Source organism: Mya arenaria, chromosome 7, assembly GCF_026914265.1.
Source record: "Mya arenaria isolate MELC-2E11 chromosome 7, ASM2691426v1".
NCBI classification, from domain to species: domain Eukaryota; kingdom Metazoa; phylum Mollusca; class Bivalvia; order Myida; family Myidae; genus Mya; species Mya arenaria.
The window spans coordinates 326,677-438,777 of NC_069128.1; the positions used below are offsets into that span (position 1 = coordinate 326,677).

At 34.2% G+C, this 112,101-nt stretch overlaps 4 protein-coding genes and 1 long non-coding RNA gene across 8 annotated transcripts; 3 read left to right on the forward strand and 2 right to left on the reverse strand.

The window, feature by feature from the left end:
• The first annotated feature begins 15,175 nt into the window (after positions 1 to 15,175).
• LOC128239887 (uncharacterized) lies at positions 15,176 to 17,366 on the forward strand. Its single transcript, XR_008261960.1, has 3 exons — positions 15,176 to 15,300; positions 15,943 to 16,013; positions 16,612 to 17,366. It is a non-coding gene; the product is annotated as an uncharacterized LOC128239887 (long non-coding RNA).
• A 1,978-nt stretch (positions 17,367 to 19,344) lies between these two features.
• Positions 19,345 to 56,498, forward strand: LOC128240381 (transcription initiation factor TFIID subunit 5-like). The gene is made up of 16 exons (XM_052957015.1): positions 19,345 to 19,366; positions 19,489 to 19,521; positions 35,664 to 35,787; positions 36,620 to 36,738; positions 37,128 to 37,309; positions 44,168 to 44,259; positions 44,816 to 44,935; positions 47,071 to 47,216; positions 47,837 to 47,974; positions 48,814 to 48,895; positions 49,610 to 49,721; positions 50,643 to 50,756; positions 51,151 to 51,205; positions 51,776 to 51,898; positions 53,123 to 53,219; positions 55,873 to 56,498. The coding sequence occupies exons 1-16, from the start codon at positions 19,345 to 19,347 to the stop codon at positions 55,988 to 55,990; spliced, it is 1,677 nt and encodes a 558-aa protein (XP_052812975.1). The 3' UTR covers positions 55,991 to 56,498.
• Positions 39,316 to 43,070, forward strand: LOC128240002 (major facilitator superfamily domain-containing protein 3-like). The gene is made up of 4 exons (XM_052956479.1): positions 39,316 to 40,233; positions 40,897 to 41,044; positions 41,514 to 41,638; positions 42,705 to 43,070. The coding sequence occupies exons 1-4, from the start codon at positions 39,480 to 39,482 to the stop codon at positions 43,025 to 43,027; spliced, it is 1,350 nt and encodes a 449-aa protein (XP_052812439.1). The 5' UTR covers positions 39,316 to 39,479; the 3' UTR covers positions 43,028 to 43,070.
• A 189-nt stretch (positions 56,499 to 56,687) lies between the features above and the next one.
• On the reverse strand, positions 56,688 to 73,183 carry LOC128239904 (interferon-induced very large GTPase 1-like). Its single transcript, XM_052956348.1, has 7 exons — positions 73,117 to 73,183; positions 68,350 to 68,550; positions 67,769 to 67,978; positions 66,666 to 66,823; positions 65,459 to 65,567; positions 64,085 to 64,345; positions 56,688 to 63,552 (listed from the first exon to the last, which is right to left on the reverse strand). The coding sequence occupies exons 2-7, from the start codon at positions 68,540 to 68,542 to the stop codon at positions 59,453 to 59,455; spliced, it is 5,031 nt and encodes a 1,676-aa protein (XP_052812308.1). The 5' UTR covers positions 68,543 to 68,550; positions 73,117 to 73,183; the 3' UTR covers positions 56,688 to 59,452.
• A 10,084-nt stretch (positions 73,184 to 83,267) lies between these two features.
• LOC128239822 (interferon-induced very large GTPase 1-like) lies at positions 83,268 to 106,500 on the reverse strand. Of its 4 annotated transcripts, none has more exons than XM_052956257.1 (8): positions 106,422 to 106,500; positions 94,804 to 95,013; positions 94,353 to 94,577; positions 93,174 to 93,458; positions 92,739 to 92,953; positions 92,377 to 92,476; positions 91,403 to 91,666; positions 83,268 to 90,973 (listed from the first exon to the last, which is right to left on the reverse strand). In XM_052956257.1, the coding sequence occupies exons 2-8, from the start codon at positions 95,003 to 95,005 to the stop codon at positions 86,172 to 86,174; spliced, it is 6,093 nt and encodes a 2,030-aa protein (XP_052812217.1). In that variant the 5' UTR covers positions 95,006 to 95,013; positions 106,422 to 106,500; the 3' UTR covers positions 83,268 to 86,171. The 4 variants fall into 4 exon arrangements, with proteins under 4 accessions (XP_052812217.1, XP_052812218.1, XP_052812219.1 ...); XM_052956260.1 differs by lacking the exon at positions 83,268 to 90,973 and adding an exon at positions 91,964 to 92,165 and having other exon boundaries at positions 91,542 to 91,666; XM_052956258.1 differs by lacking the exon at positions 93,174 to 93,458.
• Positions 106,501 to 112,101: the final 5,601 nt, after the last annotated feature.

Here is a 112,101-nt window from a genome sequence, read left to right on the forward strand (position 1 = left end):
TGCACAAAACAGCAACAACCGGAGATGTTTGTCAAACATTATGCCCCCATGAGCAGCATGTTGTCAGGATTGTATTGATAATTAAATGAAATATGTATTATCCGAAATGACAATTTATTTGTCACTGACATTGTATGCCGCTGAGACAGTATCAAGACAATGACCATTCAAAGTATGAGTATAGAGCGTGTTGTGGCCATGGCCTTTGACTCTATGACCTCAAAATCCATATGAGTCATCATGCAGCTGGTCGCCAAATACCTGAATGTCAAGTTTGATGGCCATGGCTGCAGGCACTGTAAAGTTATCACACAGACAAGCTTTTTTCATTCAAGGTCACTGTGACATTGAACTTTGATCTGATGAATCCGAAAATTAAGGGGGCATCTACTGGCCAGACCCAGCCTACATGTCAAGTTTGATGATCATAGGTCCAGGCATTGTTGAAATATCACTGGGAGAAGCTTTACTACTTTTTTGCATTAAAGGTCAACGTGACCTTTAACTCTGGCTCAATGATCCCAAACTCAAAAGGGGGTCACCGTCATCTACTAGTTAGGGCCAACCTTCATGTAAAGTTTGATGATCATAGGTCAATGAATTTTTAAGTTTGCCTTAAAGGTCACTGTTGTTGACCTTTGACCTGATGACCCCTTAAATCAATATGGGTCATTTACTGTTCCGGCCCAAATTCCATATCAATATTTATGCAAAAAGCTACAGAAACAAGTTTGATGACCATAGGTCTAAGGATTGTCGAGTTATCACTCGGACAAGCTTTGGTCTACGGACGGACCGACATGTGCAAAGTAATATACCCCTCTTCTTCAAAGGGGGGCATAATAACTTGAGTAGCATACAGCATTAAAAGTAAAAATGCAATTTCATATGAAAAGTATATCTTTACAGATATTTCTCGCTTAGTAAAGTCAGCACAGTTGTTGCCGCATCAAAGAACTTCTTCTCTGACTTCTTGGCAGCTGTGGCTTCAACATAATATGTTGTCTGCACTTCCTTTAAGGTTCTTGGTTTCCTGTTTAAAACATTTGAAGAAATATCACACAGTTCATAGTGGTGAATAATCCTGAAAAAAAAACTCATATACAACATACAATTATATTGTTTTCAAGTATTCAATTATTACTCATCAATACAACAGTTAAGAATGCACTCTTGCTCCCAAATGAAATTTACCACCATTGATACAAATGTTTTGATATGTCAAAAAGGATGAATAAATGTCAAAATCAATGGTTCTTAAGAAGGGTAACAAATTTTATTTGAAAGAAAGGTGCATTAAATGTGGTATATACACCTTATGAGACTATAGAAGATCACAGTAAAACTTTTATCATTCACCAATCGTTTAATATTTTTTTCTGTTTTCGAATATTAAATGCACAGCTACAATACTATCAGTATTAAAATTGATATTTTCCAAATGCATTATTTTATGAGTAGTTAAAGGTTTATCACCTAAAATATATGACTGTTGAACATGTGTTTAGATTGATTTTGATTAATAGTGTCACTTTAAGTATTTGGTGTATTTAAAATATAAGAAAATAATGGACAATCATACTTTGACTTTGTCTTGAATTACACATTTGGGCCAGCTGAAAATCAAAAATGATACACAAATATTACTTACTACAGCTTTTAACATTAATTTTGATTAGTGATTACTTTCATGTTTAGTAAATTCATATGACACACTAACGAACAGTACATGGTATGGTATTATTTCCATGTTACATGTTGTACTGTTCTGTGGTAATATAATAAGAACATTGAATAACAGACCATTGTGTATGCAAAGTGGTGGGTCATACCTGAAACAGGATTCATGCTATGTGTGAATTATGTACAACCGTTTAACAAAAACTAATTATAATTATTGAAATACATGCACACAATACGTCAATTGTATTCGCTGACTACTAGCTGGTAGGCTGAGCTTATTAGATCCTGCATAGCTGATCAGAGACCACTGCACATGTATGTCAATGCCAAAAAGGGAAGCAGGCATTCAACACATATACACAAGAAGGAATAGAAGTGTTGATAAATATTTTCATATAACATTTCAATCCCATCCAAATTCAGCTTGTTACCTTTCCTTTTCCTCGTGCTACTTGGTTCTTTTGTACAGGAATTGGCAAACATATCGCAGAAAGGCATATCTGTAGATAGAAGCAATTTTATAGGATATTGAGTTGTAAAAAAAGAACATACTGATTTTACACATGTATGTTGCTTTTTCCTAGTATTAAATATTCAAAAGACTGTGTTTCACTATCCATGCAGTAACAATTAAGTAATGTAAACAAATGTTAGTGTCTTCTCGGATGTCAACCTTCGTCTCAGTACCCTCTATGTCATCCAAGTCTGCCTCGCCTTAAAAAGTAGTAAACAAAGGAATGGTAAAGGCCATGAATTTATACATTAAAAAATATCCAAAAATGTTTAAGCTTTAATTGGCCAATTGTAATTGATTTTATTTTAACAGTTATTATTTTGTGTGTGTGTGTGGGGGGGGGGCGTAACTTATCATAACTTATAACATTCTTTTCATTATCATGACTTTTATACCATATAAATATACCACTCATTGCCATTCAAGGTAGTCTTTAAAAAAATAATAATTTAAAAACATGAAGAAAAGAGTTCTAATATATTTGTAATTAATCAGTTATTATACTGTATTCATATAACAGATAGATGCATGTTGCCATTCTGTGTGAATGCCATCCACTTATGCATACCCGAACTACATGCCACCTCAAACATGCTCCAAGTCCTGGATGGACTGCCAGTCAATGCTGAAATATATTTATAAAAATGAATCGATAATTAATAATGATTCAATAATTCCCCACAGGAGCCCCGTTTTATACAGCCCATTCCATTTTTTTTACAGTTATAATTATGGGTATATATTTTTTTAAGGATAAATATAAATACACTTTCTTATCATCATACTTTAAGGCCTCAAGCCTTGACAAATACGGACATTTATTAGAATGTTGGAAATTAGTGGTTTTTACCCAGAAAATGTATGTTTGTTTACAAAAGTGCATTCTCACAAATTAGACACCCCTACGACAGACTGGTCCAACTTCAAAACACACACGGGTTTAAATGTGTAAACTTGCGATCGAGTCGAGTCATTGTGACATTGAGAGCGGATCAATATAGGTGTACCAAAACTAATTTATAACTGCTAATATACGTATTGGATTAAATGGCATTGTTAAACTTATGTGATGAAGGAGTTCTGTTTCATATATTCACTTGTTTATCTTGGAAATATTTACCATCGAAACCTAGCAGGTTGAACGGGTCTTTTTGAGGTTCGTCCTGCCTGTTCACGGCAACTGGAATTTGACATACACGTGATTTAAAGTGGATTCAAAAATGGATTTTTTTTTGCGGGGGGTGGGGGGTGGGAATGGATTGTACAAAATATTCGGTAAGTCATATTGCAATTGAAAAATTGGTTTTGGCCAGAATGTTAGCTTCCTTTGGATTAACTTTATTCCAGTTGTTTATGTTTAATTATAATTAACTTAAATTATATCATAACTGTAATCAATGTTTAGTCTTTAACTTTTTCAAGGTCGATTACCGAAACTTTTATTACTACTCGCAACTAATTCTGGGCATTATCATTAAGTCAATCATCTATGTCACATTAACCTGGTTTGTATTACAACGTTGTAAAATAATAAATATCACGACTATTTAAATTTCAAAAAATCTTATAATGCATATAAAGAGTGATGAATATAAGCAAATACCTATTGCCGACTCCGATGCTGATGACCCGGGGATGCCGCTGAAGGCAGGCGTCCCCTTCATATCCTGTATTATTGCCAAAGTGGTGTCATCCGGGATAGGCATCGGCTTACCCCCACCCGTCTGCCTGGCGTTGGCATTTTCTTTGGCAACGACAGCCTTGGCACAGCTCACCATCTTTCGATGTTTTTCTTGGAGTAAATTTAAAAAAAAATCCATATTGTTTTGTATCAAATAACACTTAAAAGGCTAGTAAATAAAACATTGGATAAATAATCTTAAATAAAGCCATCAGAAATATCAAATAGGCACTGGAGGAGCAAATTAAATAAAAAAGAAAATTGCGTTTGTCATTAATTTATACTGGTATGTATTTACATATTAATTATGTTTTTATATGTGTTATATCATCAACAAAATAACAAGATTCAATGCCTTTAACCTCATCGACCGTGCGAAATGCACGGCCGACAGCATTAACTGCTTGTGTAATTTTCATCCAAGCATTGTCCTGCTGTACTTTGGTGTTTCCCCCGACTTTGTTTGCAAATTTTTTCCCTAAAAGATCGCCACAGCCGACGAAACCTTCCCTTATTGCGGCCTTTTCTACATCGGAAAAATTACTAGATCGTTTTTTTCGATTAGCTGTGGCGTCAACTGTGAAGTCAGCCATGTTTTTGATGTTTTAGACGACACACTGTTTACAAATACGGCAAAACGCGCACTGACCGGAACCATGCTATCGATGCATTATGGGATCGTTTTGGTTAGGTTAACTATAACCTATTTGGATATCTCGATAACCGTAATGGTTAACTTAGCCGCTGCATTTTTTGCGTTTATACAAACGGATAAACGGTTTGGATAAAATGGCCAACTTGGTTAAAGTTAACCGCTGGACAACTATAACCAGCGGTTAAATCTAACCAACTTTTATACAATTGGCTGCAGAAGAGTAGCTTTATGTGGGCTAGTTTCCTTGACACTGGTAGTAAACACGCTTTTACACGCAGTTCATTTAACAGGACATATAATAGTTTCACCTGTTGGGTTCGCGTGTGAGCTGTCCAGTATGTTGTTCAATCAGTTACTATAAAAACAATCAAATTCTGTCCAAGAATATGTATGGGCATAATATCGACAGATTCGATAACCAGCCATATTGCTCGTCACTCAGGAGTTATCGCCCTTTGTAGAAATGGCCTAAATTCAGCCTTGTACATTCAATAACTTTAAAAATATTTGTCCTATCATGACCAAATATTGGTCAGAATGAGTACGGGCATATTATCTGAGAACAAATTGATAATCAGCCAAATCGCTCCAGTCACTGGAGAGTTATCGCCCTGTTATTATGAAAATGACCTAAAATTGGTCTTGTCGGTCAATAACTTTAGAAGCTTTTGTCCGATCAACGCCAACTTTAGAACATATGTGTATGGGCAGAAGTAAGTGTTGATTACCAGCCACATTATCTTAATCACCCAAGAATGATTACCCCCGAATTGGCAAAATTTGCATTCATAGTGACGATCTCCATATTTGGCTAACGTTCAACCAATTATCGCCTTACTTTCATTTCATGAATGAACCTCCAAATCTCCTCATAGAATCGTTTGCAACAAAGGCCAACCCAGTGCTCAACATTCATTTTACACGGGAAAATCTGCTATTGGCCGCTGTACCTATGAAAGCGTCAAGAAACTTGGCATACACATAACCATATAATGGTTTTAAAAGACTCAGGCGACAGTTCAAACTTGTTGTGCAAAATTTAATGTGTAATAATTAATTGAGAGAGACACATTTAAGAATTATATTGTTAATTGAAAGTTTAAGATCATGATCCCGTACTTGTACATACCAAGTAGAATTTAGTGCATATGGTACCAGAACAAATTGCCTTTTGTTTGTGATTTAGAAGTATTTACAATCACTTGTGATGCTTTTGTTGAGGGTGTGACTAACAGCATTTAATAACGTTACTACAGACAAGAAATTATATGAGTTGCTGGAGTGCGCTGTGCTCAGATTAATATTTGGGTACATTTGTTTCCAACAAAAGCAGAAGAAAACACAGTTTTTTTATTAATTAATCTCTTAATGTAACAATTAAGCAATAAAACAGTTTTTAGTTACAAAAAGGAGTAGACAAACCCCAAATAGTTACTCAAATACAAACAAATATTAAACGATTGCATGCGACCATGGTAAAACTACTAAACAATTTAAAAAATATGAACATATATTTAACTGCATTTCTTAGACTGTTTGTCAAGTTTTCAACCAATAAAAAACGGGTGAAGTTGATTTTTGTTAAGGCGCACACTATAGTTTGATGCAAATTATACAAAAAACATAATTTTAATGCATTATCGTGTTAAACTCATTTGACTTTAATGATAAAATGAACATATGATATAGGAAAACATAAAAAATTTATAAGCATATATAAATATTTTGTTCAATTGATATGGTTTTTTTTAGTCATTAAAAAAAAACATTCGAAATTAACAAGAAATATATCAACTTAAACTATACTACATCAAAAAATAATAACGAAGGTACTAGTTTACTAAAAAAGATGACACACCATAGGATTCGAATCCGAAGCTTTCCAATATAAAGTCTTTAAAATAGTATATCGACAGAGTCTATAATTACAGTGCAGGTCGTTATAATTACAACAAAACTTCGCAACATTTGTTTGATATGTGCATTTACATATAGCCTTGCAGTGACATAAGCTTTGCAATGATAACAAAACAGTTCAATTAATGTTAATGAAAAGTAATTATTTCAAATGTAAACATTATAAGGCGAAAAATAGCACTGTCTCTCTTTTTGTTTGAATACATTTAGTATTATTTCTTTTTGTTTAAAGTGCATATTGACTTAAATTGAACAGGCCTGTTTATACGTCAGCCACACTTCATAATTAAACTGTTCTCTTTCATAAATGATATCATACTTAATATATTTCCGTGACTTTTTTACATCATGTGATTATTTGCTAGTCATATTTTCCTTCCTTTCTTAACCTATTGGTCTATGCATGTAGAAAGACAGTAATCGTTTGATTGTGTCATGTTTTACGAGAAAGGTTCATATAAACTTGCTATTGCCTTTTCCTTTGATATTCTCTTCCATCGTTCTGGAATATTTTCACATTGGCCAACGAGTTTGCCACAAATCTTTTCGTAATAAGTAGCAGAGAACCACGCCCAGAATGTTGAGCATTCTTCAGTATCGTTAGAAGGCTTTATGTCCCAAAGTTTGAAGAGCTCAGTGTATTTCTTGTAAAAGTGGAACTCACCAGACTGAACTCTTAAGAATGAAAACATACTCGCTATGATATCTGGTAATATACTTTTTGTACAGCCACAAGCCCGATTAATATCCGAACAGCGATAAGTACTTGTTCCTAAAGCTACTTCGTAATTACAAACATCAAAACAATTTCGATTGTTAAATTTGTCATGAACGCCTTTAAAACTTGGAGGTTTGTGTTGTAGACATTCGTGTTTTGAATCAGGTGTGTGATCCTTGCCTTTGGCGCATGGTTCGCGGCAAAACGGACACAATTCAGGACAACCCCAAATATCATCGAACAAGTTACGGAATTCATAAGAATCAGCGAAATCCCTTTTTGTAACTCTTCGTTTCAGTTCTTCCTTCAAGGAACTTAACATTTTTGTTAAGTGTCTTTCATCCAATACTGCTGTGGCAAAATGCACTGCAGTCTTTAACAATTTTTTGCTTAGAAATGGGAGTAGTTTAGGATCAATTGGAATATGTTTGAATTCATTTTCAAAATGTTCTAACCACTCATTAGTCGTAAGTTCATTATGTTGCTTGCATTGGTGTTCGCAATGTTTAAGTGCATTTTTAATATCTTTTTCAATATCTGTTAAATGACGTTTCACTTCGTCTTCTAGTGTTTTATCAAATAAGCCTGAACATTTACGCTTAAACCATTCTAAGGCGAATTGCTTCGGCTCCCGGGTATATTCAAAAACCTCACAAGGATCAACAACTGTAGCAATATATTCACATACGCTAGCAATGAGCTTTCGTTTCGTGTTTGGTATTAGGATTAGAAACCTTTTGCATAGCGACGTTGGTAATTTTGATTCTATAACTCCTTTAAGACAGTTTTCGAGGTAAAGGAAAAAAAATACACGCTGTGCTTTCTTCATATCTATCATCAAGTTCTTCTTCAAAGATTGCATACATTTCGTTTTTATATTTCTGAAGTTGGTATGTTACACCTGTATATAAATCATACTTTACATTATGATCTAAAAATTCCCCTGAAGCTATATGGAACCCATCCGCAAACAGTTTTGATGAAAAACTCTGTTTAGCGTATATTCCAATTTCCTTTAAGTGTGTTATATATTTGTCATGACACTGTTTAAAGCCTGCTGCAAAGCCAACTACATCGCTTTTTAAAAGAAGCCGCCTTTTTTTCTTGTAATTAGAAATCAGGCTTTCAAATTCCCCAACTATCCTTCTCAACCACGGATAAACTATGTCATGAACAAAATCTTTCCCAAATAATAATTTAGTGCAATAGTTCGTCTTTGAGAGGTTAAAATCGTGTTTAGTTATACCATTTATACCAGACAGACGTTCATAAAAACTTCCTTTTCCATCTTTCCGCTGATGGAAACCAGCGGAACATGTCTGACTAAACTGTCCAGCGAAATCATTGTACAAACAATCATCTTGAATATAAAAAGTCTTTGCTTTAATTTCATTCTCAAAGTCACTCCATATTTTATCGAACTCAGCCATTTTTTCTCTAGTACTTTTTGAGGATGAAACTATCTCAGCAGTTTTTTCCCGTAGTTTATCTCTTCTGGATGAGTTTATTGTAGATGTTTCCATTTTCACCAACTGTTCATCAAAATACCTATTTGTGTCATTTTCTGTGCGTCTTTTCAGTTCCTGAAATTCGTTTTCGAATCTGTCTACATAAAATGAGTCCAAGTTGCCTATTTGCTGTTCTTCCAAAAACTTCATGAAAACTTTTTTAATTCCAGCTGTATTCCTCGAGATGAATGCATTTATCAAAGAAACTACTTCTTGTCTGTTCTGTTTTAATTCGTCTTCATTCTGACAGTCAGACATATATTTGAAACAGTGATTTGCATGTTCGTCTCTTACCAGAAAGCCAATGTTTCTGACTAAGAGTTTGAAATGGTCTTCAGTCTGAAAATATGCTTTCATTTCTATGCTACTTCGAAAGGTGAATATAAAGTTTTCCGAATTTATACCATCCCACAAGTCAAACGCAAGCTGAGATAAATCTGAGAAGGATTTAAAGCCATAATAGGTTAAATGTGTCATAACTTTATCTTTTATTTCCAATATACTCTTACTGTAAACAGGGCTTATTCGCCTCAAAGAACGACCACATTGCCATAAATTTTGAACAGTGTGTACATCCTTTCCTACATCAAACTTTAGGACATGTTTTGCATGATGAATATCTGGAATACTTTCAGATTCGACAGCTCTTTGGGCCACTAAATCTAATGTTGAGTCGAAATCCCTGTATACTTCTTTCATGTAGACATCTGTAAAACTGACTGTAACGTTGTGATGAATAAAGAAACATTTATGGCCTAGAGCGATGCGACTTTGTGACTATTTAATTTTGATAAGAGCATGTATAACAATTTGCAAGATGTCTTTCATATCTGCTAATTTTTCACCCAAAACGTTGATTATTGACAAGTTTCCTAATCCAGTAACAAATGTAGCAAGTTCATTATCTAGAGAAGTAGGCCTCCAGACATCGGATAACAACGCTGATCTTAGGCCTTCTGAGTCTAAAATCATAACGTAATCCGATTCTTCATTGTTTGGGTTGTGCTGCCCAACAGGAAGCAACCTTGCTTGTATTCCTGTAGTGCAACGACCTGATCTAACAGCAAACTGCACGCCAAACATTGTATTTAAAGCAGTAGACTTACCAGAGCTTTGTAGCCCTAAGACGGAAATAGTTTTTATTTTATGCACAGGCAGCCTTCCATCTAGTGATTTAAAAATATTTTGCAACCATCTTCGTGGCATGAAAAACGACTCCGTCATTAGTTCAACTATCTCGCCCTCAGTGATTAAATTAGAAAATGTGTCCACACAGTCGTTTACACTTGGCAAACGATATTTCATTGGGTCTTCTTCTAATTCAATGATCGAATCATAGACATGACTTATTTCGCGAAAAAGATGCTCAACTGTAAGAGATGAAAGCTTTATTCTAATATATCTAATTCTAAGAAGCGTTTTTCGTTTTCCGTATCCGATTCGTGTATTGTTTTATCGCTCATGCTTTCAGCTATCGTGTCTAATAACTTTTCCTTTTTCTTTGTATTTTTGCATAAGAAATGAGATAATATTTGCTCAATAAGAATTCTAAGCCACCCAATGAAGTACTTTTGCCTCGTGTTTAGTGGTCGCGTATTAACGAGATATTTTGCAAGAAGTCGAACGGTATTTGAAATATTTGAAAGGCATTCTTTCCGAGTGTTAAAAATAGCGTTGCAATGCTTTTCTATTTCATTTCGATCTTCTGCCTGGTTCTGTAATCTCAAAGTTTTAATCAATTTTGGAGAATTGTAATACGACACTGGTGTCAAAATACTAATGCAGTTTTGAAAGCTATTATTTTCATTCGTTTGTCCAATTTCAGAAGTCATCTCTGACATCAGACATTTTGCTAATTCCTTTCCTAAACTTAAGTCTTCGTTTTCGTCCTCTTCTAATACGTGACCATTGTTTCCGTTAAATTTGTTGATCCTCTCTTCTAACGTCAGCATAGCCTGACATGTTTTCAAATGTTCTGCTACGTTACTCAACATGTTTTTCAATAGTTTTTCAGTTTCTTTTTCTGTTCCCTTTTCATGCGTCGAAATAACTTTAAATTTATCTTTGTGATTATCGCGTAACTTTCTTATTTTGTCTTGTATACTGATTTTAGTTTCCTTCCCGATATTATTGTGTTCAGAAAACAATATTACGCATGTTGGTATTTCAATGAGGAGTTTGCTATAATTCTCAAAATTGCTCACCATTTCGTTAAGCTCAATGATAACAACAAACAAGTCTGTTGTTTGAATTAAACATTTCCAAATAGCAGTTTGAAATTTGAATTCTTCCGCAAAGTCGCCTCTGAAATTCATATATGTTTTTATCAGTGCGATTTCCTTTGCAGGTGTATCCCAAAATATCTCGACGACTCTTTCAAAAAGAACGCGACTTAAAAGGCCAGACTTGCATTCCTTGTTGAAAAAGATTGAGAATGCCTCATTCCTATTTTGGATCAAGCGATTAAGAAACATTGATTTTGAAAAGTTTGGCCTACCAAGGCGAACAAAAGTTATAACATTGGTTTTCATGGTCAAAGCGCAAGGCTCTAAATTATCATCTGAAATCGGCAACTGTTGTAAAGGCCATAACGAAACTCGAAGCGCATTCGTTTTAACTGAATGGTACAAAAAGGGCATGGCAAGTTTGCACAGATACATCTTCTTAAAAAGCGCTTGTTTCAAAAGTCCATCGCATGAATGAAATGTGGCCATAAATATGTTCATGGCACTCATTTCAGTTACCGTTTGGCAGTCATGTTCACTATTCTCTTCAAGCCAATCGCCCTTATCATCCTGCTCCGTGTCAGGTACGTTATCTCTGCCGTCCCAATTGCCGTGAAGAAGTTCGTGGAGAAGTGCCCACGGCGTATTTGATAGTCCCCTGTCAGATTTTGGACTTTCGGACTTCGAAATGTCTATAGCCAGTGCTTCGTTCAGCGTTATTTTTTTACTAAGTCTTTCAGTCAGACTGAGCTCCTCGAAAACTGCTTTCACTGCTGTGAAAGAAAAATGGTATAACTATGTATTATTTTATTGCTCTTCCATTCAACCATGCTTATCAACATTTAAATAGCTTTCAATATTTGTGTGATATCCAATTGTATAGGTATTCAAGAGCATGCTGTCCGCGTTCCCTTGTCCGCATCCGTAGTCCGTGTACATGTTACAACCGAACCAGTAACATAATGATGAGTCTATTTCATGTGTCCTAATGGGCATACGCATCCGTAAAGAATCAGTCTGTGAGCGATTTAAGCAAACGCAGATCAAAAGCGGTCATGGTTTGGTTTGGAAAATGTATATAAGAAGTGGCCAGAAAATCTAGTGAACGTAAAATTTACAAGAAAACATTTTCATAAAGCAAAAGACACGGACATTGAACAACACTGTGAACTCCGCTTCGTTTTAGTTCATGAAGCGAATGAAAGAAAATAAATAACGTTCACAAATAGCCTTTTAAACCAAAACATATGTGAAACATATGTAAAAATCTACAGAAACAAGCTCATTAGCCAAAAGTTTAAACATAAGCCATAAATACTCGTTCAATATTTTATAGTACAAACAGGCTATTTGTGGATTCCCAAGTACTGCGTTTGAGGGCGAGCGGATGAGACTGCTATAACAGGTATTGTCCCGCTCAACAACTTATTAAGCATCAATGGATAGTGTGAAACTTGGTGTGTGTGTATCATTATGTGACGACGTATCTTTTGATTGATTTGTGGGGTCAAGTTCAAAGTCGCTGAAACGAACAGAAGAAAAGTGGTTTCAGCACAATAACCTAAGTTAGCATTGATGGATAGTGATGATTCTTGGTGTTTTATGTAGCAATGTAAATACGTAGCATGGGATTGTTGGGTTAATTTCATGGACGCTATAACTAAAATTTGAAAAAAATGGTTTCTGCATAGTAACGGGAATTTTTTGCTGATCAAGCGAGTTGTATAACAGTTTGGATCATTATGATCAAGGTAAAAAATATTGATTCCGCTGAATAACTATTGCAATAATTGGCGTCAAGTGATGAAACTTGTTGTATGTGAAGAGGTAGCTTTGGGTCGCTTTTTCGGTCGGTGCGGTTAACGTCGCTGTTACCAAAACTAGAAAAAAATGGACTCTATTCAATAACTTAAGATGAGCATAACTTAAAGTATTGACACTTTTTATATATAGAGCAAGCTAATGTTAACATACATTATGATTGTATTTGGTATCAGTGGGATCAAGGTCAAGGTGACTATAACTTAAAGAAGAAAATTAATTTCAGCTAAATCATTGTTGTTAGAGATGAAACTTATTGTGTAGGACGCTTACGTAAAGACAAACTAAAGGTATTGCTTTGGAACAGCAGGTTTAAGGTCTCTGTAACAAGTTGACAAATTATTCATAACTTTATATAAAATTGATGAAAAGTGATGATTTTTTTCTTGTAGGCATACCTTTAGATTGCTTTTGAACAACGTCAAGGTAGTAAACAAAGTCCATTATGGTTTATTCTCAATAATTTCAGTTAGAATTGATTGAGAGTTGTTAAACTTGTTGTGCCGAAGGTTATATGTAGGTTATATAATATATATAGACATATCTTGAATAGCTTTTGGAGTCAGTAATATGAACGTAAATGTAGCTGTTGACAAAGCATGCTTTCCGTTTGCAATAAATCATGGCTATGCAACCTAGTATATAACAAATAAGTACGGTTGTACTTTTGGATTACGTCTACGGTCATTGAGGTCAAGGTCAAGCTCATTAATGATAAATATATAAAAAAAAGTTAAGCATGCTCATCTGAAACATACTCTTGGGTTTGCTGTTATTTGCATTAAATATGAACTCAGTTTTAAATCAATTGTTTTTTTGCTATGAGGTGCAGTTGTTCAACAAGTTGTATATATCATTTGAGGGTAGAAGGTGACGATCTGTATATTTATTTTCAAAACAAAATATTGCACACATTAAACGCCTGGTTTCTTCGCATAGCTGTGTTGCTACTTTGTTCCTTTTTTACTTTAATTTTTTATGTATTTGTTGATACCAATATATTATATTTCGTTAGTAGAATCAATCCAACATAATTAAAGCATCTTACCTGCACAAATGGAACTGTGCCTTGCTCTCCCAGTTAATTTAACGTTGGTATCTTCAGCAGTTGCAGCATCCGTTGTCATGAAAATGGAGATGTCAAACCACGGAGGCTGTGTATTTGATTGCACCATGTATGACAAACAATGGTGTAAATCAAATAAAATCTTCTCATCCTCGTCCACAATTTGAATCTCTCGTCAAACCCATTTCGTCTCTTTGCAAAATTCAAGGATTCCAAATCCAATACAAACTTCCGACAATTCTTGACAATTGTTACCTATTTTGTAAATAAAACCATGAGTTCTATTCTTTATTAAAGGGACTAGACACCAGATGATACCATTGCAAAAAGAAGAGAAAATTGTCATAGCATTGATATCGTTGTATAAAACGCATTGAATCTTACTACCGTATTATCACCTTATCATCTTACGACACAGGTACCTTTCGCAGTTTTAGCGTATTTGTCGAATTCGAAATTCATTTGGTTTGTCTACCACGTCAGTCCCAGTATTAACTAAAAAATAGGCATGACATGACTTTTACATCTCAAATCAGTATGCCCTGTTCTTTAACTTGATAATTTTAGACTTGTTTTAAAGAAAAACTGTATTTGCCGATTTTGGGACAATCTAGTGTCTAGTCCCTTGTAGTTAATGTCAACAATGGATACAACGGTCTTAAACTCACAAGGGTCAACGTCCAACATACAAGTATAAATAAAACAGAATACTTTAAGTACGGGCTTCGATATTTAGTGTGATTTAGTGTAACCTTTAATTAAGGTAGTACGACTCTAATGGGCATCCTTTCAAACTATGAACAGCTTGAACATTTCTAAATGTGTATCATTTCCTGGATTGCAAAAAAACAAAATTAAAAAAGGTCAAAAACATTTGTATTTTAACTTGATTTACCCTACCCTCCATTTCAGATTTTTTATCTAAACATCATCAGCCGAGAGAAAAATTCCTTTATTTCTACTTTCTCATCATTTAAGTAATATTTTGATATCAGAGTAACAAGTGATAGAATTGCTTTAAGAAATGATACATGATTGATCATATTATCATCAAATATTCTCAAACTGTACTGAAATAGCCATATGGTATGACAATTTTAATCTACTGTTTAAACTGCGTACAAATTCAAACAAAGACGTTTTAAAGAAAAATCAACAAGTTTTAGAAATACACATGACTTGATTTATAAAAGTTTAATTTAGTTCAAATTTATTTAATTTTACAACGATTGCAACTTATATAAATCACTGTGGTTAGCACGATGTTGCACGAGAGTGTTGTCTTGTGTTGATGGGTAAACCGGAGTACCTGGAGGAAACTCACTTATCCGACTTGGTTACCACAATCCAAACAATCGGAACTCCTCGGCTAGTATCAAGATATGGCCTCGGATATAATACGGGTCGTAAGAAAATAGTCCATCATGGCCGACCAAGAAGATGTTCAAACAACCAAGAGATATGTTAGTCCAAAGACAGAATGAGGAGCGAACTTTTACCACTTATTTGTGTGTAAGTGTTATTTTTATACTTATTGTATTTTAATAAAATATATAAATAGTTTTAAAAGAGCCCTAATGAGAAACTAATTGGAAATGTCATTAATTCTTAGTGGGTGGGGTAAAGTCTTCTTTCATTTGACAGATTCTAATATAGTAAATAACAATTTTGAAGCTCCAGTGATCAGTGGCAAAAATTAAGAAAACAAATACTCTATTTGTAATAACAAATAAGTCTGAATCTGACTTTACTTAGATCGATAATAGCGCTAGGTAAGACTTTCTTTCTCAGTGTATTTATCTCATACATTTCATATCATTAACTTAAATTTTTTATAATTTTAATTTTACATTCTTTTATCCAAAGATGTATGGTTTATATGTCCGTGAGTGTTGGTATCGAACAATTTAATGTAATGGCACAATTGAATGCCTCGGCCCTGTTCACTAATATAGTTCTCTAAATAAATTAGATCTTCATTCTATCGGTTTAACAAAATGAGTTTGAACGCATAAACCAGCACACATTTCTTTCAAGACTAAATTCCATGATATCCACCAGTGGTGGTGATGCAGAAACATTGAAAAATGCTGACATTTTTACTGTGCCAATGAAATGCAGACATTTAAATTTTAATCTTATTGTCATTTTCAGAGAAGAGTATGGTACCAGGGGTGCAGCTGACTCTGATTCCCGGCTTCTTCTAATGAAAAAAGTCAGATGAGGTAATGGTAAAGTACCTGCATGTTTGTACAATTAACCAACAAGGATGGACAGTATTAAAATATCAACATTGTAGATGAATTTAAACATGAATTTCATTTCATATTTTTTAATTTACCAGTAGTCCAGAGCTAAAAGCTGCTCTCTCACAGAATGACAGTTCTTCTTGGTCGTTCTTCAAAAGCCCAAAGGAGTAATTAAATTAAATTTACACATATAATTAATTATATGGCTTAAAGCAATAGCAAAAAAATATTTTCCAAACAATTAAAATCTGTTCTATTATGTGTGACCTTATATGACTAGTTGGAGGAATTTTTACCAAATTTTCAAACTTGTATATGAAAGACTGTGATCTGATATTATGTCAGCAGTCTAATATCACTGGTTTCCATACATTTGCACAATAATTGCCAATTGGCTCGTTTAAAGATAAAAATAAAAAAGGTGTCAGAACAGTAAAACCATGAGGATGCAGCTTTAAATTGGTGTTGCACTTAATGTTTTGTGAATACTTTTCTGTTGTTGTACAGGCTTTTAAAATAATTGATCTGAAAATATAATTTCTATTATTGTTGTATTTTCTGTTTTCTATTTCAGGCGCTGGAATCCGAATGTAATCAAAAATGCCATTGTATGAGGATTGACCTGCAATGCATGGAAATCATCTAACACAACTGCAATGCCTACCTTGGAAAAATGAGTGCAAGATGGAAACAAAGCGTTCAGTGGAACATCTTGTCATCTCAAATATTTGATGACTTACATACTGATGTGAAGTTGAAGATAAAAGTCATCTGTAGGTCCGTGATTATTAAATAAATCCGAACATATATTTTAAAAGGGTAATATGGTAAAGGATTTATCTACGCTTAAAGTGGTTTTCCTATATTATGGAGGGGAGATAACTACAAAAACAGAAACAGATGGCATCAGCAGACCAAATTAAGGAGAACTATTTTGTTCAGTTCAATTTTTAAGACTTCAGAAAATCCATTAATAGGGCACATCCTTTTAAATGCCATATTGTAAACTGGGCTCTTTAAATTAAAATGTGAAAAGGTGAAAGTGGTCTAGAGGATAAGCCCCAAATTCAAGGTTGTGAGTTCAAGACCTCCAAGATACTTTCTCTTGACCTCAGGAAAAGGATGTCCATTCTTGTTTCTACTTAGGCAACAGACTTAAGAGTGATTTTGTAAGCTTCCAGCTTGCATAGCAATCTGATAAGGCATAAAATAAGATACTAGCTGACTTGCAAACAGTTTTTCCATTTGTGTTGATTTATTTTTCAGTCTGTTGGAATGTTTATTAGAAGTGATGCGCATTGCTTACTGCAACCAATATTTATTTTCTTTATTAAGTTAACTTTAACGAACACATAACATGACTTGTGATTGTATGAGTTTATTTTCTCAAATGATGTAATAAAAGTTATTCTGAATGACTGTCCTTTTTTGTTTGAAGAAAATGTGTTGAGGTTTTGGCATAGCATAGTGTCATCATCATCATCATCATCATTGTTGTGTACAAATAAAACATTTAAAACAACGTAATAAAAACCAAACTGTCAAGCCAAGTACTCAAAGAGGCACAAGGATATTGCTAAAGAGACCGGTAATACATTTAGACAAATAAAATGCAAAGAAAGATCTATAATTCTGACACATGGTAATGCTTTAAATAGTCCTCTCATTGTGTGTTTATGGTTAAAGTGGAAACATACAGTATTTTTTATAATGAAGACTTAATTTGTATGGCAACTTAAAGCCATATATGGGGATTAAACGCCAGAAATATTGTGAAGTCTCCCAAAAGACTCAATGCACTTAAAAGGGCTTGGCACAGAAATGAAAGTAAAAATGGGAGCAAAACCTAATTTATCATTAATTTTACATTGGATTGCATACAGATGGCTCTGTTATTACTGGACTAATATTAAAAATAAAATTAAGAGACGTGTTGATCCAAACTGTAATTATTCTTGTTTGCATTTTATGGAGTTATAAAAGAGTCATTTGGTGAAGAGTGATCTAAAGGCTAATTATTCAAAATAGATTAAGTATTATTGAAAAAAGTTTGGTATACATTGCTGAAAAGCTTAGTAACCTGGCTAAATATTTGTTTAAGGCTTTTATTTACAAAAAATTAAATCAGTTGAGTATGTTATCAGTTACTCTTTTGGTGTTGTTGTTTTTAATAAAAAATGACAATTTACTCAAAGATATTGAGACTAATAATTATAGATTAAGACAAATATAATGTGAAAGGAAACTTCTGATGAGTGGGTTGTATCCACAGCTTAGGAGGTAAAGTGAAGCATGATCTGCCTTGAACAAATACAATTTTAAGACCAGTTCTGTCAACTTAGTGCACCAGTCAATTGTACCCTAGGTCCGGGGGAATACTGGGGTTAACCCGGGGAAATGGGCCGTGTTTTTACCTATCAGGTGGCCCTGCAGTGCTGGGTGAATGCGGTGGTTTTATCTTCGCTTAAAATATAGAGGGGAATGGACCTTACCTAGAGTCCCTGGGGTGTGGGGGCATTTGGCAGGGATTTTGCCATTGGATCGTCCGCGCAGGGTGGGAATTTTAGCCGGGGTTGGCTGTACTGAAAGTCAAAGTCCCCACTATTCCCCAGACCTGGGGGGGGGGGGGGCGTGGTTACAATTGTCTGGTGCATATCCACATGAACGTTGTACTGGTACTATACAAATTGAGCTTACTGCGTGGATAGTCACCGCCCCATCCCAACCCCACAGAACTGTTTACACAAAAAAAAATCTGCAGCCCATACCCAACAATGCTGAAGTAAAGGCATGCATAGATTTCAGCTGGTAAAGCTGACTGGGTGCCAAATCAATGATTTTACAGAATAGTAATGTTGTTTTAATGGCAAGGCATGGTGTGAAAAATAACACGGCAAAGTATGACTTAAAACTTACATTTCATAGGGTATTCCTATAACTGTTGAGAAAATGTTGACATTTAGTCCATGCATGCATTTAATCCGATGTAATGATTCATGCATGCCATGAAACGTACGATCATTTCAATTGTCAAGTACATTTTCTGTGTGCTCACGATTTTTCTAGAGGAAATAGAGTGTTTCAACTATAAGGAAACATCTAAATATTCATAAAACGAACATTCTTTGAGGTTACAATAAATATTTTCTCTTAAACAAGCACATTTAATTTAACACAATCCATTTCCTTGTTGTTACAATGGGCCTTCTTTACGCGGATTGAAAACGGTGTTAATCGCCGGCAGCCGCATCGCACTTTCGTATATCCTTACTACTATTTACGAGGTCTATCTCGAAGCTTGCCGGAGATGGCCGAGTTGTTACGATTGGGTACATGTATCATGCTGGAAAATTACGAATGTGTCAGACGAATTATTTTGTTTTTCATAGAAGATAAACAAAATCATCGAGCTTTGCAGAACGATGAATCAGAATGACTGAATGACACTAAGTTTTGCAAAATGGATATATCCCTAACTTCCATGGTAAGTCATATATATTTTATTCTATTGCATTTTTGTGTGGCTTGTTGAATATGTATCAGCTAAGAACACAGGTAGATCTACTTGACACAAACAATTTTAATAAGAATATCTTTGTACACTTATCCCATATATAAGGCGATTATTGATTATGTGACTTGCACCTGTGGCTAAGAAGTAGGACAACTCTTGGTTATGCACCAGTCAGTTATAACCGCCGCCCCCGGTCCAGGGAATGGCAGGGACTTTGACTTTCCGTCCAGCTGAGCCCGGGCAAAGGCTCATTTACCCCAGCTATCCCCGGTGTACACCCAGTCTCGGGTAATCACGGCCTTCCCAGTTCCGGAGAATAGAGGGGACTTTGACTTTCTGTCCAACCAAGCCCGGGTAAAATCCTTGTCCTGCAGGGAGGAACTGCCGGTAAAATCCCTGCCAAATGATCCCGTACCCCAAGGACCCTAGGTAAGGCCTCCGGTAATCACAGCCTTCCCAGGTCCGGAGAAAAGCGGGGACTTTGGCTTTCTGTCAAGCCAAGCCCGGGTAAAATCCTTGTCCTGCAGGGACAAACTGCCGGTAAAATCCCTGCCAAATGATCCCGTACCCCAAGTAGTCCAAATAATTGTACGTTGACAGATTTTTTTATGGTTTTTGATATGGCAAATCCTTAATGTACAAATTGTTTTGTACCAAAAGTGGGTAGTTGTTCCGGGTTAAAGCATATTGCGTCCATTAAATATCATAAAAACAAGTAATATTACCAGATTATGTTATTTTATATTAGTTCCGTACACAAAAAATAAGTATCCAACGAATAATTATGAGTTTGACAGTCTATCTCGAAGCTTGTCGGAGGTGGCCGACTTATTACGATTGGGTCGAGTTGTTCCATTTGGCATAATTGTTGTCTGTGTCAGTCAACTTTCATTTTATTGGAAAGGTAAATGTGTTTTAATGCATTAAATGCTTGTTTTGTGCAAAATAACTTCTTTAACATGATCAATTTCAACCATAAAATACTGCACTTAATACAATTTCAATATTTTTCAAACACCTCCGGTTTTTACACAAACCCGTTTAGACATTAGGGATTGGAAGAAACCCGTATAACACGTCTATTATTTTAGACTTGTACCCCAAGGACCCTAGGTAAGGCCTCCGGTAGTCATGGCCTCCCCGCCCTCCTAAAAAAACGTCGAGAAAAAACAACATTATTATTTAAAGTATTTATTCTTTTCATGAAAGTCTTTTGCCTGTAATTGCGCATTCAACATCCTAATGCAATATAAACTGTCATGATCTGCCCCCAGATTTCAGATTTAGTAAGCTTCTTATGACACAGACAACAGTTTTGCCTATATATGATCTGCAGGTTGGCGCATGATTATTATATATTAATGGCATATTTAGCTGACTGCAGTGGTCAAAATTGACACCAGCCCAAATTTTATTTAGCAGGGCTTGATAAAAAAATTAATGCCAAGCATTAGTGTTAGAAGTCGGGCTTGTACCTTCAAAAGTCTAATTGGATGACTGACTCAGTATGTGCATGTTTTGACATATTTTTGTTACTGTTTGGACTTTCTGGTAGCATAGTTGTGCTTGTTAGATGTAAAATTCTTCCCTCAGAAAAAATGTATCCATGGTGTGTGTTTTTCCATGTAAATGTCATTATAACTATAACTATAGTATATGTCACTGTTATATTGGTCTAAATAACTGTTTCAAAGATGTGATTACTTTCAATGTACCTGTCCTCAGAATTATTAATTTGTAAGTTGTATACATGAATGTAATGTCTGTTCGTGAATAACTGTTCCCATGGGATGTATCTCTTCATTGTACTAAATGTCATTATAACTCTTACTATAGTATATGTCAGTGTAATGTTCGTCCTTGAATAACTGACCCCATGGCACGTGTCTTTGTAATGTACCATACATTTTAGAATGACTATTATGATTATTACTATATATTGAAAGTCAAATGTAATGTCCGTCCCTGAATAAATGTCGCTATAGTGTCATTTTTTATTATAAAGTACATTTTAGAATAACTATTTATACTATATTGTATGTAATTGTAATGCTTGTCCCTGAATAACTGTCCCCATGGTGAGATTCTTTGTAGGTACATTTGAGAATACCAATTTCTGGAGTGTGTGTCAATGTTATGTCCGTCCCTGAATAACTGTCACCATTGGGTGTGTCATCACAATGTACATGTCAGAATTACTATTACTATAGTATAATGTCATTTAGTCAATGTATGTTTGTCCCTGAATAACTGTCCCAATGGTTCAATTCTATGTAAAGTAAATGTCAGGATAATCATTAGTGTATGGTTATTGTCAAGTGTGATGTCTGTCCATAAAAAAGTCTCCTCATGGTGTGTGTCTTTGCAATGTTCATGTAAGAATAACTATAACTATAGTGTATGTCAATTAAGTCTAGTCAATGTAACATCCGTCCCAGAATTACTCAGTCCTCATGGCGCTTGTCTTAAAATGTTAATATGTCAAAATAACTAGTACTTATAAAAGTGTATACATCAATGTAATGTCCGTCCCTGAATAACTGTCCCCATGGCATTTGTTGTTACAATGATAATGGCAGAATAACTATTCCAGTGCTCCAGCCAGGATTTGAAAAAGGCAGGGTGCTAGGTTAAAAAGGGCACTTTCAATGAGCCATGATCGGGCACTTGCAAGGGCCAATGTTGAATTCTTATTCGCCTTGGTCACGATATAATGACAATTTCCTTTTTGCTGTTGTTACGTTGTAATTTTCTTAACATGTTATGTTAAAATTGTCTTTTTAATGTCTCATGATATGCAGAATATATCTGTCGACTCAACTTATACAGACTTCCATCGCTTGATTTGACGCGTTTTCTAATTTCAACCTCCAAATAGCCAAAATGTGGCTAAAAACTGTCGTTACAACGTTTCATTTCAAAATTACCCCTTTTTTAATATAAAAAACAAAAAATACTGGAAAATAATTGTATCAGATATCTTAAGCATTGAGTAAGCAATTTAGTCTTCTTTCTGTAGCTGGTTATTTCATTTAAATTGCATAAAAACTGACGGAGTACTACTAAAATAACTGAACCCACCATTTCGTTACCAAAATCTGGCTTTTTCAATTCAGGGATACAAAATGGCCAAAATTTCTTAGCAATATGGTATTTTGTGAAAATATGACCCTCAATTGGAAGAACTACAACTCATTTATCAATAGCAATAAGAAATTTATACATAATACCTACATTACCAAATATATTATACGCCTGAGTATGCACCCAAAAATACAGAAAATTTTGTCCCATCCGTAGACGCAGTTTTTCCCAGCAAGGAATATGCTTAGCATATAACCAACCAGGCAGATTTTGCATTTCCATTCAGTGACCAAATATATTATTTGTTGCATCAATATCTGATTGTAATTTGTAAATATGAAGCTCAACATGTCAATGTCCCATCCGTAGACACCATGTCCCATCCGTAGACACACATAAAATGCTCAAAATTTGCATATATTAAGCGAAAAGAACCACTTTCCTTTGACAGAAATGTAGCACATATTCAAACCTAGGCAATGGATTACCAAAAACAACTCATTACCTTTGTATTTTCATTTTTCCACTTCTATATGTTGCTAAAAACATTGAAATTCATGCCTTAACTTATTTTTTTCTATAGTGTGTATGTTTGGGAATTAAAATAAGTAGCCAAAATACAGGATGGATTATGTTGTTTTAGCCAGACATAAAGAGGCATATTAGAAATTTATTTATGGTTAAGAAAATGAAGTACAGTAAAGCTGGTAAATAAATGTCTGCGGATGGGACATTTAAATCACGCTATGTACGAAATGTCCATTTATAAATTCAGGTGTGACTAGAATTAACATTAATACAAAAATGGACAAGCAGAGAAATAAAAACCATTCAAATATACCTGAAATTGACATTAATGTAAGTGCAAAAGCCCTTAGAATGAAAAGATACAGGGGAAAACTGAAAAATGAAAGAAATGAAAAATATGATGAAATGAAGAGGAAAGATGCTGAAAGGAAAAACACATGATAGGCAAATTGACAAAGGGAGAAAAAGGAAGTGATCCAAGAGAAACCAAAAAACAATAATAAATATGGAGAGAAAAGAAAATGAAATAGCTTGCCAAAAAGAAAGAAGGTGCAGACAATATCACAAACAAAACTAATGGAGAAAACCGGTCTCCTAGACACTGACACCGTATAACAATAAGAATAGAGAAATGAAAGAAAATGAAAGCCTGAAAAAGAAGAAGAATGTGCTTAAAGATGCTTAAAGTACAGAATTGGACGATGGGGATAAAACTTTAAAAAATACAGTGAAAATAGTCTTTTAACAGACCAAGATACTACAAACATTGATCAAACAAAAACAGATGGTACAATAGACAACGATGATATTAACAGATCCAGAACAGCCACAAATTCAGCTGAAATATAAGTAATGAGATGTGTGAGCCTCCATTTAATTCAAGAAGCAAGAAGTACAAAATATAGAGCAATATCAAAAGTAAAAGAAAGTATGCCTACAACACCAAAGCGTAAAACAAGAGTGTAAGAAAAACTGATAGAGTATGTCACCAACGATAAGAAGAAATTTGGAAGAAAAGGGTGTTATTTTACCAAAGAGTGCTAGAAGAAATTTAAAGCTGAGTGAAACAGTCAATATGAACAACATTAAAGAAGAATACAGGATGTGAAATTGAGTCATGGAGGGACTTCACAAGAAAAGAAGACAGAATACAACAATGTGTTGCAATGTGTGCTTGATAGGAATATAACCAAATACCATACTAGCTTTGGTAGTGCGATTGCTTCCTTCCTACAAGTTAAGCGACCAACAGGGAAAATAGACAACACCAATTAAAAGAAGTGAAAACTAAAACCAAGAAAGACAAGGAAAGATAGGCTGACTGCAGGAACTGTTATTTGTCAGTAGATGTGTCCGGAAAAGTACCGAATAAAAAAGATGTAAAGTTACTCGATAGAGAGAACATCCAATCTCAAGTAATGACAATGACCTTGGCCGAGGCATATGAATTATTTATTTTCTGGAGTTCTTAAGTAGTTAAGAAAAGGTCATTGACAAAATGTCATTTTTACATATGATTCAGAACAGTTTCTCAGTTTTGGAGTATATATATCAGTCATCAGGGCTTTTTCTGCCCATTTTTGGAAAAAGGATCCTAGACATTTTGGGAAAATTTGCGTCACAATTATGCCTAAATTGGGAAAATTTACAGTTAAAATAACAAGCTTTTCAGTCTCCTGCAAATGAGGAAATTATTAAAGATAAGTTTATTTTCCCTTTCAAAAGCCCTAAAACAGCTGAAATCTTAATGCTTGGGTGTAAATATTTATTGCAATGAATCATGACAGATACTAATTTTTCATTTCAAATGATCTCTGAATGTGATGCAAATCAATGATTTCTGAATTCAGTTATCCCCAAAACTGTACATCACCTAATTTTAGGATGTTGAATGAACCGGTACAGGTAAAAACACTGTTTTACTTTTGATTGGGATTTTTTTCTGAAGATTGGAAAAATATATCATATATTTTGCTTTAGGAATCAGGGTCTGATAGTCGGACCCATGGGTACTATATAAAATGCCCTGGTTATTGTTAATTAAACATGTTTCTAAGTTAAAATTTCCTTGAAACATTGAAGTAGTTAGTAACTGGATACAGTATAAGTTTTGTGGATACCATCAGGGAATATCTTATGCCTGCAGCTTGGTATTACATTAAATAGTTTTATGTCCCATCCGTAGACACTTACAACACATGGTACATTTACATCGTGTCTATTTCTAACAACTGAACTAGTGAAAAATCTTACATTTGGTGTTCAATGGGAATTTAAAATATATACTGATTGACACCATTATAATTCAATGAATTTTCACCTTTGAAAGTTGCAACTTAAAACTGAACTTAAAAGGTCCGATTATCAAATTACAATTACATTGTAAAAGGTTGTCTTACTGAAATTTAGAAATATTAAATATCTTGTACTTCATTTTTGTGTTCTGTTAGCATTTTTGCAACAAGAGATGTTTATACTAGGTTTGTAACTGAACTTAAAGTTCATATGTAAATATATAGTGTGCCTTTTGTCCCTTCCGTAGACACTTCAGACCGGATACAGAAAGTGATCTAAAAAAATTATGCATCAAGATAATGCTGAAAAATTGGTATGGCCTTGTTTGTTTTTGATTCTGGTGTTAGAAAAAATCACTTTTATTTGCTTCCTTAAGCTTCTAAAAATGGTAGAACATTTACAAGCAGTCAAATTCAAAATAATATCATGACAGTTATGGTTAAATCTCATTTATTTCTACTAAGAAGGAATAAAGTCAATTATTTTGCCCATAACTGTTTATTTGGCACCTATGCAACAAGTCTGGCTAAAAAAAGCATTATAAAAGAGTTCTGTCACATTATCAAAAGCATTTAAATATACATCACAAAATTATTTTTTTTCAGTATTCCTTGATACATAAACCTCCCTGAAAAAAAAACTGGAGCTCGAACCTAATGATTTTATTCGAATTATTATAACACCATGACCCTACTGTTATGGAACGTATGTAATTTGGCTATTTGAATACTTTGATTTTTTACCCTTTGTGAAACACTTTTTGTCATTATATCGTGACCAAGGCGATAATTGTGTATTTGTTGTAATTACTTTCAATCCTAATTGTTGGTTATGAATACCTTACCTGTTTTCTTTAATTTAGTGTCAAAACTATTAATATTTATTATTTTCATACTTATTTCTGAAAATTGACTTTGTCAAACAAAAGGGCACAGCAGGGTGTAGTAAAGGGCAGCAGGGTGCTTGAAAAGGGCAGCGGGGTGCCCCACCCTGCTATTTAGGCCTAGCTGGAGCACTGCTATTCCTATAATGTATGTCAATGAAATGTCTATCCCTGAAATCCCTGTCCCCATGGTGTGTTTCTTTACAATTTTCATATCAGAATAACTATTTTTATAGTGTATGTCAATGTAATGTCCGTCCCTTATTAACTGTCCCCATGGGGTATGTCTTTGCAATGTTCATAAATTTCAGAATAACTATTTCTATATAGTGTATGTCAATTTAGTGTGACAGGCCCAGATAAACTTTCCCCATAGTGTGTGTCTTTGCAATGTTCATTTCAGAATTACTATTTCTATAGTGGTGTTAATGTAATGTCCGTCCCTGATTAACTGTCCCCATGTAGGGATTCTATGTAAAGTACACATCAGGATAATTAATTACTGTAATATCAGTGTTATGTCTGTCCCTAATTAAGTCACCCTAAGGGTGTCTGGTGTGTGTCTTTGCAATGTTCATGTCAGAAATACTATTAGTATAGTGTATGTAAATGTAATGTCCGTCCCAGAGTAACTGTCACCATGTATTTCCCTAAATAAGTCTCCCCATGGATGCACCAGTCAATTGTATCCACGCTCCTCCCCCCACCCAGGTCCGGGGGTATACCGGGGATAGCCGGAGAAAAGGGCCGTGTTTTTACTTTCCAGGTGGTCCCGGGTGACCGCGATGGTTTTGTCATAGGGCCAAATTAAGCCAAGATTGGGCCTTATATAGAGTCTCTGGGGTGCGGGGGCATTTGGCCGGGGTTTAACCATTAGTTTGTCCCCGCAGGGCGGGGATTTTACCCGGGGTCGGCTGGACCGAAAGTCAAAGTCCCGGCTATTCCCCGGACCTGGAGGGGCTGTGGTTACAATTGACTGGTGAATTATAATGTCAGTCCCTAAATAAGTCTTCCCATTGGTGTGACTGTCATGGTAATGTACATGTACCGGTAATTATTACTTTAGTATATTATTTTAAAACTAACAGTAGGATGTCAAAATGACTTAATTAATTACACCATAATAAATGATAATATATCAATAGTGGATGGTACTCTGAAATTGCAAACACTAATATTATTTTTTTTAGTTGAAATATTTTACTTATAATTGTTAAAGTGACTGGAATAAACAGAATTTATGATGAAATGGGTTTCATTTTCCTACATGCCTTGGCGAAACAAAATAATCCGCTGAGTTCTCTCCATTCCTTGAAGCTGTCAAATAAGTTCACATTTGGATTATATATATCTTAAATATATATGTCTAATGTCTACACTCATGCACAATATTTTGCTAAGAATTGGGCGCAAGTCCGCTAACGCGTTCACAGGGGGTACTTTGAATGACTGGGGAATAGCACGGTATCGCCCCTAGTGTGCCTTCTTGTTTTCAGTTCCTACGGAAAGATTACTGTTGGTCAGCCTTAGAGTATTTGAGGTTGGCTGATGTAGTTTTTTCAACAGTCAGAGACTTCTGTTCAGGATTTCCACTCCTTTATTCTAAGAATAGTGTTCCTTTTAAATCAGCGATAACAAATAACACAATTGCAATTGCAAATCCAGTATGATTTAATTCTATTTCATGTATAGTTATATGAATTTTTCATATGTGGCAGGTCTATTTTAGAAGTCTTTTGTTTATAATTGTCTCTGTGGCTGCATTTATGCCACTCTGATCCAGTTGTTGTTGAGATAATGAAGATAAAATTCTCTAATTATCAAAAAGTCCACAATTAGAAAATAGTAGGAGAGAACATGATTAAACTTTTCCAATAAAAAAATCTTAATCAAGATATGGAAAGGGCACTTATAATAACCCAATTAAACTTAAAATTAAAAACAAAAAGTAAGACTTGTTAATTGCTGTAAAATCTAGGTGTTAGATGACATTAAAGCTGCACTCTCACAGATATACCATTTTGACAACTTTTTTTTTGTTTGTCTTGGAAAGAGCAAATTTCTGCCTAGATATCTGCAAATAAATTTATGATTGCTGACAAAATCAGATCGTAGATTTTCACATTTTTCTGTTTGAAAAATTATTAAAATTACTACGCGATCTTCTTGCAACGTAGTTAAAGTGTACCAATTTCTGACATTGTAAACCGTTAATTTACATCTGAGGTTGTTTTCGATAAAAATGGCCGAAGAGCTCCGAATGTGTATTTGTTTACCAGTTGAAGAAGTGTCGTATAGGATATACATTCATTTTACATGTTAAAGTAGGGTACTTCTATCATGTATATGACGTACACTACATAATAATGTTAATTTAGACCTACTTATTTATTTTTACTCGATTGTGAAGAAAGCTGAAAGCTGATATGAATCACTTCTGAGGCCGTTTCCTGGGTAATACCCATGGAAGGGATCGAACCAACAACCTCTTTGGTCACATTGATGTGTTTAACATTGTACTCACATGCATTTGAGTTGCGTATGGTTTTCGGTATTTGTAGACTTACATATATGTTTTGTATTTTGTAAAAATAAACCATAAAACTACATCGTCAGTACCCGAGGCCATATACCGAACCGTATTGGATTTAACATTACAGAAATACACATCTGACAAGATCATTTACATATATAATTGATATTTACATTTACTAAAAATCGTTTTGATTTCTATTTATTAAAGTATATATACTTCTTAACTATATAATGGTCTAGTAAAATAAGCAAAATAGTTTTACTTAGTAACCCTGTCGTTAGATAAATGTGATGTTTGAGCATATTTGTTTGTGAGTTTGTAAGTTTTAGCATTTGTGTAAATAAATCATAATATCGAAAAAAAAACACAATTTCACTGGCTCGTTTTTTCATAGATTGCATAATACGTATTCAAAGGTGAGGCACACAAGAACCTCGAGTTCCATCTACTCTGGAAACATGAGTTTGCATGAGTTGCGTTTTTGTTTGATGTAGTAGCAATTTCAATGGGTCCCCTAATATTCTTACAGTGATGACTGATATGTATTATATGCTTTCCGAATGGAATAGCACATTGAACCATTCCGTCTGTCCTTCCGTCCAGAAAATAACTTAAACACTATTTCAATGAAACTTAGACATAGACAGAGCACAACTTGCATAAGTGCAGTACGCAACAACCAAAATCATAGCTTCTGTCATTGTTGAACTATCTCCCAGTGTTACTTTTACAGTATGCATTAATAAGAAAACTGTTTGCGGAGATCATAAATCAAAAGGAAGCGAAGGTATTTAAATAAAACTTGGAAAACAGATATATAGCAACGAGATATAGTGCAATGGGTAATTTTTTTAATTCTGCCTTTTATTTTTACCCTGTATATATGTATCATTATGGGTGCTTACACACATCCTTGTCCGGAGAATAACTAAATTACTACTATTTAAATTCCAATGACACTTGAAATCTTGACAGAGGTCATTGTAAATAATTGCAGCGCACAAGAAGAACATCCCTATCGTCTTCGATTACTGCATTATTTGTATACATATTTTCCGTTCAAGACATCACTCCATGTGTCTTTGATTTGCGGACTTCAAACGTCATACACAGATAGATCGAGATGAGCAGGAATGCAGTGTTACAAAAACAAAACTCTGTATAAGTATTATAATAATAGCACTTGGTAACATTTTTTCCTGGAGTACTCTGTTATTGCTTCCCCTAATTTTGTATCACTCTCTTAGCATTCTATTTCAAAAATTATATCTGAGTTATGCTCAAATGGTATTTGCATTTTACTTAAAAGAGGAACAGTGATAAAGGAATGGTTTTAGGTGAAAAATGTTTGATACTTTCGGGTCAAACAATATGTTTTGGCTTTGTTGTGATTGCTTATATTTTAAGAAATATATTCGCCTTTTCGTAGCCAGGAAAGGATTTTAATTAACGTTTTTCAATAATTTTATCATTTAACAAATAATCATCAAAAATGTACAATACATTGTTTAATGGTTACTCTGGAACATTGTGGCACAAAATACTTTTCCGTAAAATTGCAACCAGACTTTAAACACATAAAATACATACCAAAGCAATTTACCAATACAAAAAACAGTTTACCAAAAGATGATTATATTGTGTTGCCTTATCCAATGGATTTATTGGAAAAAAACATCGCCAAAGGATCATAACAGTTGGAATTTCTGCCAAGATACTACCAGTAGTAAAATTAAAGACAATGCTGGTAATTAACTCAATTTAATTTTCAAAAAACATTATGCACATACACATATATATTTACATGTGTATATAGGATCAATCACATACAAAAAACTAAAACGAACGTAAGTAAAGAAAATAATACTGATTTGCCAATACATATCACTAAATCATACATAAAAAATACAAAATGATAATATTAGTCTTAAATTGTCCAAAAAAAAATTGTGCGATGCCACTTTAATAGTTATATGTAAATTTAAGAACATTGATAATAATATTACTCCCTTTAAGAAATGAACATGGATACTGTATGATCTATCAGTATTTCAATAAAATAACAAAAGACAAAAACATAAATAGCATTTAAAATCATAATAAATTACAATTCTAAATAAGATAAAAATAAATAAATAAATAAATAAAAAAAACTTTAAAAATAACTTCCAAGTAAATTTTTAACATATTGGGAACCTCTTTCCTCCCACCCCAGATAAGATGCAAATATTTTGGTTTTCTAACACTTCCTGCTATGGCAAATACTTACATTCAACGATCGTATCCTGCGAACATTTCTTGAGTTTATAAATTCTAAGTAGTAAATTTCTTATTTAGAAAAAAAAACATTGCATTTAACATAATTAACAGATTATTTAAATTTGCCATTTTAAACTTAAACTAAAGTTCTTGTTTTAGTTTATTTGCATGTATGCACTGTGTTTCACCTTACTGATGTGAAATAATAATTCTTAAATAACTACTAATACTATAAATACTAATACAGGGAGTATCTCAAGAAATGCTATTATGTAATGCAAATTAAAGGCAAACACTACATGCATATATACCATATATATGAATGTAAACACAGAAAAAATGCTTACTCAGTTCATATCACGACTGAAAATGATACACAATAAAGAAAATAAGGTTTTTATTCAATTGAGGAACTTGCACATCTTCAATATGTTTCTCGTGAATGTAAATTATATTTGACCTTTAAAAATGTTAAACCATTGGCGTAGCCATTTATTTTACCTTCAAATCCTTACCTTCAACGCAATCTATATATATATTAGGGATGGCAACAAATAGAAAAAGTGGTACTCGAGTACTCGGACAATCTTTCGATCGAGTACTCGGGTACTCGATTACTGGGAAAAATTGAATTTGTTGTAAACATGTATCGTTCATGACGTATGTTGTGCATTGGTCGTATTATTGGTCATTTTCATCTTTAAAATAGACTTACCTTATGTACATTTACAGAAAAATAAATAAAAAGATAATAAATTTTGGAACGGGAGGAATACGAAAAAGAATTTGAAAAACTTTGGAATCGCTTCGAAAAGGAATTTCACCAAAATAGAGAACCTACTCCAGCGTTAGATGTGCTTCAGCATTTTCGAACCATACATATCAAGGAACATAGGTCTGACTTAAAGTTGGAAAACGTGTTCAGTGGTATTGAAAGAATGACTTCGATTGATATATTAGCTGATCCGTTCATGTCTGTCGTTGGCGAGATATCAGAAGACGACTATAACCATAAGACTAAAAATGTCAAAGTTTTTAAAACGATTATCACGTGTGAACTAAAAGAATATTCAGAAAAGGTTGTGCCATTTAACGTGACACTCTTATTCAAAATCAAAATACTATAACAAACATCAATCTTATTTGGGAGTAAGAGTGCTTCTTTAATATTTAATTAAAAAGTCCACTCCCTTCCTTTAATAAATAAATTTCATTAGTTCGTAAGAGTGCTAAAAACACTCTTTTTATCAAAGACATTATATCATAATAAAGTTAACATAAACACACACCACCCTTTAGGAATTCGTAGTTACAAAATGTGTGTCATGTCAAAACAAAAATGTGTGTCATGTCTTACAAAGAGAGCTCCTTCTTTATAACAAACACGACTACTACGTATAAATTATTCAGCTTAACTTTGCTACTAGGCGAGCGGGTCAATCTAGAAAATCACTTGTAACGTGAACAGCTTGACCAGATAATTTGGACCCCGACTTGGAGTAATAGGCAGGAAATCACCAGTTCAAAGAGTGTTCAAAATATGAATTGTTTCCCTTGCCCCAGGGGCAGAACCAAGGATAAAATGACTAGGGGCAAAATTCTAGGGAAAACTGAACAACCTAAGTTGCCCCACTTCTTTTCCTATGACTGATCGTGCAAGTCATTATCAGTGATTCAAATGGCTCATTCAGTACACTTGTGATAACGATAAAACTACATGTATTTCACATTCCGCCAGGGTCTCATAGAATCATGTAGATGTTAGTGACATGTGTGGAGATTTTGTTATAGTGTTGCATGCAACGTGTCGCTGGAAATTGGTACCATTCAAAGTAAGTAATTGTGAATGTGCAGTAACACCTGTTCGCTTTTGAATTGCAACCTTAAATAAAGTGCAGCTCTTTCCTGCAGTTACCATTGCAAGTTATTGACGGCGCTAGTATGAAACGTATTTATGTATTAATTGTGGGAGAAGTAATCCAAATATGCCTTATGATTTGCTCAAAAATGTAAAAATATCGCACTAATAATGCTTTATATAAAGTGTGTTTCAGCGCCAATTTTCGATTTATCATCGAACCTTGATAAATTGTGGAGACGCTCTTATAAAAAAAAAACATTGACAAATATTTATGACAGGTTTACGTATTGGTACATGTTTAAACGATAGGTCAGCGAGCTTGCGTTAAGATTTCGCGATGGATTGGCGTGCATGCGCAGAGAACGCATATCTGTTTAAAGATGTATTACACCTACAGGCATGTCGCTTTCACCCGCAACATAACTCAGACGACCGGAATTCCGGATCTGAGGAGGATACGGATGAAAAAAATAGCTGTGAAATTGAAAATTATCGACTTAGCAACCTTAACTTATCCTTTTGCAAATATTGTGCAGAAACGAAAGAGAAGTTGACTGTTCATCTTGTTGTAAAGTGGTTGATTCATGACAAGGATACTGATATTTTTTGGTTGTAGTAGCCTGAATTGTCTTCGCTATGATGGAGACAGTTCTTAAGGTGTCAATTACTGACACATACGCTATAATTATATGAAAAAGAAACCCAATTACTTATTTATTTATTTTTACCGAAGTTGTCTGCCGTTCTGTTTTATGTGTTAACTCAAAAATACAACTGAACAAAACAAAATTACCACTGAATAGCAGCGATGAGATTTACTCAAAGCCCTTTCTAATACAGGCACTTTATGTTACGGGCTGATCGGTATTATTTGGTACATATATTAAGTCTGTGGATACATCAGAAGTAAGGTCGACATAACAGAATGGTGTTCCATATTGTTTTGTAAAGGGGGCTCGCCAACTCTTCCAAAAGCTGTGTTGTATTGGGTTTGGGGAGGCATTTGACAAAGATTATGTCGTGTATTCCAGCTGCATGAATGCTATTAAACACAATTGTTGAATGATTGTATTCAAAATCATGTATTTGCTTGTAGGCTTAAGGATTTTCTCTTTACTTATAGGACACATGGTTGAATGATTATGATGTTAAACAAAAATTTGGTAAATCCGAATACTACATTGAGTATGTTATGCATTTATATGTGTGTGCTTTATTTAAACTTATTCTAAGGCCAACGAAAAGTTTTGTTTTTTTTAAAAATCAGACTTAATGTCTGCCCATTTGTATATTGCTTAGCACCGTATTGATTGCGTGTCGGTCGGTAGATCGGTCAGTAGGTCCGCTGGAAGATCAACGTTTATAGGAGTGATAACCCGACCATGCTTTAGGCAACACTTTGACTTGGAGGTTAGGTGTGACCAATAGATGACCCCTATTGATTTTGGGCTATACAGGTCCAAAAGTCAAGGTCACGTTATTTTAGTATATATATAAGTTACCCTCAGCTGACCAGTCTTGGTGCTGACCAGTCTTGGTGCTGCGCAGTCTTGGTCATTCTTCAAGAAAAGGTTTTTTAGATGTAGTGTTTACTTACATTTCCAAAAATATGGCGCTCAGGGGGTTTCATCATAATGAGTAATTGAGTAAATTTTTAAGATACATCAACATTCAACAGAGCTAAAAATATATATGCTAAATTAGCCTCTATATAGCATATACAAATAAGTGATCAAGTCTGTTTTTATACATTTCTATTTAATAAAGCACTGTGATGGCATTGGGTTTTTATCCATCAAACATTATCCAAGACTGTTTCATACTCATTTTTAATACTCTTAAATATTCTGGGCCATTACAGTATGAACCTTATTTCCTATCAAATAAGAAACCAGTGAAATATTTCAACTGGCAGCTAAGCTTACTAAGCACTATTATATATATTTTTTGAGTGTACTAGCAAATTTAGAAACGCCAATTTCTTAAGAAAAAACAATTATATATGAAAACAATTGCAACTATTAAAACGATAAGATTATATTATTTACACAAAATGCTTTAATTAGGCATATTATGCACATATATTCATATGATGGATAGCACAAATTTAGGCCACAGTTACCTTTACTATTACTTTATATACATTAATCTGAATAAATGTTTGCAATACAGTGTCAAATTACGCTTATAATATCCAGTGTTCTCAAAAGCACAAGCATTCGTTTTCTGTACTGACAGCTGGATCTTGATCAATAACTGTGATTCTAGAACACCGGAAAGGCATTTCCGGTAAATTCAGCCGTGCTGAAAAACTCCATTTAGCATCCCCCCAAGCCAGATGAGTCACGCGCTGTGACGTAATACTTTTAATTCCTTTTATTAAACATTTAATGTAACCATAGTTATGAGATTTCAATAGATGAGTTCCATTAACATTAACTTTACAAAAATATTCCTTAAAAACAAAACAAAATAACCCTTAAAAGACGTGATAGCGAAGGAACTTATTGACGTATGTGACAGCTCTAGTTTTTTTTGCTATGAGTGAACAACTTAAAGCAACGTTAATGTAAATATGTAATCAATTTGTGCAGAATTTGTCAATTTCTCTTTACATTCAAAGGTCAAAAAACTATTTTTAAAGCTGTAAATCGTTCTATTTTCAGCAAAGAAGTTTTTCCTGAAGTACTCCTTGGACCAGGAGCCCTACTATGCTGAGGATCTGAACAAGCTCTCCACAGTTACCAAACCTGAACATATGAAGGGCAGTCAGATTATGGAAAACTTTAAGTAAGCATTATGCGTAGTAATATTAAAATAATGGCTTTGATTTGCTGGGTTGCTTGTTTTCAAAACATTGAAATCAAAAAGTCTTTTTTGTATGTAGAAACTTGTACTGGCATCTAATTGTGATTTTCCTAATGATTGGCTATTGTTGCAAATGTATTGGAAAGGTGAACATTGGCAGCGGCTAGTGTGTTTTGGTGGTTGGTTATAATCAGTGTTTGATTGGAAAGGTCAACACCGGCTGGGACTATGAATAGTAATTTTGTCATATCCAATTATATACATGTAAGGACTGTCTTTTCATTTTAATAGACATTTTGATCCGATTTCTCTTTTTTTCAATTCAGGATTTCCTCCAATTTTTTTACCAAAAATAGTCCTCCTTCTAAAATTCTTTAATTTGGCACTGATTTAATTATACAATGTGAAACGAATGATAAAAAAAATACAGACAAGTCAAAACATAACTTAGTGTATCTGTAAAATTGAAAACATTCACATTTATCTGCCACCATAGAAAAAGTCTCTATACATGTACATTTGATGACAGTCTCTCATTGGAATTGGACTTTTAAATGAACAAGGCCGAATTCTTACACTGGTGTTTGGCATAAAGATTTGTAAAAAGTCTATATAAATCCTTAATTTGAGCAAGCCAAGAAAGCATTTTATCATTGCAGTGTTTGTGTTAAATTCAATAATTGTCTTTTTTAGTGTGATTAAAATTTGTCCTAAAGATCAAGCATATTTGAGTTGAAAATGTGAGGAACCTTATATATACACCAATCTTAAACATTTCTTTATGATCATAATGTGGTTGTAACTCGTCTTACAGATCGAGCAAGTTTGTGTTAAAGATGTCTCGAGACTCTTACACCCATTTGAAACGTTTCCTTCAAGAGAAACACATGAATGTTCTCCTCAACATCATACAAGAGCACATGTTTATTGATGGTAAGTGTTTTGTGGTTGATCTCAATAAAAAGAGGTTGCGTAAAACTACTGATAATTCTATTTCTGTAGTTACCCATGCAAGTTAAAGCTTCACATAAAAAGTGCTTGCGATATCCTGTATTTACATGAACTGGTATGCTCACTGACTCTCCAATCAATCATTATCTGTTGGACTCATTTCTGTCACCTTGCATGAAACTACCCAGACCTGTATGACGTATATCGACTTCACGCTATAAACTTGTACAATGTTCACCTTTTGAAAGTTGCAATTTTTTTTCAATTCTTTGAAAATGTTTGCTGAAATTTACCTCTTTCTTGTAGTATTCCATTGGGTACTGACACAATTAGTTCTTTTCGCAAAATGTATTAATTATATACATTTGTAGTATTTGATGGCGTACCGCGAACCAAACATCAGATTGATATGACTAGTGGTGGTCTACTTGGGGAGGCCGCGAGAGATGCCAACAAGACTAAGATACTACACGGTCTATTGAAGGAGCCTGACATTAACATCCCCGTGGACGATGATGATGATGGGGGTGGGGACGGTGAAGATAAACCTAAGGTGAGATTGGAGATGTTTTGATGTAATTTAATACTTTTCACATACTGTGAAATCATTTATATTCGTTGGCATGAAATTTCGTGGTTTGCCGAAAAATTGCAATTTCGTGGGTACTTGAATTTGTGGTTTGCGATCATCCTAGATCGACTGCATTATCTCCACGCGCTGGCCCGTGATTTAAGTATTCTATGTCACTCTGTTTATGACACACACTAAAGTAGTACGACATGCCAATAAGTGCATATATCCATGTCAGTTATCGATTTAATTGGAAATTAAGGTCATAAAAGAAGATGTACCCTGATCCTAAATATAGATAGGCGAAGCCATTAAATGCCAATTAAGAATATTGCAAACTGTGAAAACACAGAGAAGGTCTGCTTATTCGAGTAAACAATCCCTAAAGATAGTTGATGTTTACAAATTAAATCAATTTTGAATATCATCTCATTTCAATATTTATTCACGTATTTTTGTTTAATAAGTATATTAAACGCGTTGTTTTGTACATTGTCACGTTGGGTGCTTAGTAACCTCTAATTTAATCAATTAATTATTTTATTAAAGAAAAAAATCGAGAAAAGATACTCATCACTCACATCTTGTGAACCTGGAGATTTATATGAACAGCACATGTTTAGGCACGTGCTTCTGTCATTTGGTTCATAAATACACATTAAAATGATTTGTTTTTCTTATTTGTATAAGACAGATATAATATATTATTATATTAACAAAACAATGATCATAAGATATACAGTGAGACGGATATTTACGATGTATACTGCGGCCTCTGTAACTAGAGTATGGACATGACATGGCAATTGAAAAAGTGAATAAATGGTCTATAATATTATTTCGTGGGATCTTGAATTCGTAGATCACCCAACCCACGAAAACCTTGAACATTAATGCCCCATGATCATTAATGATTTCACAGTACCTTTTTAAGATAGAAAAACCATCATCAATTATCTGTCCAATTAACAAAGCTGGCATTTACCATTTACGATCTATAAGAACAATGTTTTCCATTATTTAAGTACCTGTAGCATAAACAAACAAATTACAGACAGTTGACATGAACATTTCCAACTATGCAATTGTTTACAATGCCATCATATCGGGGCTGTCAAGTCTCAAATGAACCTAAGAGTGAGAAAAAATTCTAGGGGGTTTTGGGGGCCTGCCCCCAAAAAATATATTTGATTCCTAGATAAATTGTCTGCGTTGTGCTCTGGGGTGTTTTCTACAACAGTTTCAGTCCATCATTATACAAAAAAATCATTAAATTTGCTACTAGCACTAGCAGACAATGCCATGATGTTAACATTGACATCAGGTAGTGATAATTATACATATGTTAGTATAATTTATACTTACACTGGTTCTGTCAGACACAACTATTACACAAACCAATGTTTTTACCAATTTATTTATAAAACCATAATATTTATTTTCAATTTTTTTTTTATTGAAATGCGTGAGAAATTATATAGTCAGCGTTACACTGTGATGTCATTGCCCAAATCTTGAGATTCATGGCGAAACTGTGAGACTCGATAGCTATCACATATCAATTACACAAGACATACAGATACCAGTATGTACAAAAAAGTGTTTCACTAAGATTTTTTTCATTTCCACTGACGTTTGTATCCAAAATACAATACTTTATATGTACTGTATTGTCTTTGAATACTGTGCCAGATTGCACCTTAAGTTATTTATGATACAGGCTCATCTAAACCAGGAAAAGGGCAGTTTTATTCTTGTCATGGAAAAGTGAACATAACAAAGTTAAATAACATTCAACCATAAGCCAGCTGGCAGTGGCCTTGTTCATTTCCATTGTTGACTTGTTTTAATGTTATCAAGTTCTTTTCATGTGCAATATTTATAGTTTAAAATGGCAAAGATAGCTGAAACTCATTGGCAGTACATTTAGTTGTGTGTAACCTTTTTTTGTAAAGGGGAACAACTGTAAATAAAAATGAACAGTAGATTAGAGTGACATTTTCTTTGTATACATGATGTACATGATGTGTTATTTATGACCTAAAAAATCCATCATTTTAACCGTCAAACAGTGTTTTAAAGTTTTAAAATGATGATTTGAAGGTAGTTGTTCTGAACAAAAGACTGAGACATTTTTAAGGGATAATTAAAAATGATTTCAAGAAATATATCATATTTTGCATTCTTGTACTTTTTGCAAGGATTGCCTTATGGTTTACAGTCAAGATTTTTACCGCTTTACTTAAGAACTCATGGAATGTCATTATCAAATATTTCATTCTTTAAACTGCTTCTCATACCATGGATGTTAAAAGCGCTATGGGCACCATTTGTCGACAAATATGGAACAAAGAAGAAATGGTTATCGTACAGTATGTTTGGACTATTTACGACATGTTTATTTGGAATGTTTTCTACACCTGATCATTTGTATGGATTAGCGCTGGTGTTATTTCTGTTTAATTTTCTAACCGCGACTCAAGACATCGCTGTCGATGGATTAGCTGTACAAATTTTAGCGACTTCAGAACTTGCCGCAGGGAATATTGCTCAGGTTGTGTGGTATAAAATTGGTGCAGTTTTTAGTGGTGGATTATTAATTTGGCTGACAGAGACATTTAAACTGCGTTGGGAAACTATTTTCTTAAATGTAGGAATATTTTACTTTTGTGCCTTTGTGTTTGTATCAAAAGTAGTACCCTCGGTGAAATTTAGTCAACTTGAGATGGAAATAACGCCAGGCAAAAATGAAGAAAACAAAGAAGAAAATATTCCTACATCGAAGCAAGAAAAAGGATCTTCAAAGCCAAGAAATGAGAGACATTGGTTACTTGAACACTTTAAAGCTGTGTTCAGCTCAAAAGAAACAAAGTGGACTCTTGGATATGTTTTGATTTACAAATTGGGTAAGTTTGTCTTCAAAAATATTTTATGACATTTATTAGTAAAAGGAGTTCACTGTTGTGCTCTTGTAATAAGCTGTTTTAGGGTCATTCTGTAAAAACTTAAAGAGTAAGATTTTTCACAAGATAAATTGGTTTGAAAAAGGCTTAGAGGACACAACTTGTATACTGGGACTAATAACAATCCTACTCCCAGATGTATAGATGTAGAGAATTCCATTCGGTTATTGAAATGTTTGAAAAATTACATGTATCTGTTAAATGTGAGTTTTTGTCATTCATTGAATCACCAAAATGGTGCTTACTCTAATACTTATAGTTTCTGATTTATAACTTACTATAATCACTATTACATGTATATATGAAGTTGTGTCAATTAATTATAAAAGTAATTTTCTGAGATTTATGTAAATACATTCTTTTAAATTTCAGTCCAAGATGTTATGACAATGTTATTTAATTAAATATGTAGTTGTGTCAATAAATTATAAAGGTTATTTTCTGAAATTTATGTCATTCATTTTGAGTTTCAGCCCAAGATGTTTTGCCAATGTTATTAATTATATATGTAGTTGTGTCCATTAATTTAATAAAATTTAATTTCTAAACTAAATGTACATAAATGTTTCAAGTTTCAGTTCAAGATGTTATTCATTATTTTTCCAGGAGAGCAGGGGTCATTGTCAATGGTACCATTATTCCTGGTGGATCATGGAAATTCAGCTTCGACTGTAGAGTTCTGGACAGGCATAGTAGGACAGGCCACGTCTATATTTGGCTCGTTATTTGGTGGTTGGCTGGTCTCGTGGTTTAAGTTAGTATAGTTAATTAATTATGGTTGTGGAATGGTTTGATAAAGATCAAGTATTTTGTCAGTAACAGAAACAATTGTGAGCTTATTTGCTTTTTAAATTCTAATTTTATCCTACAATTATTAAGGGAAAAATGGAGTGATGAAAAATCGTTAAAAATAAACTGCTAATGTACAAATATATGCACATGTATTGGGAAATGAAATAATATTTTCTAGGTTTCATATGCATTGAACTTCTCTGTTTTATTTGGTGTGAATTAAAATTACAATAAAAAGGCATTTCAGTGGTCAAGATAAGCACATATGAGGAAAAAAATTTGGCATTAAAGATAAAAAGTTTATATTTCTCAAATTGAAATGATAAGAACAACTTAAGAGGCCAAACCGTAATGTAACATCAAAGCTTCTTGATTTAATATGATATTTTCTCGATTTGGTGTAAATCTTTAATGCATCTTTTTGTTTTCAGAATAAGTCCATACAGAGCCATTCTTGGATTTTCATTGGTCAGAATTCTCTGGCTACTACTGTTGAGTGCTACCATTATCTCATGGCCAGTGGGAGATATTCATGGCGAAAATAAGCTCATGTTTGGTATGTTGGTTTACTCTATTAGGTTGAGCCATTAGGTGTCACAACTTTATACATTTTAAAAGTACTTGGTACTTTATAAGATTTTCCCCCATTATTTATTCTCTTATTCAAAAATAGAAAAATACAAAAAATAGCATGAAAGTATTGTATATTTTGAGAAAATTGCATGGAATACTTATTAGGCTTGCCTTGTTGCCTTAAATAGACTTGTTTATATGTAATCTGGTTTGAAAATAGTTGACCTTGTACATACATGCCATATTTTCTGGAGACCATTCAGGGGGATTTGTTCAAAAGGCTGAAAATTCAAGGGGATTTTGGTTGTATTCAGGGGGATTTTTTTAGCAGGTCTAAGTATTTTTAGACGCAAGTACGAAAAAATGTATTCACATATAGTTTGCTTTAAAAACCTCTTCACTTTTTCATTATACAGAATTATTTTATGTCATGATTTATCACATTCTTATGATACACTGTCATGTCATACTGTAATGCACTTGCAGAACAAAATATGTCATTGGAAAAATATGTTTTCGAGACAATTAAATTAAATTTACCTTCGTCCTAAGTCTTTTAAAAAAATGTGCTTAATTCTATCAGCTTGATGACTTTCAGACAATAAGAGAATAGAATAAATAAATAATTGATCACTTGTTATATGTTTCCTTTTGGCATTTCACCCTCGTGGAGTTGTTTCTTTGCATTCAGTTTCACTCACATACTGTGGTTTCACTTACTTTGTCATTCATGCCTGATGTAAAATTTCTAACAATTTTTTTTTTTTTTCCTTATAAATTCCGGGGGATTTTTATCTCCCGCCGGGAGATCGGGGGATGGATCGAAATTCCGGGGGATTTTTTCCCCCGCCGGGGGATATGGCATGTATGCTTGTAAAATAGAAAATGTTGGGAAATGTACGGACATGAAATTGGTTAATGATGAAGAAATTTACATTAGTATCATGCATGTACAATTTTTTTTGCAGATCGTTTAGAAAGGAAGTAATTATATCAATCAACCTGATTCAACCATCTTATGATTTCGTACCTGTTTTATATGTTTGCAGGAATTGTGGTGCTACTAATGTGTACCATGTTGCTAGGCAGTGGTGTAGTCACAACAACGACCTTCACCTTGATGATGTACTGTTCACAAAGGTCACCAAGTGCAATTCAGGCCAGCCATTACACTACCATGGCAACCGCAGAAGTCCTGGGCAAACTGACATTCTCCGTTCTGATTGGTTCATTTGCGGACACATTTGGATACTCTTTGGCTTTTCTGTTGTTTGTTATATTGGCTGTTTTGGTCTTGCCTGTTTTAATGAATTGTCCTTCGAGTTTGAGAGAAATGTTGAACAATACTGGAAATAAAAGCAATAGAAAATGATACTGATCTTGATTATTGAGTTCATTTACTAGTGAGACGTAAAATGAAAATAAGATGCGTGTTTGTTAATGAGTGACAGTTAAAACTCTTTAAAATACATGGTTCATCTGTGCTGCACATCATGTCAGTTCCATGTTATAGTAAAATCGTACATGAATGTACAAAGGTTAAAACTTACTGTGAAGGTGTAAGATCCCCATTACCTTGAGTCTACCATTTTCTACACTACAGTCATTATTTTTGCATGAATGTGTTGGCCAAGTTTTGACCATATCCCTCTTTTCCCTGACGAGGAAACAGTCTGAGCTGAAGCATGTACATCCTTTGTACTTGCATATAACATTAAGTAATTTTTATCCTGGGAAAGTGATCACTACTTTTGTACACTTGATTTTTTGTGAGTCCATTTATATCCTAAATCTAGTCGCCATCATGAAAAAACATTATTCTATACTTTTGATGTGACTTCATACATGAATAGCATTAAAAATTGTATGCAATATAAAGATACTTTTTATATGATATAAACAGAAAATTACATTTAGGATCATGCAAAATGTTAACTTATTAACTAAAATTTTTCAATTTAAGAAATAATTTCCATATTGAATGTAAGAGTCCTTTTCACAGATACTGATATTTTAAACTGGGTTTCGCACTGAAATTGCTACAAAGAATATCCATTTCTAAATAGTTTGAATAGCATTTTCATTTTTATGTTAATCGAGAGCTGAACTAACCAGGCAAAACTTCACATTGTAAGATATGGCAACAGGAGGTATCTGCAAAAAGGCATTCATCCTCTTTATATAAAGAATTGTATACCATTTGAATACTGAGTGTTGTTACTATTAATAATGCCATTCTGTTACATATCACCAGGAACCTATTACTAAGGACGTTTGTAAAATATCCATTATACATGAACGTTTGCGCTTGTTGTATTTCAGCTGGCTTATTGAATTACAAAAAGAACGGCATGGTGACAAACAAAACTCTCGGAAGAGTTGAAACTGACCTCCCGGAGTCGTTGTTTAAGTTGTTGATTGAGCTGCTACAATGTTTTGTTAAACTGTTTGCAGAGCATGTTTTGCTAAGTTGTTTGCAAGCAGTTATTTAAACAATACTTTGTGTTTTTAGAAAAAGAAGCAGAAAAAAGATCCATTGCTTACAAAGAAATCAAAGAATGACCCAAACGCACCAGCTACAAACCGGATACCCATGCCAGAACTGTGAGTAAAAATAGTTTGTATCTTATTTATGCACAATGATCTTAAACTTAATAACTTTAAACAAATAATCCTTAATCTGAAATCAGAAGTAAAGTTTATCACTGTAATGTTTTAGTCTCTGTGATGGAGAAAGGGAAGAGGCCAAATCTTACTGTCTACACTTTTCATATTAAATGATATATCACTGTTTTTGGTGTGCCCATGTTTCAGGAAGACCCATGAGAAGTTTGAGAAAGTGAATGCCTACAGAGAGGCCCTTAAGACGGTCAAGATGGGGCCCACCTCCCTACCATGTATAGCTTGCATAATGTTTGCCCATATTTCAGGAAGGACCAAGACAAGCTAGAGCGAGTGAATGCCTACAGAGAGGCCCTTAAGACGGTCAAGATGGGGCCCACCTCCCTACCATGTATAGCTTGCATAATGTTTGCCCATATTTCAGGAAAGACCATGACAAGCTTGAGAGAGTGAATGCCTACAGAGTCCCTTAAAAGGGTCAAGATGGGGCCCACCTACTCACCATTTATAGCTTGCATAATGTTTGCCCATATTTCAGGAAGGACCAAGACAAGCTAGAGCGAGTGAATGCCTACAGAGAGGCCCTAAAGAGGGTCAAGATGGGGCCCACCTCCCTGCCATCCATCTGCTTCTATACCTTCCATAATGCCATTCAGGGGTAGGTGTAATGATAAACTTACAATGATATTTCCCAATAACAGTTTACTGTATGACTGAGAAATGTTAAAATGTATATTAGTATGTCAACACTTTTTTTTTTCTTTTCTTCATATGGTAAGAAAAAATGTTAAGCATTGTCATAATCGTGGTTTCATTGTTACCGTCATCCTGCAAAAACTTGAACCTTGATCGTTACTCAAAAACTGTTCAAGATATTTACATGAAACTTATTACACATGTTTTAGAGATGATATTCAAGACCCATAACATTGGGTCGAGTGAGTAATGCCCCCTTTTCAACTAAAAAAAACAACAACACAGAAACAAATATTGGCATTAAATTTTGCTCAGCTGCGCTCTTTTCTATTACGATGTACAATTAGTTTTAACTCTATGTAGTTTTAAGTGATTATTTTCGAATAAAAAGTAACAAAATCAAATTATTACTCAATGCTCCAAGCCAAGAATGGTGCATTCTGGTACAAGGCAAATTTTATAGTAGTGATAATCACAGACTTTTTTTAAGACATGTTGCGAGCATATTTTATTTGGATTTTGTACATTGTAAGCAATTTTCCAAATAACATGATCCCAGGTATAGACATATCAGTAGATTCTAGATTGATATTCATGGTTTTACACTTCAGGATTATCCTAAAAATCAGGACTGAGAGCTTTTAACTTCCGACTATTGTGCAGTTGTAAAGATTGTGCTATGTCTTGATATTTGCAACGAAAACTGTATGAAGTATTTTTAGATATGAATATAATAGCTGGAACTTTTAAAAGGTGTCCAAGCTTCTTTACCCTGCTTTAGGCATGAATCCCTTATTATTAGTCATTTGGTTTGTTACTGACCCACTACGGAAACATGGGGGGGGGGGGGTGTCTGTGAAATTTATAGGGGGGGGGGCGTTAGTTTAGCCATGTTTCTGTAGCGGGTCAGTAACAGACCTTATAACTGATTTATTTCAATGACCACCTCTCGTGAGCAAAAATGTTAAAACTATAATATAAGAATGGATGAATGGCGGCCATTTTTGTTGACTATTGACATAACTGATACACTAGAAAAATAGTTGGTCACCATGTGACTTCTCTTTTCTAATGAAAAGGTCAGAAACTAGTGGGTGGTGAAATAAAACCAAATAGACACACCTTGCTATCTTTTAGGATTTACAATTATCACCTGTTAATATGTACAGTAAAACTGCGATCGCTCGAGGTGTCCAGGGACCGAGCCAAAACCTCGAGGGAACCGATGTTTCGAACTACCCGATTTTCAATTTTCCAGTTTGATATGAAATATCTTTCATTGTTTTTTAAGTTTGAAGTCGTCAAACAGACTGTTTACTAAGACACCGATTATGTGTTGCGTTGTGGAAATCGCTAATATGTTCAAAGGTTGACGTAAACTAAATTTAAAACGCAAAAGATAAAACAATAAATGAATAAATAGAAATGTTTATTTTAACAAAAAAGCACATTTTCGTAACAAGCAACATTTGAATGACAGTCCATATTGTGGCATTAGTCAGATTAAAGTTTCGCAAAATCAAGGATTTTTTATTGACGCATCTTGTCGGTTTCGCAAAACTGTTCAATCGTAATGTGACGTGACAGCGTACAGAGCATCTGAAGATCACGGTCAGCATCGGCAGTGAATTCAAAGAACCTTCTTCTGACCACATCTAAAGCGTTAGCTTCTCGTCATTAACTTCTCATAATTATCGTCTCAAATGCCCATATCAACTAATATCGGTCATGCGTTAACAGTAAAATACATTTTTTCACACCTTATCAAATTGCCTTTCAACTGTCATTGCAATATTTACAACTTGTGAAAATTTTAACACCTAGTAATTGATTGTTTATTTTGGAACACGCGTTCGGGAAAAAGTGTGAAATTTTGTCCTCGAGGGAGCCATAAGGTTTTGTGCACGATTTGTGTACTTGGGACCGAGGATATTGCTCGACTGCTCGACATAATTAGATTTCCATGCAGCGTGGGTATATTTTATATGAAAATAGAAGGAAAAAAGTTCGGGACCAAGCTCCGACCTCGAGGGAACGCTGGTTCTCTAACGACCACTTGTTATTTGCACTTTTAACATTTTATTTTCATTATTACAGAATCACGGGTATAGACATATCGGAAGACTCCAGCCTGATGTGTACATGTTTCGGTGACTCAAACATCAAAATCTGGTCCCTCACTCCAAACAAACTGCGCGTCATGAAACAAATGGATGAGCTGGAACTCATTGACAAAGATGCTGGTAAGTGTTTGTAACAATGATATGTTTATATATCTGTTCTTAAGACAGAAGAAGTTGAGATACTGTTTAAACCTTTTATTGGTGATGAAACTGTGTTTAACTAACTTGTTTAAGGTCAGAAAACAGTGGAATTTTCCAGCCAATAACATGATCAACCAAATTCTATTGGACATTTATGCAATTTTGCAATCTTTCACCAGTTTGAACGCAGCTTGTTAAGTGGTTAAGGTTCTAGTAATGGATGGGTTATTTGAAGCTATTGTGATTTGTTTTACCGGTATGTTGAAAAAAGCAGGTAGAAAAGTTTTAAAAAAATCATATGAAACTTGATAGAAATGCATACATCTTGCAAGTTCCATCGATCTGGCCAAATTGTTGACAAATCGCAGTGGCCCTGTGTTTCATTGATGCTTTTTGCCAGATAAAAATTACCATAGATAGCTGCACTGTTATAATAACATTATTGTTTCCAAAAGATATATCATGAAATCATTTGTCATTATATGTTTAATTGAAGCTTCTTGCCAGATAAAAGTTATCCTTGACAGCAGCATTGTTATAATATCATAACTATTGCCCGACATATCATTGATTTCATTTATCATTATTATCTTATACAGATGATGTCTTAGAACGCATGATGGATGAACGGACAGCTGAAGACTGTAAAATGCTGACAGGTCACAGTGGCCCAGTGTTTAACACCAGCTTCTCTCCTGATAAAAGCAGCCTCACATCATGTTCCGAAGATGGCACAGGTAATTACTTTTTCAAAGAAAAAATTGTATTATATGCATCAATGATCATACATGAATGTGCCATATTATGTCTCCCTCCATAAATGGGAAGACATTTTGTATTTGCTCGGCTTATCTGTCTGTCGATCATAGATCATGTCCACTCCATAATTCTTGAACCACTTAAAGGATTTTGAATTAAGTTGTCAGAAATTTTCACAATATTGAGAAGTCACATGCAGAGTGCATGCAACAACGATGACGGTTCAAAGTCATGGTCACACTTAGAGGGCAGATGTCATATGTCTTTATTTTGTGTTCGCTCCATATCTATTAACTGGCTTAAAGGATTTTGAAATTATTTGGCACAAATGTTCACAATATTGAAATGATGTGTCTTGTCCACTACAAACATGGTGGGAGACATCTGTCTTTGATAACCAAAAACAACTGTCTTGTTATGTACCTGTTCCTCACATTTCATGCTAAAACTTAATTGTTGGATTAAACTTGGAAAAGGATATTTTATAAAAAATGCCAATGAGTCTGGCGTCTAAATAAGTGAGAGCAAAAAGGAAGTTTTTAGCACAGACTGGTACTGATTTACAAAATATAATTTACTAAAACAGATCTTACTCAGAATAAACAAGTGAAGTAATTCTGAGGACTTCTACTTGTCAAAAACAAGTAAACTTATACTGACATAATTTAATTTAAACTTATTATTTCCTCATATTCTTTACTGTACGAACATGTTTCAAGTATTATGTCTTAATAAGTCTTAAGTGCAAAATCAGTGAATAAATGCTTTTTCCTTATTTGGCTTCTGTTTGTCACACTTGAATTACTTATTGTTTCAGTTCGTCTCTGGAGTCTCCATACATGGACCAATCTTGTATCCTATAAAGGCCATAATACCCCTGTGTGGGATGTGAAATTCAGGTGAGAGTCAAACATCATGGCTTCCATTATGCAGAATCCCATGGGCACAGGCATTTTCATTCTTTAAACATGTACCGGTAGTCTAAGAAGGTATTAAGTTGAAACTAGGTTTTGGAAACAGCGGGATGCTGCAAAAAGGGACAAGCTGCTTAAAAGAGTGAAAAAGGCACATTGTTTCATTGTATCAGAACTTTGTTAGAAATGTAATTGATTGGAGTAGTTTTAGGTTTTGACTGCCAGATATATTAAGTTTGTATCTATTTTATAATTATGAAATAAGCCTTTAAACAAAACAAAGAAGAAATTTTTTGATTACCTAACAAGTTCAATTTTCTGAAGGCAGAAGAGTGCACATGCTTGTCCCCAAGTGGGCAAAAGGGTGATACCAACAATGGACAGAGTGCAGCACCTTCCTATAAATCTTGATCTAAAACCCAAGTTGAAATAAGGTGTACTTATATACCAATATCTCTTTTGGCTTATGAAGAAAACTGTAGTAATGTATCATAATGTTTAATAATGTCAGTAAATTGTTCTGTGTTTTAATAGTTTTCTATTGTTGATATATACTGTCAGAACATTTAAGATTCTAATTTAGTTAGCCATTCATCCTCACATGCTTTATTCCATGTCAGGACCATTTCTAAGGTAAAATACTTAGGTTATTTATCAGACCTCATGGCCACTGGACAATTGTCCTTTTACCAATTTCAGCCCCCATGGTCACTATTTTGTGTCCGGTGGTCATGACAGGGTGGCCAGACTGTGGACAACAGACCACTACCAGCCTGTCAGAATATTTGCTGGACATTACGCTGATGTTGATGTAAGAAGCTCTGTATTTGAAAAAATAATTTAAGGGTGACATATCATTGTCTTCATTTTTGCTTAGTATTGAAAATTATTTGAACTTCATTAGAATAATAAGTTGAGGTAAATTAGATTTTGTGTACAAGTTTAGATACCAAAGTGAGGCTTCAGTGTAGATATTAAAGACCCATTAGCAGATGCTTTGATGTAATGAAAAACAAAACTTTCCTAATTTTTTTTTAAATCATATGATTAGCTTAGAATGAAATTAATTCATAAATGGAATGGTAAAAAACAAATCAGAAAGTAAAATCGAATGAAATGAAAAAAATTCTGCTGACAGCATGATTCGAACCCGGTTACTCTAGATCTAAAGTCAGGGAACATATGCATAATACTACTGTAGATACAACTAGATGGTTGTATTAACATTTAAAATTGTGGTGTAATTTGTCAACATTGAAACAAACAAGTTGTCAACATTTGAATGATGCTTATTGTGATTGTTAAGGTTATTGGAACATTTAAAACAAAGCCATCATTTCATCGATAGTTGTAACTGTCAGGTAGTAGGGTAATGGGAGGCTTTCAAGGTGGTAGTTATTTTTTTTTAATTTATGAATATAAACAAATATACTTGCCAGATCAGAAGGTGTTGCTTTAATGATGGTTATGGCTGGGAAGGAATTATATCTTATTTTCAGTTACATTCATTTGTATAAAAAAAAAATAATAAAAGAATGACTGAGGAATCATAAGACAATTTCTAAAACGATTTTTTTGTGTATTTCTTACTGAAGTGTGTGGAGCTGCACCTGAATAGAAACTTTGGTCCTACATTATTAGTAATCACGCCTTCAAGATGTTCAATGTTTCCAATAGGTCCTGTGTTTGGACAATCATGTTAAGGATTATAAACTGTCATCTTCTATTTCAGTGCGTACAGTTTCATCCGAATGGAAACTACGTTGCCACGGGTTCCAGTGATCGTGCTGTCAGGATATTTGATGTGCTGAACGGGTCCTGTGTTAGGACACTTACTGGTCATAAGGTAAGAATCTCCTATGATAATTTGTTTGCTTTATTTATGAGGCATTAATAAATGACCTTGAATTGGCCACCATAAGATGATGATTTGTTGTGTCCAAGACCCAGGTCCTTAGCTTCAATGTCAAGGTCACTGTGTTCCTAGAACTTTGTCAGGTTTGCTATGTACACCTAGAATACTGGCAATGGTGGTTTGTGCCAGTTCTATAACTTTGTTACTGTGGTCAGTGTTTTTTGAGTTATGCCCCTTTCTCAACTGAAATTGAAAATATACATTCTTGTTTCAGCTGAAGATTTCTACATTGATGTTTCAGGGTGCAAAATTCTACATTAATATTTCATGGTACAAAATTTTTCTTTTATGCTACAAGGTTTAAAATTTCACATCTTTGTTTCAGGGTGCAATACACAGCCTATGTTTCTCCCCAGATGGAAAATATCTAGCTTCAACAGGTATGTTTGTATTTCACCATATATGTACTAAGTAAGTGGAACAATACAAGGTGATTTGACACCACTTACTGACAAACTATTGGACATGTCTTTAGTTAACTGAAATTTAGTTTCATTCAAAGAAAAAAAGTAGTATTGTCATAGCCTCTACATTGTTGTTATTGATGGCATGTTGAACTTACGGTAACCCTTGACCATAACTCAAAAAGCATTTAAAATGTTAAAATGAAATGTGGTAAACATGTTGTAAACCAGAGGGAATACACGCATAGCAGCAAGGCCCATAACTCTGGCTTTCATAATTGCTGAGTTAAACTGCTTTATTACTGTGGTATGTGCTGTGGCGCTTTTTGGTTAAAAAATACCCTGGTTTTCATTGGATACTTATATTGATAGAAAGAGACAAAATTATAATGCAATCACTGTACATGATACACAATCACTTTTGAAAGATGTTTTTCAAGTTATAAGTAAGTAGATATCAAATGAGACATTCATGCTTTGCGAGTTTCTATAGTTTATTATTGCTGAGAATTTATTATATATGAAGCGTTTGCTATTTGTTGACAGGTCTGGATGCTACCATATGCCTTTGGGACATTTCTAATGGGAATATGTTGGCACAAATGAGAGACCATACTAACACAGTGTATTCCCTGTGTTTTAGTAGATGTGGTTCGGTACTGGCTTCTGGTAAGCTTCCTTTATCAATGGAACATTTCTAAAAGATTTATGTGAGCCCATGTATGAGTCCATACTAACACAGTGTATTCCCTGTGTTTTGGTATATGTGGTTCAGTACTGGCTTCTGGTAAGCTTCCTTTATTAATGGAACATTTCTAACAGATCTATGCGAGCCCAAGTATGAGACCATACTAACACAGTGTATTCCCTGTGTTTTGGTAGATGTGGTTCAGTACTGGCTTAAGGTAAGCTTCCTTTATCAATGGAACATTTTTAACAGGATTTATGCGAGCCCAAACATAAGACCACACTAACACAGTGTATTCCTTGTGTTACGGTAGATGTGGTTCTTTACTGGCTTCAGGTAAGTTTCCTTTATATATGGAACATTTCTAATGGGGTTTATGCTGGCCCAAGTATGAGACCATACTAACACAGTGTATTCCCTGTGTTTTGGTAGATGTAGTTCAGTACTGGCTTAAGGTAAGCTTCCTTTATATATGGAACATTTCTAACGGGATTTATGCCAGCCAAAATAAGAGACCATTCAAACACAGTGTATTCCATGTGTTTTGGTAGATGTGGTTCAATACAAGATCAGATAAGCTTTTAAACATGGGAATTTTGATTGCAAACATGGTAGCCCAAATGAGATGCTATTCAAATACATTGTATTCTCTGTGCTTAAGCTTATATGGCTCTGCACTTGCATCAGGTAAGCTTCCTTTATACATGGGTATTTATTATGTTACAAAATGACCATGCTTACACTCTGTATTCCCTGTATTATAGCAAATGTGGTTTAGTCCGGTGTCAAATAAGATTCCATTATATATGCTATTAGGACATTCCTAACGGGATGTAGAATCAGTGTATACACTGTGCTTTAGCTGTTGTGGTTCAGTTTTGGATTCAGGTAAGATTCCATTATATATATATACTATTTTTATGACATTTCTAATGGGATGTAGAATCAGTGTATTGACTGTGCTTGTGCAGATGTGGTTCAGTACTGGTTTCAGGTAACCTTTATTTAGGGTTTTGTCTATCCTACCTACAGAAAAATACATGATTAAAACTGTGATGATTGAATTGCCTTTACAAGCCTCTTGTTTCTTTGAAATTCTAGTTTTCGTATTTATAAAAGACTAAAAAATTGTTAATTAATTGCGAAATCAATTCTGTCTAATAAATGGTAGTTACATATAATTAAAATGCATGTCATTGTTCCAGGGGGTCTTGACAACACGGTGAAGCTGTGGGACGTCACTAAAGTCATCAAGGAAACAGACAAGGACATGGATGCCAGCATACCTAGTTCATTGTCTGTGTGAGTATATGAAAACAATTAAAAATATACTTTATTTATATGGTAAAAATCCTTTTTTTCATATGTAAATCTGACTTATAATATGTCTTGTCACATTTAAGCCTGTCTGGTTTTCAAAGTTACTATATAATTGTTTGTTTCAGTTTAAGATATGCAATATATATAACATTGTGAACACAAAAAATAAATATTTCATGAGTGGGTATGAGAGGCTATGCATACATGCCATATCCCCCGGTCGGGGGAAAAATCCCCCGGAAATCCCTTGGTCCCCCGCCGGGGGATCCATATCCCCTGGAATTTAAAAAAATAAAAAATTGCTCAAGCTAAATGTTGATATTGCGCGAAATTTCACAGTGTAAAAAATCCCCTGGTATAATATCAAAATCCCCTGGAATTCAGACCAAAATCCCCTGGGAAGCCTCTCAGAAATATGGCATGTATGCGTATAGGCATATTATCTCAGACATGTTTATTAACCAGCCATATCGATTTAGTTGCTCAAGATTTATCACCCTTTTTAGCTTGACTATTCGAAGAATAAGGAGGGCTATACTCCTCGCCCCGGCGTCGGCATCTGGTTAAAGTCTTAGGGCTTTAGTTGGAAGTTGGGATTTTCCTTACCCTTCGTTCAATTGACTTAATACGTACCATAGTTGTTCAGGACCATCACATAATGAGGTTACATAACTCCATATTATCCTTTATACAAGTTATGGCCCCTGATTGAATTCGGTTAAAGTTTTAGGGCAGGTTAAAGTTTTAGGGCAAGTTGGGATTTTCTCTAAGTGCAATACCCTTCATTCAATTGACTTAACACTTCACACAGTTGTTAAGGGCCACCACATAACGAGGTTAGATAACTCCATATTATATTTTATACAAATTATGGCCCCTGATTGACTATTGAACTTAGGTTATAATTTTAGGGCAGGTTGGGATATTTATTGATAACTTTTATACCCTTCATTCAATTGACTTAATACTTCACTAAATTGTTCAGGACCATCACACATGAGATTAAATAACTCCATATTATCCTTCATACAAGTTATGGCCCCTGATTGACTTAGGTTACAGTCTAAGGGCAGGTTAAAGTTTTAGGGCAAGCTGGGATTTTAATAAAAAAACTTATATACCCTTCATTTAATGCACTTAATACTACAGAATTATTGGCTACCATCTTAAAACAAGGAACATAACTCCATTTCAACCCTACATACAAATGATGGCCCTTGAATGATTTTTTTTTTTTTTTTTTAATTTTTCTTTTAATTTCTTTTGAAAGGCACAATTTTATTCTTAACCACATTTTCATATTGAATGACTTGCGTCATTAATGACTTGCGTCATTGTTTGGGCGGGCTGGTGGGAGGGCAGCTTCAAAGTCACCTAATGTATTGAATAATTTTAGCTTTTTAGCTAGGTTTGACATAAAGAGACCAAACTTGGTAAATACGAAGAATTTATGGAGACCTTTTATTGGAATGCGTTTGAGGCCCCTAGGATCAAGGTCAAGGTTACTATTTATAGAAAAATGGTTGGTATTGAATAACTTAAGTAAGGGTCTACATATTGTGACCATACTTGGTATATAGGAAGAGTTTATAGAGACCTTTCCTGAGATTGTGTTTTGGGCCCCCCAGAGTTATGGTTTAGGTCAAAGTCACTGTTGCTAAAAATAGAAATATGGTTAGTACTGATTAACTTAAGTCGACAGTCAAGGTCGACATAGTGTGACCAAACTTGGTATATAGGTCAAGTTTATGCAGAGCTTTCATGGATTGCCTTTTGGCCCCCTAGGGTCAAGGTCACTGTTTCTAACAAAAGATTACTGTTTCAGTTATGGTTGACATACTGTGACTTAACTTGATATGTAGGAAGAGTTTATGGATGACTTCCATGGGATTGTGTTTGGAGCCCTTAAGATCAAGGTCACTGTTACAAAAAAAAAGAAGAAAGCAGTTGAAACTGAATTTCTTCTGCCAATCATTTAAAACCTGGTTTTGTCACATCACGATTCTTGTGAACTTTTTCATTTGATTGTTTTATTGCTTTTGACAGGCACATAATACATCGTTATTGTATTCACTTCTAAGTCAAAGCGGTGTAGTCAAGCGCGCTGTCTTATGACAGCTCTTGTTATAATAGAGATTACCTAAATCAAGTATTGTCCGATCAATAACTTCAGAATCCATTGTCCAATCATGACCAAATTTTATCAGAATGTGTATAGGCATGATGTTTTGGACAAGTTCAATATCCTGCGATATTGCTCAGGTCACTAGAGAGGAATCAGCCTTTAATTATGGAAATAACCTTAAATTTGTCTGGTCTGTCAATAACATTAGAAGCTTAAGTATGATAATCACCAACTTTAGACAATTATGTTTAGGGGCAGAATATCCTGGTCAGGTTCGATGACCAACCACATTGTCTTAGTCACTTAAGAGTAATAACCCTCGAATTGGCAACTTAAAGAGTAATAACCCTCGAATTGGTAAAAGCTGTACTTACAGTGTCAACTCTCTAATTTGGCTAACATGCAACCAATTATCACCAAACTTGATGTCCTAAAATTAGGACGTATTTATTTTGTGATAGTTGGTGCTATTGTTTGTAGTATAAAAAAATAATTTTTCTTTCATTTCAGGAATGAATCTCCCAATCTCCTCATAGGATCGTTTGCAACAAAGGCCACTCCAGTGCTCAACATTCATTTTACACGAAAAAACCTGCTGCTGGCAGCTGGACCCATGAAAGTATCATGAAATTTGGCATACACATGTCCCTATAATGGTTTTAAAAGACTCAGGTGACAGTTGAAAGATTGGTATAGTGCCAAACTTGATGTGTTATAATAACTTGAGAGAGCCACATGATTGTGCTATTAAAGATTCTTGTTTTGTTGAAAGTTTAAGATGAACCTGTTCTTGAACATAACAAACGCAACTCAGTGTATATTGTACCAGAAATAGTTCAGTTTTATTTTTTTGTTATGGATTATCAGTTTTACAAGAATTGACAACCACTTGTGATGCTCTTGTTGAGAAAAGGGGGTGTGACTTGCAGCATGTTCGAACGTTACTATAGACATGCGTTCATGATCATGTTACTATTATAACTATTGTCATGTTATTTATGTGTTTTAAATAGAATGCATTTAAGATGCCAAGTGGAAAGCATTCATTTGGACAGCTGTAACTTCTGAAGATTATGTTTTTGTACATGTTGTAAAGTTTTAAAGATTATATGTGGATATAAATAGATGAAATTATATGTAAATATGTTTTCTTTTTCCAAATGCAAGCATACTACCAGTACAAAGCTTTAAGTGCCTCAATATATTTCCTCTCATTTAGAAGGATATTCAAAGGGTTCTGCAGGTGTGCTGCGCTAAATTAGAGTTTTGGTCTGGCTTGTTTCTGGTCAATTGAAGAAGGTAACACATTTGAATAAGAATTTTTATTGATTCACAGCACAAATTATTCTATATAAGTATGCAGCACAACAATTATAAAAATGTTTAGTTTCAAAAAGGAAAAAAACAACAACAAGATACATATACAAACATGTAATCAAGGATTGCTTGCGACCATGGTAAATTTAACATTTAAAAAATATACAGGCATTTAACTGGGCATTGTGTTTGTCACGTTTTCAGATTAATTAGTGGGATTTTTTCTCAAAACTTGATTGCTGCAAATTGTAGAATGATTACAGATTTATTTATGTTATTAATTTGATATACCAATATTGTTCAGACCTATTTTATATATTTAGTTCAATATTCTTTTCACAATTATACAGAGCATTGCAATTAAAACTAACAACAGTCTAAAGCATCAGAACCTAAATGTCTATATAAAAAAGAGGTGTGAGCCTAATGTACATTAAGGAAGCTTAATCATCAACAGTGATGTTCATGATCAAAACCCACCCACCCCCTTCAAAAAACAACACTAAAAACACACAAACTGTAATCAATGTTAAGATTGCAAGTCTGTCTTCTCTGTTACCTAACCATACAAAGCAGTTGATTCAAACGAATTATTTTCTGTGGTCCTTTATACAATTTATAAATATTAAAAGTACTTTCATATTAATAACAATAGAAAACCACCACACTATATACAATCAAAACATCATTATAAACGTTCATGAATCTATTACACATGTAGATGAGAAAATGTGATGGAATTTGAAAGCATCCTTAATCTAACTCATACATTTTAAAGAATGTTTGACATTAAGGCGATATGAAAAGAAAACCAGTACAATGCAAAAATTAAAAAAAGAAAGTAATCTCCTTTTTAAAGACGTAGCTTCTGAAAGTCATTTATTTGTAGAGATAAATAGTGGCCAGCAGCAACCAATGAAAAACCCCTCTTAGAGGAGAGAGGTTTTATTAACGTTCATATATAACCTCAATGCTTAGCCTATGCTATATGTTTTATACAACTCAGTCTTTTTTTATATTGTGTACAATATATTTTCATGAAATAAAACACCATTTATTCAACAACATTTTCGATATACATGGAACAAAAAGATCCCACTATACACATATTTGAACACCGCATTCAGTCTTGTTTCACGAACTTGTATAGGCGTATAACGACATTTTATATCGCAAGTTACCTAATTTTATATTAAGATTCTAAACTGAGTTGACATATTGATAATATATTATTGCTCAACATATAAAAATTACGACAATTATGATATTACTTATTAATTACGGTTTTGAAGTTCACAAAATAACCATTTTGACGTTAAAAAGTATATATACAAATAAAACTTAAGGACAACAAAAATTGGTACGGAGGTAAAAAGATAACTAACAATAGGATTCGAGTCCATGGCCTAGTTTTTCACATAAGTACTGGCTTAAAAGTTCAATGCTGCTCGGCAGACGAAGTGCTTCAGTGTAACGGGTTTAACAAAATACATAGACAGAATCTATTATTATAGTTAAATTCGTCTACATTACAACTTATATTTGCAACCAAATTTTGACATATTCATACAAATCTAGTCTTGTCACAACATACGCTTTCAATAAATAAAAAAGGTTAATTTTGCAATGAAAAGTGATTATTTCAAACACTAACTCTGGATGTTAAAAATTACACGGTCTCTCTTTCGGTTGAATATAACTTGTATTATTTTGTTTTGTTAAAAGAGCGCATTTTGATTTAAGATGAATAAGAAAAAATACACTGTTGCCTTGTTTAGTTCTTTTACAATACAATACTTCAAAAGGTCACACATCACGGAACAAAACGCGACTACCTTTATCTATTAACGTAAGCCCCACTTTGTAACTTAACTATTCATAGTAATTACCAGTGGTCTTGTAAATTATATGATACTTGATATATTTCCGTTACTATATTCATTTCATCTGCTTATTTGCTCAGCATATTTACGTTCCTTTCTTACATCACTGGACTATGTACGTAGAAAGAAAGTCGTCGGATCGTGTCAAGACTTACGTGAAAGGTTCATTTAAACTTGCAAATGCTTTTTCCGGTGATATTTTCGTCCATCGATCTGGAATTGCTTCACATTTGCCTACGAGTTTGTCACAAATCTTGTTATATTTAGAACCAGAAAACCACGCCCAGAATGGTGAGCACTCTTCAGTATCGTTAGAAGGCTTTATGTCCCATAGATTGAAGGGTTCATTATATTTCTTGTAAAAATGAAAATCGCCAGATTGAACTCCTATATATGAAAACATAATCGCAATGAAATCTGGTAAGTTACTTTTAGTGCAGCCACAGGCCCCATTAACATCGGAACAACGGTACGTACTTGTTCTTGAACATACTTCGTAATTACAAACATCAAAACAATTTGTGTTGAATTTATTATGAATGCCTTTAAAACTTGGAGGTTTGTGTTGCAGACACTTGTGTTTTGATACAGGTGCATGGTCCTTGCCTTTTATGCATGGTTCGCGGCAAAACGGACACAATTCAGAACACCCCCAAATGTCATCGAACATGTTACGGAAGTCATTAGATTCAGTGAAAACTGTTCTTGTAACATTGCTTCGAAGTTCCCTATCCAAAAAATCGAACATTTTTGATAAATGATTTTCTTCCAAGACTTCTGTGGTAAAATGGACTACGTTCTTCAATATGTATTTATTCAGAAATCCGCAGAAGTTTTGAGTATCAATTGCTATATGCTTAAATTCCTTTCCAAAATGTTCTAACCATTCATCAGTCTTTAGTTCTTTTTTTTTGCTTATATTGGTTTTTGCATTGTTTAAGTGCATTTTTAATATCCTTTTCAATATCTGTTTTATAATGCTGCAGTACGTCGTTTAGTGTTTCGTCAAATTTACCTGAACATTCACGTTTAAACCATTCAAATGCGATTTTTTTCGGATCCGTGGTATAATCAAAAACCTTCGTGATATCATCAGTGTTAGCAATCGATTTACATACGCTAGCAATGAGCTTTCGTTTTGAGGTTGGAATTATGATTAAAAACGTTTTGCATAACGACGCTGGTAATTTTGATTCTATAACTTCTTTAAGACAATTTCCGAGTTCAAGAAAAAATAAAATGCACTCTGCGTATTCATCCGATCTATCCTGAAGTTCTTCTTCAAAGATTGCATACATTTCACGTTCACATTTCTTAAGTTGGTATGTTACACCTTTATTTAAATCGTACTGAATATTATGCTGTGTAAACTCCTTAGAAGCAAAATTAAACCCATCAGCGAATAGTTTTTGTGAAAAACTTGTTTTTGCATATATTCCCATCTTTTTTAAGTCTTCTACAAATTTGAACTGACACTTTTCAAAGTCTTCGGAAAAGTCAACTACATCGTTTGATAAAAGTAGCCCTCCTTTATTTTTGTAACTATAAATCAGGCCTTCAATTTCCCAGACAAACCTGTTCAGCCCCGGATGAACAATGTCATGCAGAAAATCTTTATTCCAACGGAACTGAGTGTAATGGCTTTTCACTGACAGGTTAAAATTGGCTTTAGTTATACCATTTCTACCACACAGACGTTTATAATAGCCTTCGTCTCCATAGTTCCATTTTAGCCGTTCCATATTATCATCAGTGTAATCGGATTGATATTTCGAAAATTTCTGTTCATACTGTTTTTCAAAATATTTGTATATACTGTCATCTTCGATTGAAAGAGTCTGTTTTTTAATATTATCCTCGAAATCTTTCCATATTTGATCAAATTCAGCCTTTTTTTCGCTAGTACTTTTTGAGGATGAAAATATCTCAGCAGATTTTTTCCGTAGTTTATTTCTGCTAGATGAACTTACTGCACATGTTCTCATTTTTACCAACTGTTCATCAAAATACTTATTGGTTTCATTTTCTGAGCGTCTTTTCAGTTCCTTTATCTCGTTTTCGAATATTGGTGAATAAAATAATTTCCAACTATATACATCGTCCATATGCCTTTCTTTTTCTAAAAACTCCTTGAATTCCTTTTTTATTCCAACTCTTTTTTCCGAGATGAAAGCCTCCATCGAAGAAGCTACTTCGTTTTTGTTCTTTTTAAGTTCTTCTTCATTTTGACATTCAGACATATATTTGAAACATTGATTAACTTGCTCTTCTCTCGCCTGAAACCCAATATTCCTGATTAAACTTTTAAAATGGTCTTCAGCTCTAAAATAAGCTTTCATTGCTAAGCTACTTCGAAAGGTGAATATGAATCTTTCCGAATTTATACCATCCCAAAGATCGGACGCAAGCTGATTTAATTCTGACAAGGATTTAAAGCCATAATTTGGTAATAATTTCATAGCTTTAATTTTTATTTCCATTATTCTCTTACTGTAATCAGGACTAACTCGCATCAAAGATTCATCACCTTGCCAAAGATTATGGACAAGGTGTATATCTTTTCCTGCGTCAAACATAAGAACATCTTTAGCGTTATTAATATCTGGAATCCCTTCAGATGCGGCAGCCTCTCGAGCCACGTCATCTAATGTTGAGTCGAAATCCCTGTACACTTCTTTCATGTAAACATCAGTAAAACTGACTGTTACGTTGTGGTGAATATAGAAACATTTATGACCTAGAGTGATGCGACTTTGTGACGATTTTATTTTGAGAAGAGCGTTTATAACAATTTGCATGATGTCTTTCATATCTGCTATTTTTTCACCCATAATGTTGATTAACGACAGGTTTCCTAACCCAATAACAAATGTAGCAAGTTCATTATCTAAATATTTGGGCTTCCAGACATCGGACGACAACGGTGATCTAAGACCTTCTGTGTCTAAAATCATAACGTAATCTGACGCTTGATTTTCTGTGTTGCGTTGCCTCACAGGAAGCAACTTTGCTTGAATTCCTGTGGTGCAGCGACCTGATCTAACAGCAAACTGCACGCCAAACATTGTATTTAAAACAGTAGACTTTCCAGAACTTTGCAGCCCTGAGACGGAAATAGTATTGATGTTATGCACACGCAGCCTTTTGTCTACTGATTTAAAAATGTATTGCAACCATTTTCGAGGCATGAAAAAAGACTCCGTCATCAGTTCGACTGTTTCGCCCTCTATGATTAAGTTTGAAAATGTGTCCACACAGTCATTTACACTTGGCAAACGATATTTCATGGGGTCTTCTTTTAATTCAATGATTGAATCATATACGTGACCTATTTCGCGAAAAAGATGCTCAACTGTTAGGGATGAAAGCTTTATAATGTTATCTAAGTTTAAGCGCTGTTTTTCATTTTCCTCATCCGATCCTTGCCTTGTATGATCTGTCTTGCTTTCAGCAATTAAGTCCAATATCTTGTTTTTTTTCTTTGCCATTTTGCATAAAAAAGATAATTTTTGTTCAACAAAAAATCTAAGCCACCCAATGAAGTACTTTTGTCTTATGTTTAGTTGTCTTGTATTTACCAGATATTTTGCAAAAAGTCGGACAGTGTTTGAAATATTTGAAAGGTTTTCTTTCCGTGTGTTATAAATTGCGTCGTTATACTTTTCTGTTTCATGTCGATCTTCTGCACTGTTCTTTAGTCTCAAATTTTCCATCAATTTTGGAGAATGAACATAAGAGAATGGTGTTAAAATACTAATGCAGTTTTGAAAACTGTTTTCATCTTCTGTTTGTTCATGCCTTTGCATACTTACTTCAGTAGCCATCTCAGACACCAACCATTTTGCTAATTTCTTTCCAAAAATTAAGTCTTCGTTTTCTTCCTCCTCCAAAATGTGACCATTGTTTTCGTTAAAAGTATTGATTCTTAATTCTAACGGAAGCAAAGCCTGATATGTTTCGAAATGTTTGTCTATGTTACTGCGGATGTTTTTCAATATTTTTTCAGTTTCCTTTTCTGTTTCCTTTTCATGCGTGGAAATTACTTTAAATTTATCTTTGTGACTATAACATAGCTTTTTCATTTTGTCTTGGATATCGGTTTTAGTTTCACGTTCGACTTTAGTGTGCTCAGAGAACAATATAACGCATTTCGGTATTTCAATGAGCAGTTTGCTATAATTTTCAAAATTGCTCAACATTTCATTTAGGTCAATTATAACAACAAACAAGTCTGTTGTTTGAATTAAACAATTCCAAATAGTGGTTTTGGGTTCGAATTCCTCAGCAAAGTCGCCTCTGACATTCATATATGTACTTATCGGTTTGTTTTTATTTGTGGGTGAGTCCCAAAATATCTCGACGACTCTTTTAAAAAGAACTCGACTTAACAGACCAGACTTGCATTCCTTGTTGAAAAAGATTGAGAATGCGTCATTCCTATTTTGGATCAAGCGATTAAGAAACATTGATTTCGAAAATTGTGGCCTGCCAAGGCGAACAAATGTTATCAATTTGGTTTCCATGGTTAAAGCACAATGCTCTAAATTATTAACATTTGAAATCGGAAACTGTTGTAAAGGCCATAAGGAAATTTGGAGCGCATTTGTTTCAATTGAATGGTACAAAAAAGGCATGGCAAGTTTACACAGATACATCTTCTTAAAAAGCGTTTGTTTCAAAAGTCCATCGCATGAATGAAATGTGGCCATAAAAATGTCCATGGCACACATTTCAGTTACCGCTTGTGAGTCATGTTTGTTATTCTCTTCAATCTCAAGCCAATCACCCATATCGTCCTGCTGTGTGTCAGGTACGTTATCTCTGCCTTCCCAATTGCCATGAAGAAGTTCGTGGAGAAGTGTCCACGGCATGTCTGATGGTCCCCTATCAGAATCCGGACTTGAAATGTCTACAGCCAATGCTTCGTTCAGCGTTATTTTCTTACGAAGTCTTTCAGTCAGATTGAGCTTCTCGAAAGTTGCTTGAACCGCTGCCGAAAAAGAAAAATGGTATACTTACTTTTTAGGGCTGAGAAATCGACACAACTCACTTGTTAACATTTAAATAACTCGCAAAGTGAGCGATACCCATTTGTATAGGGCCGGTATACCATGTACACGCTGTCCGCGTACCAATGTCCGCATCATGACGTGTTACACAATTTTCAGTCTATCGTGTCCGCATGAACATACGTATCCGCAAGAGTTGCTCATTTAGCGTTTTAAAAGATGCAGATCTAAAGCGGTAACAGTTTGGTTTGAAACACGTATATATACGTGGCAAAAAAATCACTAGTGTGCGAATGATTTGTGCATTGGTTTAACAAGCTAGTAGTAACTTATCCTAATTATCAAAACTTAAATTTGACATTGTTCCTAATTGAAAAAAACAACCCAAACCTCGTTTCCTCGCATTGCGGTATTGCTACTTTGTTCCTTGTTTACTTGGGTGATATATTTTTTGTACCAATATATTATATTTTCGTTTATAGAATTAATCCACCATAATTAAAAGCAACTTACCTGCACTGAAGGAACTGTGCTTTGCTCTCCCAGTCAATTTAACGTTGGCATCTACATCCGTTGTCATGAAAATGGAGATGTCAAACCAAGGAGGCTGTGTATTTGATTGCACCATGTATGACAAACAATGGTGCATATCAAATAAAATTTTCTCATCCTCGCCGACAATTTGAATCTCTTGTAATACCCCTTTCGTCTCTTTGAGAAATTCAAGGATTCCAAATCCAATATAAACTTCTGACAATTCTTGACAGCTTTTACCTATTTGGAACATAAAACATACTGAGTTTGATTTTTAGAGTAGTGACAATACAATGAATACTACTGGAGTCTTTATCTTTAAAGTCACTCACATCAAAGTTAAACAGACATTTAACGAGACAACCAATGGCACAAGGATATTACGGGAGTCGATATTTAGTATACCTTTCAAATAAAGGATGGGTAAGTCATCATGCAGGATTATTTCCCTATGCCTAAATGTAAACGATTTAATTTAATAATATCGATGAGCAACGTAGGTTCAGAATATACAGATATATGTTCCTAATCTTTTATTTTCTTACTCAAGGATAAGCTTTTCCGTTGAGCCAAGCGCTACAACGCAAAAAGTATTTTACAACAACGTTTGCGAATATAAAATTATTACAATTCAATAGAGTGGGATTTGATAAATATTTTAACAATAACTTTAATATTAAAAAGAAAATAAATGTTTAAAAACGCGACTTTAAAGTAACTTTGACGGTTTAAAAATGTGATTTTTAGAGGAACTATTTAATGTCAACTGAAATTAATACGCGTAATGACATACGTAAAAAAAACACTCAAGCTTTTTCGTTACATTCAAAAACGTACGAGTTATTCGTCTTTTTTCACAATTTGATAACGCATTAAAAGGCATGCAAGAAAAAATATCAACCATGTGCTCCCGGTCCGGATCGAAAAATCCGAGCTCTCGGAACGGGGGATTGCCAACACATGCTATATAGTATTAATCCGGACGGGTAACACATTATATACATCCTTAATAAGCACGTTATAAACACATGATATGTAATTATAAACTACTTTTTTGCCGATTTTGTATATTATTGTTCATTCATATATATTTTTCTCTAGAAATATTTCCATTTGTATTATAATCCTTCTTGTAGAAGGGAAAAAGGAGTATGTATCTATAAATCATTTTTATCTTTTTATATAAGCAGTTGGGAAATTCACGTGTTGCTCTTTTAATATGCTTTCTTTCTACTTACGTTGAATAAGCATGAAAGCAACTGAGTGGTTAGCACACAGAATAGAGACAACTTCATAATGAAATTAAACTCTGTAAAATACATGCTTTCAATCAGCGTAACAAAGTTATAGTACCTGCTACGATAGGTGAAAATGCTGCTATGGAACAAGGGCTTTCTTCGCACTGCGTGAGACCTTTAGCAACGGCATTCTTCAAATCATTTCCAAATGTTTCGACCTTTGTCTGTTAACAAAAATAGTACATTTTATCGTTATGCAGAACACTTAAAAAGTACGATATATATCAAACAATTTGTTTATCATTAGTATATTTACGTACATGTATTTAAAACAATCAGTAATGACTGCTGCGTCTAACTCTAGTTGAAGGCAACACATGATAATTAAATGGTAATGGGCGCAGCTTCCTATTTTGTAAATGCGTTCCTTTGTTGCAAAATAAGACTGTCGTTAACTTTGATAAAGTGTATAAAATTCACAAAAGGGTTGTACTCATCAAAAAGTGTGAAAAGGAGTAAATATCTCCTCTCAATAAATGAAGGTATTTCCGAAATTATATTTAAATAAATTTGTGTTAAGTAGTATGAATCGCATTGCTGTAATGACAACGCAAACTGCATATTCCGTACACATTTTTATTTTAAATCACAGTTTTCTGAAAACCTTCCGAAAATACATTTGGAAAGCGTTAGCGGTTTTCTTCAAAGTTTGTTTAAAGGTTAAGGAGGCATCGCGTTAAATAGATTTTACTTCAGTTTGCAAGTTTTTGAAGTTTTGAATGATCGAGACTTAAACAGCACCTAAGACCATCAAATGGATTGAGTGTAACATCTATTAAAGCCTGTTGAATCACTTGAAACATAGCTGAAACCGACATCGAGTGTATACGTTTAAGCATCACTCATACAAACTATTCATGCATTTACTGTTTGTAAACCCCCAGTAAATTTACATTTTACTGTCAGACCGTTCCAAGGCGGTACCTAACAATTCTTGATAAACATACCTATTTATATATATATATATATACATATAGTATGTATGCACTGTGCTGTTTGTAGAGGTTTGTGCTGTTCTTCTATGTTTCTTGTTTGTGATTTTATGGTTTATGTCTTTGGCGTTTACCCAGTGCCACTAAACCGGGTTTATGTTTAAACTTTTTGCTACTGAGCTTGTTTCTGTAGCTTTTTGCATAAATATTGTTTTCAATTCAACCAATGCTCTTAATAACTCGCACAAGAACGACGCGGCGTATTTTTCTTTTTTACTTTGAAATAAATAATTATCTTCTATTTCTTATGACTTTATAGGCTATACTTACCGCCGAATATGGTTTATAATCATCCCAAACCGGGAAAGGGACCCTTAAAACCTCTTGATTGTGCGTTTGAAATGCATCGACCACCTGAACTTCATACAATTTGCCACACTTTACTGTCAGTTTTAGCTTGTCTGTAAGTCCAATAACCATAGGAAATTCTGAAATGTTTAATAAACGCACATTCAGTGAAGCTTCTATATAAAAACAGAATTTGATACATATATTTCTTAACATAAAACTAACATTTTCTGACATGAATTTACTGGTTAAGTGTTTTTGTGTCTGACACGTCATTGTCTTTAAAAAGGACACATGCATCGAGTTCGAGTTGGTTCCCCTCTTGCAGTGTATGCGCAGCGATGTTACCGAAAAAAAGCCTTACAGTTTGCTAATGGGGAGTAATGTTGATTTATATGAACGAACATCTGCCTCCACACTCGACCTTAAACACTTTAGAACACATCAACTGCAATAAAAATTACACCACTCCATGCGCGTTTAAAAGCATATCAGACATATAAGATCACTGTTTCTTTTACCATATTTAATATGAAAAACTTAACTACCTTCATAAATTATTAATCAGTTCCGATAAAAAAGAAACAACATAAAACAACAAACATGATGTTAAGCGCTAATCTACAATTTCACAGTCGGTTACAAAAACAACAATACAGCATTGTACTAGTTTAATTTTGCGTTCAAGTGTGAAAATGCTTTGTTTTTTAACATCCATAGTTCATAAAATTGACATCGCAATTCATTAAATATCTACATTACTATTTGTCTACTAAATTTTATGCGAACGTTACGTAATGACGTCGTTGAAATTTTTCGAATGAATTAGTGAAAATATCAATGTTGAAACAGTTAAAGGTCAATTATATTTTACTGATAAATCTCTATAAAACATTTGAAAACATATAACAAATGAAATATTAGATGGAGTTGAATTTTGATCAATTGTTCTGATTCTCTGGACGCTTTCTGGCAATCGACGTCTGAAAGATACTTTGACTTTGAGCAAATGATTTCATTACAAATATATCAACGAATAAAATAATTTATAATTTACCAAGCCAATATAATAAGTATTAGTTTACCTGGTATAGGTCCTGGGTTTGGTTCTATTCCCCCTCTGAGCAAGAGTAAACCAATAAATAGAACTGCTCCCGTAAACCCTGCGATTCTCTGTTTTAATACCAAACAGTTCCACAAAGGACCCAATAAAGCTGGTATATATCGGACTGCATCTATACTTGGCAATTGCAACTCCAAATTCTGTTCTGCCTTCTTCTCGTTAGCTGCATCAACTATAAAGGCATTACTGCATATATATTAAATGTGCTCTGTCTCTTCTATATCTTTCTTAACATTTAATTTTGTATTCCTTACACTTTAATATACGGGTAGGAAATGCACATTTAATAAAAAAATCGATTTTAATAAAATACCCCTGGTGCAATTAAGAACCCTCTGCAAGCATTCTTATCGGAGCAATATTTACACATATTTGCGAGTTTACTTTTATTTTACCATCGGTGTTCACTCCAAAAGCTTATCAACTCTGCTTGATAGTATTGAGATTTAGTTACTGGGCCACCAGAACACGTGAATAATTAATTTTGAAGAATATTCGTAGCAATGTACAGAGCATATACATACAGTGGATGCATAAACTCACCGGCATCTATAAGACTGAAATCGTAGGCGCCTGACCACAGCACAATGCACATACCAACCAAGAAGAAAGAAACCGTTGTGCTTTTCAAGAAAAGGCTGAAGTTGACTGATATGTTTGAAGTTACAACATCGGAGCCAAATGCAAACTTGTTCGTTCCTATTCTAGCTCGGTAGGTTTGAATATCAACACCCATGGTGAAATCTGAAAAAGATGAAGTAAATGTCCGTTTAGTTAACACCGTTTGTTAACTCGTTTTTGTTGAAAACGGGAATACCTAAACAAGACTAGTTTTCGCAGACGACATAATATTACATAAATGGCATAAGTTAATGAACCTTATAGTGCACAAATCAGGATGATAGTGGTCATCTAGAACAGATGTCCGTCTCTCATCGGCCAAGAGGATGTTGGTTCGACACCTACCCTCCGGGGTTCTTTCTCATGGCCTCTCAAAAGGATCACCTAGCTTAAGAAAAGAAGTTTAATTCGAAGATGAAACAACAGAAAACCAAAAAATCAATTGCAGAGAACTTAGTTAATGATCACAAATTGAATTATGAGCAAATCAGGAACAGTAAAAGACATATTGTTTTTCATATGTTATTCATGTGCCGATAATAGTTTGCTGTTTATCCTTGAGAGTGCAAGGTGTTGGTTGTGTGTTTCGGTGTAAACTATAGATATTCATAATATCAAGCTTGCCGTTTTGTAATAAACGCATTTGCCTTTTTGTAACTTCTAGGCATGAGTCCATATCCATATTGCAGTCGGACATCATTACATGGGTGCATTCAATCTCAGAGATTATTTAGAAAATATAAATCTGTTTCAATGGATGGATGTCGTCAGTCTAAACAGGTTGTATATAGCATCCTCGTTCCTGTAATGCATGTATTGCAAGTTTTAAAGTAATTTAACCCCACTGATGTACGTTTTTTGTGCTTTCTGGTATTGATGGTTTGTCACAATCTTTGCATTCAAGATCAATCCCACAGATCGAATAACCAAAGTTAATTGTCTTTTTGTGAAGAGCAAAAATGAGATCTTTTTATGAATCGAAATCGCCGCCATGACTGTTCAGATTAATGGGTAGTTCACCTTTAGTCCTTCGTGAATAATAACGCTTAAATATTATTTGCAATGACAATTATTTAGGGATTTGATAAATTTGTAATATCACTTGAACCCTTTTGATTTCATCAATGCCTCACCCCCAAAGCCGCATATTTGTTTGTCCGTGTATCTATCATATTCCATGACGAAAATTCTCCCACTCAGGTTCCCTTTCCAGACGCTATGAAAACGGCTCAAGCTCAGTATGCATTCGTTTGAAACCACTGCCCTATGGCTAACACATATTTACCAATGCATTCCTAATGGTTCTTACAATACAAACTATATTGACATAACTTCAATAACGTTCAAATTTTAGTTACTGCTGATCTTCGTATATACGGTAGCTAACTAGGAACATTCATCTCCGGATTGTCCAGAGAGAAGCAAACTTAGTCCGAGGCTATTTCATCCGTTGTATTGTCGTCGACTGAGTGAAAAAAATGTTTTCATAATTTTGGTAGTCCTGTGGCATATTAGTCAATAAAGAATTGCTTATAATATGTTTTCATCGTTTTGAAATTATCAATCTTCATTTCACTAACTCTCTTAGTATCGCAGGAATGCATGAACACATCGTATTTACCGAACTTTTGATTTTTGCCATCAGTAGTATTCGAATCTTTTCGTAGCCGCCGTTTTAATGCTCCAATCCCTGTCTTAACATGATTTTTCAGGATCGTCAAAAGCGTCATTGCTTAAAAATATTCACAGGCACACGATACAATAATGATACGGCATAAAACGAATTAAAACAGGATATAAAGGCTTTACAAGAGATGACAGTCTATGAATACAGACCTACAAAGTCAAGTGTCACCAAGCGTTAAGTTTAATCAAAGCGATTGTTGTCTTTCAAAGCAAAGCACACGATTGATGGTTCTGCTGATTCAAAACACCTTAGAATACAAGAATTTCTTGCTTCGAGTTATCGCCTGATTATTGCATATACCATATGTATCTTGACTTAATACGTGTTGCATAAATGTATCATTTTTATAACCATCCCGCAAGTATTGATCATTAATAGAGCTGCAACTTATATCTTCTAAACGAGGTATTCTTAATGACAATGAAAATAATTACCGTATTCAAATATAGTGTGTCACGATTCCGTTCAAAATATCGCCATTGAGTTATGTCGTAAAACCATTGATTACTGTCACACATTCAATAAACGATTAAGGTAAATGCATTGTCGACAACCACTGTATTTACTCCGTTTTACTTCATAAATAGCGAAGTAGTGTATCGGAGGTATTGGATGTGGTTTACGTTGCCTTCATACTCTTATAATGCCAAAGCGACCTGTATACCCACATGTATTGAACGAAATTGGAGTAACCTAATTGGTTGTGACTAAATGTGAGTTATGCTTTGTCTGAATTAATCCATTTATGATCCGAAGCCTTGTTGTGAATTAATATAACTTTTATGCGTGTGTTTGGATGTTGAAAAAGGGATTTGTAAATTGAGATATGACATGTGTGTGATTATTGAACAAATACAATACAGATAGCATTATTGTTAAACTTTAATTTATTAGTGACCTTAACAGTTTAATTGAAATATTTATCAATTAGTGTTCATCTATGACGGATGTAGAACAAAGAAGTGAACATACCAGTAATTAATGTTTGTTTTTGATGCATTAATTCTGGTGTAAACAAATTGTATGGCGGATAAACTGGTGAGTTATGTTAGATTTAGATTTTATCATTGCTTGGTATTAGATTTTATTTAAATCATTACATTGATCGGCCATTTTGGCAATGATCTAGACACATTGGAATGGTAAAGAATGTAAATGTGTTGCTTGTTCATGAGCTTAAATAACATAGCACAGGTATAGCATTTTTCAGATCTGTAGTTCTTGTTAGCAACCTACATACATGTATGTCAATTGCATGATCTGTTCTTTTTATGTTTACTTGCATTGTTTTTACTGTGTTGTTTGTATTGCTCTGTAGTCTTGCCTTACTTTGCATTATTTTGTACTCTTACATTATTTTGCATAGCTATACTTTAGTATTCCTGCCTTATTTTGCATTGTTTTGCTTGCATTATTTTGTCTTTTGGTAAGCTGCTTTAGAAAATAGCATGCATGTCTGCTTATCTTGTATCACCTGGATACCTGTAACCTAGCATAATTGTGATTTTCTGTGTCTTTTGGTTAGCTGCTTTAAAAATATACTGCATGTCTGTTTATCTTGTATAACCTGGATACCTGTAGCCTAGCATTATTGTGATTTTCTGCGTGCTACGTCAGTTATAATATACTATTTAATAACTTATACCAAATGATTTAATTTTATTTACTATGAGTAACATCAGGTCACTTCGAATCTGATTTGAGCTGATATTTTCATTTCTTATGCCATTTTTTAAAACAAACACACTTTTTACACTCATTTACATTTTTTGTCTTGTACTATTTTTTTTAATTCTCTTTTAAACCTCTTTTGGTAAGATTAGCATGTCTCCCATAGTTTTTATGCTGTATTAATGTAAGATTTACTCTCTTGTAGCTGCTTTATATATGTTATCCATATACATTTGTTAAATAGTCGGTTAAAAAAGCTCATCAGAGCTTATATACACTGTATTTCTGTCTTGTCGACTTTAAATAAAATTTTATCCTACATCTTACCCTAGGCAACAGGTATTTAAGACGACGGGATGGATACATGTGAGACTATTATGTTAAATCACGTATCTTCATTTGTATAGTTCGATTAGTCACACATTGTTTAAAAACAAATATTGACCTATATTGAAATGTAGAAAATGAAACTATTGCATGCAACTTGGCGACGTTAACCAGCTAACCGCATTATTAAACCACTCAAACCGGTAACTTTTTGCAGCGGTGAGTTTTGTCATAAGGCCTTAAAATATGTTTATTCCCCGTTTCCTGAGCTACTTTTTTACACAGATTCTAGACGTTATTATTGCTTTGAGTTTTGGTTTTTATTTGTTCAATTAAAAGTTTTTTCCAGCGTTTAACAATACCACCGATACTTATACTGAGTGTTCCGTAGTTTAAAGCATTAAACCTAAAGTAAAAACTATCAAGAAAATAAATGGCTAATAAAAAAAAGCATATTACGCAATAAACTTTCGACCAACCTTCCTTTAAGGGGGATGAAACCGGAAACACACAAAAAACGGTTTTTGACTGTCAGTTCATGCATTTCATTATTCTGCAAGTTAAAAATAGTGTGTCGCTTGGAATATTCAATGCCAAATCAACTATTTTCCTGAATGGGTCAATGCCTCAGAAGAAGAGTTCTGGAACCGAGTATACTCATTTATGTTTCACAAAAAGCTGAGCTATACATTAATAAGACATTTCTTCGTTCTTTATGAGAAATATGTATCAAAAGTGCCAACTCTATTTGAACCTGTATATTTACATTTTATAAAGAAACTATGCCTTATTAACATTTTCCTTTCAAACTTACAAGGGTAATGGACTTTACACATATTAAGTCAATGTAAATTTTAGCAATGGCGGCATCTCAAACTTTCGGAATTTAAATGAATACAAACAAGTTCATATGCTTCCCAAAATGACATTGTAATACTCAAAACAAAATTTCTATTACTTTCGCTCCAATGTAAACATATCGTTTCATCTAAAATTCACAATACCTTTCTGGAGTGAGGCTCTGTTCTCATAAAAGCTACTTCCTCTACACAGCAGAAACCACAAAATGCAAACCGGCTAGTTGTTCAGCATTAAACACCGTACGCACATGCGCACTGGCAAAAATATCGTAAAAACGACGCATTGCGCAGCTTTTTTGTGCAGAATTGAATCATTAGTAACGCGCTTGGGATATAGTTACAATGCTCATCAATTTGAAATAAGATCATACATATCTTTAAAGTTAAGGTCGTTTGATCTCTTAAATATAAATGGAATATTTTAAAGATTCATGCTGTGACATCGGTTAAAATGAGTAAATGTTCCGCATTTTACATACGAACATATGTTCATTTTTATATTGAACAACGTATGGTTAAAAAACATTCACTTTCATTCTTTGAAAAAAAAAGATTTGTGTGACACGATAGGTTATACAGATCATTACATGTTTAAATAAACAAAAACCATGGTATAAGAGAATGTTATATTTTAGAGCATGACATTCGGTTATCGGTGGCGATGGCCTAGCTGTAAACTCTGACTCTGGATATGAACAAAGTAGATATTAAAACTGATTATACGTGAGATGCTAGAAAAGGTTCCCATTCATTTTGTTCATTGTAAACCATTGCGGTGTTAAACAATCATTACAATCTTAACTTTACCTAAATATCTTTTTTGTCGAAACAATATCAAATTACAGCTCTAGTTATTAGACGATATATCACTCGTCCTTATAATGGACTTTATATGAAAAAGCAAATTGACAAAGCGATAAATGCTTAAGAAATTGCCTCCTATAATATGTTATTCAAAAAATTGTGAATTTATGATCACAGCACAATCGATATTTCATTCAAAACCAATCTGAATGACGATTCAAAACCAATCTGAATGTCGATTCAAAACCAATCTGAATGACACGACAAGGTCAATGTCTGATCAATGAATAATTTTGCAGTTGAAAGTACTTGTGCACGGTATGGTAAATTGCACGATTTATGGACATTGTATTTCCCTTTCCTAAATAAAGTATAGACAATCGTTAGAATTATAACTTTGTAGGCTTTACTAACGCGCTTGGGATGGAATAACAATGCTCTATATATCAAACGAAGAAAATACGGTTGGAAAATAAAATAAGACAAGTACATGTAATGTAGGTTACGTTATAATGTTTTTTTAAAGAACCGGAACACTTTCTCCGTATACGCAGATGATACATACGATATTCCACGTCTTCAAAATATCCAGAATGAATCCAACTTCAATGTTAGCCGATAAAACGATTTAAAGACAAGCAAATTAACATAGGCGAACGGTCCGACCGATAAGAAATATTGTATGAGCATCTTCAGATGGAGATTTCGCCCAAATAATTTTAGGTTAAAGGGTTCATTTGATTGTAATTTATTAAGCATTTTTTCTCGACCATACTGACATGAATTGTCAACTTGGACAATGTAATGGGGTGTGAGCCGGGTGCCCCTCTCCCCGGGTCCACTTGTGTTATTAATATGATACATCTTGTATCATACAGTATTCAAGAATAATTTATGAAACATATTCATGTGGGGTTAAGGCTATTTTTTACATTATCGTTATCATTTCCGTGATTATCATGGCTGCGATCAGATAATAGCCTTAAGAAGATAGGAAATAATAACTTTAAGTAAGAAGAAAAAATGTCTGCAACTTTAAAAGCACATCAACAGTTTTCTCAGAAACGTGCCTGTTTTATACAGAAAAGGTCACTGTGTTTTTAGAAACGAATCGGAACCTCAGCAATAAGACATTGCTGTGTCTTCCATTCCTTTTCAAAATTATAACCTGCTCAACAAGCGAAAGTTACAATTAATACATTAACTTTCAATTATATTTGTTGTCAATTTTATGGTAATGTGAGAGAGAGAGTGAGAGTGTGTGTGTGTGTGTGTGTGTGTGTGTGAGAGAGAGAGAGAGAGAGAGAGAGAGAGAGAGAGAGAGAGAGAGAGAGAGATCGGTTAAAAACATGAAAAAATATAACATTACATTCACTTCTCTTAACAGACAAAAGCAAACTTTTTTTCAGTATCAGAAGTATATTCATTGTGCTATACAAAAGTTTGATTGGACTCTTTTTTCTTTATAGTATATCAACCGTGAAGTCTTTTTTATATTGGTGTTAATATTCTTTGAAATGATTTTGCCCATGCCATACAGTCCATTTCTTTTTTGTTGTTTCTTACTGTTATAACTCGCTTATTTAGGTTGAACAGCAGTTTTAGGATAACATTTTCAGATTATTTTATTCCAATCTAATTCAATTTAAATTAAACATGTAATTAGGAATATAAACATTGTATATGAAGCGGTTGCTATTTGATGACAGGTCCGGATGCCACCATATGCCCTTGGGACTTTTCTAATGGAAATAGGTTGGCCTTGGTTTAATTGAAATTTCTTTTTCATTTTTATATAGGAGTTGCCAAAATTATGACTTAATTTGTAAGATCAATTTTGACACATAAATGACGTATTCAAATATATCGTTTTTCCAGGGATGTCTTGAAAACACTGTGAAAATCTGGGACTTCGCAAAATGTCAACATGGAAACTGATAAGGACACGGATGACAGAATAATGAGTTCATTGTCTGTGTGAGTACATGAACATTCTTACAAATATTCATTGTCGACAGTGTTGTTAAACTTATTTATAATATGTTTGTTTTGTTACTTTTAAGCTGGCTGGTTTTTAAATAAAATAAAATATATATTTCTATTTGCCAAACAATTGAGCTTTTAGAGATTTTATAGCATTGAATAGTGGTGGTTATACCTCAAATGCATGATTGTTTGCTGAATGATTTTAGCTACACGAACTTCAAATGACCACTAGAAATTTATGTAAAAGTATCATGTGACATAACAGCTCAAATTAAACTGCCATTGAGATAAATTGGAACTTCAACACAGTAAGAAATGTTTTCACTGTCTAATCTGGTTTGGGCGCAGCATCGGCAACCATAGTACTTTCTTCCGTTACACTTCATACATACCGTGGGCAAATTGACTGACAATATCTCCTTTTAATACATATGCATGAAGCAGGGGAGACCACTCTTCTTTCAATGAAATTGCATTTTACTACAAAATACTCTTCAATAGCCCTGTATTGTCAGATATCCACAGGCAAGGTTTTAAGTGACTGGTTTGAAATTTGTAGTGATCTAGACGACCAAGTTTAACTCGAGCTTTAGCCAAAATAACTTTTCTATGGGAAAACATTAGTGGGAATGTCTGTGCATTTTTCTGCATTTACACTGCCTTATTAATAATCATGATAACAAGATTTTCTTAGCCAAATCGCCCATGGTACACAACAATGAATAGCGCCACGTGCCTATGTCCACGATAGCGCAGAAGAGTAATTGGGGTATGTTACGATGGTTTGGGCTGTAGAACATTAGCACAATCAGTGCAAAATTGCAAAGTGGACATGCCATTATTAACTGATCAAATGTGTGTTCACTGGCAAATAGTAATTTATTTTTTTTTGCTTTTGGTGCCATAGTAACTGTTGTTGGCTGCATCATTTCATTTTACGTTATAATTGGTACACATCATGAGTACACTGATATTAAAATTTGCATTCTGATTTTCTTACACAAATAGCAACTAAGATAAAAAGAAAATAATTTAAGAGTAAAAATTGTACATGCTCTCTTTCATTTCAGGAAAGAAAACCCCAGTGCTCAACATTCATTTTACACAGAAAAACCTGCTACTGGCATCTGGGACCATGAAAGTGTCATGGAACTTGGCATAATAATGGTTAAAATACATCCTGGTTGAGGTTCAGAAATGTGCAGATAATAATTTGTAACAACAATCTAGAGAACTACTAATAACCTGGTTTCCCACTGGCGATCACCATTGGAGCCAAATGTGACAAAATATTGATCGTTTCCAATGACATAAGTGCAATGAGTTTTCTTCAATATCGATTTTTAGTGACATAAGCAGCTTGGTAGAGAAAACCATGTGCTATAAACTGGAACATGTTGACACCAATTGGGCCATTATTATGTCCCTTGTATTGCCTTTTATTGGGATTAGAACAACATTGTTCAATGATCGTTAAGCCATTACATGTAGTATGCTGTGCATACACCAGATAAATGTTGTCCTTCACTTCTGGTATGGAAATTTTGTTTTATTACCTTGTCTCTTTTCTAAAGAAAATTGTTGAGGTACTGTAAAAGGCTTTGTGTCAGTGGCATGTGAAACTTTAACCTTGGGCATAATGAAAAAGAAATATTGAAAATATTCGCCCACTTCATTGTACACAAAAATTGCCAGCGCCAATATTCAGGTGTATATCAAGGTCCATAACTCTGGCTTCAGTTATTGCGGTGTTAAAACTTCCCTTGACCCTGCATCCTTTAGAAAGAAGTGTGTTGCTTGAAACATGTTTCAACTTAATCCTGAAGCAGCTTTATTACAAGCGTGCATTTCTGCACATACAATGTATAGGCATGATTTTTGTTCATGCTATTTCAGAAAGTGAACAAAAATTAAAAAAGCCAAGCGGAAAAAGTTGTTGTGTCAGCTTTTGTTAAGACAGCTTTTTGCACAGAAATGTAATGTATTGGTCTTTTTTTAAACTATATTTGGTTTATATATCAGATTATGTAAAATGAAATATTTGCTAAACATAATAAAAAACATAGATTCCATAGAAATCAGTGGTATTAAATAAGTGTAAGGCTATTTCAAGTGTCTGATCTGATATCGGCGTGTTAGGACTTTGTGCAACCACATGTGGAAAAAAAAGTTTAACAGCATAAAACAAATTTAATATTGCTTTGCAAAATGTTCACCACAGGAACATATTGTGTTGTGTACAAGACCGACATGTAGATCGAAGGTCATGTTTATTTTATTATCTTAGTGACAACAGCTTATTGAAGTATGTTTATGTTCTTGCCCTGGCACAGGCAGATAAATAAAACACACTTTTCAGTTGACGAGTTTGAGGGGTGATATTAAAGATATAGATTAAGAGCAGTATGGGTGAATTAAAAAAGGACTTTTTTGTTTTTAAACGCATTGTTACAACAACATTGTGTTTGATTGCAGGTACATTAAAACAGGACATGCCATACATCCCATCCCATACTAGAAATTATTTCATATATTTTAAAACATACTTATTACGAGTTATATACAAAACAATATGAAATAAGTGAATGGCTACAAGTAAGTCACAGAAATACAATTGTACGCTGTAGTCTCAAGTCACAAAGTTTTAGTTATTTGATTTATTATTATAATATATATCTTTTCCAATCTATTTTTCCAGTTCACTTACTACAAGAAGTTCTATTTTAAAATACATATACCAGGACAAACTATTTTTGGTTGATTTAAACTACATTTGTACAACTGCTGGAATGTTTTTCTCGCCTCTCGTGCGATGCTCGTTTGTCAGAATGCACTTCCTGAAAACGCTACCGTCTTCACCAATGCTTGATAAATCATTCATAATTACTCTCTGCATGGCTATTGTTACCCTAGATTTTAACTTCAAATGCCTTGTATTGACACATTTAGACTATAACGACTTGGGGTTGAAAATCCAATGTTAATTGCTAAGAATGGCTTTCTTAGTACATGTAAAGGAGGAGATGTCAATAACTTTCTATTCAAGCCAGATAACACAGTACAATGTTATGCGTATCCGTAAGAGCAGACAATTGCATCAACTCTGAATCTACACCAAAAAGGTGAAATGTGCAAAAACACTGGCTCCAATATCGCAAAACTACTTAAGTCAAATAACAGTCTTAGTAAAACAAGGTTTTCGTCAAGAATCCAACGAAATATAAAATATATGAAATAATTTACAACAAAAATGTCATTGAGTACAACTCATTAATTTTTACAATATTTACTAAAGTCTATTTTTGCTCTAGAACAAGTTTTCTTTGAAATATTGGCAAAATAGTTTTTATCAACACATTAAATGAGAATATACGGTTTTAAAAATAGTAAAAAAACATACAAGATTTTAAATCATACTAGGCTTTTATGGGGTAAAATAAGTTAAGATTGAGATTCAGATTTGCCTTAAGTGTAAAAGGTTGTTATATTCATCAGTTCATGTTCATTATTATCATTGCCTGCTTGCGTTTAGATTGCGCGTACATTATTATAGAGCGTGTGCGAGATTGGTCAGTGTGTACGCATAAAAGTAGTCAAGCAACTTTTAATTAGTTAACTATTTATTTAAATTAAATTATGCACGAAATCACCCGTAACATTCCCGCCATTCTATGCCGCCGGCATTCCTCTCATGGCAGACGTTGGATTGACAACTTAAAAACCTTTCATTTCTATTATTCTTATGCATTGTTGCAAACCAATATTTTTTACACCGTTGGTATGTTTCATTTATTTACTCTGCTGTATGTAATTTCATTTGTATTTACCAGGTACTGTGTATTTATATTACTTGATGTAAGTACTAATCTATGAATTTAATATGTTGTCTTGAATATATCGTTAGACACTGTATAATGATATTCAGGCTTTTTCTCCTCGAGATTGCAGATAGAAGTATTACAACCAGACTGACACCCGTCGTACGTTTACTCTGGTAACAATTGACTCCCCAAATCAAAAAAAGACTTTTAGCCGCCAACCGTTTGGCAAAGAGTGAAGGCAATCCTTTTGTTTACTGGAAACAGTCTATGTTGTCTGCTACTAAGCCGATTTCTAACAAATCTACATTACATGAACGCATGGTAGGTCGTTGAAACAAGAGTGAAATAGTTTTTCACAACACATCAACATTAGTGGATTCAGGTAGTATGGTGACGCTTTGTTCTTTGTCATTTTATAATTCTATGCCTGATAAGCCACCACTACTTGATGGGAATAATTTGAATTTGAATGTGAATATTGCAGATTGTTCTTCCATGCAGGTCCATGGGTACATTAAACTTTGTATAACTGTTCCATTTTTATCAGATTTTAGCATTTATGTACCTGTTTTACTTGTACCTGATGACAACTTGAGTCTTGTGGTGATAGGCACCAACTTCATACGGCGGTGCAAGTCATTTGTAAATTCGTAGAGCAGAAATGCTGCCCCTGATGCTTGAAGGTTAGCGTTCGACACCTTGGTGTGTGAGCCGTATAAAGTGCGTTTTACAAACAAGCACGCCATAGAGGTTGGTCCATATGAAAGTTTTCTGTGAATGGCATAATCAGGGGAGTTCCATCTAATGCTTTTTTTTTATTTGTTACTGATAATTAAGATCCTGATAGACAGTATATTGTAAGGCCAGATGTTGTAACTGTACATGAAGTAGGCACTTCGTTTAAAATATCAGTCAGGGTTGCACTATTTCTGATCCTTTGTACATTAAGCAAACTTCAAGCTCAATAGACTGGTTTGGCTACTTTGTTAATAAGGATTGTGATCAGTCTTACGTTGAATCATTAGGGCTTAAGATTAAAGAGGAGAATTAATATCCAAAGCAACTCGTACGAGTTAGAATGTTCTAGGCAATTGGAGGAATATATTCAGTCCTGGTCTTACCGACATTGGTAAAGCAACCTGTTAAACATTGAATTATTCTTACGGACAGTACGTCATTTAATTAGCCATATCGCAAGATACATCCTTCAATTTATTTGGAAGTTAAACAACACATTAAAGATATTGTAGCATGTGATGTCATAAGGCCGTCTGACAGTCCCGTCTCCTCAGTTGTTGTGTTAGTAAGGAAGAAAAATGGCAGTCTTCAATGTGATTTTCGAGGCTTTTTCGGCAATTACCGTCGCTTTGTGCCTGGCTACTCTAAGATAGTCAAGCCTTTTAACAAGTTGGCCATTGCACGGGAAAAAAGTCGCGCAAAACTAGAAAGTTGGCGAAGTCTACTGCATCATGGGATTGGGGACAGGACCAGCAGTCTGCATTTTACTGGGTTAAGAGGCACCATACTGACCCCCCCCCCCCATATTAGGTATTGCTGAGTATTCATTGCCACTTATAGTTCACACAGACGCCGCAGGTTCAGACCTGGGTGCAGTTTTATTTCAGAAGCAGGACGGTGTTTACCAAATTATCGCCTACGTCGGTCGAGAACATCGAGCACATTTACACCGCTCATAAGCTTGAATTTCTCTCACGGAAGTGGGCCATCATCGACAAATTCCATGATTATCTCTATGGTAATTCTTTTTTGGTGCTTAATGATAATAACCCGTTGACATAGACACTTACCAGTTCCAAGCTAGATGCGACACAGCATAGTTGGGTTGCGGCCTTCGTCAACTATAACTTAACCATTAAAAACAAGACGGGGAAAACTAACAATGATACTGTTGGTATTAGCAGAATTATATTCCCAGGCCGTTTGTTTTGCGGGTACGGTAGATGTGACTAATGGATTAAGTTTAGCCGTTGGCCTCACTTCCCAACCGCCATATGAGCAGTTCAAGATCCCGGTTACCATGCAGACTGCGGCATGGCATACAAGGCAGCGTCAAGAAGCAACCGCGGGAGGAGGACACGGAACCACAGGCAGTACGGCGCCTCATTAGGGAGTGAAACAGACTTCACTTAGACAATGCAAAGCCTGTCACTGAGCCTGTCAAGCAGCTTGGTGTCCAGGAAAGCTACCGAACTACAGCGTTTAACGGGATACAAAAGGGAAGTAAGACATCCTGGTAAGGACAATACATTATGGTTTGCTAGACAGAGATTTATTGGCCAAGAACATAGGCAGATATTGAGAAGTGGGTCACAGGTTGTATTAGTTGTATACATGTTAGTCGTTAAACACAGACGAAACCAGTGGCTGGACTTCTGCCTATTCATACCTCTTATTTTGCATGTTTTCTCTTAAAGAACATGTAGGCAGGGTGGTAACGTAGACATTCTTGATATAACGGATCACTTTACCCGTTTAAGCCATACCTTGCAAGAAAAGAACAGCTCAGGCCACAACATAGGCTCTGTCTGGTAATTTTATTATACATTTCTTCTATCCAGAACAGCTTCATGGCGATCAGGGGAGAATCGTCGATTGATTTAGTCTCTAAGTGAACTGGCCAGTGTTAAGAAATCCGTACGACGCCGTACCATCCGTGCGGGAACGGAAGTGCGGAACGGTTCAACCGTACTTGATTGAAGATGCTGGGTGAGTTAACAGATGACCAGAAGATGGACTCAATCTACCCCTCTCATCGAGTGTTCCAGCTGAAACATCAATCCGGTTCGACGAAAGTCTTGAAGACACAGCAGTGACTTCTTGCCAACCATCAAGGACGATTTAGCCCCTACAGGGCAGTTTGCGTGAAGTATCCACAGTAAACTATGGCCGAAAACCCTCATACTGACAACACTCCAGATCACTCTGTGCCTCCACCACAACACAACCGAAAACTGCTGTGTTATCACTGGCGCCAATTTCCGGAGATTTCTCCTCGTCCGGCACGTCATAGGAGAAACCCTGATTGCTTTTGCGAATGGGTTTCGCAATATTCTCTGCAAGAGCATGCTTATTACGTTTAGCTTATTTTACCAGATTTTAATATATACCCAGTCTCCGGAGGTAATATAAAATTTTCTGTTTTGTTTCAGGTTGTAATGGATAAGTTTATGAACTAATAATCTATTCCAGTGCTGACATTTGATTTATTTGAGCATATATTTTTAGTTTTCTGAACTTAAATTGCTTTCAATTATGCTGAGAGCTAGTTTCCTGTTGTTTTTTTCAACTTAGATATGTACACACGGTATATGAATCATATTGTTCGGTATTTGTAGGTTTTTCAATTTTGATAAGCCACTTGCATTGTAATATTTTTCATACAGTGTAAGGGAGACAACTTCAATTGTATTGCACCAGTAGGCCTGTGATGAACATGGAATCACCTTAAATGGTTTTATAAATATTATTAAGTAAATCGTTTCTCGTATAATATTTTTTTTAAATTCGAGAACGAACTTTCACTAGTGGGGGGAATATGCTACAGGATGTTATGTTCATCTGTTCATGTTCAATTATCATCAATGCCTGCTTGCATTTAGATTGCACGAACATTATTTTTTGAGCATCTTCAGATGATTCAGATTTTATTTGTGATTCTCAAAGCAAAATCAAACACCGTTTATTCACTCATACAATATACAAGGCAAATGAGAATAAATACGCAATACATATACTTCATTGCGGCAACTATAAAAATAGGTTTAGTATCAAGCTTATTCATAATGATCTGTATACAATAAAAAAACACACAAATAATTATTCAAATCAATTTAGGTACTAGGTACTAACTTTTTTTCATTTTATGTAAAAGTTGTGATTTCTATACATATATCGTTTTGCTTAGATGTTTCATATAACTAATAGCTACTTCTAATTATGCAGATAAGGGCATTGAACTTACAGACGAAACGAAGAAAAATAATGCTTATCTTACAAACACACGGTATATATGTATATGTGAATTGTATATAATTAAAATATCACACTTGCGCATAAACATTTTTCTTTAATCGAAAACGCGAATTTTTACAACAGCTTAATTGAATAAACGCACACGCACGCGCATCTCTCCCCCCCCCCATATACATATATGCGAAACGTTTGAGTTTGATTCACAGATAATTTCTACAAGCAAATAAGTTCGATTATCACACAAATTCCGAATAAATAAGAAGCCCTAGGAATAAAACACTGAAAAACGTCTTAATGTAACATTAAAGTAAGACTAAGAAACAAGATTCAATCTAAGATATCAAAGACAAAACTTAAAGCTTAGATGACTTAAAATCCAAGAAAATTTCTTCCAAAAATCTATATAAGTCAAAGTATCAAAGAACCTGTCTTGAGATTCAGTGACAAAATTAAAAAGGGTTGTTCTCATAGCAAACATCTGCTTTTTTAAATCTTTAGCATCTCAACCCTAAATTTAGTTAAAATACTTCAATTTCATTGTTAAATGTGAGTTTCCAAACAAATGTTAATTTCTGAAGCTGTTTCTAAATATAATGTTTTTATTCTACCCATAAAATTAAAAAAAATATTGTTTATAAAGATTTGATAAAAATCTCTTTAAATGTACTATATTAAACAGCAAGTCGTCATGTATCATAAGACATAATTTGTTCTGACAATCCATAACCTTTATAGTGCTAATTGATTAAAAATAATTTCCACATAAATGTCAAAATTTGGCAGACACAAAAGAAAACATCTTTGGCACTGATTTTCTTCCATTATGGACAGTGTTTAAATGTGTGTGTTTTTGCAAAATGACTCAAATTCATCCTCAATTATCATATATTGATATAAACCATGTACAATGTAACAACTTTGTAAGCAATCATTGTCTGAAACTGCTTACACGATTTTCATAGACGTTTACAAAGCAATAATAAAGATAATAATAACTTGTAAAACATCATTTAATAACAACATATACATAGGATTCCTGCTAGACAACATAAACTGCTAAGGAAACAAACATTGACCTGTAGTGCCTTCAAATAAACAAGAAATGCAAAAGTCGGCCAACTTAAGGCTTAAAACGTTCATGTTGACAACAACAATTTTACTCATTGAATTCTCACTAAGAACCAATTACCGTTGTTTTTCAATAAAAGCAATAATTGTTAAGATCAGATCAATAAACATCTCAGCTATTAAGCTTTCAATTGACATTTTAGCTATAACAGGTGTGAACGTTATCATTTACATATTTAGAAAAAGTGCATAATTGCGCTAGAAAAGAAGCCTGTTTCTGAATTAAAAACAAAACGACACTGTCAGGAAAAGACATTGCTATCAAATAAACACACATAGTCATATAAAAAGGGGACAAATGCAATGACAATTATTCATTTGTTATACATTTAATCAAATCCAAACGAGGATAATGTAAATATAAAATTATCAATCATAAATCATTATAATGAACGAGTGCACGAAGTAGGCAATCTTGACTTGTCATTTAAAGGAAGAAATCCCCTTGCTGACAAAACCCAATATATGGTCATGAAACTTAGCACAAAGTTATATTTTGATGAACGGGTCAATTCTATATACGTCAATGGTTGATGCTTTAAAAAAATGACATTATTAAGAACTAAAATCTAAGCCTTTAACACGTTTATTAAATGAAAGAATGTGATCGTTTATTTAACAAACAATCAGAATAAAACAAAGCAAACTAAATCCGAACCCGCTCTCCGGAAACGGACGCCACTAAACTATATTCGTCTGGGTCTTTTTTCATTAAAAATGTACTCTTACTCACAAATAAAGTTAACCGCAATTATTACAATTGTTTTATTCTACTGAAAAGGATGAATAAATGTCGCAAACAATGGTTCTTATGAATACAACCGAGTTTAATTTGAAAGATATGTGCAGAATACACGGTAATTCTACCGTTGAAATGATGGTAGATCACAGTAAATCTTTTAGCACTCACCAATCTTTTTCTTATTCGGCGTTTGCGTTTTCAGCTATAAAGTACACGGTTACAATCTGGTTATCAGTATTAATATTATCAATATTATTATTTTTTCCATAAAATGCTTTATTTAGTAAGTAGTTAAAGGTTTATCACTGAAAAAACTATATATATTTTTATATTGATTTTGAAAATGAGTGTCACTTTAACGATTTTGACATAAGGTAAAAAACCTTAGGCTTAATGTCATAATTGTGTTATTCTACAACATATATGTGTAAATTGGAATTTAGTCTGTATTACGATTTTTTTAAGATCCTTCAATGAAATGAGAACAGTATATAAACAAATAAGAAAAGAAATTCATGGATACAACAAAAAAAGTTTCAACAACTTGATAAAAAACAGTTAATATATTTTATTTATTGATTCATTGATATTGGGTTTAAAATTCTTTTGTGGAATAATGGATTACATGGAATCGGCACGGCGTGTTTTATTTCAATAACAGTTTACAAGTAAAAACTTCATCATTTGCGGTAATGATACCTTTGTTTGAACTGGTATAAGTATTATCAGATGACAGCAAAGTATGTATCCAGACTTTTTTGCGCGTCCTCATCTGATATTTGGCCCCAAGAATCTGGTATTTCTGATATTTTGTATTCGTAATGTTTTTTCAAGTTCTCAACGTATTTTCCAACAAACCATAACCAGTATTTACAACAACCATGAGGGTCTGATGATGGCATAATCTCCCAATCATTAAAAAATTCTCTGTATTCTCTATATAGATGGCCTTCATCGTTTTCTGTTAATGGTTTTTCACAGCAACATTTATTTCCAATAACAGAACAAAGATATCGCCTTTCCATGGAATTAACAAGGAAATTGCATGTACTCAGAACCATTTCTTTGGATGAAACCCATCTTGTACCCTTTCCACCTGTCGGGCGATGTTGTAAGCACTGGTGTTTTTCTTCATGGTCCTTTGATTTCATACATGGCTCATGACAAAAAGGACACACCTCTGAACAACCCCAACATATGTCGAATATACTTTCATACAAAACAGTGAATGTATTTTGTCTGGCATCAACGTTCCTTAAACTATTTTCAATACGCTCAAAAGTTTCAGAAAGCGTTTTATCAATTAGGAAAGAAAAAAAGTATTTGAAGTCTTCCAATTTATCGATTTCCAAAAATGTTCTAAAATGATATTCGCTGAACGTAGATAATGTCAGATGTTCAGCAAATCGGCGAAACCAAGTTGACACGTTGACTGCCAAGACTACATCAGTTTGGAATATGGCTTTCTGAATCTCTCTCTGATGTTTTGTTATTTCTTGTTCTAAAAGCTGCATGTATTTACCGTTTGAATGCAGAGCCTCATTACACTCATGTATAAACCAGGAACAACAGAAATCTCGAGGGTCTTTTATGTACTCGATAAAATCTTGAAAACAATTGGCTTTCAAAAGAGAACAAGACACTGTTTTGATTAAATTGAACTTGATATTTGGTAACTCTTGTAAAAGTACTTCTTTAGTCCGGATAGTAAGATTTTCTTTGATTATGTCCGTTACTGCATTTTCGATGCCGTGACAGAATTGTCTGGCAGCTCTTTCCTCTAATCTTCTTTGTGTAATTTCACACACGAACAAATCGTACATTTCCCCTCGAAAACGTTTAAGCGATGCAGAAAACCCGTGTTCGTTTTCGTATGTATCATTATGACAATCTATCATGTAACTTGCATATTGTAAAGTCTGCACAACAATTTCTGTTACGAATGACGCTTTCAACGTGACTCCCTTATTTCTCAATCTTTTATCGACATCTTTAGATTTTGAAAGAATTTCTTCAAAAACCCATTGTATGTCGGTCTCATTGATTAGTCCTTCGGTTTGATACGATTTGCGTAAAAGCAGTACAACATTTCCCGAATATTCTTGCAATTCAGGCTTGATAATCGACTTTGGAACATTTTGAACTATAAGCCAAGGCGAATTAATACGGTCTATACTAAAATTGTCCATTGATATGTTGCCATCAGCAGGCACAACAAAACCTGTTGAGCTATGCATATCAGTCTTTCTTTCAAAACCACTTAACGCGTCTGCTAGCAACGCACCAGAGCTATAATTCTTGATCATTATGGATCGAAAATGCTGACGCACATTTAACACTGGGAGAGTTTTTTCTCTTTCTTGACGAAAATCCTTTTCGTAGGTATTCCAAAGTTTATCAAATTCTTGATCATATTCATCTTGTTTTTTTCCTTGCATAGTCTGGGCTATTCTAATAGATGTATCTTTCAAAACATCGCGATGTTTCTTACCAACAGAAGCTGTTTCTGCCTCTAACTTTATATGATAAAAATATCTTTCGACATCCTGATTGATAAACCTTCTCAGTTCTTCATAAAAAAAATCAACATTTTTTATATATCTTGATTCCCACTGTATAGCAATATTGGGATACGGACAGTTTTTCAATACTTTTATAGTAAACGCTTTAGCTTCGGAGCAAAGTGAATTTATGTATAACTCTAACGATTGCTTTAATTCTGCTTTTGTTCCCTGCATTTTTGTATCAGTCTCGACCTCGCCTTTTCTTTTTGTTTTGTTAAACTCGTCTTGCAATCTGAGTTGCGATTTCCATAACATTTCATGTATTTCTTTCTCTATGCGACAATATAACTTGATTTCGAGATTGTTTCTAAACGAAAATACAAAGCTTTCTGATATAACACCATCCCAAATGACACTTGCAAACTCGGATATATCTCCGAAGGATTTGTACTTGAACTGACCTAGAGAAAGTGTTATATTGGATTTGATTTCAGCCACACGTTTGCTGTACTTGGAATTAAATATACGGATTTCTGATTCTCCTTGCCATATGTCCGGTAAAGTTTTGATAGGTCTACGTTCGTCAAATTGCATTATGTCATTAAAAGATGAAATATGTCCCAAACCTTCCGATTGAGCTGCTTCAGTTGCAACGGTATCCATTATTTTTCTAAATTCTACATACCCTTTCTGCATTTGTTCTTCAGACTGTTCTTCAACGTTGTTATGAACAAACAAACATTTATGGCCTAAGGCAATACTCGAGTTTGCTGTCTTCAGTCTTAGAGATGCATGGACTACAATTTGTATGATATCTGTTAATTCGGTTGAGTTTCCTCCGTTCACTGTCATGATAGAAACGTTGCCTAACCCCGAAACAAATGTTGCTAACTCATTATCACGATCGTACTTCTTGATTGCACATTGTAATTCAGGAGCACGAAGCCCTTCAGAATCGAAGACCAATATATACTTAGACGGACGTACACCGAAACCATCTGAGACAGGAACAAGTCTTGCTTGCACCCCTTTTGTGCATCTTCCACCGCGAACTCTGAATTGCTGTCCAAACATGGTGTTCAATAGGGTTGATTTTCCTGTACTTTGAAGACCTAAAACTGACACTATTGTTATTGAGTCTTTTTTGGTAATTTCTCTATCCAAAGCTTTAAATAATTCACCTGTCCAGCTTTTAGGCATAAAAAAGTGTTCTGTTACTATATCAGTTGCCCATGTACGTACCATCAAGTTAGTAAAAGACCGGATTATACGTTGTGTTTGTGGAATGTAAAATTGTTCACAACTTTTGTTCAGATAAATAATTGAATCATATACATGACTGACTTCTCTTAACAGGTGATCAACTGTAAGGCTCGAAGCGCTTATCTCGCAATCCAGAGCAAAAAATCGTTCATTCAACTGCTTCTTTTCAATGGTTTCTGATCCGTTTTTGGAAAGTAAAATTCTCTCATAAACCTTATTCTTTTCCCTTATTATGCTAGATAACAATTCCGACATTTCGTTATCTATAAGTACTTTCAAACATTGAATAAAAATGTTCTGTATTAAGGGCTGGTTGTTTGTGTAAACAAGGTACTTGGCGAACACTATCGTTGTCTTTGTGATTGAATACAGTTGTAATTGCCGAGCTCTTATCATATTATTATGTATACGTTCTGATTCATCTTCGCTTTCATGTGGAGCTCGAAGATCTTTATAGATATCATACAATGATTTTGAATGTATATACGAAACGGGTGTTAACTCAATAAGGCAGTTTCTGAAAAGATCCTTATTATTTGCTCCATATGAATGTCCTCTGATCCTTTGTATGTCATTCATCATCGAATTGAAAATATCTTGCGCAATCCTTTTCCCGTGTTTAAGTTGTATGCCATGCTCCTCAAACTCAGAGTTGTTACATTCGTTAAAAAAACTGTTGAGTCGTTCTTCAACTGATGTCGAATGTCCAAAATCTTGCAATACCCGTGAAAAAACCGTGTCAATTTCTTGAATTAATTGGGGCACATCTTTTTCCGTGTGACTTACATGAGTCGAAATAACCTGTTTTGATTTTTCTGCATTATAAGAGCTTGCTAAAATATGTTTTAACTCTTTCTTTTTATGGAACTCGGCATGTTCGGACAACAATAATAAATGACATGGAAACGAATGAAGTATTTGTAAAAGTGTTGTAGATTTTGAATAAAGATATCCAATGTCTACAATAACAACACAAACATCCGTAAGTTTTGGTATCAAATCGTTAAGACTATATTTTCCTTGTGATTTCAAACATATAGTTTCGAAATCCCCACGCACATTCAAAAAAGTTCTTGCAACGCTGTCCGGGCCTTTAGGCGATAACCAGCTAATTTCAACAGTTTCTTCGTGAAGATAGCGCTTTAAATAGCCACCCCTACAGTCTTTGTTGAAGAAAGTATGAAACGCGTTGCTTCTATTATGAAAAATTCTGTTTAAAAGCAGTGACTTGGAAAATGTAGGTCTACCCAGTCGTATGAATGTGATGACATTAGTTTTCATATTAAGCGCATTTATATTTAATACCTGCGTTTCATCGCTGTGCTCTTGGAGTAATTGCAATGGCCAACGCGCGATTTGAAGTGACCCATTTAAGTAATGTTTGTAAACAAATGGTAAAGCTATTTTACATAGATGCATCTTTTGAAATAAAAGAGGTCTAAGCATTATGTCTGTACAGTGAAAAACTGCCATGAAAATATCTATTATACTAATGTCTGTATTTTCATCATCCATAGGGTCATCTCCGTCGTCCCAAAATGTGTTTATCTTGGTTGTAACACGAAGTGAGTTTGGTATTCCTTCCCCTTCATTCCAATTAACAAACATAAGCTTCTGTAAGAGAACCCAGGGGGATTCTTTTAGAGTTGCAGACTCACTTTTCGAGTTATAAATTGTAATTGCTTCCTCAATGGAAATTTTGTGATCCAGCCGATCGGTTAAATGCAAACGTTCAAATATATGGCAAACAGCTTCTTGTTCTGAAAACAATGATCAATTGCAAATTTCACACGCATGAATCAATTTAAACAGTTAGGATCATTTTCAACTATAATATTATATGTTTATTATACCATCTTTGCTGTTATATTCCGGCAATCATCAAGAATTTTGATGTTTGATGTTAAGTTCCCGATAAGTCAAACTTTTTCACTGTTATGTTGCCAGGACACCATGCAAGAACTAGGTTCTTTAGAAGAAATATTTAAAAGTTTTCTGAAGAGGTAACAAATAATTTAAGTTTACATATACATGGATGTGTTCGAATGCAAAGCACATGCATGGATTATTGATTTCGATCTGTTATAGTCATTGTTAAATTGTAATGAATTAAACATGATACGCTAAAAAGAAACTCTAGAATTTCTGATAATTGCTTTAAAATTATGTTCATTTTTTTTCAGACTCACTTTTCTCATGTTTGCTCCTCCCAGTAGGTTTTACAGATTGTTGCTCATACTGTTGTCTTTCATTGTCTGCAAAAGACTCATAATCGAACCACCCAGGTGGCGATCCGTTCTTAAGCATTGATTCTAAACAGAGCTGTAAGTCAAGTGCAAGTGCGTCGTCCTGGGACACAACGAATATGCATTTCAGAATTCCTGTCCCAACATGCTTAAGATCTAACAATGAAGCTGTAAATTCAACCATTGCGAGGAACGGTGGACAGTTTCCTGAAAGGTCCAAAGCAAAGGGTTAATCAGCTTACACGCGAGCAGGTATTTCCGGTGTGATTAGCACCCACCTGACACGCTCATACAAAACCATTCGCTATATGGTGTGTACTTATCTTTTTTTCAGAAAATAAAAGAACCTTGAATTTTCATTAGAACGTTAAAAATATATTTGATCATGCTTATTGGATGCAATTATTTGTGGAACGGTGAAAACCGAGTTTTATATAAACTTCTGTGTAACATCACGTTTCCGGTTCAATAAGTTCAATAAAACAGTTATACAATTGTACGTACTCCTGGATAGCTTTATCGAGAATAAATGTATTACAATCCGCAACGGACAATTCTTCGTAGGTTCGAATTCCACCAATTTTCTGTTAATTACATTTATTCATGGAGCCATTATAACGATACCTCGCCAGTCAATTTGTTCCACATATAACAGTCAGCAATTATAAACAGGCACAATTTTGAATAATACTCAATTCTGATTGGTCTGCAACAAAGTTCAAACATTAACCAAATTTATAAGTATATCAACTCCGATAGAATATATATATAATATAATTATACTTTGTTTGTGATAAACATTCTGATGTAATGTCTTATGTGCGGAATTACAGTATGCAATAAACCCAAGCAATAAGCAATCGAAAGTAATGATTCGTTTGAATTTAATGATTGTTACAGAAATAATCGTTTCATACCATATGAGAAAGGACTAAACGCCACCGACTTTTGCCTACTGTGCATCACCTCGGTAGATATGCTCTTTCGAAGCTGCCGACTAAAATCTTCAATGTTTTTCTGTTTGAAAGAAAACGAGCAAATGCTAGATACAATAAGTATTACAAATAATATTTTAACCCATTTTAATGAATTTTGGTCGCACAGAGAAACACATTATATAAGTGATTTATTTCGTTTACATGCATTACGCATATCATTTAACACTTAAATGATTTTATAAATATAATGTTGTTTTACGTACCTATTGTAATTCATTTAAGTAAGAATTATTTCATATATTGAGCAAAAGAGTCACAAAATCTTGATAATTGAAGAATACCTTTGTTCTGCACTTAACATCGGCCCACTGTGGGCTATGAATTGTCCTAACGCGTGGGTCAGAAGGATGCCGTTTTGCATGGGCATCTACATATATAACGTCCACTTTGATGCTGTATACGTCTTCAAAGCACACTTGCACACTGACTTGAGCATTCAAACTCAATGCTTGGAAAAGGTTTGAATGGTTAATTCCTGATCCCGATAACATTATTTCTACAAAAATATGCAAAACATTAATAAATCATTGATGTGAATCGCTACTTGTTCGTAAACGTTTACACATGAACTATTGTGGGAGTTTTACATCATCCAGGTAAATTTATTTTGAACTTCGTCAAACAGGTACAAGTAGCAGGAATTGCATTTTCACTATCACGAGAAAAGCGTTTTACGCATAGGTCAGCACGATTGGCATGATTTTATTAATACACACCGTTCACTTTTTCTCTAAGCATATTCCAATTGATGTTCGAACCGTTATCTAAATAACGCAATTTTTCGATCAGAGTTGGTAAAACCCTATTGCCTTCAGACATCTGATTCCATTGGATAAGTACCATGGTACTATGATTCCCTTCTGTTGTTGTTGATCTCTTTATATCAGTAGTTGCGTCATATTCTACACACAACGCGGACGCTAGTTTCTTCCAATGCACATCGATCGCTTTGGAAATATTTTCAATGTTTTCATCAGTTAGTCTTATACTCGGCCATGGCTCTAAAATAGCATTAGGGCAATTTATTAGTATTAACATACTTAAATTTGATTATAGCATCGGTAAACACGTTATTGGCATATCTAAATTGTGTTCTAGATTTAGTATAGACACTTCCTTTTACCTGTTTACTACCCAACACCAATATCATATAACACTGAGTGGTTTTGTTAATATGAACGAAAACGCGAAGAGTTTTAAAATGGCCTGACTTTTATTTGCTTGTGATTATGATAAAAAAATACATTATCTGAAACTAGAGCAGGCCATTAGTTACAGATACCCAAACACGCAGCCTGGACATAGTAATGGTAATTTATATTTTACCTGTATTTTTATAGTGTTAAACACGTGTCCAAAAATAATAAAGTAAATTCATCAGACCTGTCATGAGCTATCGTCCGGACACCAAATTTTGTCAAATTTATTGGAAAGGGCACAACGCCTGCCAAGTAAATAGTTTGTAACCGAACTATTCGTCAACCCGTTCATGAGTAAGTGTCCTGACACCGTATTTATATGGCAAATTCTATGTTGAAAAGGACCATAGTTCCGTCAAAAATAAATAGATGATAACCAAAGTCGTACTTAACCTTTATTTTTATGGTGCTTAACATGTTTATTATTATTTTATTAAAATTTACAACCGTCTACCATTGCACGCGTGTTATCGTCAGGTCAATCCGATAAACGCACTCCTACAGTCCCCTTAAACTTTTTGTGTTGGGCTAGTGGGTTAAGATATAGATAAAAAAAATTAATCAGTTTTGTTTTTGTTGTTTTTTGTTACATATTTGTTATGTGAGAAAGTCTTGTCTAATGGTGAAACATTTATCGTACAAAACCTTCACAAAAAGGCAATTGTCTTTTTATTTTTTGACTTCAAAAATACTAACCCTCTTCAGGAGCAGCCTCTTCAGGAGCAGGTAATGGTAGAATAGGGCCTGGATTAGATTCGATTCCGGCCATAAGAAGCAGCAAACCTATGAATCTGACAGCGCCTTTCATTGTTACAACGCGAAGAGCAAGAATGGTTGCAAAAACCGCGCCTATCACCTGCAAATGAGACACAGTATTCCCGTTCGTACCCGAGTTAGCAAATTCATCATTTCCGGTTTCTTCTGCAAATAGTGTTAACATATTTTGTAGATTTTTGTAGATTACATATTTTATATAACAAAGCGTTCGATTTTACAATATCCGTCCGTTTGATCTAGATTAAGTGTTAAACGTTTGTGGAAAAAGGTCTGAAATAACATATAAGCTAAATGCATGATCACAATAAATAGTTATAAGTATAATAGCGCATTAATTATTTTCTTGAAATGAAGACATAAATAAAATTACCTGTAATGACACTATTGACATTTGTATGTTCCTGGATGTTTACGAATGCCACAATGATCATCACAAGCAGATAAACTAGCAGCGCAGTCAGACGACACATTTGGCGAAAGTTTAACTTGACGACGCTAGTCATCAAGTCCACACCAAACGCAGCTTTGTTTGTTCCTATCCGAGCTCGGTATGTCTGTATATCTATACCCATCTCTCTGCCTAAAATATAATCAGATAATTTACAGTTATTGTATAATGACGGGCAGCCAATTGCTTTATTGTTGATAATTGTTACAAACGATATATTTTTTAAAGTTTACAAGTTTACAAATCAATGAACATTTTGACTCAATTTTTAACGACAACATGCTAATTCACTGTGGTAGATCTAAAGTATGGTGGTTTCAAATTATCATAAATTTCAACGGAAGATTTTGATCTGTAGTGGTAGGTTGCCCTTGACCAGAAGATAACCCCTATTGTTATTGATATCAGTCTAATCAATAGTTTGTATTCACAGTAACTTGAGAACGGTTTGATTCATGACCATGAAACCAAGTCCGCACTTAAAAAGTTTACCTTTATTGTTTTGAACCTATTGGAACAATTCATAAACAAATGCATATGTAAATATATGTTTATGCATTTCTTACAACATATTTATTAAAAAAATTTTTTTTTTTAAACTTTTAACCATTATATATTTTACAACGATTGTGAAGGAAGCTATGATAGCTTATACTAAGTCACTCTCGTTGGCATGATGTTGCGCGAGAGTGTGGTCTTGTGTTGTGTGGGAAACCGGAGTACTCAGAGAAAACCGACTTGTCCGGCTTGGTGACCACTAACCAAACTCACATGCGCCAAGGCCGGGAATTGAACCTGGGTCGCTTTGGTGAGAAGCGAGTGCGCTAACCACTGCGCTAAACGGACAATTATAATTGTTTAAACTATCACATGTTGCTAATGAAACTGCGCTCAAGGAGCATGAAATTTGACAAATATATGTAATTGTATTTTATATGACTTTTGAATTATGAAAAACATGTTTTTCTCCATTACATTGTGCAGACAACACAATCGGGGGTAAACCTAATTTTGCTTTCATGACGGGGATATCGCCATGATACATGTATGTTGATTAACAATATTAAAAGATAATGGACGTTTTTAATTTAAGACCCAGTTATTTTCAGGATAACGACGCTACCAACAATGACATTGAGGCGATGACAAAAATTAGACTTGTTTTTTTTTTTTTTTTTTTTAAAAAAAAAAAAGCTAATTAGAGGATATTTGTTGCTGTCAGTTGAAGATCGTTTTTTATTTCACAAGTGAAAAAACATTTATTCCCGAGTGTCGAAATCACGAGTGAAACTATAGTTTATCTATGATCGCGAATGAAATTAAATACGATCTTACACTGAAATCAACAAATTTTCTGTTTCGTTTATGCTTATTTTCGGAGTTTTAGTAGTATTTAAAAACAACGCCGCTACCCGTAGGACGCCCCTCTCAAAAAGTTTAGCTAATAAAATGCAATTTTCTATTTCCGGTTCGTAAGAGAAAAAAGTCTTTGGACATATTTTTATAGTCTTTTTATTCACTTGTTTTTTTTAATATTTTATGAACATTGGTTAATGAACTTACATGTATGCATCTATGTTCCAACATATAACGAAAGCACTTTTAAATTAAACAGAAAATAAACACATGACCAATTTACTACACCACCATTAATTGAATGCAAATATGAAAGGTCGAACGTGTTTGTAAAACAATTGTGGATAACCACTGGATAGAAACGTTTTTCTTAGTTTAAGAGTTTGTTTCATGATACGTTGGTATTCAGTCATTCGTCACTGTCAGACACCAGTCTGATTCGTTTCAAGGCCAGTAAAGAATGAAGACCACAATTGACAAAATTTGAGGCGTGGGTGGAGTTAGCAGATCATCAGCTAACCTGTTCATTTGTGTGTAAAAAGTCCGGTAAGTTTGAATTACCTATTGCAACGACAAACAGTTAGAAAATATATTTGAACGATTATATATCACCCTATTTATTTTCAAGCAGTTGTTTTCATCTGTAATTTGTATGAAAGTAAATGTAAACAGGATTACCATTTTTCTAATAAATAAATAAGTGGAAGTAACAAACTCTTAATATGTATTTTAAAAGTAGTTTTTAAAGTCGACATTAACAGACCTTATTGTGCAATGAAATATCAAATTGATGCTTTCACTGTTGTTATTTCACTGATAAAAATCCATCGAAAAAAATATCTTTAGCCGCCGTTCACCCTGAATAGTGTACGCAGTTTTTGAACATTTAGCCCGAAGGATAAATGAGGGAAACCGCCTCAAAACTGAAACATTCTACTTTTATCGTAAAAAATGAAATAGGCCGAAAATCCAGTATAAATTAATGAAGTTTCATTTATTTGGTCTAAAAGAAAATTCACAAAAATATACCCACATGTTAGTGTATAAAATAAAAAAAATGTGTCTGATATGTTAACAAAAATTCTTCTGACATACCAGCCATTATAAGTTTTTAATAGAACCATCCAACAATTTATTCACAATATCATTTTTGCAACAATAATTATTGTTGAATTGCCCTTTCAATTACAACAAAATTGTAACTTCCTTCAAATATTGGTAGACTTAACTCTCCTAAAAACCCAAGGGGAAGCCATTGCTCCCATCAAAAAATGGTTTAATAAATGGCATACTTAGTATGTATAACACATGCTTTTATTTAAAACATTTTATCGATTTTGGGTTGTATTCAATATTCAACTTAAGTCAATCTTATGGTCATACATCATTGACTTCATTCACTTTCTTGGTCAGTTATTAATAACAAGTAATCCGATTAGCTACAACGTTCTTAGAACCAATTTAGAACAATATTGAATACCAGCCCATTCCAAAATATAAAATGGCTTAATGGAGGTGATTGTGTGATAAGTTTTCTTTTCAGAAATATTTTTGTATAAATGTTATCACTGCAAAACATTTTTAATAACACGTATGTTGTTTTAAGATGTATTTTTAAATAAATCACATTAATACAGAACGTAAGAAGCCAATCGGTCTTGTTTTTCTTAAATGAGGTAACAGTGATAGCATTTACATGACATTGGTAGAAATGCTCCTATTATAGCAAGATACAGTTATGGCTGCTACTCCCAAAACATCTCAAAGTTGCTAAATAAATGTTTCAGAATGCAAATTCTACATTAATGTTATCCGGTGCAAAATTCTACATCTAAGTTTTAGCGGGCGCAATTCTACAAAAATGATACAGCGTACAAATTCTTCATTATATTTCAGGATGTAAAATTCTACTTTAATGCGTCAGGGTGCAAAATTCTACACTTAAGATGCATGACGCAAGCTTCTACGTTAATATGTCAGGGTGCAATATGCAATATTCATGCAGGGTGCAATTTTCTACATTAAAATGTCAGGGTGCATAATTCTACTTAAATATGTCAGAGCGCAATAGTCTTCATTAATGTGTCACGGTGCAAACTTCTACATACATATTTGAGAGTGCAAAATCTACATAAATGTGTCAGAGCACAATATTCTACACTGATGTGTCAGGGTCTAATATTCTTCATAATTGTGTCCGTGTGCAACTTCTAAACTAATAATGCAGGGTGAAAAATTCTACACTAATAATGCAGGGTGAAAAATTCTACACTCATAATGCAGGGTGAAAAATTCTACACTCATAATGCAGGGTGAAAAATTCTACACTCATAATGCAGGGTGAAAAATTCTACACTTATAATGCAGGGTGAATAATTCTACACTCATAATGCAGGTTGAAAAATTCTACATGCATGGTGCAAACTTCTACATGCAGGGTGCAAACTTCTACACTAATAATGTATGGTGCAAACTTCTACATGCAGGGTGTAAAATCCTACATGCTGTGTGCAAAGTTCTTCACTAACAATGCAGGGCGCAAACTTCTACACTTATAATATGGGTGCAAACGTCTACACTAATGATGCAGGGTGCAAACTTATACAATAATAATGCAGAGTGCAAACTTCTACACTAATGATGCAAGTTGCAACATTCTACACTAATAATTTAAGGTGCAAACTTTTACACTCATGATGCAGGGTGCAAACTTTTACACTAATAATTAAGGGTGCAAACTTCTACACTATTGCTGCAAGGTGAAACTTCTACACTAATAATGCAGGGTGCAAACTTCTACACTATTGCTGCAGGGTGAAACTTATACACTAATGATGCAGGGCGCAAACTTCTACACTAATGCTGCAGGGTGCAAACTTCTACACTAATGATGCAGGGTGCAAAATTCTACACTTATGATGCATGGTGCAAACTTCTACACCAATGATGCAAGGTGCAACATTCTAAACTAATAATGCTGGATGCAAACTTCTACACTAATGATGCAGGGAGCAACATTCAACACTAATGATGCAGGGTTCAAACTTCTACACTAATGATGCAGGGATGACACTCCTACACTTATGATGCATGGTGCAAACTTCTACACTAATGATGCAGGGATCAAACTTCTACACTTATGATGCAGGGTGCAATATTCTACATAAATGATGCAGGGTGCAACATTCTACACTAATGATGCAGGGTGCAACATTCTTAACTAATAATGCTGGGTGCAAACTTCTACACTAATGATGCAGGGAGCAACATTCAACACTAATGATGCAGGGTTCAAACTTCTACACTAATGATGCAGGGTGGAAACTTCTACACTTATGATGAATGGTAAAAACTTTTACACTAATGATGCAGGGATCAAACTTCTACACTAATGATGCAGGGTGCAACATTCTACACTAATGATGCAGGGTGCAACATTCTACACTAATGATGCAGGGTGCAACATACTACACTAATGATGCAGGGTGCAACATTCTACTCTAATGATGCAGAGTGAAATATTCTCAACTAATAATGCAGGGTGCAAACTTCTACACTAATGATGCGGGTGCAAACTTCTATACTTATGATGCAGGGTGCAAATTTCTATACAAATAATGAAGGGTGAACATTTCTACATGCAGGGTGCGAACTTCTACACTAATGATGCAGGATGCAACTTTCTACACTAATGATGCAGGGTGCAACATTCTACATGCAGTGTGCAAATTTCTACACTAATGCTGCAGGGTGGAAACTTTTACACTAATGATGCAGGGTAAAAACTTCTACACTAATAATGCAGGGTGCAAACTTCTACACTAATGATGCAAGGTGCAACATTCTACACTTATGATGCAGGGTGCAAACTTCAACCCTTATGATGCAGGATGCAAGCTTCTACACTAATGATGCAAGGTGCAACATTCTAAACTAATAATGCAGGGTGCAAACTTCTACACTAATGATGCAGGGTGCAACATTCTACACTGATAATTCAGGGTGCAACATTCTACACTAATGATGCAGGGTGCAACATTCTAAACTAATAATGCAGGGTGCAAACTTCAACCTTTATGATGCAGGGTGCAAGCTTCTACACTAATGATGCAAGGTGCAACATTCTAAACTAATAATGCAGGGTGCAAACTTCTACACTAATGATGCAGGGTGCAACATTCTACACTAATGATGCAGGGTGCAACATTCTACAATAATGATGCAGGGTGCAACATTCTACACTAATGATGCAGGGTGCAACATTCTACTCTAATGATGCATAGCGAAATATTCTCAACTAATTATTCAGGGTGCAAACTTCTACACTAATGATGCGGGTGCAAACTTCTATACTTATGATGCAGGGTGCAAATTTCTATACAAATAATGAAGGGTGAAAATTTCTACATGCAGGGTGCAAACTTCTACACTAATGATGCAGGATGCAACTTTCTACACTAATGATGCAGGGTGCAACATTCTACATGCAGTGTGCAAATTTCTACACTAATGCTGCAGGGTGGAAACTTTTACACTAATGATGCAGGGTAAAAACTTCTACACTAATAATGCAGGGTGCAAACTTCTACACTAATGATGCAAGGTGCAACATTCTACACTTATGATGCAGGGTGCAAACTTCAACCCTTATGATGCAGGATGCAAGCTTCTACACTAATGATGCAAGGTGCAACATTCTAAACTAATAATGCAGGGTGCAAACTTCTACACTAATGATGCAGGGTGCAACATTCTACACTGATAATTCAGGGTGCAACATTCTACACTAATGATGCAGGGTGCAACATTCTAAACTAATAATGCAGGGTGCAAACTTCAACCTTTATGATGCAGGGTGCAAGCTTCTACACTAATGATGCAAGGTGCAACATTCTAAACTAATAATGCAGGGTGCAAACTTCTACAATAATGATGCAGGGTGCAACATTCTACACTGATAATTCAGGGTGCAACATTCTACACTAATGATACAGGGTGCAAATTCTACACTAATGATGCAAGGTGCAAACTTCTTCACTAATGATGCAAGGGGCAAACTTCTTCACTAATGATGCAATGTGCAAACTTCTTCACTAATGATGCAAGGTGCAAACTTTTTCACTAATGATGCAAAGTGCAAACTTCTTCACTAATGATGCAAGGTGCAAACTTCTTCACTAATGATGCAAGGTGCAAACTTCTTCACTAATGATGCAAGGTGCAAACTTCTACACTGATGATGCAGGGTGCAAATTTCTACATGCAGGGTGAAAACTTCTACCCTTATGATGAAGGGTGAAACATTCTACACTAATGATACAGGGTGCAAATTCTACACTAATGATGCAAGGTGCAAACTTCTACACTGATGATGCAAGGTGAAAACTTCTACATGCAGGGTGAAAACTTCTACTCTAATGATAAAGTGTGCAATGTTCTTCATCAACGTGTCTAGTTACGAAATTCTACACTATGACGCAGAGTGCAATATTCTTTATCAATGCGTCAGGGTGAAAAATCTACATTCATGTTTCCGTCTGCAAAATTCTTCATGGATGTTTCAGGGTACAGAGTTCTACATTTAAGTTTCAAGATGCATTAATCATTCAGGGTTAATAATTCTACCACACAATCCATGATGTAAGCCAGATTGAAAATATCAAGCTTCAAAATGTGTTCACAGTTCACCACAAATGCACTACTGCACTGGAATCTTACTGATTTGACAACACTTGCAAACAAATTTCAAACTAGAGGAGATGTCTTTAGCTGATTATTAGTTGTCAAAGAATACTTTCAAATAATAAATGTCGTTAAAAAGTACTTGTGTAAAAAAAACTCAGTTATACATACCTCTTATTCGAATGAAAATTTACAGACAAGCGTTGTTGTTATTTGCTGTATGGTTCTCTTTGTTTTAAATGCCCCAGTTTACACATTTGAAACTAACATTGATACAATGATTAAAATATGGTATACAATCACTGTAAACGCAACATCTTCGGATATGTTCGGATCGGAATTCATCGCATAACAATATATTACTTGAAAACTTTCGATCTTGTTATTGTTTGTAAATATAAATCAACATTTTAGAAAGTGTTTATTTATATATTTTAAATCTATTGTTGCCATAAGTGTTTAATTTTTACATTAGAAGTGATTTCAAGTGGTTGATCTTTTCCCGCGTTATTGTGACGACATTTAAAAAAATTGTTTCCGGTTATAGTCGGGTCGTTATATTTACAGAATGGGTAAGAAAGGATTAGTAAAAGGTTTTTTTAAATTACCTCCGCCACCTCCACCAAGACCTGCACAGGATTTAGTATAGAAGGCGCATGTGATATGGTAACAGCATCTATCAAAGCTTAGTATAACCAAAACTACTTTATCTATGTAAGCATTCGGTAAAACGACGTTTGTCTATAATTTGCTGCATAATCATCAAAAAAGATTTCAACCAGACATAAAAAGTATAGTATAGCTTTACAAGGAATGGCAATCCAAGAATACAGAACTTCGAAGATTAGTTTCACGAAGACAGTAATTTTTTTAAAGCGATGTTTGTCTACTGTGCAAAATACTTACGCTTATACGAATTGAATTGGTTCATCTGATTCAAGTAAAACAGCAGAACACCAAGAAGTACAATAATTTATTTCTTGGTCCGAGTTATTGCCTTAACATTTCAATATTGCAGATTTTCATTTGTATCTTGTGTGGAAAAATGTTGAATGTATCATTTTTATTGCAATTTCCCAAGTATTGACCAGTAACAGAGCTGCGACAACAATCATTAATAACTTCCGCTAAACGAGGTATGCTAACCGACAATAAAAATGTAACATAATGTAAATATAGTATGTCACAGTTCCATAAAAAATATTGCCACTGAGTTTTCAAGTAGACTTACTAATATATATTCTACAGTAGGATACATGTATATTACAATTGACATTGAATCATAAAAACCTCGTCCTTGACCATATTTCAATTAGCTGACGAAATTAAGTATACTTAACATAATAGAAAGCGTTCATTAAACATAAAACAGCTGATAATGAATACGAAAGGCCAAGCAAAACTTGTGCCGAGATTAACCAAATATAGTGTTATGCGACACAAAAGACACTTGGACAAAGGAATATATGTATCAGTGACGATCTCACTCGTCTAAACCAGCAGGTCCTTACATCGAACCTAAAATACAAGACGAGATTAAGTCCATCTGGACCAGGAATGGCCGTATATTATTCCGACGCCACGACGATACTATTATGCACGTTGAATTTCAGGACTATGAACACTGGCTAGAACTACCTTGGCCTCAGCAGAATCGCTAACACTATCATACTAACTTTTGTGAAGAAGTATAGCTGCACCGATGACAGCAGTATGTAACACAAATCATTAGACCAAAAATATCATATTACTACTATTTACTATATGATTAACGCGGTGTGTTAAAGGGACCATTATCAAGTTTTAATAAATATGTTGTATTTCATATTATTTATCATATCATAATATCATTTCTCAAAACATGTACACCAAATTATACATATATAGATATATCCTAATCTAAATCGTACAACATTTCTTGCTCGATTTTCTAATGTTTATGCTAACTTTTTTGTTACATTATTTCCGATTTTGTTGTTCGTATTATAAGTTGTATATCATGATTTAGCTACTAAGTGTCATTTCTAAATAGCTTGGACACCCTTAAAGCATAAACTGACAATGAAACAATTTTGTTAAAAAGCTTTTCTTTTTTAGATCAATTTTACTAGTGTTGTATTACATGTGTTTTAGAAAATTTAATGTCATATTTCAGTAACAAAAACAACTTTGTAACATTCTTCCACATCCTGTTGCTAAATTGAATCGTTTACAGAACTGAAATATTTATCAGTAATATATTTGCAACTGAAGATTTTAAATCTTGAATGTACACAATCACTCCTTTTGTATAGCACGATTTTTAGGCTTCTAGTATATGTACTAGATTGTTTGTTTTTTTTACCGTCAGATCTGCTCTACATGCTGTTAGCTACAGAATGTGGGGTAAATTCTCAATAGCCATTGACCCACAAATATGTGTGTAACATAATTATATTAGTTAGGGTAAAATAGCTTTTATTAAATGGATATAATATCTTCATACTGAACCTTTAGTAAATATTGTAGGGCATATTTGATTGTCAATGAATGAGGAAGTGGTTGACAGCCGACCTGGTACAAATGCACAGTTATTCATAAATTGTCATGTTAATTACTAATACGTGTATGCTTTGGGTATTAAAGCTGTCATATTTATCCTATTTAAGTTGGATCATTTTCGATGTAAAAACAGAGAGGGTCAGGAAAGAGGCATGTGGTCCTTTATGGACTAGAGGTAGGTTTCGGGATGAGATAGAATGTTATGCTGTAGTAAAAACTATATTATTATAAAGAACGTCTGAAAATAAAGACTGAACATTTAAACAATTGTTGTTTCATAACCAAAAGGCTTCCAACAAGTTAAGTGAACAGTAGCATTATGCGACATGTGCGAACACCAATAACTCTAGAACGGTATCTTAGATGATTTTAAAACACTCGGGAGAAAAGTTCACCAATTTTCAAAATGTTTTTCACGATTCAGGTATGTTTAACCACTTGTTTTCTAGATTAATGATTCATAATTTGTTGAAAAACATGTATCAAAGAGCTACCATTTCATAAATAAATTAGTTGAGTCACTTTGAATACTTTACAAAACTGAACAATTCATTTCCAGAAAATCCGCTTTTACGCCAATTTACCTGAGTCCACACCCATTTCCAATGTTAGCTAAATGAAATTTACTTTTGGGTATCTAATGGTTGCAAATTGAAGTTTAGTTTATAAACGAGAAAAAAAATGCTTTGTTCACACAGTTTGCGTGACCGTTTTGTTTAAAAACAAAACAAACAATATTGCAAATTTTCCACAACTAATTAAAAAGCCATTAGCTGACTAGCGCACTGTAAAGATTCCGCTGTGAATTGAAGCTTTGAAATCTAGGCTCATGCTATAGGGTTTTATTCGCAGTTGAGGACGATTAAATATATATTCTCACATGTTGACATTGTAAAATCGGTGTTATGTTAAGCAGTCTTGTAATTAGCGGTTAAAATGAAAGGCTTTGTCAAATATTGCATTTGTCTTTGGTCGTGACTTTTCATGTTTTCAGTAGTAAATATTGTCACTATTTGGTCTGTCTGTCTCCTTAAAAACCTGCTGCCCGTTTCATCATAAATCATATGAGCGATTTTGAACATTCAAGATTTAAAATCTTTGATTGAAGGAATTTACTGATAATCATTTCAGTACGGTAAATGACTTAATTCTCACGAATGTAATGTTCAATAGATTCTGTTTTCGAAAACACCTGCATAAATAATAAATGTTAGTAATGCCTCATACTGATATTACAAATGCTGAACAATTTTACCTACATGCGTTAAGATTACATAATATCGAGAAATAAGCATGTACAAGAATTGAATATATAAATTAATCATTATTAAAAGTACGCTTGCGATTACTGAAATGTTCATTAATATGTTTAAACATCTCAAACAGTGTCATGTAATTGTTTGGGCACCGTTAACCATTGTTAGGAAAAAGTACATACATAACATGTTAAAATGAATCTGTATGTTTGTATGGCCGAAATTTGATGGTTAAAACTCTTGTTGAGCTTCCAATTGTATCCAAATATTTCCGATAATGTTTGTATAATATTTGATTTAAACATTTAAAACTAACCACCTTACACATCAAAGTATATATTGTAAGACACAAAATAGATAAATACATATTATAATATGAAACATAATTCCATGCACAAACAATGTTTTGCAATTAGTGGTAAATACAGACCTATCTACGTTCTTAATAAGGTACACGGATTTGAATACTCTATAAACTTATTTTACAGAAAAGATACATACACCATTTTCCCACATTCTCAATTTAAAATGGGTAATGGGCTTCACTTATACTAGGTCAAGGTCAATTTTAGCAATGCCAGTATCTTATACGTTTGCAACTTTAATGTAAAACAACAACAGTGCATATGATTTCCAAAAATGACCTTGTACTATAACATAACTGAAAACAAAGTTTCACAACGCTTTATCTAACTATCACAATACCTTTCTAACCTGGAGTCAGGTTATGTTCACGAAAAAGCCATCTCCTATCCGCAGCAGAAAACACAAAAATGTCAAACGGTTCGTTGTTACGCTTTGAAACCGCTTGCATATGCGCACTAGCAAATATATCGTAAACACGTCGCATTGCGCAGCTATTTGTGCAGAATTTATACAAAAGTGACCTAAATTTAAAATATTTATCATATAATTAGATATCATGTCAATGTCATTTGATCACTTAAATACAAGAATTGGCTGTAAAAGCAAAAAGGTACATGCTGTCACATCGGTGGTTGATTTCACATTTAACATACGAACTAGGGATGGAAACCGGATACCAAATCGGTATCCGGATATTCGTATCAAGTATTCGAATACTATCCGGATACTCGTATCAAATTGTTTTCATAATGAGTAAATTTCCTATTATGTGTCACCCACCTTCTGTTATTTGACATAATTGTCCACTTAATATATAATTCGTCATATGGCAATTTCACTTTTTCATTCATTCTTTCTCAGTCTTAATAATTAATAATTTTATAATCAAAGCTAAACAACTCATTTTACGTCATAAAACTCATGATGAATACCACATAAACACCTTGCGAACACCCAATTAGCAGACGATCTGTGACACATACCCGCTTCGCGACAGACACTGATGTTCACCTGAAATATTTCATCTGAAAAGTTTTATAACAATTGCTTTGTCTCTGATAAGCTATTTCATTGAAATTTTAATTCCTAACGAATATTCGAATACTCATTTTGGTATCGGATACTCGGATATTCGCTTCTATCCCTAATACGAACATATAACTATTGTTGATACAACCATGTATGGTTTTAAACAAAACAAAACAGTTTCATTCTTTAAAATCTTCTTAGAAGTCTAGTGCGAAAATGATATATTTTTTCAGATTATAACGTGTGAAAATAAACATTTTTTTAAATGTCAGAAAGATAATGTTATGTAATGATGAAGATCCATCTTTTCAGATATTGGTGGCGATGGCTTATAATTTCTGACCCTGGATCTGCGGGTCCTGGTTTCAATCCGCAATCGGGGCTCCGTCAATGACTGGTTAACACCCAGGAATGGTAAATGGTTCCTTATGACATGTACATAGGAAATTTAAACCATATGTTACATATTTATCATTACCTCAATTTCATCCTTAGTTGAACAATTTTACAGCTCTATTCATTATTTGTATACGTATCGTATCCAACGAGCAATATCAGATTTCAGTTTTTGTTGATACAAGTTGAATAAATTATCGCTTTAAATAAATATGTAATAAAAGAAGTTGTATTTATGCTCTCAACAATCTGAATGCAAGGTCAATGTCTAGGCAGTTGAAGAGTACTCGTTTATGGCTCGCCGTTTGCGCAATAATTTATGAAACTTAAGGTATCACAGGTTTTGGCCTGATGACCTATGTCGAATAAATTTGTAAACTGCGCGTGAAACTTGTGATATGAACTGTTATCATAGGTTCCTCGTGCCGTATCATAACTTTCATGAATTATTGTTGAAACGGCGCACCATACTCGTTCACGGTATGTTTAATTGCACGTTTTAAGGAAAATAATTCCCTATCTAAAATAAATTATGAAAAACCGTTTGATGTGCTATAACTAAGTCAATAACAGCTTGCAGTCTTCACAAAAGTTGATATTTGTTCAAATCGGAGATTTTGAAGACTTACCCAAGCGATTTTGGTAGTAATAAAATGCCATATATGTAAAACGAATTCAATCCGGTTTGAAAAAGAAACGGATAGGCCCATGTAATGTTGTTAACGTTATATTTCTTATTTTCTTGAACCGGAAAACTATTCGCATGTGCAGATACAGTCGATACATTCGGTATTCCATGCTTTCAAAATGCCGAGAAAGAAACCAACAGAAAGTGCACGGGAAAAAAAATAATTAAAAAAGCGGACAAACGGTTTAAAGACAAGAAAATTAGAGAAAAAAAAGAGAACAGTCTGGACGATTGATAACATTAAATGTGCGTCTTCGGGTGAATATTTCGCCAAAATACTGCCTAATGTAGGCTTAAATGGTGCATTTGTCTGAATTTTATGCATAACGTCTCTACCATACTTACATGAAACACTCACTTGGACAATTTCAAGGCTGGAGAGAGTCATTAATGTGATACATGTTGTATTAATTCCAAATCTGGTGATATCCCAAACTGAAGACTTTCTGCTTAATACAGCATTACCCCACAGGTCGTTTTTGTCGCTTCCTCATTCTCTTTGAACGACTGTTTGAGAACTATCTTGGAGATTTTTCAAACAAAAGATGTTTGTAGTTTTTTTAATGCGTAAGAATTGATTATATGAGTAATTCTGACATTTTTATGTGACTATGGGGTGAATTATTGTTAGAACACTATTAAGCATCGTTTCACGATTTTTTTGCAAATGTTTCCAAATTCTTCTTGAGAATTTAAATTACCGTACCAAAACCACAGCATCAAATGCACAAAGGCAACATATACCTGTTGCTGATGCCATGTTGAGGACTATATACTGCTAGATCTGTATCTCTAAATTGATCAAACATTTTCTGATCTGTTTTCATATCTGTTTAATATATTTTACTGGCACGAGCGGATAAGGGCGTGGAACTCTTTCAAAACCCTCCCCTGCTAAAGTTTTAATATCAATATGAAAGAAGATTATGTATGGAATTTACCAAAACAAATCCACCATTTTAAACTGATATAACCACATTTACTAAGGAAGATGGGGTACACGGCATACCAAATATCAAATGTAAAGCCTATTTTTTATTTCTGGGAGAGATGGTCACACTTAGTCGCTCACTACCTCAAGGAATGCTGCCAGTGACGTCAAATCGAATACTCTCTATTTCAAGATTATTTTCCATTTTCGTTAATGCCTGTAAAAAACTGCTAAGCGTCTATAGGAACTTCCCCAACGAACACATTGAAGCTGAATTCGTTCCATCCGATCTGAGTGTAATATTTTATTTGATACTAGTCGGATTACATTAATACTTGATTGGGTGTGCAGAATAATTGCACATTGCATGTTTCCTGCAAGAATATTACGGATGTTTATAACCATAGCATCCCTGATCAAGAAACTCCAGGGCCAGAGACTGAGAACGGTGGTCTTTAATTTACATAATCGTAGCCTTGTTGAAAACCTTTTTTATACAAAGGTTTTATAACATTATTCTAGTCACTTAGTGTTGATTTCATTCACTCACTTTATATGACTGAATTTTGATCACTTATGAGTTTTAAGACAGCATTTATTGTATGTGTAGATTCTAAGTGGTTCTTAATATAGCTTTTTAGCAATGTTCTACAACGTTTCTATAAAATAGGTGGCTATTCTTATCAAAATTAATGTGCCATTAAACGGTGTTTATGTTTAAACTTTTGGCAACAGTGCTGGTTTCTGTAGTTTTTCATATAAATACTTAGAAAAAATGACCCCTGGATCATAATAACAAACTCCAGGGTCATACTATTATGACTACACGAAGAATAATCATGCCGGCAAGTCGTTTTTTATGGGGTTTCGAACTTTTTCGTAATGTTTCCTTTTACTTCGTGTTGTATACTATTTATTTCCTGGATGTAAATTGTTGTGTTGACCTGATTTCCGCCCCCTTTTGCACACGGTGAACGTGAGTTGCGCACGCCCCGATTAGGTGTCATGTCCCCCAGGATTGATAATTTCAAGTTTGTGTTAAACGTTTGTCCTCGTATAAACGTTTATTACATATACTTAACATGTAAGTAGATATTGTTAGCATGATTTGAAATTGATAATGTGTCATCATGTTAAATATTTTGTCCTTAAAAATATTTAAGGCATGGCTAACCATTGGCAGCATCCACTTCTTCAAACATAGCTGTTTTCGTTTATCCCAAACGGGTGTGCATCTTTTGCGCATGCCACACAGTGCATTACTTATTGTTTAAACTCACTTATTTAGGTTGAAAAGCAGTTTTAGGATAACATTTTCAGATTTCTTAATTTTTTCAATTGAAGAATAACCTCCTCTGTTGCTGTTCAAATACGTATATCGGGTTTCTTAGTAACGTCACACGGGCCGTATTTATTGGTTCTCTAATGAATTTCTCACTAGCAAAGGCAGCTGGAAACATTTAAAGTGGGATACTTTCGAGGTAGTGGATCTCATTGTTTTGTCTTGATCATTTTTAAAGGTACTAAGGATCTAAATATATTAATTTGCCAACATTACAGTTGAAAGGCAACTTTGCTGCTCATATTTGACACATTTTGCTGGTTTAATTTGTGTCTTGTCCATAGTTGGACTTCAAGGTAATTTCAAGTCATAGAACCTTGTCACGTATGTTTTATAAGCATTACTTATGAAAGAGGCTCAAGTCAAGTCCATAACTTAGTCATTTTGGTAGAAGAACGTTTTAATTTATGTCCATTTGTGTTTCTAAAAAAGGGTATATGATTTGGCAAGCACTTGGTGAGCTTTTGTGGAAGTTGCTCAATCAATGATCCAGATTGTAAAATTTTATTGTAATGTTTCAAGCGTGCAAAATTCTTCATTTATGTTTTAGGAAGGAGAAATATATATTAATGTGAAGTTCTTGCTTCAGGTAAGCTTCAATTATATGTGGGCTTTTTCACTTGGAATATGTTAACCATTCCAATACAGCGTATCCCCAGTGTACAGCCGATGTGGTGCGTTAGGATCAGATAATCCACTCAAACATTGTATTTTGTCTGTGCTCCTTTTTTGGTTTGAGATAAAAAAACACACCACAACCCACTTTAACAATGTATATTCTCTGTGCTTTAGCAAGTGTGGTTCATTTCTGTTTTCAGGTAAGCTTTCTAACACACTCAAACACAATTTGTTTCTTTGTGCTTTAGCAGGTGTAGTACAGGTCAAGAAGGTTCAAGAAAGTTTTGTTTAGGGGTAAGTCTGTTCTACAAAACTACAAAAAGATATTAAAATAGGGCTTTTGTGTCTATAAAATTATAGATTTTTTTCTTTTGATTAAAGAGTTGGCAATTTATGTTTTAATTTCTGAAATTAATTTTCACACATAAATGATGTAATCAAATGCATGTCATTCTTCCAGGGGGTCTTGACAACACGGTGAAACTGTGGGACGTCTCAAAAGTCATCAAGGGAACAGATAAGGACATGGATGCCAGCACACCTAGATCATTTCCTGTGTGAGTACATGAATATACTTCAAAATATTAATTATTTGGTAACAATTTATTTTTTTCATACATAAATCACATTTATTTGTTTAGTTACCTTGGACCTCGTCTGGTTTTCAAAGTGACTATTACTGTTTGTAACAATATCATTTTGTCAACCTAGTGCAATTACTCAATAACTTCAAATAGAAATAGAAGCAGATAAAGATTTTTTGCATTAACGATTAAAAGGTTTTAAAGCATTGAACAGCGGAGTTTGTAACTACCCCAGTACACAATTGCCAATTAAATGATATAGGTTTAAAGGACATTAAAAGACCGCTAGATATGGATGAATAATGTGACAAAACCGCCCAACTCAAACTGGCAGTGAATTCGAACTTGACTTCAACCCAATGAGAACTGCTGAGACTTAAATTGTGCAAAGTGCAAAATTGCAAAGAGAACATGCTTTATTTAACTGATTG

What these genes read in the sequence shown, in the direction of transcription:
- LOC128240381 (XM_052957015.1), top strand. Translation starts at nt 19,345, where the DNA reads ATGGCCGAGTTGTTACGATTGG. An exon ending in GGCCGAGTTGTTACGATTGG is followed by an intron (nt 19,367 to 19,488) that starts GTACATGTATCA and finishes AATGACACTAAG; the next exon opens with TTTTGCAAAATGGATATATC. An exon ending in GTGTGGGATGTGAAATTCAG is followed by an intron (nt 48,896 to 49,609) that starts GTGAGAGTCAAA and finishes TACCAATTTCAG; the next exon opens with CCCCCATGGTCACTATTTTG.
- LOC128240002 (XM_052956479.1), top strand. Translation starts at nt 39,480, where the DNA reads ATGATTTCAAGAAATATATCATATTTTGCATTCTTGTACTTTTTGCAA. An exon ending in TGTTTTGATTTACAAATTGG is followed by an intron (nt 40,234 to 40,896) that starts GTAAGTTTGTCT and finishes TTATTTTTCCAG; the next exon opens with GAGAGCAGGGGTCATTGTCA. An exon ending in TGGCTGGTCTCGTGGTTTAA is followed by an intron (nt 41,045 to 41,513) that starts GTTAGTATAGTT and finishes TTTTGTTTTCAG; the next exon opens with AATAAGTCCATACAGAGCCA.
- LOC128239904 (XM_052956348.1), bottom strand. Translation starts at nt 68,542, where the DNA reads ATGGGTGTTGATATTCAAACCTACCGAGCTAGAATAGGAACGAACAAG. An exon ending in ATTATAAACCATATTCGGCG is followed by an intron (nt 65,568 to 66,665) that starts GTAAGTATAGCC and finishes TTTTGTTAACAG; the next exon opens with ACAAAGGTCGAAACATTTGG. An exon ending in ATTTTCACCTATCGTAGCAG is followed by an intron (nt 64,346 to 65,458) that starts GTACTATAACTT and finishes TGTTCCAAATAG; the next exon opens with GTAAAAGCTGTCAAGAATTG.
- LOC128239822 (XM_052956257.1), bottom strand. Translation starts at nt 95,005, where the DNA reads ATGGGTATAGATATACAGACATACCGAGCTCGGATAGGAACAAACAAA. An exon ending in ATGTTAAGTGCAGAACAAAG is followed by an intron (nt 92,477 to 92,738) that starts GTATTCTTCAAT and finishes TCTTTCAAACAG; the next exon opens with AAAAACATTGAAGATTTTAG. An exon ending in GAGGAGCAAACATGAGAAAA is followed by an intron (nt 90,974 to 91,402) that starts GTGAGTCTGAAA and finishes CATTGTTTTCAG; the next exon opens with AACAAGAAGCTGTTTGCCAT.